The sequence below is a fragment of the Cynocephalus volans genome, chromosome 6 (genome assembly GCF_027409185.1).
Source record: "Cynocephalus volans isolate mCynVol1 chromosome 6, mCynVol1.pri, whole genome shotgun sequence".
Lineage (NCBI taxonomy): Eukaryota > Metazoa > Chordata > Mammalia > Dermoptera > Cynocephalidae > Cynocephalus > Cynocephalus volans.
In genome coordinates, this window is record NC_084465.1 from 114,104,145 (window position 1) to 114,214,680 (window position 110,536).

The following is a 110,536-nucleotide window of genomic DNA, read 5'->3' on the forward strand; positions in this document are numbered from 1 at the left end:
ATTGCTGGATCATATGGTAACTTTAACTTTTTGAGGAACTGCCAAATTGTCCTCCAGAGTGGCTGCATCATCTCACATCACCACCACCAGCAGAGTATGGGGGTGTATTAGTCTGTTTCTGTTGCTTATAATAAAATACCTGAAACTGGGTAATTTACAAAGAAATAAAATATATTTCTTACAGTTTTGGAGGCTGGGAAATCCAAAGTCCAAGGAACACATCTAGTGAGGGCCTTGTTCTTGGTAGTAACTCTACAGCAACGCAGGGTATCACATGGCAAAATGGCAAAAGCAGAGAGAGAGAGAGCTCCTTATACACTCTCTTTTTAAAACCATCAAAACCACGCCATGATGACCATTAGATCATGAATGGATCAATCCATTCTCTAGGGCATGGTCCTCACAAGCTAATCACCTCTTCAAGGCTCCACCTTTTAATTACTGTAATAGGATTTCTCAACCTCTTAATACTGTCACAGTGGGAATTAAGTTTCTAATACCTGGAAGTTTGGGAGGCACAATTCAATCCATAGAGGGGATTTCAATTTCTCTACATCTTTGTCAACACTTATTATTATCTTTTTTATTATACCCATCCTAGAAGGTGTAAAGTGGTATCTCATAATTTTTATTTGCATTTCCCTAATGGCTATGTGCTTATTGGCCATTTGAATATCTTGTTTGAAGAAATGTCTATTCAAGTTCTTTGCCCATTTAAAAACTGAATTATTAGTCTTTTTGTCATTGAGTTGTAAGAGTTCTTTACATATTCTGGCTATGAGACCCTTATCAGATATATGACTGGCAAATACTCTTTCCCATTCAGTGGGATATCTTTTCATTTTCTTGATAGTGTGCTTTAAAGTACAAAATATTTTCATTTTGATAAAGTTCAATTTATCAATTTTTTCTTTTCTTGTTTGTTCTTTAGGATTTATATATAAGAAACTTGCCTTCTCCAAGGTCACAAAAATACCTGCCTATGTTTTCTTGTAACAGTTTTATAGTCTTGGCTCTCGCATTTAGATCTTTGATCTATTTTGAGTTATTTTGTATATGGTATGAAGCAGGAGTTCAGATTCATTCTTTTGCATGTGGATATCCAATTGTCCTCACACTACTTGTTGAAAAGACTGTTTCCCCCCCCCATTGAATTGTCTTGGCACCCTTGCTCTAAATCAAACCATACGTGTATGGGTTTAGTTTTGGATTCTCAATTCTAGTCCCTCAGTGTAATCATTCTTTCTTTCTTTCTTCATTTTTCCTTCTGCTTGCTTTCCTTAGGTTGTTTTTCCTTTTCCAGTGTCTTAAGGTGGAAGGTTAGGTTGTTGATTTGAAATATTTCTTCTTTTATAATATAGGCATCGCTAATATAGGCTCAATTTTATAGCTACTATAGCTATAAATTTCTAGCTACTATAGCTATAAATTTCCCCTCTAAGCATTGCTTCAGCTGTACTCCATAAGTTTTGGTTTGTTGTATGTTTATTTTCATTCACCTCAAAGTATTTTCTAATTTCCCTTGTGTTTTTTTTTCTTTGATTCATTGGTTATTTAATAGTGTGTTGTTTAATTTGCACATATTGTGAATTCCCCAAATTTCTTTCTGTTATTAATTTCAAATTTCATTCCATTGTGATCAGAGAACATATTTTATGTGACTTTAATCCTTTCAAATTTATTTATTTATTTATTTATCTTTAAAAGATGACTGTTAAGGGGATCTTTACAGTCAGCACCACCCTCTTGGTGGTGTCAGCACCACCATCTCCCAAGTGAGCCAACTGGCCATCCCTATATAGGGATCCGAACCCATGGCCTTGGTGTTATCAGCACCACATTCTCCCAAGTGAGCCATGGGCTGGCCCTTTTGAAATTTATTGAGTCTAGTTCTATTGCCTAGCATATGATCTGCCATGGAGAATGTTTATGTTCATTTGAGAAGAATGTGTATCTGCTGTTGTTGGGTGGAGTGTTCTATAGATGTCTTCTTCTATATATAGGTCTAGTTTGTGTACAGTGTTGTTATCAAGTTTTCTATTTTCTTGTTCCTTTACTTCCTAGTCATTCTATCTATTATTGATAGTAGTTTTATGTCTACTAAAGAAGCTGAGAAAAAAAGGACAGAAATTGTGTACTTATAGACTTTCTTATATTTATCTTGCCATTTCTGCCAATTCTGGTTCTCTTAATTTATTCCTGTGGGTTCAAGTTACCATCTGGTGTCATTTCCTTACTTCAATACAACTTTGGTTCCACCCTGCATTGTGCCATTGTCAAATATATTACATTCCTATATGTTATAGGTTCAACAATGCAAGTATATACAGTGTTTTATACAATTGTTTTTAAAATTATTTGAGAAGAAAAGAAAAAATATGTACTTACGTTGTCTTTCATAATGACATAATCACATTTACTGGTGCTCTTTGTTTTTCATGTGGATTTGAATTTCCATGTGGATTTTACTTGCTTTCATCTTGCAGAACTTATTTTAGTATTTCTTATATAGCAAGTCTACTACCAGTGAATTCTCTCTGTTTTGTTTATCTGAGAAGGTAGTTTTGCTGGAAATATAAGATTTCCAGGTTGGCAGATTTTTCTTTCAGTACAGTCAATCCTCCTCCTTCACAGATCCCATATTTGTGAATTCACTTACTTGCTAAAATTTATTTGTAACCCCTAAGTAAATACTCATGGTACTTTCATGGTTGTTCACAGACATGTGTAGAGCAGCAAAACATTTAGGTTACCAGATGCATGTTCATAGCTGAGGCCGAACAAGGTAATGCCCCACCTTCTTGTTTCAGATCTCATACTGTAAACATGTGTCTTTTTCATGATCTATTTAGTGCCACATTTTCTGTATTTTGTGCTTTTGGTGGGGGGTCTTTCACTGTTTAAAATGGCCCACAAGTGTAGTGCTGAAGTGTTGTCTAGTGTTCCTCTGCTCAAGAAGGCTGCAATGTGCCTTAAGTAGAAAATACATGGGTTAGATAAGCTTCATTCATACATGAGTAACGGTGTTGTTGGCCATGAGTTTCATGTTAATGAATTGATAATATTTATTGAATGAGGTGTCTTTAAACAGAATCACACATAAAACAAGGTTATGTATTAATTGGTTGACAAAAATGTTGTGACAAGAGGCTGGCAAGAACTTAACCATGTATTTCCCCTAGGAGCAATGTTCAGTATTCACTAACTCAGTGTTTGTAGTGACATTATAGAAAATGATTACCAGGAACGACAATAACTAACTGTACTATGAATACAGTCATGCATCACTTGATGGAGATGCATTCTGAGAAGTGCATCGTTAGGCAATTTCATTGTTGTGCAAACATCATAGATTTTATTTATATACATCTAGATGGTATAGCCTAGTACACACCTAGGCTATATGGCATAGCCTATTGCTTCAGTCACCATCATATATATGATCTGTTGTTGACTGAAACTTCTTTATGTGGCATGTGACTGTATATCATCCCACTGCCTTCTGGACTCCATTGTTTCTGATGATAAGTCAGCTGTTAATCTTATTAGAATTTCCTTTTATGTGCTGAGTTATTTTTCTCTCACTGCTTCCAACATTTTCTCTTTGTCTTTCAGAATTTTTACTATAATATATCTGGATATGGATCTCTCATGGATTATAAATGAATATTTTTCAGCAAATTTGGGAAGTTTTCAGCCATTATTTCTTCAAATATTTTTTTCTGCTACTTTCTCTTTCTCCTCTCTTCTGGTACTCTTATTCACACATGTTGGTGTGTGTGTCCCACATTTCTCATTTTTCTTTTTTCTTTTTTTTAAAAGATGACCGGTAAGGGGATCTTAACCCTTGGCTTGATGTTGTCAGCACCACGCTCAGCCAATGAGCGAACCGGACATCCCTATATAGGATCCGAACCCATGGCCTTGGTTGTTATCAGCACCACACTCTCCTGAGTGAGCCACAGGCTGGCCCAACGTTTCTCATTTTTCTTCATTCCATTTTCTCTCTGTTCTTTGGATTGAATAATCTCTATCTACCTACCTTCAAGTCTGCTGATTCTTTCTTCTGCTGATTCAAATCTATTGTTGAAACTCTGTAATGATGATGTATTTCTGAACTCCAGAATTTCTGTTTGGTCTTTTAAAGTAATTTCTGTCTCTTTATTGATATTCTGTATTTGAGGAGACATTGTCTTCATACCTTGTTTTATTTCTTTAAACATGATTTCCTTTAGTTCTTTGAACATATTTATTTATTTTTAGTTTTAAAATTAAATTTTTATTTTTTTGCTGTGTGCTGGTAGTAGGAGCTTTACATACATGATCTGTACTCCTCATGTCCACTCTAGAATGTGAGTTTTATATTCTTTTTTGAGATGATGACACTGAGGCTGAGAAAAGTAAGGCAAATAACCACCCAAGACTCCTCAGAAGATAATGTCAGAAGGAGCCTGAGTCCCATTTACTTACTTTGGTGGCAGCTGGTATGGGGATCCAATTTTTTTTCTTTTCTTTCCTTAAACATATTTATAATGGTTAGGGCCAGCCCATGGCTCACTTGGGAGAATGTGGTGCTGATAACACCATGGCCACAGTTTCAGATCCCCATGTAGGGATGGCCAGTTAGCTTGATTGGGAGAACATGGTGCTGACAACACCAAGTCAAGGGTTAAGATCCACTTACTGGTTATCTTTTTTAAAAAAAAAACATATTTATAATGGCTATGTTGAAGTCTTTGTTAAATCTGACATCTGGTCCTGCTCACATGTAGTTTCTGTTGCCTGCTTTTTTTTTTTTTTTTGCCAGTGTATGGGTCACATGTTCCTGTTTCTTGCATATCTCATAACTTTTGTTGAAAATGGTATATTTTATGGGCTGAGCCCGTGGCACACTCGGTAGCGTGCTGCGCTAGCAGCGCGGCAACGCTCCCGCCGCCGCGGGTTCGGATCCTATATAAGGATGACCGGTGCACTCCCTGGCTGAGCGCCGGTCACAAAAAAAAAAAAAAAAAAAAAAAAAAAGAAAGAAAATGGTATATTTTAGATAATATATTGTAGCATTTCTGGATACTGATTCCACTTCTCCCACTCTGAAGGTTGTTTTTGCTGTTTTCTTGTTTATTCGTTTTGTGACTTGACTAGGTTATTTTAATTAATTCTGTTTCTCCCTCAGCATGAAGCCTTTGGTGTTGCTCTTTAGAGGGCACAGCCTTGGGCATGCACAGTCACTTTAGGATGACAGTGGTTTTCTTTGACTGTCTCTTTCCCTAATTCCCTAATCTCTCTGTTAAACTGTCTGCTTCATTTGGTTAGGCTCCACTAATTACTGACTGATTGCTCTATTGTTTTGTTGTTGCTGTTTAGTGGTATTTATTTATTTATTTTTGTGGCTGGCCAGTACAGGAATCCAACCCTGGACCCTGGTATTATCAGCACCATGTTCTAACCAAATGAGCTAACTGGCCATCACTCTATTGTTTTTGACAATGCCTGGGGCATACATTGCCCAGCAGTCTGATCCAATTAAGTGTGGGTAGGGGTAGGTTTTTTTTTTTTTTTTTTTTTTTTTAACTGAACGCATGGCCTTGGTGTTATCAGCACTGCACTCTCCCGAGTGAGCCATGGGCTGGCCCAAGTACGGGTAGGTTTTGAGGCTGGTCTTTGAGTTTGTTCTGACCCAAGGATGGCTATTCTTGGCTGTCTCTTTCTCTGGTTCTCTCTGGTGAGTTAGGTGGCCTATTGTTTAGTCTTGCTGCGCTTAAATAAGAGGACCTATTGGTTTTTTGAGTGTGTGCTTAGGATTGAATTTTACCACACTATGTTTCAAGTAAATTCAGTTCCTGTGGAGAGAGCCTCAGGTCTCTTTTCTTATGGACTGCCTCTCCCCTGGGCGAAGTCTCTGGGCCACTACTCTGAGCACTTGGTGCAGCAGTAACCTCTGGTCTTCTTAGCTTGCCTCTCCCAGCATGGGATCTCTGTTCTGTGAGCACGCTGGAAAGATGAAGGTGATTAGGGCTCCAGTATTCTTGGACTGTCACACCTGGGGCATAGCCTCCATCCTATGGGTAGGGTCTGGGTGGAAGATGGGAGCCTCCCACCTCTCTGCCATAGTCACCAGAAATCCAGCCACTTTTCAATTTAGAGTGGAAGGGATGAAAAATGCTGGCAACCTGCCCCTCCTGGTGAGATATGGTAAACCTTGATTGACAGTTGAAGGGAGATGGAGTCCTGTCTTCTTGGCCACATCTACTCAGAGTGGAGCTTCCTTTAAGCTGCTTTGGGGGGGTGACTATTCTTACTGAGTTTTAGTAGATTTCCTTGAACAGATGTTCCTTCTTTTGCTATATGTTATTAGAACAACTTCCAGAATCTTTTTTTTAAAAAAATAATTTTCATCAACTTTGTTTCACCGGGGAGTAGGTCCCCAGAGCTACTCACACTGTTATTTCAGAGCTTTGATCTCCCAAACCCTTTCCTTTTTGGTTAGTCTATTGTTTGCCCAAACAGCTGTCCACCAGTTCAGGCAGCTGCAAAGTTAAAACACTTGCCTGTAAATGTTTTTGACAAATGCCCTCTGAGGGGAAGCCTTTTTGCACTGGGCAAGCTGTGAGTGAAGTCAAATATGGGCAGCCTTGTAAGTGGGTCTTCCCAGGAACACCAAGACAGCTCCAATAATGACAATTCTTTGGATATAAGATTTTGAAAGAGCTTCAGCTCCATCTTCCTCCTCCAGTGGCTGCCAGGTTGGACTAAGAATGGGGGCTGTTATTTTTCAAGGTTGCAACAGAGTTGGAGAGAAAGGAATGGGACTAGGGCAATTTTGAATGCTTCAAAACTCACTGTTCTTACCAAGATTCAGCCATATTTCTTGAACAAGCATTCCCCAAGTTGCTGCAAGCCTTTGGTTAATTTGTAGGGTTTCAAAAAAGTTGTTTTTGACCATTTTTTGCTGGGTTTTTTTTCTTTCATTACTTTTATGGACTGAATTTTCATAGGTCCTTACTCTGACATTTTTGCTGACACCACCAAAATAAACTTTTAATCAATATTAATGTGCAAACTACTATAGACATACCAAATTACCGTACTTGTGTTCAGGTTCCTTTATAACATCTACAAGGGTGTCCTGAAAGACTTTGAAATCAAGGCAGAAAGAAAAAAAAAAACACCCAAACAACAACAACAACAACAAAATAAATCAAGGCAGAAAGCAACTCAGGACCTGTAGGTTCCCCGTCCAGCAGTGTTGCAACCTCATTGTATTGGTATAAAAAGGGGAAATGAGATTTATTTAGCATGAGTAGTCCTCACTGCTCCTGCTACTTGTTTATCACAAATTATCTGAAGAATATGGAATCTAGAACTTTGTCAGGGAGACTAATACCAAAGTTTTTTGTGAATAGTTTTATAAATTACTTTTTAAAATTTCTTGAAAGTCAATAATATTTGCCTATTCACAATACATTTTATATTTCTAAAGTTTCTCAAAGTTTGTCTACACTCTTTCCAAAACCATGCCTATAGTTTCTTTCAGCCTCTTGAGGGATGATCTGTATCCAAATCTGGGGTCTTGAACAGTTCAGTTGTTAGCATCCTCTTCACTTCTTTGAGGCTCCAATTTCCTTTTAACTATGACTTTAAAGCATTTTAATCTTGAGCATCAATCTATAGAAAACACAAACCAGATGAGAGTTGAGAAGTTCTGCTTTCTCTTGGACATCTGTTAATATTACACCATCTACACTAGGCAATGGGTATTTCTTCCTCCTTCTTCCTCTTGCTCCAAATATAGCTATCAAAGCCCATTTTGTTGTCTATAGCATGTTTTGTAATCTCAGCTCATTCTGAGTTACAGCCATCCTGACACTATTCTTATAGGTTTATGCCAGTCTTTTGTGTTTATTCCTGGGTTAGGTGGCTCTTCTTACATCTTTTTGTTGTTGTTGTTGTTGGGAGGGGGGAGGAATGACTGGTAAGGGGATCTTAACCCTTGGCTTGGTGTTGTCAGCACCACGCTCAGCCAGTGAGCTAACCGGCCATCCCTATATGGGATCTGAACCCATGGCCTTGGTGTTATCAGCACCACACTCTCCCCAGTGAGTCACGGGCTGGCCCTTTTCTTACATCTTTTATCACAGAATTTCCTGAGATCTTTCCATTGCTTCTTCATCAGGACTCAAAAAGGATGAAGGAATGACTGTTTGGGTTTTTTTGGTTGAATATTCTTGATAAATAAACTTATACATATTAGTTCAATATTGGAACATAGATAAATATTTAGTACATGCAATGAGATAATCGTTCATTAAATCATTCATTTAGCGAACAAAGATTAATTTATGCATCATCAACTTAACAACCTATGATTAATTTAGCATTCTAGTAGTCATAGGCATTGTCTTGCTCACTCTGAGTACATTAACACACAATTACATACTGCTTTTCCCCTTAGCTTTTGTTTCAATTCTCTGTTAATAATAAACTGGCCTAAAATTTAGTGGCACAAAACAACAACTTTTTATTTTGTTGTTTTTAAATGCGCATTGATTCTGTGGGTGGAATTTGGAAAGGGCATAGCAGGAAAAGTTATATTCTGCTCCATAATGTGCAAGCCTTGGCTAGGATGACCTGAACAGGCAAAGGTGACTGTAACAGACGGGGATAGAACAGCTGAGTCTGGGGGATCTGCTTCCAGGATGTCTTCATTACTCACGTGTGTTGACTGGGCTGAAGGTCAGATGCAGGGTCAGAGGGGACTGTCAGTCATAGAGCCTATGTGTGTCTTTACCTGCATGGCTGTGGAGGTGTAGTTGGACTTCTTATATGGGAGTTTCAGACCCCAAGAATGAATGTTCCAGTGAGCAGTGTGAAAACTGCTAGGTCTTTTACAACCTAACCTTGGACATCACGTAGCCTCATTTCTACCACCCTCTGTGTGTAGCAGTCACAAGCCAGCCCCGATAAGGGGAGGGGACATAGGCCCCACCTCTTGATGGGAGGAGAGTCAAAGAGTTTATGACCCGGAAGGATTGTTCAGCAATCCTCACAGAATTGTAAGCTCAGTAAAACAGTTATTGCTTTAATACATTTTTAAAAAGAAGAATTAGGCTGGCTGATGAGCTCAGTTGGCTAGAGTGCAGTGTTGTAATATCAAGATCAAGGGTTCGGATCTCCATACCAGCCAGCCCCCCAAAAATAAAAATAATAAAAGAAGAATTTATGGCCATGTTTTAAAACTGCTGCAGCTTTACAAGTAATTGTTTATAAAGGTGAAGTGTGTGTCCCTGGAAGGTTGCCAAATCAAGGGACAGAAATATTTCTTTTGATCAATTAAAAGATCTTTTTATAAAGAATGAATATATGCTTTTTGTAAATATACATGGAAAGTGGGAAAATTCTCCTTCATCTCAAATGGCCTTTTTATTTATCCTTCATCCAAAGTTACAAGGCCGGCCCGTGGCTCACTCGGGAGAGTGCGGTGCTGATAACACCAAGGCCACGGGTTCGGATCCTATATAGGGATGGCCGGTTTGCTCACTGGCTGAGCGTGGTGCTGACAACACCAAGCCAAGAGTTGAGATCCCCTTACCGGTCATCTTTTAAAAAAAAAAAACAAACAAAGTTACATATGCACATGGTTAGGAAATCTATGAGGCTTATTGTGTAAAACTGGGGTCCTCCCATCACCCATTTCCTGTTTCCCAGAAGCAACTACATTCAACACCTGTAGCTGATTCTTTTGTATTTACCTCCATATTGCTAAATAGCGTGCTCATATTTCTGCTCCTTGATTTTTTGGTTTTAGGCATCATCTATTATCATTTTGACAGCAGAGGCTTTCACTCCCAACCCCGCTTGCACGACATGCATATATATACACATGCACTTCCTGTCTCCATCCTTCCGTGTTACTGTCACTGTCCCACGGTTTAAGCTACAAAGATACTTAGAGTTCGGATCACTGTAGCTGTGCAAACACTACCCTGGTACTACTACAGCTTGTACTTTCCTGTACTTTGGTTCCTCTTCCTCTCCTCTATCTCACTGAAGTTAATAATTTTCTGTTTGGTTTTTTTTTTTTTTTTTTTTTTTGGTCAGATTTATTTATTCTTTAGCAATTGAAGCATTAAACAATGACACTTTTACTTTCAATCCTTAATAATATTGTATTCATTATATTTGAGATTGTTTAGCTTTCTCATGGAGAAAAAGAAACCCAGGCATAAACATTTACACTATCTACCTGCTAGTCCTGCAACACAATTTTATTTTATTTTATTAAGTTTTATTTTGATTTTATTTATTTTATTGAATCATAATTGATTATACATATTTTGGGGGTTCAACTTTGATGTATGTTGATCAAATCAATATTATTAGCATATATATTATTACAAATTGTGCTTATTCTTTATGCCCCTTGTCCAATCTCTCCCTATCTCTCTCTACCTTCCCTCTCCCACCTCTGATAACCTTAGATTTCTTCTCTCCTTCTAAAAGACTAATGGTTACTCTGTTGATTTGTTGCCTAGATGATCTGTCCAATGCTGAGAGGTGTGATCAGGTCCCCCAATATTATCATACAGCAGATGCTGCTTCTATCACGCTGGAATGGGCTTTGTGGAGAGAGACATCCTCTTCTATTCTTTGGTCTCTGCTGGTGACTCTCCTTGTGTCAATGCACTCGAGTGGCTGGCGGACCATCAGCACAGTGGTTGTGGCATCTAGCCACTTTTGTGGCAGCCATGGCTATTGTGGTGGCTGTGGTCACATGGAAGTGGTGTTTTTGGTGTGCTCCTTGTCTGATTGCGGGAGGAGGAGTCGGTCCCTGGCTCCATACCTCAGGACCCCAGGTGGGCCCTGATTCAACACAATTTTAATGAAAACCTTTTCTGTGATGTGGGCAGAGAGATATCAACAAGAGTGATTGTAAGGCGGCCAGTCTTATACATTGAGTTATGCTCTTTGATCCATTGGTCAATCCATTTCAAGATCTGATTTATATTATCTTCTAGCTCTTCTGGTTTATTGTTGGGCAACTCGTGCACGGTTTCTTCCTTGTAGGATGCTATAGCTTCTTCATAAAGAACTTGAAAAATCTCACACTGAATTTAGTTTCTTCTCACTATAACCCCTTGTTTCAGGTCTTTTGTATAAAACACTACTATCTGTTCTCGGCACAAAAACTATATGAAGCCAGCATTCAGGGAAGAAGGCACAACCGTGTTAATAAACAATAACTCCACCTTTTCTCATTTGGTTATCTAACTCATCAACTACTCTATCTTCATCTAAAATGGGACAATCATATTCTTCTTTATGGCCATCCTACAACTGCCCTTAAAAGACGTTCCCAGCTGTTAGCCAAGCTATAAAATCATGACATTTGCTTTAACTGCCATGCTTCTAAAGCTAAATCACCCACATTAATGTATTTCAGTCCTGATCGTGCTGCAAGTTCTTTGCCTAGTGTGGTTTTCCCGGCCCCTGGTGTACCTGGCCCGCCATCCAGCCCCTCCCAGCCAGGTGTCCTAACTGGTGAGCAGAATATTTGGAAGCAACATGGTCCTCTGCACTTAATAATTGTGTGGTGTTTTTGTTACTTTATTTGTTTGCTTTGTATACAACCTTAATTGAATCCTATAAACTATTCTTTTTCTTTTTCTTTTTTTTTTTTTTTTTGGCAGCTGGCTGATACAGGGATCAAACCCTTGACCATGGTGTTATCAACACCTTGTTCTAACCAACAGAGCTATCTGACTAACTGAATCCTAAATTCTACCTTGTGATGTCAATCCCTCATTACATTCAGACTCATTAGATTTTCCGCTAGTTTGATTTTCGTAGACACCTCTCTGTTGGGACGGTCAGTCCCCAGGCCTGCTGCACAGCCGTCTCCCTGAACTCTCCCCTCACCATCGCCTGGGGATTTCCTTCATGTCTTTCTTGAGTTGGATCCCTAGTGTCCTGGATCCCATATCTTCCTCTTACTTTATCCCTTGATTTGGTGGGTACATTCTCCAGTAAAGGGAACATTTTTGAGATTTTGTATGTCTGAAAGTGTCTTGATTTTAGTTTTACACCTTTATTTTGGAGGATGGCTGGTACAGGGATGGAACCCTGGACTTTGGTGTTATCTGCACCCTGCTCCAACCAACTAAGCTAACCGGCCAGCCCTCAATTTTTTAAAAAAATTTTTATTTTTTAAGGATGACCGGTAAGGGGATCTTAACCCTTGTCTTGGTGTTGTTGGCACCACGCTCTCCCAAGTGAGCTAACCGGCCATCCCTATATAGGGATCTGAACCCACGACCTTGGTGTTATCAGCACCACACTCTCCCAAGGGAGCCACGGGCCAGCTCAGCCCTCAAATTTTTTAAGTAAACCTTTTCTGGAAATACAACATACAGACAACAAATTTGTTTATGACTAAGTTGTTTCCTTCCTACTAAATTGTTTGGGACAAACTGGTTAGCTTAGGTGGGTTAGAGTGTAGCCTTGTAACACCAAGGTCAAGGGTTCAGTTCATCATACTGGCCAGCCACCCAAAAACAGAAAAAAGAAAAGAAATGTACCAATGCGAAAAAAATGCCTAAAATTGTTAGAAGTTCAGAAGAGGAAGGAATAGCTTCATGGAAAAATTGAGACTTCTGGGGTAGATAAAAGGGAGAGATGAGAAACTCCAAAAGTGGGAGACAATGAATTTTCCTGAAGTGAAGGGCCAGGAATAAGGGTGTGTGGAGAAGAACACGAGGTGCAGATGGGAGAGAAGCCCCGAGGGCCGGGGTAGGGAGACCGGATCTTCTGCTGGAAGGAATAAGAGAATTTTATCACATTACTCAGCTTCAGAGTGTTGTGGTAAAACATTGCACATTTGAATGCTGATGAAGATATTTATAAATATAGACAAAATGTGCTAATTTGTACTGTTTCCCCTAAAATCCCCAGGTGGTGTGAGTGATGTCATATGATTGCACCAGTTATAGAGGGTGAAAAAGTAAGAAGTTCAAGATGTCAGGATGGTACCTGATAGTTGAGCATCATAAGTGTATTTTGAGGAAAAAGAGAATGTTATCAAGGGCTCAGCAATGTTGGCAACAGTAATGTGAAATTCGTTCACCAACACATGCAGCCACCGTTAGGCTACAGGGTAGATCTGAGACCGAGCATATCTGGGTGCTCATTTACTGAAAGGAGGAGATCAGTGAGAGAAAGCACAGAAAACCACTTGTCAGCTCAGGCTTTGTTTTTCTTCAACAGTCCATGGAAGCTAATGGTGACATTTTGAACATCTGCCTCTAAATATGTGTCCTATAATATTATACCATAATTTTAATTTCAAGTTAAAATACAAAGTGTTCTCTACTTGTTGAACCTATAAGCCTTTGTTGGAAAAACCAACAGTGCTTGAGAAAAAGCATGTGCCTGTTCTGCTTGACACCAGCCGATGGAATTAACAGTTGCACGTGATCCCATTAGCATTACTCAGTGCTGACTTTATCCCTTCACCTTTGTTGAGTTTCCTGGGTTTGTGCATGGTTTTTAGGTGTTTTACAAACATTGTTAATCCTGCCATGCCTCATCGGTGTTAAAAGTACTGGTTAGAAAGTGCTATCAGAGGACCAGCCCGTGGCTCACTCGGGAGAGTGTGGTGCTGATAACACCAAGGCCATGGGTTTGGATCCTATATAGGGAGGGCCGGTTCACTCACTGGCTGAGTGTGGTGCTGACAACACCAAGCCAAGGATTGATTGAGATCCCCTTACCGGTCATCTTTTTTTTTTTTTTTTTCAAAAAAGAAAGTGCTATCATAGCAATAAGTAATTGCAAGTTGTAAGAAAATGGTAAATGGTTGTGCATATACGGGGTGAATTTTTCCCCAATAGAAAGCCACTCTGAAGAACAAAGATCTAATTATGCAACCTACAAAATAGTGTCACTGAGAATCATTAAGAGAAGAAGAAAAGCAACTGGCAGGTGCCTCTGATGCCTTTAGCTGGAGATTAGGAAAACTTACAGGCTAAGCTTAGTGAAGGTGCTGTGCTGGAATTTTTGTCACACGACTCTAGTAGTTTCATACGTCAAGTCCCTTCCAACCTGGACAACATCCAAGCGAATAACCGGGTGGTATGTGTGGACATGGTGGCTGCTAAGGAGTTCCCACCAACAGTGAGATTGTCAAGGAATGAGGTTTCCTTCTGCCACGGATGTCAACAGAAATGTTCTAGAAAACATTATCTGCAAGGAGGATCAGAGGAGCTTGTTTTAGAGGTTAAGGACTAACAAAGCCCTGGTTCATGGAGACATATGCAGTAAGTACTTCAAGAAGTGGGGCTGGCCAGTTAAGCTCAATTGGTTAGATCTCAGCCTTTTAACCCCAAGGGCACCAGTTCAAATCCCATACCAGCCAGCTGCGAAAAAAAAGAAAAAAGTTCATGGATAGATTTGAATCATCTTTTAATTATATTTTCACATGAACCTTTTGAAGTACCCTCATATCTAGAAGTGCAAACCTAACCTCTTCTTACTTCCTTACACATGAATGGACATGTGAACAGCCCTTCTGGATCCTGCTTGTAGGCAATGAGCTTCTTTATCAGTTACCAAAACATTTTCTTCCCAATGGGACATATAAACAATATTTATTGAGCATCCGCTGTGTATATAAGGCACTGGAGAAGCAAAGATGAATAGGAATTGATCTTGCCCTCAAGGAAGTTACAGCCTAAGAGGGAAACGCACACACATAAGCCATTCTTTGTAATACTTTATCAGTGTGATCAACCCCATATAATTATTATTAGAATAATAATGCGGAATTACAACAGTGGAACTATCCAGAGGGTGCTATGGAACAGAGTTCTTATGAGGAGGGTCTTCCCAGAACAGGTGATGTTGAATGTAGTCTGAAAGAAGGAAAAAGGCATCCTAGGTAGAGGAAGGAGACAAGAGGTAGCAGGTACTGAATGAATCAGGGGTTGAGCCATGGAGGGCCATACATGCCACACTAAGGAATTTAGACTCTATTTGGTTTTGGGCAATCAAAAGTCATTAAAAGTTTTCAAGTGGGGGTCTGACACCAGATTTCTATTTTACGTATTGTATAGTTTTCTGTTGCTGCCCTAGCAAGTTACTACCAACCTAGAGACTTAACCCAACACGTTTATTATCTTACACTTCTGCTGTTCAGAAGTCCAGCTTGGGGCTGGCCCGTGGCTCACTCGGGAGAGTGCGGTGCTGATAACACCAAGGCCACGGGTTTGGATCCCATACAGGGAGGGCCGGTTAGCTCACTGGGTGAGCGTGGTGCTGACAACACCAAGTCAAAGGGTTAAGATCCCCTTACCGGTCATCTTTAAAATAAATGAATGAATGATTGAATGAATGAATGAATGAGTGAATGAAAGAAAGAAAAAAGTCCAGCTTGGCTCACCTGGTTTCTCTCTTGTCACACAGGCTGAAATCAAGGTGTCAGCTGGCTGGACTCTTATGGGGAGGCTCTGGGAAGAATCCACTTATTCAGGTGATTCACAGAATCTAGTTCCTTGTGGTTGTGGGACTGAGGTCCCATTTCCTTGCTGCTGTCAGCTGGGGGCTGCCCTTGGCTCCCAGAGACTCCCTTCCTGGGCTGGCACACAGCCTCTGCATCTCAGTGCCAGCAATACGTCTCGAACCTCTCTGACTTCTGCCACCACTCTTGCTTCCAGCTGCAGAAAGTTCTCTGCTTTTAAGGGCTTATGTGATTAGATTGAGCTCACCTGAATAATCCAGGAATAATCCAGGATAATTTCCCTATTTTAAGGTTTATAACCTTAATGACATCTACAGAGTCTTTTTATCTGTGTAAGGGGACATATTCACAGGTTCCAAGGATTAGGTGTGGACATCTTTGGGGGGGCATTAGTCTGCCCACAACAGGTGTCCAGGTAGGTTCTTTTTTTTTTTTTTTTTTTTTAAAGATGACCGGTAAGGGGATCTTAACCCTTGACTTGGTGTTGTCAGCACCACGCTCTCCAAGTGAGCCACGGGCCGGCCCTCCAGGTAGCTTCTAAAGAGTGGAGGAGTCCTCTAATAGCCATGCTGTGTCTGCCCTTTTTTAAAAAAACAGCTTTACTGAGGTATAATTAATACATGTACAATCCAATAATTTGGCTCCATTTATGAAGCTGTGCAAAGATTGCCCACAGTCTGGTTTTAGAACATTTCCATCACCTCACCCCAGAAAGATTTCTCATGCCTGTTTGCAATCAGATGGATATTCCTATTTATTCTCTTTTTAGGCTCATCTTCCTTTTAATGCTGATGTTGCCCAGAATGTTCTTTGGCTCTCTGGGAAATACCCACATTTGGAATGCTGTTTACCAGTTGTTTTAGTCTGCTTGGGCTGCTATAGCAAATATCATGCACTAGGTGGCTTAAACAACTGACATTTGTTTCTCACAGTCTTGGAGGCTGGAAGTCTGAGATCAGGGTGTCAGTGAGGTCGGGTTCTGGAGAGGGCCCTTTCCTGGCTTGCGGATGGCTGCCTTATTGCTGTGTCCTCAACATGGTTTGGGGAGAGAGAGAGAGAGAAAAAGAGAAGAACGGAGAGAAGAGGGTGGGAAAGGGAGAGGAAAAGGAGGCAGCGGGGGAAGGGGAGAGCTCTCTGGTGTCTATTCTTATAAGGGCACTAATCCCACCATGAGGGCCCCTCCCTGTTGACATCATCAAAACTTAATTACCTCCCAAAGGCCCCACCTCCAAATACCATCCCACTAGGTGTTAGGGCTTCAACAAATGGATTTTGGGGGCACAGAAACATTTGGTCCATAACACCAGATGTGCAAGAATACACATGGAGTTGTTTACATAGGTTAGCTCAGGGCAAAGAGAATGAAGGGTTAGTGGTGAAATTATTAACATTTTCTTTATGTATCTTTCAGTATTTAATATACAATGAGCTTGTATTATTTTGAAATCAAAATTCTTAATGAGGGAAACATTTTAAGAAGTCATTCCTTATTATTCTGTGGCTGAACAATAGAAGAGATGCTTCCAGTGCCAAGGAGCAGGAACACCATCTGGGGGTTCTGTGGAAGACCCCTGAGACCCAGAGAGATGCCAAGACCTCCCATTCTAGCACTGCTCATCACCCTCCTGACCCTGAAGGAAGGCCAGCTGATGTCAGCAGCACACCCAGGTCGTGGCATCAGAGGGTGCAGGTCAGATTTGTGGAACATATTGTTTTCTCAGTTCAGTCTTTGGAATAGAAGCTGCAGGAGAAAACCAGGTCTAGGAATGTTGGCAAGAGGAGTACAAAATATTTCAATGTAGTAGCTTTAAAATATTAACAAAGTTCTGAGTTATGTTTAGGTCTGCAAACTGCCAGAAGTACTGTTTTGTTTGCTTGTTTGTTTGTTTGTTTGTTTAATTTAAGCTAGTCTTTTTAATGTCTGCAGAAGGAAGATGGAAAATTTTATTGGCTATCTGAAAAACAAAAAGCCATTGCAGCTTTTTACAGTTTGAAGGAACAAAAGATAAATTTTTTTTTTTTTTAAAAGATGACCGGTAAGGGGATCTTAACCCTTGACTTGGTGTTGCCAGCACCACGCTCTCCCAAGTGAGCTAACCGGCCATCCCTATACGGGATCCGAACCCATGGCCTTGGTGTTATCAGCACCACACTCTCCCGAGTGAGCCACGGGCCGGCCCCACAAAAGAGAAATTTTGAATAGGAAATCTCATAAATGTCATTGTAAATTAGGTTCATCTGAAATGATTGACAAATAAAATTAATGAAGTATCTTTAAACTCCTGCCCCAGTCATGATAAATAATTTCTCATAATTATTAAAATATATTTCATAATTCTTGACAAATAAAAAGGTTTATATTTTAGAAGAGTAATAAAATAAGTTGACAGCAAGAGAGCCTTATCCCTTCATTGAATAGTAGGAACATATAGCAGAACTTGAAATTAGGAACAGATCAAGGCCACATATAATCCTTTAAATATTTTTTTCTTTTTAAATCTTTTTAAAAAATAACAGTTTTACTGAAATATAATGCATATAGCATAAAGTTTACCTTTTCAAAGTGTACAATTCAGTGGTTTTGATTTTCAGTATATTCACAAAGTTGTACATCAATCACTGCTAATTCTAGAATATTTTCATCACCCCAAGAGGAAACCCCATACTCATCAGCAGCCACTCTCCAGTCCCTCCCCTCTTCCCAAGTCTGACAACCAGCAATCAAATTTTTGTCTCTATGGATTTGCCTATTCTGGACAGACCATGTGTAAAGTTTTTGCTTAACCCGATTAGTTAATTTATAAGTTGTTTTTACAGACAGATACATTTTCATGTCAGCAAAAGTGAAAGAGATTTAAAATAGTACTGAATCCCCCAAAAAGGCCATTTTAGATTCAAGTGATTTATTTCAGTTTCCACTTAAGAAAAGCCAATTTCTTATTAGACACCTTAGGGACATTACTACCAGCCTTACAGAAATAAAAAGGATTATGAAATAATACAATAAACAATTGTATGCCAATAAATTAGATAACTCAGATGAAATGGACAAGGTCCTAGAAAGACAAAACTACCAAATTTAAAGAAGAAAGAGAAAATCTGAATAGACCTATAACAAGTAAAGAGAGTGAATCAGTAATGAAAAAACTTCCCACCAAAAAAAGCCCAGGCACAGATGGCTTTACTGGTGAATTTGACCAAACATTTAAAGAAGAATTAATACAAGTTCTTCACAAACTCTTCCAAAAAGTAGAAGAGGAAGCAACATGTCCCAACTTTTTTATTTTTTGTTTATTTATTTTTTTAAAAAATGACCAGTAAGCCCAAATGTCCATCATCGGATGAGTGGATACGGAAAATGTGGTACATCTACACAATGGAATACTACTCAGCTATAAAAACGAATGAAATACTGCCGTTTGCAACAACATGGATGGACCTCGAGAGAATTATAAGTGAAACAAGTCAGGCACAGAAAGAGAAATACCACATGTTCTCACTTATTGGTGGGAGCTAAAAATAAATAAATAAATTCACACACACACACACACACACACACACACACAAAAAAAAAACCGGGGGTGGGGGGAAGAAGATATAACAACCACAATTACTTGAAGTTGATACGACAAGCAAACAGAAAGGACATTGTTGGGGGGGAGGGAGGAGAGGGAGGAGGGAGGGAGGTTTTGGTGATGGGGAGCAATAATCAGCCACAATGTATATCGACAAAATAAAAGTTAAAAAAAGATGACCGGTAAGGAGATCTTAACCCTTGATTTGGTGTTATCAGCACCACACCCTCCCGAGTGAGCCATGGGCCGGCCCGCAACTTTTTTTATGAAGCCAGTATTACCCTGCTTACAAAGCCAGACCAAGATATTATAAGAAAACTATAGGTCAGTATCTCTTAGGAATATAGAGGCAAAACCCCTCAAATACTACCAAACAGAATCCATCAGCACATAAAAAAGATAGTAAACCATGATCAAGTACCATTTATCTCAGGAATGTAGCTTATCTGAAAATAAGTTAATACACCATATGAATAGAATAAAAGGAATTATCTCAGTGGATGCAGAAAAAGCCTTTGACAAAATCCAACATTGTTTCATAATAAAAAACATGCAACAAACTAGAAATAGAAGGGAACTTCCTCTACCCGATAAAGGGCAATTATGAAAAACCCGCAACTAACATCATATTTAATGTTGAAAGTTCCTGAAAGATCAGAAACAAGACAAGGATGTTCACTTTTGTTGCTTCTATTCTACATTGTACTGGAGATTTTAGCCAGGAAAATTAAGCAAGAAAATGAAATAAAGGCATCTAGATTAAAAAGAAATAGTAAAACTATCTCTATTTGCAGATGACATCGACCTTGTACATAGAAAATCCTAAGGAACCCACTAAAAATTAGAATTACATCACTAATCATCAGGGAAATCCAAATCAAAACCACAAAAAGGTATCACCTCACACCTGTTAGGATGGCCACTATAAAAACAAAAAAACCCAGAAAATAACAAGTGTTGGTGAGAATGTGCAGAAATTGGAACCCTTGTGCACTGTTGGTGGGAATGTAAAATGGTGTCGTCACTATGGAAAACAGTATGGTGGTTCCTCAAAAGATGAAAACAAACTATCATATGATTTAGCAATCCTACTTCTGGTTATTTATCCAAAAGAATTGAAATCAGAATATTTAAGAGATATTTGCACTCCCATGTTCATTTCAGTATGATTGAGTTGTAAAATAGCCAAGCGGTGGAAACAACCTAAATGCCCAATGACAGACATATGGATAAAAAATGTGGCATATACACACAAAGAAATATTATCCAGCCATAAAAAAGAAGGAAATCTTGTCACATACTACAACATGGATGAACCTTGAAGATATTATGCTAAGTGAAATAAACCAATCACAGAAGGACAGATGCTGCATGATTCAACTTATACGAAGTTTCCAGATAGTCATATTCATAGAAACAGAACCTAGAATGGTGGTTTCCAGGGGATGGGGGAAGGCAAAATGAGGAGTTGCCGTTCAATGGGTATAAAGGTTTACTCATGCAAGACAGAAGTGATTTAGAGAGCTACTGTACAACATTGTGCCTCTAGTTAACAATACTGTACCATACACTTAAAAACTTGTTAAGAGGGGAGAGGTCATGTTATGTGTTTTATCACACACAAAAAATTTGGAATTACAGTTATGTGTCGCTCGCTTAACAAAATGCATCACTAGGCGATTTCATCATTGTATGAACATCATGGAGTTACTTGCACAAACCTAGACGGTATAGCCCACTACAATGTATGTTCCTAGGTTACTATGATATGTTCCTTTGGCTCTTAGGCTATAAACCAGTACAGCATGTTACTGTACCGAATACTATAGGCCATTGTAACACAATGGTAAGTATTTGTGTGTTAAATATATCTAGACACGGAAAAGGTATAGTAAAAATACCATATAAAAGATAAAAAAAATAGTACACCTGTGTAGGGCACTTACTGTGAATGGAGCTTGCAGGACTGGAAGTAGTTCTGGTGAGTCAGTGAGTGAGCGGTGGGTGAGTGTGAAGGCCTGGGACATTACTGCACACACTTTATAGACACCGTACACACTTTGTAGACTTTATAGACACCATATACTTAGGCTGCTCTAAATTCATAAGAACATTTTTTCTTTCTTCATAATAAATTAACCTTAGCTTACTGCTACTTTTTTACTTTATAAACTTTTAAATCTTTTTAACTTTTGACTGTCTTATAATAACACTTTGCTTCACACACAAACACTTTTTACAACTATACAAAAATATTTTCTTTATATCCTTATTCTATGAGCATTTTTCTTTCTTTCTTTTTTTTTCCTAAGATGACTGGTAAGGGGATCTTAACCCGTGGCCTTGGTGTCATCAGCACCACGCTCTCCCGAGTGAGCCACGGGCGGGCCCGCATTTTTCTACTTTAAAGACTTTTTATTTTATTTTGTTACTTTTTAAGCTTTTTTTGTTAAAAACTAAGACACAAAAAATACACACATTAGCCAAAGCCTACACAGAGTCAGGATCATCAGTACCAGTCTTCCACCTCCACATCTTGTCCCACAGGAAGGTCTTCAGGGACAATAACAACGTATGGAACTGTCATCTCCTATAATAAAATGCGTTCTTCTGGAATACCTCTTGAAGTACCTGCCTGAGGCTGTTTTACAGTTAACATTTTTAATAAGTAGAAGAGTACACTCTAAAATAACAATAAAAAGTATAGTATGGTAAATACATAAGCCAGTAACATAGTCATTTAATATTATCAAGTATTATGTACTCTACATAATTGAATGTGCTAGACTTTTATACAACTGGCAGGGCAGAAGGTTTGTTTACACCAGCAGCACCACAAACATGTGAGTACTGCATTGCATTTCAAAATTATGATGGCCACAACGTCACTAGGCAGTAGGAATTTTTCAGCTCCATTAAAATCTTATAGGACCATCATTTTATATGTGGTCTGTCATTGACCGAAATGTCATTCTGTGGCACATGGCTGTAATTAATGAGAACAGCAAGGTTGCAGAATACAAGTTCACTATGCAAAAATCAATTGTATTTCTATACACTTGCAATGGACAATCCAAAAGGGAAATTAAGAAGACAATTCAATTTATAATAGCAACCCTCCCCAAATAAAATACTTTAGAATAAATTTAACAAGAGTGTAAAATGTATATTCTGAAAACTTCAAATAATTGTTGAAACAAATCAAAGAAGATTCAAATAAATGGAAAGACCCCTCATATTCATGGATCAGAAGATTTCATGTTGTTAAACTGATCTATAGATTAAACACAATCCCTATTAGAATCCCAGAAACTTCTATGTAGAAACTGTCAAATGGGTCCTAAAATTCATATGGAAACTCAGGGAACCCAGAACAGTCAAATAATCTTAAAAAAGAAAAACAAAGTTAGAGGACTCTTTCAATTTCAAAATTTACCACAAACCTACAGTAATCAAGGCAGTGAGGTACTGGTAGAAGGACAGACCCATAGATCAATGGAATAAAATGTAGAGTTCAGAAATAAACCCATATATCTATGGTCAATTGATCTTAGGCAAGGATGCAAAGACAATTCAATGGAGGAAAGAAGTTTTTGAACAAATGGTGCTAGAACATACATATACAAAATATACACATACAAAATAACGAATTTGGAGCCACTACTTCACAGCATATTTAAAAAAACAAAACAAAACAAAAAAACCTTGAAATAGATTTTTTAAAAAAACGTAAAGGCTTTAATTATAAAAATCTTAAAAGAAAATGTAGGAATATGTCTTTGTGGCCTTGAATTTGACAATTCATTTTAGATGTCACTAAAAGCATAAGCAACAAAAGAAAAAATAGATAAATTGGATTTCATCAAAATGTAATACTTTTGTGCTTCAAAGGACACCATCAAGAAAGTTAAAAAAACAACCCACAGAATAGGGGAAAACATTTGCAAATCAAATATTTGACATAGGACTTGTATCCAAAATATATAAAGAACGCTTGCAGCTCAATAATAAAAAGATGAATAACTTAAATAAAAATGGGCAAAGGATCTGAATAGACATCCTCAAAAAAAATTATATTCAAATGGCCAATAAACATGTGAAAAGATGCTCAACATCTTTAATCATTAGGAAAATGCAAATAAAAGACACAATGAAATACCAATTTACATTCACTAGGGTGGCTGTCATCAAAAAGTTAGATAATAACAAGTGTTGGTGAGATGCAGAGACGTCAGACCCTTCATACACTGCTGGTAGAAATGTAAATTGTTAAATGAAAGTATCTCCCAGCTCTTAAAATTAGGCAATCCTATTGGAAGGGATATAACTCTGAATAGAAGTTATAAGGAAGAGTTTGAATTTATCAGGAGAGTGATGGGAAACTATTCAAGTTTGTAAAGCAAGAGAGTAATATTAAAGCTATGTTTTAGAAAGATGACCAGGGCTGGCTGGTTAGCTCACTTGGGAGAGCCTGGTGCTGACAACACCAAGGTCACCGGTTGGAATCATCATACCTGCCAGCTGCCCCTCCCCGCCTGTATTAGTCCATTTGGGTTGCTTATAACAAAATACTTGGAACTGGGTAATTTATAAAGAAAATGAAATTTATTGCTTACAGTTTCTGAGGCTTGGAGGTCCAAAGTCCATCAGGTGGGGGCAACAGTGACTCAGGGGTCTCACATTGCAAGATGGTGGAAGCAGAGAGAGCAGAGCGAGAAAGAGACAGACTCTCCTCCTCTTTTAAAGCCCTCAGGGGGCTGGCCCCGTGTCTCACTTGGGAGAGTGCGGCGCTGGTAGCGCCGAGGCCGCGGGTTCGGATCCTGTATAGGGATGGCCAGTGCGCTTACTGGCTGAGCGTGGTGCAGACCACACCGTGCCGAGGGTTGCGATCCCCTTACTGGTCAAAATAAATAAATAAATAAATAAAGCCCTCAGGGCCGGCCTGTGGCTCACTTGGGAGAGCGTGGTGCTGACAACACCAAGTCAAGGGTTAAGATCCCCTTACCAGTCATCTTTTTAAAAAAATAATAAATAAATAAAATAAAGCCCTCAGAAGCACGCCCCTGACCACCATTGTTAATCCATTCACTATGCCATGGTCCTACAATCCAATCGCCTCTTCAAGGCCCTACCTTTGAATTACCACAATAGTATTTCCCACCCTCTTAATAGTCACAGGGAGCTAAATTTCTAATACATCAAACTTGGGTGACACAATTCAAACTTCAGGGAGTTTTGGGGGGACATAATTCAATCCACTACACCCCCCCAAAATATATTTTTATGTAGACATGTTTATAAAGATGACTTCATTCTGTGATTCTGAAATAGCTACGTATAAGTTGCTTGTGTAATCCGTGCTGCTGATCTTCTCTTGGTCAAGGTAAACTTCTTTCTATTCTACAACAGCAATTGTTTGCTCTTGAGACAGTGACGAAGGGCATCACCAATTCCTCTTCAAGCATTGGGTATAAACAGGCAAAAAATAAATTTATTGACTGATATAAATGAAAAGTCCTGGGTATAGCTGGCTTCAGGAAGACCTGCATATAGGGTGTTCAAATAACGTCATCAGGCATTTGTCTCACCAGTCTCTTGGCTGTGTTGGCTTCATTTTGGGGCAGGCTGTTGTGAGGCGCCCTCCCACAAGAAATGCACTTACGCGCCACTCGTGCAGGAAAGGGCAGCTTATTCACTCCAGCTGGCCAGCGTCCGTCTCCCAAGGAGCAACCGAGGAAGAGCGGCATTGGGCCTTGGTCTTGTGGGGTTTTTAAAGGCAAAAACTACATCCCGTTGGCACACGGGTTTGTCCAGGTGCACAAAGCAAGCTAGGGAGCTAGGTCACAGAGGCCAAGAATGAGCGTCCGAGCAATCAAGCACACAAGTTTTCATTGTGTATGTTCCCATGTAATCGTTCACTGTGTATGGCTCCTGTTCCCATGTGATGGTTTACTGTGTGTGGCTCCTGTTTCCATCCAACGGCTTTTGTTTCTATGAGAAGGTCAACAGTTTCTCATGCAGAAGTGGGGGGTAGTCTGCAGGTCAGGCAGGGGGTAAAATGGAGTTACCTATGTTAAGCAAGCAATTCTACAGAAGCAGATAATGTACGTTATGAGGGTGGAGGGAGCTCTATTTCAGCTCTTCCTTCTACCATTTGGTCAAGCAGAGCAGAAAGACCTCTCTTTCCCAATAGTTCCAGCAGTAGCCCTTGGCAGGACTCTCATCGGTCTACAATGGGTCAGAAATCCTTCTCTAAACTAGTCATTAGAGGAGGTGGGAATATGCTTCGATGGACCAGGGTAATGGCCATGGGGATAGAGGATGGACTGACTAGGAAGGACAATTGTGAAGGTAGAGTGTGCAAGAGTTGGTTGCTTAGTAGTGTCAGGAAAGGGACAAGATTTATGTTTATTGACCACCAGCTGTGTGCCGGGCCCTGTGCTGGGCAAATCAAACTCAGTCTAGTGGAGGAGCTGGATACGTAAACAATTACTGTCCAATGTACCAATTTCAGTGATAGAAGACACACCAGGGGCCACTCATGCAGGGAAGAAAGAAAACCATTTGAGGACTGGCTATGTGCTGGGGGAGGGGGTGTCAGGGAAGGCTTCCCAGAGAAGGAAATCTTGACCTGAGTCTTAAAGCATAAGTAGGGTCCATAAAAGTTTGGTGGCCAACAAGGAGTAAGAGACTTCACGCTCATGCCAAAGGCAAAGAATAGAGTCGAAAAAAATTGTTGGCCAGAAAAACCACATCTAAATCAAAGAACCATTTAGTTTGCTCTCATAGCATTTTTAGAAATATTTAAATTAGTTGCTAACATTGAAAGATCTGAAATTTTCACATAAAAATCCACATTTCCAACTTGTCATGAAAAGCCAGGTTTGGCAACCTGGGGCTGGCATTTCTGCATGGGGATGGAGGGCTGGTGCAGCCATGGCTCCTCTGTGCCCTGTTATAACCCACCTGCCCTGCATCAGATAGATAGCCGTGTTACCTGCCTAGTTCTCTGCAGTGGGTCGAAGATAGATGCAAATTCTTTGCAACTCTGCACATCAAAAGGAGGAATTTATTTTCCCTCCCTGGAATCTGAGCTGGTCCTGTGTGAGTGTTTAACCGGCAGAAAATGGGAGAAGTTACACTGTGACAATTTTGGACCTATCCTTTCAGAGGACTGGCAGCTCTTATTTACATCCTGCCTCTTGGAGCACTCTCTCGGGACACTCCCTTGTCAAAACCCTGGACTAATGAGAGATTAAAAAATGGTTGTCATTTTAAGTCACAAAGTTTTGGGGTGGTTTGTTATGTCACAACAGGTGCCCAGAGCAGAAGACCCACATCCACCCCTCTCCTGTGCACATCTGAAGGCTCAGCTTCTGGACCAGAGGAAGCGGGGAGCATGCTGAGCCTGGGTCATGAATGATGAGCCGGCAGGTGGATGGGGAAGGGCAGGAAAGGCTTTGTATGGCAGGCTGAGGGAGGTTTGATTTTTTCCTGGAGGTACTGAGGAGCCAGTAGATGTATTATGATCAGATTTGCCTTTTAGGAAGGTGATTCCGGCAGTGTTATAAAAGATGGATTGGAGGAGAATGAGGTGGCAAGCAGATTAGTTAGGGGCTAGTGCAATGGTAAAAGCCACTCAACTCAGGTACCTGTGGTGGCAATGGAGAAAAAGGGAGAGATTAAAGGTCAAGACATCCCCCTCAGGGCTGGCCAGTTAGCACAGTTGGTTAGAGCACAGCTTCACAACACCAAGGTCACTGGTTCAGATCCCCCTACTGGCCAGCCACCAAAAAAAAAAGGACTTCCTCCCTGAGGCTGCTGATGGGATCTGCAGCTCAGAACCAGGGAGCACAGGGGCGGGTTTGGGCCACAGAGACAGGTTGGGAGTTGTCAAAGTTTGTAGTTGAAGCTGCGGGGGTGGATGATAACTTGTGGGGAGTTTGGGTGCAACAAGGAAAGGTGGAGTCCTGGGGAGGAGTCTGTTAAAGCTAAGCAAAGACAAGACATCCTGAAAGCGATCGAGAGAGAAAGCTACAGAGGAAAGAAGAGAACCAGAGAGTGGAGTCCCAGATGCCAAAGAAAGAAAACATTCAAGAGAAAAAACAAAACAACAAAAAATAAAACTTTCAAGAGGGGAGCATCAGATGATCCCAAAACGTGTTTGATTTAATGGTCAGGAGACGATTGGTGGCCTTGGTGAGGGCGTGTGCGGAACAGCGAGGGTGGGAGCCAGCCTCCAGGTGGTGGAGAAGTAGGAAGTGAGGAAGTGAAGACATGAGTGTAAACAGCTCTTTCAATAAACTTGACTGTGAACAGCAGGAGCGAGATAGGGAAGTGGTTTGAGGTTGCCCAATTAAGGGAGTTTCCCCCAACACATGGGAGACTTCATGTGTTTTTATATACTGAAGAGAGGGTCTAGGGAGCTAGAGCATGGCAGGGCAGGAGAAAGGGGTTAGCGATGGAGCAAGGCCACTGAGAAATGTGTCCCTAGAAGGAGGAATGTGTCCCTAGAGGGAGGTCCCAGGAGGACCACACCTCTTTGATAATAGTCTGTGGCTGTTTGCAGGAGCTAGAGATGCTGTTGCTGGTGGAAACAGAGGGGTTGAGAGTTCTCATGTCATTTTTCCATAAAATAGGAGCAATGATCATCTCCTGAAGCTGAGGACGGCAGCCTAGAGGAGACGGCTACAGAGATGTGGCTGGCCAGGTTGGTTTAGGCCTGAGCCTGTAGAAGGTTTGACATGGCATCCTTACCTGCCTCCTGCTTACGGCCAGGATTGCTTCCTGAATGAGGGTCAGTGCTGAGCCCGCTGCTGGATGGAAGACCATAGGGCCACACTAGCAGGGGGCCAGGCTACCAGACTAGCCTCGTGCAAATGAGATCCTGTCATTTCTACACTTGGAGACTTGTGGGCTTCTCATCACCTGCAGGAGCAAACTCCTTGAAAAGGCTGTGACTGGGGTCCCTCCTGATCTGCCTCCTGTGGATTTTCCCCGTGATCCCCAGCACCTGCAGCACCAGCTCACTGTTCCCTAAAATGCCATTATTGTTCCTGCCTTTATATGAATAGCATTTCTCCTTCTTTCCTCCCTTCTCTGCTTGGCAAGCTCCTATTTATGACCCAGTTTAAATGTAATGCCATCAGGCTGGCCAGCTAGCTTAGCTGGTTAGAGTGCAGTGTAATAACACCAGGGTCAAAGGTTCAGATCCTGGCCAGCTGCAAACCCCCCCAAAAAAACCCCCAAAACCCCAAAAACCCACCACCCCCAGCACCACCACCACCAACCACTAGGAAAGAAAAAAAAAAAAATGTAATGCCATCCATCCATTCCACCATCTGTGGGGTGTCCCACCTGCTTTGTCCCTGGGTCACCCTCCTGACTCAACTGCTTTCCACTTCTGTGCACACCTCTGCTTCGAAAGGTCACCTAGATAGTGGGTGGGACTCATAGGTTTCAGGATCAGGCAGACTTGGATGTGAATCCCAGTCTGTGTGACCTTGGGTAGATCATTTATATCATCTGAGCCTTGATGTCTTCATCTGTAAAAGTGAAACAAATAAATATGCAATAAGGCTCTTGAGATTTTTCAGTTATGGGATGTTTATAGAGGCACTTGGCACAGCGCCTGGGACATAGTGCTGCTTGGAGCAGCCAGGACTCATGGCTGTAAGAACCTAACTTAAAAACTCCTTTTACAAGGGCCGGCCCGTGGCTCACTTGGGAAAGTGTTGATAACACCAGGGCCACGGGTTCAGGTCCCTATATAGGGATGGCCAGTTGGCTCACTTGGGAGATCATGGTGCTGACAACACCAAGTCAAGGAGTCAAAGGTTAAGATCCCCTTACTGGTCATCTTTAAAAATAACATAAAAAACAACTCCTTTTACAGTGGATTTGTTTGAAGGAGGATCCAAAGAAATCCACATATTACAGTTGGTTGAAATGGTTCTTATGACTCTTTTAATCCATTTTCCCCTCATTCTTTTTTAGTGCCACTTATTTGTTGAAGCCAGGTCATTCATCCTGTAAAATTTTATGCTTTCTAGATTTAGGTAATTGCTTCCTCATGGTGTTATTTAACCTGTTCTTTTATCTGTCTTATTTCCCGTAAACTAATGGTTAGATCTGGAGGCTTGGTTAGATTCAAGATTATTATTATTATCATCATTATTTTGGCAAGCAAACTACAAAAGTAATGCTGCAGACTTCATACATCATAGCAGGAGGCACATAAATCTGTTTGTCTTGCTTTTGATGATGTTAAGATTGATTGGCGGGTTCTATTTTTTTAGCAATTAATTATGGAAACTTGAACATAACATTGATATCAGATGGTAAGAAATTATTGCTAAAATTTTTAGGTGTCATTATGTATTACATAATGGTATTGTGGTTAGATAAAATAAAAATCCTTAACAATAACAAGGATGAATCTCAAAACATTACACTGAGTGAAAAAACCCAGACCTATGCTGTATAATTTCATTTGTATGGAATATTCTAGAATAGGGAGAATTAATCTTTAGTGACAGAAAACAGATCAGTGGTTGTTCGGAGCTGAGGTTGAGGACTGATTGTGGAGGGGCAGGAGGGAATTTTTAAGGGTGGTGAAAATATTTTATATTTTGATTATAGAGGTAATTTCATGGGTATACGAGGGATCTTCAAACAGTTCATGAAAAATGTGTATTATGAAAAAACTATGCATGGATTTCAAATGTTTTTGCACCAAAATAAACTCATACTGACTTGTTATAAAATATCCCAACAGGATCTAGTCTGAGGCATTAAGAAGGATAAGATATCAGTTTGAAAAGAGACCCTATGACAGTAATGTGAACTCTTCTAAAACTGAAGCAAGAACCAACATCAAAGTTATGGTGAAGCTTGGGAAGAAGAATGGTGAAATCAGTGATGCTTTACCAAAAGTTTATGGGCACAATGCCCCAAAGAAATCAGCAGTTTACAAATGGATAGCTTGTTTTTGTTTTTGTTTTTTTAAAAGATGACCAGTAAGGGGCTATTAACCCTTGACTTGGTGTTGTCAGCACCACGCTTACCCAGTGAGCAAACCGGCCATCCCTATATAGGGACCTGAACCCATGGCCTTGGTGTTATCAGCACCACACTCTCCCAAGTGAGCCACGGGCCGGCCCTGGAAAGCTTGTTTTAAGAAGGGATGAGACAATGTTGAAGATGAAGGCTGCAGTGGCAGACCATCCACATCAATTCGCCAGGAAAAAATTAATCTTGTTCGTGCCCTGATTGTAGAGGACCGATGATTAACAGCAGAAACAGTAGCCAACACCATCGACATCTCAATTGGTTTAGCTTACACAATTCTGATGGGAAAATCACAGCTGAGCAAACTTGCTACTTGATAGGTGCTAAAACTGTTGTGGCCAGATCAGCTGTACACAAGAACAGAGCTTTCCATGGAAATTTTAAACACGTGGGATCAAGATCCTGAAGAATTTCTTCAAAGAATTGTGACAGGAGATGAAACATGGCTTTCCTGGTACAATCCCAAAGACAAAACAGAATCAAAGCCGTGGCTACCAAGAGGTGGAAGTAGCCCAACCAAAGCGAAAGTGGACCAGTCAAGAATAAAGATCACGGCAACAGTTTTTTGGGATGCTCAAGGCATTTTGTTTGTTGACTTTCTGGAGCGCTGAAAAACGGTAATACCAGCTTATCATGAAAGTGTTTTGAGAAAGTTAGCCAAAGTTTTAGCAGAAAAATGGCCCAGAAAGCTTCCCCAGAGATTCCATGTCCACAATGTTCCTCTTCATTCCTCTCATCAGACAAGGGCAATTTTGGGAGAATTTCAATGGGAAATCATTAGGCATCCACCTTACAGTCCTGATTTGGCTCCTTCTGAATTCTTTTTGTTTCTTAATCTTAGGAAATCTTTAAAGGGCACCCATTTTTCTTTAGTGAATAATGTAAAAAAGACTCCATTAACATAATTCAGTTCCCAGTACGCTCAGTTCTTTAGGGATGGACTAACTGGCTGGTATCATCACTTACAAAAGTGTTTTGAACTTGATGAAGTTCAAAATAAAATAAATAAAGTTTATAAAATAAAGTTTATACTTTTTATTTTTATCTTTTAATTCTATTTTCCATGAACTTTTTGGAGTCTCCTCATATACATTTGTCAAAACTAACTGAACCATGCATTTAAAATGAGTGTGTTTTATTGTATAAAAATTAAGGAGTATTTTGTCATATGTAAATAAAGTTGATTTTAAAAGGAAAGAAAATAGGGGGCCGGCCTGTGGCTCACTCCGGAGAGTGCGGTGCTGATAACACCAAGGCCACAGGTTCGGATTCCATATAGGGATGGCCGGTTAGCTCACTGGGTGAGCGTGGTGCTGACACCACCAAGTCAAGGGTTAAGATCCCCTTACCGGTCATCTTTAAAAAAAATAAATAAATAAAAATAAAATAAAAGGAAAGAAAATAAAGTTACAACTAGAAAAATAATCCATTCAAAATAGTCACAAAACTATAATACCTATGTGTGTGGGGGGGGAGTAACTAATGGTATACAAGACCTTTACAGAGAAAATTATAAAATTATATTAAAAGACATAAAAGAAGACATACATATAGGAGGGATACACCATGTTCATGGATGGAATTCTCAATATCCTTCCCAAATTAATCTATAAGTTTAATGCAATTTTATTAAAAGATCTTAGAGATATTTTAAAGTCCCTATATGTTAGAGGTAAATACTGAAATATTTAGGTTGAAATGCTATGCTGTCTGGGATTTGTTTTAATATTGTATTAGTTCATTTTGTATTGCTATCACAGAGCACCTGAGATTGGGTAATTTATAAAGAACAGAGATTTATTTGGCTTACAATTCTGGGACAGCTGCATCTGGCACAGACCTCAGGATGCTTCTACTCATGGCAGGAAGTGGCAGGCAGCCAGCAGGTGCAAGCAGATCACATGGTGAGAGGAAGCAAGAGAGGGAGAGAGAGAGAAACAGAGAGAGAGAGAGAAAGGAGGTGCCAGGGTCTTTTAAACAACCAACTCTTGCAGGAACTAATAGAGCAAAGACTAACTCACTACACCATCCCCCCAGTGAGAGCATTAACCTGCTCATGAGGGATCCGCCGCCTTGACTCAAACTGCCACATTGGGGATCAGATTTCCACATGAGTTCTGGGAGGACAATACATTCAAATTCTATCAAATATATTGGAAAATAATGTGGAAGAAGAAATGAATCGTATTTGCCATGTGTGGATAATTGTTGAAGCTGGATGACAGATATAAGAGAGCTTATTATGTAAGTCTCTCAATTTGATGTATTTGAAACTTTCTACAATAAAAATTTTAAAGTGTAAATGATTGAAAAATTTAAAAATAGATAAAAGAAAATTTTTCTACCAAAAGTTAAAAAAAAAGGAAAAAAACCTAAGTTAAGCTTGGTAGAAAAAAAGAGAGCACGTGTTGCTTCACAAAACTGAAAAGGGCTAGCTTTAAGTATGGCTGGATCCAGAATCTTGGACAGTGTCCTCAGGACTCTGTCTTGCTCCCTTCCTTTCTTGGCCATACTGTCCTCTAAATTGGTTCTGTTCTCAAGCGGTCTTGCTTCAGATGAAGGTGAGATGACTACAGTCATCCCTTGGTCTCTGGTATCTGCAGGGGATGGTTCCAGGACCTCCCATCCCCACTCACTGATACCAAAATCTGCAGATGCTCAAGTCTCTTATAAGATGGAACTCGATCATCTGCATTTATTTGCAGAGTATTTGCTTATAACCTACACACATCCTCCCATATAAATTAATAATTGCTCATAATACCTAATACAATGTAAATGCTATGTAAGTAGTTGTTTATACAGTACTGTTTTTTATTTGTATTATTTTTTATTGTTGTTTTTGATTTTTTTTCCCTAAATATTTTTGATCTATGGTTGGTGGAATCCACAGATGTGGAACCCGTGGATATGGAGGGCCTAAGAGAAATCTAAGCATCTCTTAGACTTCTATCCTATAATGAATCACCCAGCAGTAAGCTCCAGTTGAAGGCCTGGAATTAAATCTCAAGGCACTGCTGGCCTGGCATGGGTCACCAGCACTTGTCTCTTAACCAGGTGCTGTCTAGTGGGAAGGGTATGTCTAATTAGCCTCTGGATCTCCTGCACCCAGCACACTGCCTGGGATAAAACCAGGTGGGTGGTGGATGGATGGATGAAGAAGTAGATGGAAGAAGTGGATGGATGAAGAAGGGGATGGGTAGTGATATGCATATTGAGCACTCTGCCATTTGAAGGGCAGAAAACTCCAAGTTGAAGTGACTTCCCAAGGACAACATGTCACTTGTGTAGTTTTAGGGTCTCCATTAGGAAGGCCGGGGAGAGGAGAAGTGTGTCAACACATGTAGTGGTGGCTGGCACTGTGCCCAGCATGTGCTATGCACTGTCTCAACTGGTCCTCACACTCTTTAGAGCCAGCACCACTGTGCGCCATTCCTAGATGGGGAATGTCACTTAGCCGGGGCAGCAAGGAGATGGTGGAACTGGGCTTCTCCAGGTCTGTCTGACGCCCTCATGCTCTGCACCCTCTGTAGGGTGGGACATACCAGAGAAGGCCTCTTGCACTTTGCTAAGGAGTTTGGACTTTATCCCAACACTTCAGTCCATCTGTCCTGTATGTATCTGCCTCCTTGGAAGGGCCTCTGGTCCTGCCCCCTCCAGGGCGGGTGTACTAGCCAAAACTCTTTCAGTTGCAAGTGCCAGAAATCCAACTCAAACTTACTGGATGACGTGAAAAAGGAACTTGTTGCCTTATGCAATAGAAAGGTTCGGGCACGGCTTGATCCAGACACTCAAATGATGTCAAGAATACGAGGGTACTTCAAAAAGTTTGTGAAGAAATAGAATTGAAAGATAATACAAATCTTTCCATTAACTTTTTGAAATACACTCATATGTCTGTTTTCATATCTTGCCTCTGCAGTCCTCTGTGTGGGTGCATTCCGGCCAGCTTTTCCTACATGGTGACAAGACGGTCACCACTAGTGCTGTGCTTACGTCCTATCAGCTTACTAACCCCTGTGGAAAGAGGGCTTCTTATTGCCAGCAGCTCCAAGATGAATCTGCTTCTGACTGCATGGACTTGAATCATGTGCCCACCTCTGAGCCAGTGAAACCGGTGGCATTGGCTGGGGCAGCATGAGCCATGAGCCTACCCTGGATCCCCTCCCAAACCTCATGGAAAATCCAGATGCTGCCACCAGCAAGGAGGTGGTGGGAAGACACTGGGCCAGCAGCAATGAGAGAGGTAAGCATTCTCCCAAAACCCCTCACGGGAGGCGTCAGCCACTTCTCAAATGCATGACAGCCGTGTGGCAGGGCCTGCACCACCTGCCACTGAACTAACTCTCACTGTGTTCTGCAGACATCTGTTTCCCAGAACTTCCACCCACTGGCCTTGCATCCATCCTCCACCACAGCCCCGTGCCCGTCCACCCCTGCCCACGCTGCAGACCAGCTGGTATCTAAAAGCAGTGTTCAGGGCCGGCCCGTGGCTCACTCGGGAGAGTGCGGTGCTGATAACACCAAGGCCCCGGGTTCGGATCCCATATACGGATGGCCGGTTCGCTCACTGGCTGAGCGTGGTGCTGCCAACACCAAGTCAAGGGTTAAGATCCCCTTACCGGTCATCTTTTAAAAAAATAAATAAATAAATAAAAATAAAAGCAGTGTTCATCTGCCCCAGCCTTTCCCTCTCCAGGCTCATCAGGCCTACTGCCTTTAGGGGCATGGTTTTCAGGACCTTTATGAATGGGCATGTCCCCTGTGTGGAAATGAGACCCTCCAGAGCTGAAGGCAGTGTCCTCATCTGTAAAATGGAGATATTATTTGCCACCCAGGGGTGTTATGAGGGTTGAATGAGAGCATATTTATAGTGTTTAAAACAACGTCCAGCACATAGTAGGTGTTCAATAAACACCGGCTATTATTCTTAACACTTCAGGTGGAGACTGTATACATCACAGTCTGCCCATCCCAATCCAGTAGCAGGTCCTCAGGTATAGGGCAGCCGCCGATTTTTATAATTGAGTGGTCTGTATAACACTTCCACATGCATTGTCTTGTGTGAGCCTCATAACTTTGTGAGGTGGGCAGGACGAATCTCATTTACAGATGAGGGAACAGGTTCAGAGAGGTTAGGCCTCTTGCCCAAGGTCACACAGCCGATCAGTGGTGGAGGTGGGATTTGAACCAGTCCCTTGCTGTTCCTTGAATTTCTTCACATTACTGGGCTTTTGCTCTGCTGTCCCTCAGCCAGCCTCTTCTAGCCATGCCTGTAGGCTCTTTCTCATCCTTTCAGGTCTAGCCTAAATAGTCTATAAACACTAACTATGATAAGACCAGCATTTATTTATTAAGCACTTGCTACTCTCCAGGTAAGGCGCTTAAGGCTTTCATTGAGTTATTTTAGGTAATCATCCCTCTGATGAGGTAGGTATGACACTATTACAGAGGGAGAAACTGAGGCTGAGAAGGTTAAGTACGCTACCCAAGTCCTTTCAGTGGGTGGGAAAGCCAGCAGTCACGCTCATAAACAATCTGATTCTGGAGTAGGCCTTGCTTGCACCTCCACATCCAAGGATAGGAATGAGAGGCCCCTTCCTCCAGTCCTGACTGAGGGCGGGCTCCTGCCTCTGCTTAGTCCCCTTGCAGCCGTCCTGGTCTCCTGTCCTACGGCCGGGCTGAGAGCTCTTCAGCGGCGGGGACTGACTCAGCTCTGGGCCCCTTGCAGAAAATAGGTGCCCCATGACGCTCCGGATGAAGACAGGAGACCCAGAGAGGCCAGGGGACTCCCAGGGCCACCCACTGGTACATCCAGGAGCCGGGACGAGAACCCAGGTGCCCTGGGTCCGCTGGGCGTGTGGCTGTCCCCCATCCCGCCGGGGTGGGCGGGCCTTCGGGAGCTTCCTTGAACGCCGGGGAAGCATGGTGAGGAGGCTGAGGGCGGACTGGAGGAGAACCGGGGTATTTTTGCATTTTGACATTTAACAAAAGCACCGATGCGATCCCCCCGGCCGGCGGCATCTGCCTGGGTCTGGAGCGGCACGTGGGCGCCCGGCCGCGGCGCAGGAGGCAGCGGGCTGCGGGCCGGGCCTGGGAGAGCCCCGCCCAGAAGGGGCGCCGCCACCCGGGAGGCGGGCGCACGGCGCCGCTCATTCATTGTCTTGACAAGAGCATCCTCAGCGGGCCGGTCTGCGGCGCCTGCAGCTCCTTCCTCCTCTCCTCCGCCGCCGCCTCCGTCTGGGGGGTCTCGCTCCTCTCTCGGCAGCAGGTGAGGCCGGCCGCAGGGAGCGGGGGCGCGTGGGCTGCGGGGCAGGCGGCGCCACCACGGCCACCTGTGGGCAGGCGCGAGCGTGGGAGCGCGGGCGGTGGCCTGTCAGTGCCGGCCGCGAGGGGCTCGGCCGGGCCGCGGGTCCCGGGGCGCGTTGACGAGGTGGGGGCAGCCAAGATGGAGGTGGGGACGCCGGGGGGGGGGGGGGCCGCGGCCCGAGCCGGGTCGTGGGACAGAGGCCGGCCCTTCTTCTCCCCAGAATGGGAGTCTCTGGGCGTGGGAGGGGGGGGCAGGGTGGGAGAGCGGAGCGGCACCCCGAGCCTGGAGGCAGGAAGGGTTGAGAGCAAAACAAGAAAGACCAAGTTCCCCTTTCCGCCGTTTCCGGGTCTGCTACCTGCGGTGGGGGAAGCGGCAGGGTGGGGCGACGGTTTCCTGTCGCCCGACCTCTGGTTTGGGGCTCCCCTCTCCCCGGACCCGGGCTGCTCACCTGGGACTGATGCCCCCTCCCCAAGACTGGGTCTTTTCACATACGCTCCTCGCCCGCTCCCTGGGCAAGCAGACCTAGGGGAGTCCCAGGGTGGGCCAGGGGGCTGGAGCCCCCGTGAGAAGGGGCCAGGCCCAAAGGCAGGGCAACTGGGTGAAGCTGCGGAGGTGGGCAGAGCTCCGAGAGGGTGCCCTCCGGACGCCGGCACAGGCCACTTCACTGAGCAGGAAGGTGATGCGGTTGGGCACCAGGATCAGCCCTCGAGCCCCGGGAAGCCACTGGCAATATGCTCGGCTTTGCTTGCTCTCCGCTAGCCACAGCATCCTAGCTGGCCCTCAGAGAAGTCAGTGTCCGCCTCTCCCTTCCTGTGTGCAGTTCCAATGGGGGTGGAGGCGGCACTTAAGGGCACCTGCTTTTTCTGAGTGGAGGCAAGAAGCAGAGGTGTGGGCAGGAGGAGACTCTGGGACCCGAGCCATGGCCCTTTTCTGGTGCCCAGAGACCTCCTGGGGAAGCCATCCTGCTCCCTCCTGCGCAGGCCCACACGCCACTTTCTCCTGTGTGTCCAGCCCTGTGCCAGGAGGTGAGGGAGGGCCAGGCTCTGGCAGCTCCCTGTGCGGGTGTGATGGACACTCTAAGAGAAAACCCACCCTCTGAGCTGCCCGGGCTGGTACCCCCTGAGTCTGGACCATGAGAAAGGAAGGGCTCTGCATCCATCAGCCAGTCAGTCAAGCAGCATGCACTGCATGCTACATGGCACTAGGCCTTGCTGTCTAGGCTAAGGGTCCAAGACCGAGGGGGTAGACAAGTGGGTGGGTGGGTGGAGAAGGTGGAGATGGGTGGGCTTGCAGGTTAGACAGGAGTTAGGAGGGACTGGGGAAGGCAAGCAGGAAGGGTAGCAGGCTGTCAGCCACAGAGGAGAGGAAGGGGCAGGGAGCCCTGGAAATGATGCTGGGACCTTAAAAGCCAGAATGAGAACTGTCCTGGGGGTGATGGGTGTCACTGGAAGATCACAGTTGGCCCGAAGGGAAAAAAGCTTTCAACTCATGTGCCCCCAGGATGAGCCGGCAGGTGGTTCGTTCCAGCAAGTTCCGCCATGTGTTTGGACAGCCGGCCAAGGCTGACCAGTGCTATGAGGATGTGCGCGTCTCACAGACAACCTGGGACAGTGGCTTCTGCGCCGTCAACCCCAAGTTCGTGGCCCTGATCTGTGAGGCCAGTGGGGGAGGGGCTTTCCTGGTGCTGCCCCTGGGCAAGGTGAGCCCCTGGAGCTGGGAGCAGCAGCTCCTCTACCTAAGGGGGCCTCTGCCAGCCAATGGTTCCATGGGGGTCCTGATTAGATGATTGTCACCACACCTGCCTGGGCCTTAGTGTTGTCATCTGTAAAACTGAGCGGGGCCAGCTGAGCCTTAAGCTTCCTCCAGCTCCTATATGTAATGGTTGTGTGGAAACTGACACTCAGAGGGAAGTTCACACAGCAAGTCCTGCAGACCCAGGACTAGGTCTCCCAAGTCTCAGCCTGGGGTTTGGGCAGGCCCAGCAGTACTCTTGGGACTGGGAGGGATTCTGGGTCTGGGCCTTTCTGAGGAACCAGGCTGAACCCTGGGGGATTCAACAAGCCCTGGTCCCCAGCTCACATGCCAGGGATAAGAGGGGCCTTCTCCCCTTCCCCAGCCCTCCCCTCCCTCTGATCCTGCTACCCTTCCCCCTGCTGGCTTCTGACCCCCGCTCCTGGTACACTCCTGTGCTCTTTGGAGGGTGAGACAGGAAGGGGAGATGGGCCCTAAGTTGTTACCTTAAAAGGGCCGATGGAAGCAAAGAGAAGAGGAAGTGGTTGTCGGGGTGAGAGCTGGGCCCACACCTCACATGGCTCCCCACACAGGAAGCCCTGCTGAAGCCACTGTCCCCGGAAGAGGTCATTTCCAAACCTCTGCTTCTGCCTGGGGGCCAGTTAGGACAGACTTCCCTGGCCCATCTCCTTTGAGCAGAAGCCATCCACGCAGACCCACCGTTCACACACTTTCCTGGAGAACCCCAACCCTATACCTGTCCTAGGCCCTGGAAGCCTCACTCAGGGAAGTGGGTTTGGGGATACAGATTAGAAACTGAGAGAGGGACTGGAGAAACTTGGCCAGGGTCTCACAGAAAGGCAGGGACAGGACCCAGCATGTCACCCCTCCCTGCTGATCCTACGCTACTTTGGCCACCCCTCCTGGGATTTGCCCAGGCAGCTTTGGGACTGAAGCAAAGAGAAGACAAACCACCCCTACCCCAGGCCCTGGTCCACCTCCTGGGGACCCCACAGCCCTCCTCCCTGTACCTCTCTGAAGGGGATACGGCGAGGTTGGATTGGGTTTGGAGGGCAAAAGTGCCTCTGTCAAAGGTCCTGCTGTGCCCCCTAGACTGGACGTGTGGACAAGAATGTGCCCATGGTCTGTGGCCACACAGCCCCTGTGTTGGACATCGCCTGGTGCCCGCACAATGACAACGTCATTGCCAGTGGCTCCGAGGACTGTACAGTCATGGTGAGTGGTGGTGGGGACCCAGGGGCTAGGAGGGGGGCTCCAGGATGGGACCTGACATTTAGAGCCCCAAAGACTCACTTGCCTCTTCCCTGCAGGTGTGGGAGATCCCAGATGGTGGCCTGGTGCTGCCCCTACGGGAGCCTGTTGTCACCCTGGAGGGCCACACCAAGCGTGTGGGCATCGTGTCATGGCACCCCACAGCCCAGAATGTGCTGCTCAGTGCAGGTGCTACAGGAGTGGAGGGAGGAGAAGGGTGGGGCTGGTGGCCTGACATAGATGCGGGCAGGAGGCTCCTGGCTTCTGACACTGAGGGGATTGCACAGGCTGTGACAACGTGATCCTGGTGTGGGATGTGGGCACTGGGGAGGCTGTGCTGACGCTGGGCCCAGATGTGCACCCGGACACAATCTACAGCGTGGACTGGAGCCGTGACGGCACCCTCATCTGCACCTCCTGCCGCGACAAGCGTGTGCGCATCATCGAGCCCCGCAAAGGCACTATCGTAGCTGTGAGTTGCCATGAGCCCTGACCCTTGACCCTAGGACCTTTATCCCTCTCACCCACCATCAGCCAGGCCCTGGGATGCTGGCTTCCCTTGTTGCCACCTGGGGCCTGGCCTCTCACGGTGTATGTGGGTGCCTGACCTCCCACCTCCCTTTCCTTGCAGGAGAAGGATCGTCCCCATGAGGGGACCCGGCCTGTGCGCGCTGTGTTTGTATCGGATGGAAAGATCCTAACCACAGGCTTCAGCCGCATGAGTGAGCGGCAGGTGGCGCTGTGGGATACAGTGAGTGCCTAGAAGGGAGCCGAGGGCCTCTGGGCTGGGAATCAAGACTGGAGGCTTAGTCCTCGCTCTGCCACTTGCCTGGCTGATGGCCATGGGCCTCAGTTTACCCCCTCCTGAGATGGGGGTTTCCACTGGCTATTCTGGAGGGCCCTCACTGGGTCACTGCCTAGTGAAGAGCAACATGGCCCAGCCCACTGTGACCTCCCTCCTGTCTACAGAAGCACCTGGAGGAGCCGCTGTCCCTGCAGGAGCTGGACACCAGCAGCGGCGTCCTGCTGCCCTTCTTTGACCCCGACACCAACATTGTCTACCTCTGTGGCAAGGTGAGGCAGGGAGGTGGGCAGGAGTGGCTTGGGGAAGATCAGGGCTGCAGGTGTCTGCTCATGTTGACCCTCACCTTGCACCCACCACCTACAGGGTGACAGCTCCATCCGGTACTTCGAGATCACTTCCGAGGCCCCATTCCTGCACTTTCTCTCCATGTTCAGTTCCAAGGAATCCCAGCGTGGCATGGGCTACATGCCCAAACGTGGCCTGGAGGTGAACAAGTGTGAGATTGCCAGGTAACTGCCCTGACCCTGACCACAGGATGCTTCTCGGGCAGCGCTGACGCCACACTGGCCCTCAGTCCCCGCCCACCTGTGCTGCAGGCACTGCTTACCTTCCTGTTTCCACAGATTCTACAAGCTGCACGAGCGGAGGTGCGAGCCCATCGCCATGACAGTGCCTAGAAAGGTGATGCTCCCATGCCCCTCCCTGGGCTCCAGGCGGGCGCTGGCCACGGGGAGTTGCAGGGCAGTGTTGTGGGGTGAGCACTCTGTTAACCAGCCCTGGCCTTGCCCACAGTCGGACCTGTTCCAGGAGGACCTGTACCCGCCCACCGCAGGGCCTGACCCTGCCCTCACGGCCGAGGAGTGGCTAGGGGGTCGGGATGCCAGTCCCCTCCTCATTTCCCTAAAGGATGGCTATGTACCCCCAAAGAGCCGGGAGCTGCGGGTCCACCGGGGCCTGGACACTGGGCGCAGGAGGGCAGCACCAGAGGCCAGTGGCACTCCTAGCTCGGTGAGAGGAGGATGGGGAGCCAGGGAATCAGGACAGGAGAAGGGATAGGGTGGGGGCTGCCATGGGCATGGCCAGTGCCCCAGTAGAGGGAGGCTGGTGTTTGGGGCAGCCCACCCTCACAGTACTGGGGATATTTTGGGGCCAGTGGGTCATCCCAAAGCCCCAGAAAATAGGTTTTGGGTTGATAGGCCTGCAGCTCCTGGACCCTTGACCTTGGTGTTATAACTGACTGAGCTAACCGGCCAGCCAGGCTGCAGTTCCCTGGGCAGCAACTGGCCAAGACAGAAGGGCCCAAGCCCTAGGGCTTAGCAGGTCCAGGGTAAGAGGAGCCCAGGGAGGTGCTGGGCCTAACATGGTGCTGGGTCCCCCAGGATGCTGTCTCCCGGCTGGAGGAAGAAATGAAGAAGCTCCAGGCCACGGTGCAGGAGCTACAGAAGCGCTTGGACAGGCTGGAGGAGACAGTCCAGGCTAAGTAGAGGACCCAGGGCCGTCCGCTGGGCCAACCATTCACACTCCACCCCTCAGGCCACAGTGGCAGATAAGAAAAAAATCATAAAATGGCTTTATTTTCTGGTACCTCTGACTCTGATGACTGGTCACTTGGATGCTGGGTCTTCTGAACGGACCTGACCTTGAGCTTCCCCCTCCACAGCCCTGGTGGGACTGTCCCATGGTGGGGTGGGGGATGCCTCCCAGTGCCTGCATCACAGGAATAGGACCTCGGTGGGCGGGAATCACCATGCTGATGTGGGTTGGGGCTGCTCTCCATTTCCCAGCTTCTCAGAGCTGGCAGGTCTGAGCTATTCAAGGCCCTAGCTGGGGCCTCAAAAATTCCTTATTTACCCCAAATCTGCCTTCCTAATCAACCAAAACCTCAGGTTGTATGCAACTGTACTGACAGTTGCTTGTGGGGAAATGAATGACTAGCACTAACATGGCAGACATCTTTCAAACTGCAGGCCCAAAGGATGAAAATATAGGGGAACTTTTGTAAGGAAAAAACAGAACCAAAGCAACAGCCTGACTCTAGTCTACAGGTGAGAAAACTGAAGCACAGAGCAGGAGACTTGCTGAAGGGCAGATTCCAAGTTGTGACCTAAGTCTCCCCCTTCTACTTCAGAGTCTTCTGCCTACTGCTACTGTTGCCTCTTGAGCCTTTACTGTGGGTTCTGCATGGGCCTGGCCTCTGTGACAGAAGGACCTGGCAGGGATAGATCTGTCAGGCCCTGTCAAGAAGGGGCTTGGGAGGATTTTTGATGCCCAAATTAGTGACCCCCTGAGCTGGGAGAACACAGGGCTATTTGGGATGGGTGTCCATCATAGAGGGGCATGGTTCATACTATGCAGGGACCACCAAAGAAAGGCCCAATTCCCAGCCCCCTCCTGTTCAGCATGCCATAGAGAACTACCTGGGAGAGAGCTATATGAGGCAGACATACAAACGTCCCTCTCTGTCCACTTGGCTCTTACCCCCTATGCAAGCCATATGATCCTGGGCAAGTCACTTCTCTGCTGCCCATCCATAAAATAGGGGAGGGATAGCATCACAGCTCAGTGAATGCAAGAGGAGATCCAATCAGGGGTGTGGTCTGGGTGCTCTTAAAGATGTGACGTTCCTTCGCTGAGCCTCTCCGGGAAAATGGGGATGATAGGCCCTTACGGGGTTTAGAATGCCATAAGGGTTAACCAGTCATCACCAAGACTCCCAGCTTTACCAGTGCACTCTCTCTAAAGGGAACCAGAGGGAGGTGGGGGTGGAGGTAATTTAGGGGCTGAGAAACTGGCCTTGAAAACAAAGGAGAAGGGCCGGCCTGTGGCTCACTTGGGAGTGTGGTGTTGATAACACCAAGGCCATGGGTTCAGATCTTTATATAGGGATGGCTGTTAGCTCACCTGGGGGAGCGTGGTGCTGATAACACCAAGTCAAAGGTTAAGATCCCCTTACCGGTCATCTTTAAAAAAAAAGAAAACACAGGAGAACAGAGTATGTGGGATGGCCCTGGCCCCAACTGGGTCACTTGCTGCCCCTCCTGGGTCTCAGGGGCCTCTGTGCAAGGTCCTACCAACCCTAAAAACCTGTGGTTAAGATTGATAATCCCATCCCACATCCCCCATTCCCGAAAACCCAGTGGTCTTCCCAGGGGCAACAGTGGCCACATCAAGCCCAGGGCTATGGGGACACTGGACCTTCTCAAGTGGGCCACTTCCTGAGTCTGTGAAGGGCTGGGGAATCCTTGGGATGTGTGGAATTCTGTACATTGCCTCTGACATCAGAGTGATATTGGGGAGGAGGAGAGGTTTGTTCCCTGTCAAAGCCCTGAAACCCTGAACACTTTCTCATCTCTGCGTCTTGAAGGCTGGCAGAGAACAGGAACCCACAGCTCTCTCAGTTGGGTGGGTAGTGGCAGTACAGACATCCAGAGGTCAACAGAGAATTAAAGAAAGGTTTGCAAGGTAGGCCCTTGAAAAAACTTTAAGGATAGAATTTTCATTTTACAAGTGGGAACACTCATTTTACATAGGGAGAGGGACATGTCCAAGGTAACACAATGACAGTGGCAGGGCAGGGGAAAGCTGGGCCCTAGGCTCAGCATCCCTCCCATCCTCCCACAGACAACATGCTGACACAGAAGCTGGCTCTGATTCATAATTTAATGGCTGTGCTGGTGCTGGTCCCTCATTTCTGCCGCGCACGAGCCCACTGCTCTGGAGTCAGGGTTTTCTGCTCAAAGGCATGGATGTGCGGGAGCTCTTCGGCTAGGCACGTGTTCACCAGCCTGGCAAGAGAATGGGTTAGGAAACGGCAGGCCGAGGCCTGGCTCGCAGTCCTCAAAGCCATGATGACCCAGGAGACTGAAAATGTCCCCGAGGTTGTAGTCCCTGGGACGTGGGAACACGCGGGGTGAGGGCTCAAGTAGAAAAATACTCGAAACAGGGGCCACGAAGGCGGGATCGTCAGGGTCATGGGCCACAGTGGCGGGGGCAAGGGAGTTATCGTAGGAATAGGGAATGGCCGGGGTTGTGGTCCTGGAGCTGTGACCGCGCTGGGCGAGGCATTCTCAGGGCCTCACCGGTGTCTCTGAAGCAGCGGCTTCCCCTCGAACTTGGTCGACACCACCAGGACTCGGAAGCTGGACGAGCAGCGGTTGAGAGTCGTGTCCTCCACCTCCTACCGGGCAGAATAATGTAGAATAATGTGGCCCCCGCCCCCAGGAGCCCCTTTCCCCTCGTTGGGCGGGCCCGGGCGGCTCAACTCACCACGTGCTCCGCCTCCAGGTCCCGCTGCAGCTTCTCTCGGAGGTAGTCGGCGCTGAGTTCCATAGCGGCGGCCTAGCGTGGACGGAACCCCAGCTAGGACCCCGGCCGCACTGCTTTCCGCCCTTGCAGGAGCCACTTCCGCTGGGACATCGACTTCCGCCCTTACCAAGGCATCCATAAACGCAGTACTTCCGCCCTCACGCAAGCCGGCTTTCCAACAGTCAAAGGTTTCCGCGCTTACCACCGGTTAGCCAATCAGAGTGTGCGTGAGGACAGTCTCTGCTGGGGCGGACGTTAATTGGTTGGTGCCCGCCGTCTGCATCGCAGCCTGGGTTCTGCGGGCCGCTGCAGACGCCTACGTCCAGGGTGCACGAAGCTGCACCGCTGTGGCCTCCAGGGTGCCTCAGGATCGCCCCCGAGCGCTTTTCAAAACAAGCATCTTGCAGACCTAGTAACCCAGACTTCCCCGGGGTCCTAGGTCCCAGCGATCAACCCCTAGCTGCGGCCCCAGACCCATAAGTCCCGATGGGTCCCCTGGAGGGCGCGGCGAGGCCAGGGCGCTTCTTCGGCGTCTACCTGCTGTACTGCCTGAATCCCGGGCACCGGGGCCGCGTCTACGTGGGGTTCACCGTCAACCCTGCTCGTCGGGTCCAGCAGCACAACGGGGGCCGCAGAAAGGGCGGGGCCTGGCGGACCAGCGGGCGAGGGCCCTGGTAAGAGGGGGCGGGTCTCTGTGCCAGGAGGAAGGCTTCACGGAGGGGGCGAGCTCCGCGGGGCAGAAGCCTGTGGAGAGGGGCGGGGCCAGGCCTGTGACAGTGTGCAGGACCGGAGTGGGTGGGTCTAGTGACGAGGGCGGGGCCTAACAACGGGGAGGAGCGTGGCAGGGAGGCGGAGCCCTGTGGAACTCGGCTGGGGAACTCTGGGGAGGGATTTGACTAGAGAGGGGTTGATGATCATGGCTGGGGTGCGGCGACAGGGGGCTTGGTGAGTGAGGCTGGGGTTAGAATAGGGCCTAGAAGGGAAGGGACTGAAGACAGGTACCCGAGACCGGAGGCAGGGCCTGAGTTGACAGGTGCGAGGGGACGTACCTCCACGAAAGGGGCGGCGCCTCGTGGCTAAGCTTGAAGCCGGGCGTGAGGACCCCGCTGTCGGTGGGATGGAGGCGAGATCACGGGGAGGGGATTCGGCTCATAAGCCGCGCCCTCGTTCTCTCCAGGGAGATGGTGCTCATCGTGCATGGCTTCCCGTCCGCCGTGGCCGCCCTTCGGGTAAGACAGAAGACGGGGCGGCGGGCAGCGGGCCTGGGGCTTGGGACCCGCCCCGGGCGGCCCTGACGCTCTGTGCCCCCGCCCGCAGTTCGAGTGGGCCTGGCAGCACCCGCACGCCTCGCGCCGCCTGGCGCATGTTGGCCCGCGCCTGCGCAGCGAGGACGCCTTCGCCTTCCACCTACGCGTGCTGGCGCACATGCTGCGCGCGCCGCCCTGGGCGCGTCTCCCGCTCACTCTGCGCTGGCTGCGGCCCGACTTCCGTCGCGACCTCTGCCCGCCGCCGCCGCCGCACGTGCCGCAGGCCTTCGGGCCCCCACCGCCCCGAACTTCGGCCCCAAGGTGCCGCGTCGGCACCATTGCTGCCACCGAGCTGGAACCCAGCCGAGGCGCCGAGGCCCGCTGCGCCCTGTGTGCCCGCGTGCTGCAGGTGAGATTGCCCCAGGTAGGGGCAGGTCTAGGGCTGAAACGACTTCTGATCTAGCCTTGGGGGAGCAAGCAATCCACTGACACTTTGGACCTGCCCTTATCTCTAAAATGGGGGTGGTAGTACTTGCAGCCATTCCTAGACCTTTGCTCTTTGACCGAAGATTATTCTCAAGATCTTCAGTCTTGTAACATGCCATCTTCTCGGTGAGGTCTTCCCTGGGTCTCCTTCTGAACCGCAGCTCTTTCTCGTGCAAAATTCCCTGGGCCCTTTTCTCACTTGACACTCACTATTGTCTGACATACTATATATTTTACTTAATATCAGACTCTCCTGCCCCTCCTGCTAAACTCCACGACGTAGTTCTTGTTCACTACTGTAGGACCGGGTCTGGCACAGAGCAGGTCAATAAATATTTAATAAATTAACAGATGATGAGTCTCGTTCCTACCAAGCTCTCAGTAAATGTAAGTAAGTGGAGTACTTGCCATTCAGAAACTAACGTTCATAGGTTACAAAAAAAAAAAGAAAAAGAAAAGTAAAGAAACTAAGTGACCTGCCTAGGGTTGCTTAGCCTGTAAGGGGCTATAGGTCTGGCTGCAGGGGCCAGGAGATTATGTTATCACTGCTAATGCTTAGAGGAAGTTGGCCAGCTTAGTCCCTGTAGACAAATATTTTAACCTCTCCGTACCTCGGTTTTCACATGTGTAAAATGCAAATAATAGTACTACGTGCCTCAGAGGGTTGTTCTACATAATGCTCCAGAATAGTGTCTGGTCCGTAGAAATGCTTTGTGAGTATTAGCTACATCATTACTCCATCTCCTCTATTATCTGCCTTCCATCTCTGACAGGATGAAGAGGGCCCCCTCTTTTGCCCCCACCCTGGCTGCCCCCTAAGGGCCCACGTGTTCTGCCTGGCAGAGGAGTTCCTTCTGGAAGAACCAGGGCAGCTTCTGCCCCTAGAAGGCCAATGTCCTAGGTGAGTCCAATACCCCTACCCCAGCCTGGTCTGGCTCTGGGAAGAGGGTGCCCAGTTGTCCAAAACAGGGTCGGGCAGCTGAGTCCTCACCTTGGCACCCAAGGCCTAGCCTGGAGAGGGCCTGGGATGCCTGACTCTGTATCTCCTACCAATCGCAATCCTTGGTAGCTGTAAGAACTCACTGCTTTGGGGAGACTTGATCTGGCTGTGCCAGATGGGCACTGAGGAGGAGGAAGAAGACTCGGAATTAGAAGAGGTGAGAGATGGCTTTGGCCCCAGCCTCCCTACCCCACTTCATCCTCTAGGCTGTCTTTAACCAACCCTCTTGTCTGTACAGGAACACTGGACAGACATGCTGGAGACCTAATCCTCAACGTCCCCAGCCCTTCCCCCACTCCTTTTCTGTCCCACCCCCAGTGGGTCTGGGCAGTTTTTACTTGAGTACAATAAAAAGTCTGAGTTAAGGTTATCTTCTGGTGTTTGCTGGAGGGGACGTGGAGCTAGCAGGCAGAAGTCCTGCCAGTCACTGGGGCCCCGGGTGAGAGGAACAAGGAGCCACTGGCCCAAGCATGTGACCAGCCTTTTCTCTACCTGAAGGCCCCTCCACCTCAGCTTTCCCCAGCATGCCTGAGGTCACGAAGTTCTTTGAGAACTTGGGAGATTCACACCCTTGACTTAGAGCTTACCCCCCTTCAGTCCCCAGCTTGACTTTGGACTTTCATCCAAACAGTAAGGACAAAGGCTGGGGGTGGGGGGTGCTGTCCCCCCATGGGGCCCTGTGGCTGTCCAAGCCCCAAACACTTCTTGCCTCTCTCTGTAGAGTTCCCTTGAAACCCAGTGGGAAAAAAAAGCACCCCTTCTGGGGGTGGTTGTCATCTTTTTTTTCCTTTGGTGGCTGGTCAGTACAGTGATCGAGCATCAAGTGTTCAAGTTATCAGCCTCAAGCTCTAACCAACTGAGCTAACCGGCCAGCCCTGGGGGCTGATATTCTCATGGAGTGATGCTCTGTAAGGTACCCTGGAAGCCATGAAGCTGGGGCTCACTCCCAGGGTTATCAGACTCCACCTTCCTTGTTTCCACATCCTATGCTGCCTTGGAAAGAATTTTCTTTGCTCTGCTCCGCCCCAACCCCCTCACCCCGCCCACCCACATAACTTGCTGTGTGGTCAGAGCCACCAGTTCCTGTAATTCCTGGAACGCTGGGGGCCTGAACAAGTTGGTGTCAAGACTGGCTTGGCACCAGCAAGGTGAGTGGCCCTGTTCCATGCCTGCCCAGCGTCTTTCCCCTCCAATCCTCTCCCCTCCCTTGACTGAATTAATTAGAAACAGCTCTGTTGGCCCGCCCCACAGGGGTGGAGTTTAGAGGGGCAGGCCAGGAGCTAGATTACAGCTCAAAAAAAGAAAAAAAAGCCACCATGGGGCTCTTTTGCCTACTTTCAGTCTTTTGTTTTCTACACACTAAACCCATATCTTGGGTTTTTAGACAAGTCTAAGTTTGGCTCCATTTGGGATGCTAAGGAGAGTAACAAAGAGCCCCCTCCCCTTCCCCAAACTCCACCCTTTCCTTCTGGGAGGGCAGTCAAGTCCCAAGGCTGGCTCCAGGTCCCTCCCACTTCAGACCTACAAATCCTTCAGCTGAGAGAGCAGCTCTGCACTCAGCACACTGCGTCCACAGTAAATACAGCACAGCAAGGTCCGGTGAGTACCAGATTGCGGGTGGGCTCGGCCAGACCACCCTCACCCAACATACTTGAAGCAGAGGCCGGCTCCTGTCACTTGATCCCTCTGCTCTGCTCTTTCCCCATGGATATCCCTTCTCAATACAACTCCACTTTGGCCTGAATCCTCCTCCCCTCTTCTGATAAGTTTTACTCTTTCATGTATCAGACTCTGGCCTGATAACAGGCTAATTTGTTCATTTGGTTGGTTTTTTGTTGTTGTTGTTAGCTGGCCAGTGTGGGAACCTGAACTCTTGACCTTGGTGTTACAACACCATGCTCTAACCAACTGAGCAAACCAGGCAGCCCCTTCAATTGGCCATGTTTGTTTCCAAGCAAAGATAGAGTGTGGCTGGGCAAGTGGGATTACAGGCCTAGTCGGCTTGGAGGTTCCCGTGTGTGTTTGGCCTAAGGAGCTCAAGGGGCGGAGTGGTGGAGAAAGGAGCCCCTTGGGTATAGGCTGGGAGCCACAGCAAGAAGAGAAATAAAGCTGGCCAGCCGTAAGTGAGGACAGGCAGGACCTAGAGGAATTTTCTAAAGTGCCGGCTGGAATCTCCTGTAAAGCTTCAAAAACCCTGATGTCTGGGCCTCACCCCCAGAGAGTGCTTTGATTGGCCTGGGCACTGGACTTTTGAAAAGCTCTGCAAATAAATCAAAGGTGCAGCCAGAGCTGGAACTACTACATTCACTTCATATTCTAGCTCCACTTCTTAACAAGCTTTGCGAAGTTGGGTAAGTCACTCAACCTCCCCAAGCCTCAGCATCCTTATCTTAAAGCAAGAATTCAGCAAATGGTATTGTTGATTTTATTAAGTGGCCATATTCTGGCTTTGCCCCCTGCTGTGGCAGCATGGAGCAGATCCAGGACACCTCCCGCCCACCACTGACATATGTGAAGGGCATCCCGCTCATCAAGTACTTTGCAGAGGCCCTGGAATTGCTGCAGGACTTCCAGGCCCAGCCTGATGATCTGCTCATCAGCACCTATCCCAAGTCCGGTAGGTGAGGGAGGCCACCCCTCTTTCCTGGCTGCAGTCCCCATCTCAGCCAACAGGGGTGTGCCCTTAGGCCTGCTCACCCCACATCTCCCTCCCTCTCCAGGCACCACTTGGGTGAGTCAGATACTGGACATGATCTACAAGGATGGCGACCTAGAGAAGTGTTGCCAGGCCCCCATCTTTATCAGGGTGCCATTCCTTGAGTTCAAAGGCCCAGGGGTTCCCACAGGTGTGTGGCAGGGTGCTGGGACAAGTGGAGGGGGGTAGGCAGAATGGGGGCTCCAGCTCAGCAGACCTTCCCCTATCCACGGCTTAGGTCTTGAGACTCTGAAAGATGTACCAGCCCCACGGCTCATCAAGACGCACTTGCCCCTGGCCCTGCTCCCCCAGACTCTGTTGGATCAGAAGGTCAAGGTGAGTGGCAGGGGAAGCCAGGGAAGGTGGGTCCTGGGCCATCCCTGCTTTGGTGGTGATCTTGTGGGAAGGTCTCCTTGAGCCTTGTTTCATCCTAAGAGGGAGGACTCCTGCCTCAAGCTCTGGTGGGGTTGGATGACCAGGAGAGTGAGACTTTAGTGCAGACCTGAGAAATAGAGTCTGAGTGCTCACAGGCCTGTGGAGGGGCTGGTGGGAACCTGGCATGCCTTGTTCCAGATCTGGGTGGGATGGCACTGATGGGATTAGATTTGTATAAGATATGATTCCAGGGACCAGCCAGGACTTTGGCATAAGAGAAGGGTTCCAATCCCAACTCATTCATACCTGTATCATGAGATTGCAAATAAGTCAGCCTCTGAACCACTCAATTTCCTCCTCAGCCAAAATGAGAGAGCCCCTCCCTATGGCGATGCTGTGGAGGGTGACTGGAAGGCAGGATGGGGAACCCAGGACTGGTGTGGGGCATGCTGTGTGGTGATGGCGCTAGGGGTGGGGGGTCATCTGCCCCTGCAGGTGATCTACATTGCTCGCAATGCGAAGGATGTAGCCGTCTCTTATTACCACTTCTACCGCATGGCCAAGGTGCACCCTGACCCCGGCACCTGGGACAGCTTCCTGGAGAAGTTCATGGCTGGAGAAGGTGGGCCTGACTCTGGAGGAAGCAGGGAGGGTGGAATTGAGGGAGGGCCAGCTCTCACTAAAGACAACCTGTGGCGGTGCCCTGTGCCTTCCTCCAGTGAGCTACGGGTCCTGGTACCAGCACGTGCGGGAGTGGTGGGAGCTCAGTCGCACCCACCCCATTCTCTACCTCTTCTACGAGGACATGAAGGAGGTGAGACCGCTTGTTCCTGCTTCCCTTCCATGTCACACCTGGGGACCTGCCATGGCCCTCTCAGCCCCACTCCCCTGTGCCAGCCCTGGGCTTGCCAGCCCGCCTTCCTGGCCCAGGACTCAAAGGTAGCACCACCCGGGCAGCGGCCAGCTCTTATCTCCTAGCCCTGAGTCAGCTACACATGCAGGTGGTCAGCAATTTACTGCTGTCACTTCTCCCTGCCAAGGGGTGTGCCACGCTCTGGGGCCACAGTTGTGAAAGAAGACTGTCCCTGTCGGCACCCATAAGGAAATAAAAGCTTATTACAAGGTCAAGGGCAGAAAGCAATTGGTTTTGCCCCAGAGAAAGAGCAGCAGCATCAAGAGCTGGGTCTGAGAGATTTCTAAGTGGAAATGGCCAGGTCCCTTTGAGGTTGGAGGGGACCCCCTTTTTATTTGCTCAGTGAGCAATCCAAACACCAATGAAGAGCCTCAAACCTCTTCTGCTCCAGAACCCCAAAAGGGAGGTTCAGAAGATCCTGGAGTTTGTGGGGCGCTCCCTGCCAGAGGAGACTGTGGATTTCATCACCCAGCACACGTCTTTCAAGGAAATGAAGGAGAACCCCATGACTAACTACAGCACCGTACCCTTTGACCTCATGGACCACAGTGTTTCCGCCTTCATGAGGAAAGGTGGGTGCCCGCTGGGTGTGGAAGCATCAGGGGAGCCTGCCCTGAGCCTCAGGGGCCTCTTCTGTGGTTGGGACTCCTCCCTATCTCCCTGCTTCCCCAGGCATTGTGGGGGACTGGAAAACCACCTTCACCGTGGCCCAGAACGAGCACTTCGAAGCCCACTACTCCGAGAAGATGGCAGGCAGCGGCCTCAGCTTCTGCTCAGAGCTGTGAGCGGTGCACGCCGGCAGCCGCCCCAAGGGGTGCGGGAAAAACCCCCGGCCTGCAGCCTTGAGAATAAAATACGCTTCATGTTCATGCACAGCCTTTGTCAGACATCAAGGGAGAAAACCTGAGCCAAAAGAGTAATTGCCCACTGGGACCGAACAAGGCCGTCTCCCTTCTGCAGCCCCCAGTTCCCCAATTTGCCCTGTTTATGGAGGGGAAAGAGGGCCTGGAGAAGTAAAACCCAAGAGACACAGCAGAAAATTTATTCAGTAACAGAAAATCCTTTGTCGCCTTCCCCATGAGGGTGGCCAGAGATGGCAATTCTGCTGGCTGGGCTCACTTTTTCTTGGGCTCCTTACAAGCCACCACATACCTCTGGGCCACATTAAGGGGAGGGGAGTAGCCATCTGCATACGAGGTGTCTTCAAACAGGACCGAGTAGTCGTCCTGGGGCTGCGGCAGAATGCAGACAGGAGGGGCCGGTCAGAGACAGCCGGGCCGGGCTGGTCTCCCCATCCCTTCCCACCCCATCCCATCACCACAGGAACCTGCAGGTGAGGGCTCCAGCCTCTCCTGTCCTCTTTCACTTTGCAGTCAAGGGGTCTAGATGCTTGGCCCTGTCCCTGCTGCTACAGAGCACTTTTCTCAGCAACAAAGGGCCAAGGGCAGGGGACAAAGCAGGGAGAAGGATAAGGTTGTGCCATAGCTAGAGGGCTGGTGTCTTTCAGGGACCTTGTGTTAAGGGGATAAAGGACAACCCAGAGGGCAACAGGTGGTGATACTGGAGGAAGAGAGAACAGCCTTTAGGCTGCCATCAGGTAACATGTGACCAGGGCAGCGTGTGTCAGTGTCATCAGGACATTGGGGCTCAGTCTCCTCCCCTTACAGCAAAAGTGAGGTTACACCGGGGGACACAGCAGGCTGCTCCACTTGAGGCTTCCGAAGCTGGAAAGGGGAGGTGGCCAGCACTGCACTAGAGGACAGGCTGGAGGGGACTACAGAGCAGACTTGGGTAAGCAGAGAGGAAGGGTGCTCACAGGCCTCTCTAGCTCAGAGGCTGGGAGATGAGGGGATGGGGAAGGAGGAAGGAAGGGGGCCCATGACGGCTGGTTAGCCTGGCCTGGTGTCATGAACAGCCTTACCCGCTGCGGGGGCGTGTGGATCAGGGCCCGGTAGAAGCAGGTGGTCTGGGGATACAGGGCCAGCACCAGCTGCTCCTTCTGGAATAAGGCTTCGGGGTCTGTCTCAGGGTTGGCCTTCCACTGGGGCAGAGGGATGATCCGCCGTCGGCTCAGGGTGTGTCTCCTGGAGGGAGGGGGCAACGTCAACCCAAGGCCAGGTGGAGAGATGGCGTCCCAGCGGCTTGGCTGCCCCCAGACCTCCCTGTTCCCCCGGACACTCACTCTTTGCCTTCCTCATCAATGTCATCCACCTCATACCTGCAGGCAGACCAAAGGAAAACGCTGGATGCAGTGAGGGCCCAGTCCAAGTGGGGAGGGGTGGGGAAGGGAGGGCACGGAAAGTGGCTCCATCTGCCATCCCACCCACAAGCCTCAACAGGGGAGCTTTTCTCCCATCTTGCGAAAAAGCGGCAGCAAAGCAGGGGTGGTGACAAGAGCAGCCCACAGAACTGGTGTCCACTCACTTGTTGGTGGCATGGCTGTAACTGACCACTTCAGCCAGGATCCACTGTTCATCCCCATCCACAGCCTTCACCCGGGCAGCCACTTTGTCTCCAGGTTTGGCCACGTAGTCCCCTGAGGCTGGAATGGCCCCACAAAGAGGTGGGGGCCTGCGAATGGAAGAAGGCATCAGTCCCAGTCCCTGGACACCAGCCCTCCCTTGCCAGCTCCCACCCTCACTTGTCGCCAGGCTTCCCAATCCACAGAGGCAAAGTCATGGCTGACTGCTGCAGCAGGGTCATCAGCACCCCTCTGCGCATGGTCTTCCGAGGGGGCTCCGAGTCATTGTACAGGCCCGCAATCTTGGCCGCTGTGGAAAGGAAGCGAGCCCCTGAGCACCAGGCCCCTCAGCACCATCCCTGCCACTAGATGTCCATGGTTAGACACTGCTAGCTAAGCACCAGACTGGTGGGACATCAGGACAGCAGATGCTCCTGGGGAGAAGGAACTAGAAAGGGGCAAAGGGGGCTTCTGAGGTACTGGCCATGTGTGATCACTGAGCTGCACACTTAACGTGTACTTTTCTACTAATGTATGTTGTCATCCAACAAAGAGTTAAAAAAAATAAACTACCAAATGTGGACCTCTGACTGCCTCAGCCACAGCTTAGCACACCCACCCAATTTCAACTAAAACCCAGATGGCAGTGTGACAGCACTCTGATGCATATGCCTGCCTAGCATGGGCTTGTTGGAAGGTTAGGGGAGGGTGGTGGCCTGGGGGACCTGGGCGCCAGTACACTGTGTGCACTCCCATCTGCAAAGCTGGCTCCAGACACACAGGGTGAGGCTCTGCAAAAACACCATGGCCAGATGGGAGTGGGTGGTGGCAGGAAGGTGGGAGGTGACTAGCCCAGGCTGCAGAGGAAGAGAGAACAGGAGGGGCCGGGGGCGGAATAACCTTGGTCTGCGGAGGGAGAACCAGGGAAACCCTGCCTCCAAGCACTGGGAAATCTCTATGCCCTTCCCAGGTCCACCCTGTCAGGAGCCCCATGGAATGACTGCACCAGGTTGAGGACACAGGCTCCCCCAGGGAGACATGACCACTGCTCTCAGGAACCCTCACTCTGCCTGGTCAAGCGACACCAAACTTGGCCTCCCCAACTCACCGATCCGCCTCTCTTCCAACAGAGACTTGATTTCAGCAATCTTATCTAGGGCCTTCCGGAGGATGCTGAGGGTGGGAGAAGGGAGGGAAGAAGTCTGGCTGAGGCATGCAGCATAGACCTCCTGTGTAGTTATGGCAGGCTGGGTTATTCAGACCAACCCTGCTGCTGAAAACTAGAAACCTACGTGTGTGTTTTTAATCTTAAAAGCATGAAAAGCAAGCCAGTAGGAGCGGCAGGCCAAAGCCTCCCAGGGAGAGCGGGGTTGCAGAGAGGCAAGTCAGGCGGGGGAGATGCCTTCGCCCTGAGTGCATCTGATAAATCCTGAAGTTCTGGTGGCCTCTACCAAACTCCTGTGATGTGGAGGACAGAAGTTCAAACTCAGGGTCTGCCCCAGCTGGGACACGTAAAAGGAGAAACCCCCAGAGGACTGTGGGGAGAAATGTTGGCTCAGACAGGGTTGGGGTGGAGGGAACCATCCCTGAAAGGAGGATCTATCTAGCCACAGATAGATCCTCACGTGGACTTGCAGCCCCAGGAAACCCCTGCAAAGTCAGTTTACAGGGGCTCCAGGGTGGCAGGGACCCAAGTACCCAGCAGAAGCAAACACAAAGCTTTGCTGGAGGCAGGCTTCTTTATCCTAGGTCTTAAGAATCTCCCCAAAGAATATTTCAACAGCAACAAGCAGTGCAGACTCCACTTTGGGTCACTTTCTTATCCTCTGCTCCTAAGGCAAACCCCAGTCCATTCCTCCAGCAAACCTCTATTGAACACCCCATGGTACTAAAGACCTTTGCCCAACAGGAGAGGACACATATGAATACAGCGCAGCATCACGGGAGGTGTCCCAGAGCACGTGACTCTGCTGGAGCTCACAGGCAGAGGCCAGGAGACGGGACAGGGGCAGGGGCAGCCACACCAAAGTAGGGGGGTGAATGGCTGGCCCACGATGTTTGGAGTGGTGCCGTTCAGTGGCTGGTGTGTGAGGCAAGAGAGGTTTGGCCAGAGCTGCCGCAGGCTAGGGAGCACTGGGACATGGGGCAACCAGGCCTCCCAGACAGCAGAGAAGGAATAAAAAGCAGGAGGCCAGAAGGTGCTTTGACAGTCATTGCTGCTGGGCCTGTCTGGAGGACACAGTTTATAAACTGTTCTGTGGATACGAATGGAGTGGTCCTGAGGTCTAGCTGGATGCCAGAACCTCCCAGGGAACTTATAAAAAAATCCCAATTGCTTCAGGCAAAAATCATAAACAGATGTTATCACTGGTGGGTTTGATGTGAAACAGGATATTACATAGTCAAAGTATCTCCCGAGACAATTACACAATGGAAAAGAGCAATAATTCGACACTGGAGAAATTTGGAAGGCACCACCTCAACCAATGGGACAAGCAGTCTCACGCTTTCTAATATGACGCGCTGAGGACAACGTCACTTCTGCACTGTTACTGCCACAAGTGCCAAACCTGAATCTACTAGTGAGGAAACCCACAATGAAATTAGTCTTTGAAACAATGTAAGAAAATAACCTATGCGCACCAGGGAATGGAGCGCCATGCTCCACTTGAATGTGGACAGCAAGACCTCTAATCTTGTTTCCCTTTGGAACGCTGCTGCCAATGTGCCATCTCAAGGCTTTTTAAAGAAAAAGATGTGAATTGTTAAATAGAGACTCTGGGTTCCTCTCCATTTTCTGCAAAGCAGAGGGCAGAGGAAAGCCAGGAGGCAGCTGTGGCACGCACAGGAGAGAAAATGGCTACACCTCGTCTCGGGCTCGGGCTCAGTTCCCAGAGCTGGCTCGTGGCGCCTCTTCAGCTTCCTGAGGATTTTAAACAGATCTGCTGGGGAAATGAGCCAGTGCATATGACAGCACCCAGCTCAGCGATACGGTGTCACACAGAGGCATGGGTTTTCCCCACGTAAACTCCGAGCACTCTGCACCCACCCTCCCTTCCTCAGCACGGTACTGGGCTGAGGAGGCCTTACACGGTGTTTATTCAGTGAATGTATGAAGGCTTGAGAATCTGAAAAAGTGAAAGCATGGCAGAATTGCAAGAATTTGGGTGCATTTAGGAAATGAGCTTGCAAGTGTTTAAGTCTGGGGAAGTCAAGGCAAGGGATAGCCCACATCAAACTGGGTCCAGAGTCATTCACTCTGCCAGCAGTCGGGCTGGGAAAAGACTATTTTTACTCTTAAGCAGGAGTCACTCCAACTTACTCATGTCAAACTCTAGCTCAGATGAGTGGGAAAGGGCTCAACTCTGGCTAGATGATAAATCTGCAAATCAAGAGGAGGTGGGGTGGGGGGCTGTGCTGGAGGGCCAAGAGAAGGAAGCCACTTCACAGGCAACACCTGCCATCAGAATTCACTGTGCCGCCTCCCTGCAAGCCAGCCCTACCTTTTCTTCTCACCAACCTGGCAGCAGGAGCCCTACCAGACCCCTTTGTCTGAGCCTTGTCAACCTCTTCTCTCCCACTGATCTCCCACTTTGAGCTTAGAAACTGCTCCTGAATCCCTCTTTGCTCCCCACCCCCACTGCCACTGTCCCAGTTCTGTTCCACTACCACCTCCTGCCTTAGGCACTTAATAGGCATTATCTCACTTATATTTACAATCCTGTAGGCAATTATGACCTCTATTTTAATGACAGGGCCACTGAGTCTCAGCTGAAGTGGCTGCCCAAGGTCACGTGACCAGTATATGGCAGCACTGGGGGTCTGACCCACGCCCTGCTGCCATCTGTAAAGCAGGCAGGAAGGAGGAAAGAAAGCAGCTAGGGGGAAGCATGGGCCTAGAAGCAGTCTCCAGGGAAGGTGGCACCCAAGGGAGAGGCTGGGGAGCAGGAATTGACTCAGCCATGGGAGACCAGGGAGGCCAGGGGCCGTGGACCGCCTGCAGTCCAGCGCCCAGGCGAGGAGGGGCAGGCAGGTTGGTACTCACTTGCACTCGGCCTCTGCATCAGCCTTGGCAGTTGTATAGAGGCCACGCAGCTTTGTCCGGTAATAGGGAGAAACTGTAGAGGAAAACAGGGAGAAGAGACACGGCCAGTGACATGGCATTGTTTCTGGTCACCAGAATCAGACTTTGGGAGGCTCACAGAGGCTGTGGACCGAAACACGAGATTGAAAGGTGCTGCCAGCAGCTGTGCCCTGTGTTCAACGTCCACATTTGCATACAGTACAAGTGCCATCACTACATCTATGAGGGAACTTTCTAACCTTTTCTATAATCGTGACACATACACACAGAATATTTGTCAGCACAATTCTCAAAGCTACTTGGAGCTGGGAGTCTGGCCCCCTGGGCCTCAGGCAGGTGCAGGGGCAGCCTGGGAGGGAAGCTCTGCTCCAGAAAGCACCAACTACTGGGGGCCTGTGCACTCTACAGGTGAGTTTCCCTGGTGCAGCCTCATTTCATGGACTTTCCAGGCCCGAGTTGAGGGATTTTAAGGTTCTTTAGTGCTATGCAGTCTGTCACCAGTCACTGGGTCACTTTAGGTCACCCAGCCTAAGGGAAAACTATCCCTCTAGTCTAAGGAGCAATTCATTTTAGAATATGCAGATACATGCAAAAGTCCCTTCTGAAAATGCTAACAGCCATGTCCAGTCTTGACCCACACCTACTTCTCATCCCCCGTCTTTCCTGAGCCCCGCCACTCACTCTTGTTTTCTGTCTGCATCCGCTCATGGGTCTTCTGGATGTTAACAAGGTTGTGTTCGCTCCGTGATCGCTCCTCCTGTGAGGATGAGGGCAACGGGACATGAGGGAGGCCCTCCATCCTGCTGTGGCACCTGCTTCCTAGGCCAGAGGCCCAGCCCATGAATATGGCCCTCATTTTCTTTCTTTCTTTTTTTTTTAAAGATGACTGGTAAGGGGATCTTAACCCTTGGCTTGGTGTTGGCAGCACCACACTCAGCCAGTGAGTGAACCGGCCATCCCTATATAGGGATCTGAACCCGTGGCCTTGGTGTTATCAGCACCACACTCTCCCAAGTGAGCCACGGGCAGACCCTGGCCCTCATTTTCTAAATCCAAAGTCGGGATAAGTTCAAGATGATCATTTTCCCGTGACTAATACAAAAGCATTACAAAAGGTATTAAAGGTAAATCATAAGCTTTAATGATACTTCTTTATCAGAAAGAGACAAATTGATCTACAGATTCAATGGAATCCCCATTGTAAGGACCCAAATGCCCCAAGGGATCACACCCCGATCACATAAGCCCTTCTCGGCCACACCCCATCATGGCGCTGGTTGCCCTTCTCTTCCGTATTCTCCTTCCTGCCGGCGCGAATTACACACCAATCAGCTCCCCCCCAAACCCCATGCGGTATGCTAAGTAGGGATTGTATTTTAAGCCAATCAGCTTTCCCCTTAAAGCCTTATATATGTGTGTGTGTGCTGCCTAATAAACGGGCTCTCTCCGGTGGATCGTCAACTGTTATTGACTCTTCCTTTCATTTGGTGCCGAAACCTGGGACGGAGTTTCTCTTGAGCGGTGACACTTTTCGGATTGCAGTGACAGCACCTTCCGAGTCGCCCCTCAGGGCTCCCTCGAGCTGTAACACTTTTCAGATCACAGCGGCAGCACCTTTCGAGTCACCCCTCGGGAACTCCGTCCTGCCAGGACTGGCCTCCCTTCCACCACTCACCACTGACGGTCCACCCTCGTCCATTGTTTTCGGCGCTGGCTTCTTCCACTCACCACCGGCTCATCATTAGGTAAGCCCCCTTTCCTAAAGGGCACTGGCCCTTTTCAGGCTACCACAGGGAGTCTAGATCGTCTGGTAGCCCCTAACACCCATACCCACCCCACCATGGCCTTCACGACCACCATAAATTCCCAAACTATAACAGGTTCCAAAGCCCCAGTAAACTTTTATTTTCGTTTTTGGAGGTTAAAAGCCCCATCCTGTTCTCTCCTTCTCTCTTTCACCCTCTTGTCCACCACTCTCTTCTAATCTCTGCCCGATTTCTCTCCACTTCCCGGGTCCGGGACCCGACCAGAAATTCCTAGCACTAGGTTTCCTTCAGGCACCGGGCTTTTACCCTAGAGAAGTGAAGGTCTGGGTGATGACCCACACCTCCCTTCTCTCCTCCTGGTTCGTACCTGAACCTGCAGGGACTAATGTGACCTACTAGGGACGCCCTCTAGGATCCCGCTTTTCCCAACCGGCTGAAGGATCTGTCTTATCACTAATCTCTGTCCAATTTCTGTCTAAGATTCCCATTAAGAGACCAGAATGGGCACTTCCTCCTCCTCCCGAGAGGACTCTCCACTTCAATGCCTTCTGAAAAACCTCACCAATCTTTCCCTCAGGCCAGATATTAAGCCCAAACTCCTTAGCAAATTCTGCACACAAGATTGGCCTTATTATCCTTTAGATAATCAAAACACATGGCCCCCTGAGGGCACATTAGATCCTAACATTCTACGCAACCTCTTAACTACTGCCAGCGCCTAAAAAAATGGAAGGAGATCCCCTACATCAAGGCTTTTCGCCTCTTGGCTCAGAACCCCGCCCTCTGATCCTCCTGTGCTCCCTCTCAAGTCCTTTTAGCCTGTAAACCCTCTTCACAGTCACCCCTCGATCCTTCCACCTTCGACCCTGCTGATGAACCCCCACCCTACCGACTTCCTCCTCCCCCAGCGCCTCCAGCGTCCGCTCCTCTTCCCCCATCATCCACGTCACCTCCTGCACCTCCAGCGCCATCCACTCCCCCGTCTTTACCCTCAACTACCCCTGACCCACTAAGCCCCCCTTTCACCCGTTCCTGAGGTCCTCCCCCCGCCCCTTCAACAATCGCCCCACTACATGAGGTAGCTGGGGCTGAAGGAGTAGTTAGGGTCCATGTTCCCTTTTCCCTAGCTGACCTTACAGAATTAGAAAAAAGACTAGGCTCTTTCTCTACCGACCCTACCACCTACATTAAAGAATTCCAATGGATCCTGCAGGCCTACAGCCTCACACATCATGACATCTTCATGCTCCTAGCCAATACCCTCCTCCCTGAGGAACGCCGCAGGGTCTGGGATACAGGCCAAACCCATGCCACTGACACCCATCGTACCAATCCGGATCACCCGCCAGGCCCCCAAGCAGTCCCAGAACAGGAACCTAATTGGGATTAGAACACAGCCCAGGGAATCCAGGCTCGAGACCGTTTTGCCTCTTGCTTAATAATTGGCCTCAAAAAATCGGCTCACAAGGTCGTCAATTTCCAAAAAATTCAAGAAATTGTCCAAAAAAAGGAGGAAACTCCCTCCGAGTTCCTCAATAGATTAACTCAGGCCTTTCAACAATACACTAACTTAGACCCCAACTCAGAAGACGGCTGGCATGTCCTTATGACCTATTTCCTGGCCCAATCCTACCCCAACATTAAAACTAAACTTAAAAAATTAGAGCAGGGTCCTGCAACCCCTCAGACCGAAATCCTGTCAGTGGCCTTCAAAGTCTTTCATAATCGAGAGGAGGAAAAGGAACGTCGAAAACAAAAGGTCGACCACGCCAACTTCCAGATGTTGGCCCAGCTTATCAAACCCCCTGGGCGCCGTCCCACAGCCTCCACCTCTAAGCCTCCACCTGGAGCCTGCTTTAAATGTGGAAAGGAAGGGCATTGGGCAAAGGCTTGCCCCACCCCCAGGCCCCCCACCACTCCTTGTCCAAAATGCAAAAAGAAGGGACATTGGGGATCTGATTGCCCCCTCGCCCAAAGGGGTGAGGGACCAACTGCCCCACAGTCCCCCGAACCGTGGACACCACCTATGGTGGGCCTCGCTGAGGAGGACTGACGGAGCCGTGGGCCCTTCCCGACCATCTCTATAACAAAGCAGGAGCCCAGGGTATCCATGGTTGTGGACGGCCACTCAATATCTTTCCTCCTGGACACTGGAGCCACCTTTTCGGTCTTAAGGGAATATAAAGGCCCCACCACCTCCAGCAGCTCTCCTATAGTCGGGGTAGGAGGTAAACAAATCTTTCCCCAAAAAACCCCTCTTTTAACCTGCTGCCTTCAAGGCATTCAATCCGTTTTCTCCCATTCCTTTCTAGTCATGCCACAATGCCCCGTCCCCTTGTTGCGTCGGGACATTCTATCTCGACTTCAAGCCTCCATTACTTTGCCCCTGTCCTCTTTCTCTTCCCCCGTTTCCTTCCTCCTAGCGCTAGTTCAAGCCCAAGATCCTACTAATTCCACCCCTCCAAAAAAGTCCTTACCCATCCTGACGCACCCTGTTAACCCCACAGTTTGGGACACTGCCAGCCCCGCTCTGGCCCAGTGTTCCCCCGTACACATAAAACTAAAAGACCTCTCCAAATATATTTGCCAGGCTCAGTATCCATTAACCACAGCAGCCCTCCTCGGGTTAAGTCCCATCATTCAGGACCTATTAAAGGGTATCTCCGTCCCACTCGCTCCCCTTTCAATACTCCCATACTCGCTGTAAAAAAACCTAATGGCACCTTTCGTCTCGTCCAAGATCTCCGTCTTGTTAATGCCGCTGTCATTCCCATTCATCCCCTTGTATCAAATCCATACACTCTTCTTTCCAAGGTCCCAGCGACCTCTACTCATTTCTTGGTTTTGGACTTAAAGGATGCCTTCTTTTCCATACCCCTGGAAACCGATACTCAGGACATTTTTGCCTTCACATGGACCGACCCCCATTCCCGCCACTCCGAACAACTCACTTGGACGGTCCTGCCACAGGGATTTCGGGATAGCCCTCATATTTTCGGGCAGACCCTAGCACAGGACCTCAAATCTTTTCACTTAAACCATCCAGAGTCCACCTTATTACAATATGTGGATGATCTCCTTCTATGCAGTCCTTCATGGGAACAATCCCAAGCTGACACTGCCCATTTGCTTAACTTCCTAGCGGGTAAGGGATATCGAGTGTCCCCCGCCAAAGCCCAAATCTCCTTGCCATCTGTAACCTACCTTGGTTTTCTCCTCTCCCCGGGAAAGAAGGAAATCACCCTGGACAGGAAACAGCTTCTTACTGACCTGCCCATCCCCAAAACCAAAACAGAAATCCTATCTTTCCTGGGTCTAGCCGGATATTTGAGAGCATGGATCCCCAATTTCTCTTTGCTAGCCTGACCTCTCTATAATATGAGTAAGGGTCCTCCTGAAGAACCTTTACTCTCCTCACCTCAGCGCCCTTTTCTCAAGCTTCGGCAGGCCCTTCTAATGGCCCCTGCACTTCATCTCCCTGATCTAACTAACCCCTTTTTCCTCTATGTTCATGAAAATGTGGGACAAGCTCTAGGCGTCCTAGGACAGAATTATGGCTCCTCCTTTGCCCCTGTAGCATACCTATCAAAACAGTTAGACCCCACTGTACAAGGCTGGGCACCCTATCTAAGAGCCCTAGCAGCGGGGCAGTTGCTGCATAAGGAGGCATCCAAATTAACATTTGGGGCACCTCTCACCATTCTCTCACCACATCACCTTAAAGACCTCCCTACCTATAAGGCTCTCGACTCCCTCCCACCTTCCAGAATTCTAACCCTCCTATCCTCGTTTCTGGAAAATCCTGCCCTATCCTTCAATACCTGCCCACCCCTAAACCCGGCTACTCTACTGCCTATACCAGATTCCCCCAACACGCCTTTGCACAGCTGCGTAGAAAGCCTTCAGAATTTCATACCTTACCGCTCTTCCATCACTGAGGGGCCCCTGTCTCACGCTGATCTCGCATGGTTCACGGATGGATCCTCATTCAAGGAAGGAAACACTCATTACACAGGTTATGCCATAATCTCCCTTGATTCGGTTATAGAAGCCCAAGCTTTACCCAGGGATACTACCAACCAGCAGGCTGTACTTATCGCTGCCACGCAAGCCTGCGTTTTAGCTGAAGGAAAAACTCTTAACTTATACACGGACTCCAAATATGTCTTTCATATACTTCTCTCTCATGCCGCCATATGGAAAGAACGCGGTCTGCTTAACACCAAGGGTAACACAATCACCAACTCAGCTTTAATCTCCACATTAATGGAGGCATCCCATTTACCTTGTAAATTAGGAGTCATTCATTGCAGATCCCACCAGAGGGACGATTCCCCAATCACTCGCGGGAATTGTAAGGCTGACCTCATTGCACGCACTGCGGCAAGGCACCCACAGACACAAAACCAACTTCCCATTCTTCCTTACAGCTCCCAGGGTTCACAGACACCCTCTCAGCCCCAACCGCCTAATGATGATAAGTCCTCTCTCTTTCACTTGCTCCATGACCTGTTTCACTCTAGCCCCCAAGCTTTATCCCAGTTTTTACAGGCCTTCTTCTTAATCACCCCATCTGACAAAGCCCTCTTATGAAAAATCTCCTCCTCATGCACAATCTGCCAGCGTACCAATCCTAACACCCCTCTCAAACCTGGGCCATACCCCTCCCACCAGGCCAGAGGTCTCACACCCGCAGCCGACTGGCAAGTCGATTTTACACACATGCCTTTTGTCTGGCGCCTCAAATACCTCTTGGTGTTTGTTGATACCTTTTCAGGATGGGTGGAGGCATTCCCAACATCCAATAAAAAGGCCTCCACCGTAGCCCAGATTCTCCTTTCCCAAATCATCCCACGATTTGGGACGTCTACTTCCATTCAATCTGACAATGGACCTGAATTTACCGCCCAGATAGTACAAAAACTCTCCCAGTCACTCTCTCTCCCCTGGCACCTACATTGCCCTTACCGACCTCAGGCATCTGGAAAGGTAGAAAGAACCAACAGAACCTTAAAAGACATACTAACTAAATTATCTCTGGAATTACACCTTGATTGGGTCCGTCTTCTACCTCTCGCTCTACTCAAGGCCAGAGCTCTCCCAAAGAGGCCCTCCAATCTTTCCCCTTTTGAAGTCATGTATGGTAGGCCCCTCCTACCCCCGGGGATCACAGCAACTGAAGGACCCATACCACCCGCCATGGCTTTACCTTTGCTCTCCCACCTTCACACCGAATTATGGAAGCACCAGGACTGGCTACTTCCAGATCCATCACTTTCCAAAAATAACCTTTCACTCAGCCCAGGCCAATTAGCATTCTACACTTCCCCAGAACCCAAAACCCCCCTAACCTCTAAGTGGGAAGGCCCATGTCCTGTCATCCTTTGCAGTCCGACCGCTGCTAAACTTGCCCTGCCAGGTATCCATTTACACCTGGCAACAAATCATTTCTGAAACACTCATCTTTTTCAACCACACCTCGCTGGCTCTCTCTCCCGAAAATTGTTTTCTTTGCGCCTCTCTCATATGACCGCTCCTGGCGGCCGTCCCCTTAAATGATTCCCTTCCTCTCAATGCTACCTCCTCCCCACCACCAGAACACCTTAACCTTCCGGGCGTCCCTCTCTGGGAGCCCAACGACAAAGACAACAATACTCTGTTGCCCCGTCACTGTCTCATCGGAAGCTCTTCCTCCCTAACTTCTCCCCCGTCTTATTGTAATCTTAACACAACCATTCATAACCACACCTACGCCCCACCAGGCACTTTCTTCTGGTGCAATGGAATCCTCTCTACCTCCATCCTGCCTAATCTTACTGTCCCATGCCTTCTTGTCACCATTGTCCCTCAACTCACTCTGTACTCCAATTCAGAACTGTTCTATCTTCTTCACCCACCCTCAAGACAAAAAAGGGCCGCCTTCCTCCCAATCATGGTCGGTATTTCCTTAACAACATCAGCGGTCGGAGCCAGCCTGTCGGTAGGAGCCTTAGGGCACAGTTTATGGGCGGTCGAAGACATAAATGCTAAACTTGAAGGGGCTCTGACTTCCACTGCCGAATCTCTTTCCTCTCTACAGAGACAGATCACCTCTTTAGCTCAGGTCACCCTCCAAAACCGCAGAGCACTAGACCTCCTCACTGCAGAAAAAGGAGGTACTTGCATCTTCCTTAGGGAAGAATGCTGTTATTATATCAATGAATCTGGTCTAGTAGAAACAAACATCATCAAACTCACCGACTTGGCTTCCAGCCTAGGAACCACATCCAGTTCTAACCCCTTTTCCTCCTTTATCTTAAGCCCTGTCCTAACTTGGATTTGGCCCATTTTGGGACCTCTAATCATTATCCTCATAACCTGCCTTTTCTTGCCCTGTATCATTAGGTTTCTTCAAGCCCAAGTGGGAAAAATTTCTAATCAGGCTTTTAACCAGCTTTTGCTTAGAAACTACCAGCTCCTAGATACCGATGAACCCCCCGCCTCATCTCGTGAGCACCTCAGCCAATGCTGAAGAGATACCACCTTACAGAAGAAACGCATTCCTACACGCCCTCGCCACCGACACCTGGCTGCTCCCTCCAGTCTCCAACTACGAAGAATGGAACCGGTGCCGGTGCATATTCGACTTGTGGCTTCAAGGAACATTTATGGACTTTTCCCCTTTTGAAATTACTTGTTTCTCCACCCTCCTTTGGGGTTTCATAATGGGTATTTATGTACCTTCCTCCTTTTGCCCCCCCCCACAACGCCCCAGTTCAGCAGGAAGTAGCTCGATGACTTCAACGTCCCCTTTCCTAAAACAAGAAAATGGGAGGAATGTAGGGACCCAAATGCCCCAAGGGATCACACCCCATCACATAAGCCCTTCTCGGCCACACCCCATCATGGCGCTGGTATTCTCCTTCCCACCGGCGCGAATTACACACCAATCAGCTCCCCCGCAAACCCCATGCGGTATGCTAAGTAGGGATTGTATTTTAAGCCAATAAGCTTTCCCCTTAAAGCCCTATATATGTGTGTGTGTGCTGCCTAATAAACGGGCTCTCTCCGGTGGATCGTCAACTGGTGTCGACTCTTCCTTTCACCCATCAAAATTCCAACTGACTTCTTTGCAGAAACTGAAAAACTCATCCTCAAATTCGTGTGCAGATGCTAGAAGCAGGGATGATCCCTAAGCAAGAATTTGTCACTATACCTTTTGACCTTTATGTAAGAATTTGCAAGTGCCTGGGGGATGCCTTTACCCCATGATGGAGTTTGGATGTGTTGTCCCCTCCAAAACTTATGTGGAAATTTGATCTCCAATGTGGCAGTGTTGGAAACTGATTGAGTCATGGGGGCAGATCCCTCATGAATGGATTAATGCTCTCCCTGGGGGAGGGGGGATTAATGAGTGAGTTCTCACTCTATTAGTTCCCGCAAGAGCTCGTTGCTTAAAAAGACCCTGGCACCTTCTCTCTCTCTCTTGCTTCCTCTCTCTCGCTTCCTCTCACCATGTGATCTGCTTGTACCCAGCGGCTGCCTGCCACTTTCCACCATGAGTAGAAGCAGCCTGAGGCCCATGCCAGATGCAGCTGTCCCAGAATCATAAGCCAAATAAACCTCTCTTCTTTATAAATTATCTAGTCTCAGGTATTTCTGTTATAGCAACACAAATGAACTAAAGCACCCCATCTGGCAAAGTGGGACTAACAGTGAATATAGCTGTATTACATAGAGGTCAAGATAGCCCACGAGCGTGTACCTATGTAACCCTATGCTATATGAATGGGAATGGACTAAGCAGGGGATGACACTTGCTGACTAGTGTTGCTGCAGGCAATCTATACCAGCACAGTGGCTCAACCTAATATCCCTTCCAAAGGTGGAAAACTGTGGGTAAAAATCAATGAGAAATGAAAAGAAGGAGAAATGGAAAGAAGAGGAAATAGAAGCCAAGATAAAAGAGTGAATAAATGGGTTATACGATGATGGAAATCCAATATTCTATTAATACTTCAAGAGAGGCCCAGGGCAAGAGAGTAACATTGTCTCTTAATTCAGTTATATCAGATGCTTGTAAGGGTGAAGCCAATATGTCTGCCAAGACCGCTCCTGCTCTTAGAACCTGACAGGGTCAAATGGAAGCCTGCATGCCTGAGTGGCATCCCTGAGAGACATTCTGGTTACATGGTCTGATGATAAACTGGACTAATTGTTGATAACTCAATGGAACTCCAGTAATATGCAGTATCTTTTCTTCCCTTTATTTTAAAATTTTAAAATAATTTAAATATTTTTAGAGCAGTTTTAGGTTTACAGAAAATTTGAGCAGAGTATAGAATTCCTATGTACCTACTCTCCCTCTGAAATTTCCCCTTGTTAGCATCTTGCATTAATTTGATATGTCTGTTGCAATTGATGAGCCAATATTGATACACTGTTATCACCTAAAGCCCAGAGTTTACATTAGGGATCACTCTTTGTGCTGCACAGTTCTATGGGTTTTGACAAATGCACCATTACGGTGTCATACGGAATAGTTCCACATCCCTAAAAACCCTTTGTGCTCCACCTACTCATCCCTCCCAAACATGCTCCCATCCCTCCCAAGGTCCGTGCAGTCACTGATCTTTTTATCATCTCTATATTTTGCCTTTTCTGAATGTCATTTAGTTGGAATCACACCTTTCAGACCGGGTTCTTTCACTTGGCAATACGTGTGCCAGTATCTTTTGACTCTTATTTTTCAAGTTACATCTACTACAGAGGCTCTCATTTAGGAAGATGTCTCTAGGAAATACTACCTCCTGGGCCATCAGACTGTGTGATGTACAACTGCCAGCAGACTGATCACTGTGTAACTACAAACCCAGATGACTGAATGCTTGGAGAGGTCCCTGGTTATAATGGACAAAATACAGCAGTGGCATGCCCAACATGCCACAGTGTGCTACAGGCACAAATACGTATCACGCTTGTATTTGGGAATGAAAAGCTATCACAAAGAATACAAAAAAGTGGGTTTATGATAGGATTAAAGCAGTAGGCATCACATGGTCCCAATTCCCCTGGGGAATAGCCCCACCCAAGACAAAGAAGATTATGGGAGGCCATATGGTATACTCGGGAGACGTTACATCTAGTTGAGACCACCACTCATCTAACCCTAGTAAGGGGCACCACATATTTTTGGGTACAAAATATGTATCCTTGGGGCTGGCTCATGGTTCATGTGGGAGAGCATGGTGCTGATAACATCAAGGCCGTGGGTTCAGATCCCTATATAGGGATGGCCGGTTAGCTCACTTGGGAGAGCGTGGAGCTGACAACATCAAGTCAAGGGTTAAGATCCCCTTACCGGTCATCATTTAAAAAAAAAAAAAAAAGTTTATCCTAACTGCACCCAGGCCATGAATACACAATGGTAACAACATGCAGGGCGGAGTAAACAACACTGGCCCATAGACAGAAAGGCTTTAGGAAAGGTAGGTGTGGGTCTGTGCACTGTGGGGCAAGTTGAATTCATGTTTAATTAGGAGCAGCATTCAGAAGAAAAAGATTTGTTAATTAGAATAAGCAGATTAAAGTGAGTTTCCTTCTAGGAGGATGGCAAGAAATAGTGTCAGTCTAGAAAGATGATGCAGGTCCAACAAATTATGCTGGGTAATTCCAGGGCCCATCCATTGCTGGGTAAGGGCTTGTACCCTGATCCAACAGGGCCTCTGGGCTATTTTAATACAAACAGGGGCCAGAGTAGCCATGAGGCATGGCCCTCCATCCTAGCTGCAGAAGCCCAAGGGGCACACCTATGAGAATTGTATGGACCTCGAACCTATGGAAGTCCTCTAGGGGACTGTAATTTACATTAATGCACCATGACTGCCCTTGACCCAAGAATAGATCAAAATAAGACATATCCTAAAGTATAGTTAGCAGCGATAGGAATTATTCTGTGTGTCCTCCCCATAGGAGGTAGGTGGGCCCTGCTATGTAACAGCACATGATGGGAACCAGTCTTGGTAAAAGCCTGTGAGATAAGTCACGGTGACTGGCTTTATCCCCAACTCAGGTGGAACCCAGAAATAACTGAATCATGATTGTAATGATGCCCATCCATGGTAATATCTGATATCTGGGCAGGGGCTGATTCTGTTGGGAAAGCATAACAAATACCTTCATAATTCTTGCTAATCTGTTCTGTAATGAAATTGAATTTCACCATGACCACAGTGCAATAAGGTACTGCATGCTGGTACTGCTGGTAAGATTCAAATACCCTATGTAAATGAGTCCTATGATAATACTGATATTGATGACCAAACGTAAGCCTCCTCAGAATTTAATACTGATGGAAAATGACTAGCCTGAGGAAGAACTGTATTTAGCTAGCCATCAGCTAATATCTATACTAAACAGTTTTATGCAAATTTATCATAAGGTACAAACAGTGGAAGATGGTGGGGGGGGATGAAGTAATCAAAATGGAACAAAAATATGAAAATGTGTGTAAGGGCTTTACAGGACAGATTAGTTGTTTCTTTCTTTCTTTTTTTTTTTTTAAAGATGACTGGTAAGGGGGTCTTAACCCTTGACTTGGTGTTGTCAGTACCATGCTCTCCCAAGTGAGCCACCGGCCAGCCCTTAGTTGTTTCTTTAAGTCTATCTCTACCCCACACTTGCTCCTCCAACTGTTAAGCATATTCATATTGATGGTATTACTCTATCTGCTATATAAATGCTATGCTAAATATAGATGCTCAGACAAATATGATTATTGTGCTGTAAGAGAGCCTAGGCCAACAGCCAGGAGGGCAGCCTGTGCAGCAGGCCTGGGTTGTCCAAACACTGCACATTACAAAAAAGGTTTGACCCTTAGCCAGCTCCTGGGAGATAACCTCTAAATCCTTGGAAAATCTTGCCTGGTAAAGCATGTCTTTGTTTACCTGGAGTACAGGGGTGGAGGGAAAAGGGATGTGACTGCTAATGGGTGTGGAGCATTTCTGTCATGGAATAAAAATTTTCTGAAAATGATTGTGGTGATGGTTGCACAACTCTGAATACACTAAAAACTATTGAGTTGTACACTTTAAATAGGTGCATAGTATGGTATGCGAATTATCTCTCAATAGAGCTGTTAAACAAAAAACTCATGAGATTCTGTACGTGACAGAAAATCTAATGGGAATGGCAGTCATACCTCAAATTCCCTTCTGAGAGGGACCTTCATTACATCATCTTGGTCCCTGCATGTCCAGTTTCCCTGAACACAACCCATATCCCCACCCCTCAAGATCTCAGCATTACAGTCCATGCTCCCTCTAGAAGTGGAGGGCTGTGGATTGTCACCTGAGTTTGCTTGATCAGCTGATGGAGCTCGGTAAGAAGTTCTGCAATGCGGGAATCAGCAGACACGAGGGCCATGGTATACAACCAGTGCTGCTGGGGGAGGGAGAACAGCAGAGAACTCTGTTAGTGGCTGTGGTGGGTTGAATGGTGACCCCTCAAAAGACGCACTGAAGTCCTAGCCTCGATACCTGTGAATGTGACCTTATTTGGAAATAGGGTCTTTGCAGCTGTAATTAAGAAGTACATTAAGATGAGGTCATATTGGAGTAAGGTGGACCCTTAATCCAGTATGACTGGTGTCTTTATAAGAAGAGAAGAGACACAGAGAGGGAAGACAGCCATCTGATGACAGAGACTGGAGTTATGCAGCTGTAAGCAAAGGAATACTAAGAATCGCCAGCAACCACCCAACGAGCTGGAAGAGAAGCATGGAACATATTCTCCTTCTGAGCCCCCAAGGAGGAACAAACCCCTGATTTTGGAACCAAGCTACATCTTGATTTTGGAATTCTGGCGTCCAGAACTGTGAGAGAATACTTTTCTCTTGTGTTAAGCCTCCCAGTTTGTGGTAATTTGTTTTGCAGCCCTAAGAAACTAATAAAATGGCAAGTTGTCCTGGAATTCTGCCTCACTCCAGTGATATATTTGTATTCAACGTATTCAGCCAAGTCAAGGAGTATTTGTTAAGTGCCTTCCAAAGGCAGCATCCTGAGCCCCAGCTCTGCTGATAATATCCTGACAGATGATTCAAGTTGTCTGGTCTCCATTTTTTAATCTGTAAAATGGGCATCACCACTGCTATATTTTGGGAGATTCTAATAAGATTCTATATGAAGACACGTTCCAAGTCATAAAGCACTGTTACGTTCTTACTGTAGAGGGAAGAGAAATCAACTACTAAAAAATATCTCACTCAAGGTGTGATGAATGTATTCTGGTGAAAATAAAATGCTTTTGTACAAAAAAAAGTAATTAGAAAAAGAATAAAAAGACAATAAAATGTAATAAAAAGAGTATGTTATGACTAGTTGAAAATGGGAATATGCCTAAAGATAAAGCTATACTGGATAAAATAAGAGGAAATATATAAACCAGGAACAGAGAGGAACTTCCTCGACCTGATAAAGGGCATCTATGAAAAACCCACAGCTTAATGGTGAAAGAGTGAAAGCTCTCCTTTAAGATCAGGAATAAGACAAGGTTGTGCTCTTATCACTTCTATTCAGCATTGTTCTGGAGGCCCTAGCCAGGGCAATTAGGCAATAAAATAGAATAAAAGGCATCCAGATTGGAAAGGAAGAAGTAAAACTATCTCTATTTGCAGATGGCATGAACTTGTATATAGAAAACTCTAAGGAACCCACTAAACAACTGTTAGAACTAATAACAAGGTTAGAACTAAGAGCAAAGTCACAGGATACAAGATAAACAGACAAAAATCAATTATTATTTTTATATACTTGTAATGAACAATTCAAAAATGAAATTAAGAAAACAACCTAATTTATGATAGCATCAAAAAGATTAAAATACTTAGGAATAAATTTAACAAAAGAAGTACAAAATTTTTACTCTAAAAATCACAAAACATTGTTGAAAGAAATTAAGGCTTAAATAAATGGAAAGACATCTCATGTTAATGGATCAGAAGATTAAATATTGTCAAGTCCTACCTACAAATTGATAATCAATAGATTCAATGCAAGCTATCAAAATCTATCAAAATCCCAGCTAGCTTCTATGCAGCTTCATCCTAAAATTCATATGGAAATTCAAGAGACCAAAAACAATCTTGAAAATGAAAAAACAAAGTGGGAGGACTCACACTTCCCAATTACAAAACTCACTACACAGCTACAGTAATCAAGATGGTATGGTACTGGCATTAAGGAAAGACATCTAGATCAATGGAATAGAATCCAGAGACCGGAAATAAACTCCATAGTCAACTTATTTTCAACAGGGTGTTGAGACAACTCAATGGGGGATAGAACAGTCTTTTCAACAAATTGTACTGGGACAACTAGATATCCACAAATAAAAGAATGGACTTGGTCCCCTACTTCAGACCATATACAAAAATGATCTGAATAGACAGTTCTCCAAAGAAGATATACAAATGAGCAACAAGCACATGAAAAGATGTTCCACATCAGGAAAATGCAAATCAAAACCACAAAGAGATAACACTTCACACCCACTAGGATGACTATAATCAAAAAGAGACATAACAAGTGTTGGCAAGGATGTGGAGAAATTATATGGATACACAAAGTGTGGTATTATTCATATGACGGAATATTACTTGGTAATAAAAAGAAATTAAGTACTATCACATGCTTCAACATGGATGGATCCTGAAAACAGAAGACCACATATTTCATGTTTCCATTTACATGAAATGTCCAGAATAGGAAAATCCACAAAAATCTGGGTGGGGAAGGGTTGGGAGAGAAAAGGGAGCAACTGTTAATCTGTTAATGGGTATGGGGCTTTTTTGCCAAGTGATCAAAATGTTCTAAAATTGATGGTAGTGATGGTTGTGCAACTCTGAATATATTAAAAACCACTGAATTGTACGCTTTTAATAGGTGTGCATCCCATGCCTCCCAGCCCTGTGAAAACACTCATCTACTTTCTGTCTCTTTACATTTGCATTTCACTTAATTGCTGAATAATATTCTATTGTTTGGATATACTACATTTTTTTGTACATCAATCCATCAATTGGTGGACCTTGGATTGTGTCCATTTTTTGGCTATTACAAATAATGCTGCTATGAACACCTGTGTACAAGTTTTTCTTTGACATAATGTTTTCATTTTCCAGGTATATATCTAGGAGTGGAATTACTGGATCATATGGTAATTCTGTGTTTAATCTTCTGAGTAACTGCCAGACTATTTCCAAGGTGGGGAACCATTTTACATTCCTGCCAGCAATGTATGAGGGTCTGATGTCTCTGCATCCGTGCCAACATATGTGACTGTCTGTCTTTTTGGTTACAGCCATCCTAGTAGGTGTGAAGTGGTATTTCAATGTGTTGTTTTTTTTAAAAAAAGATGACCGGTAAGGGGATCTTAACCCATGACTTACTGTTGTCAGCACCACGCTCTACCAAGTGACCCACGGGCCGGCCCTCACTGTGGTTTTGATTTGTGTGTCCCTGATGGCTAAAGATGTTGAGCATTTTTTCATGTGCTTATTGGCTATTTGCATATCTTCTTTGAAGAACTGCCCTTTGCCCATTTTTAAGTTCGGTTATTTGTCTTTTATTATTGAGTTGTGTCATTGAAAGCACATGTTTTTAATTTTTATGAAGTCCAATTTATTTTTTTCCTTGTGACACTGTTTTTCCCACATTTGGCAACACTTTTTAACCCCGCAAATTTACATAATGCATTTTCATGTAGAAAAGAACATGTCCCTTTTAAAAAGGCTTGCTGCATTAGCTAGAACCACATGGCCAGCCCACATGAAGTAATGGACCTGAAGTTTAGATCAGAGACTGGAAGTGGATAAATCTGAGAATGATCAGCATATGGGTGTTGCTAAAGTCTTGGGAACTGATGAGGCTAGAGATTATCACTGAGAGATTCCCACTGCTGAGAGGAGAAAAGAGCCCCACTGGGCTACAACAAAGAAGGTGAGGGTGTAGACAGAAGATGAGAGTTCAGTGGAGAGATCCTGGGAAGGTGCGGATTAGCATGGAAAAGAGTATTCTCTCCTGCTAAAGTAGGAATCCTAGCTAAAACCGACTGCCCACCTGTCACATGCCCACACCTGTGCATATAAGAATTGGCAGAAGCCCCACAACTGGACACATGGGTCTTACACATAGTCACTATCACAAACAGCCACAGGTGCCCCCACCATACTGCCAGGCAATCCAGCTATCCTTCCCTGATGATTCTGTCTGATCAAACCTCCTCTCTCTTCAATACCTTTGGTCTTGCCCTCTGACCCAGGTCTGATGTCCAGGGTTCTTCATGTCTCAGAAGAGAAGCCAGAGACTTTATTCCCATCATGAAAACTACAAGCTCCACGCAGCAGCATCTGTCACCTCTGCCTTCCCCGACAGAGGGAAAACCTGCCCCTCACTTGTACACTGGACCCTGTCTCGCTTTGGACTGTGATACCCTTTCTACTATACTTTATCAGCAAACAAGCATTCTTAGGAGAGTCCACCTTAAAAAAACAAAAGAGCTTCTGAACCCCACACCTGCCTTGAGCTACCCACCCATCTCTGTTCCTCTTCACAGCAAAACTGCTTAAATGAGTTGTCCAAGCATGTGCTTCAACTTCCTTACCTCCATTTTACTTTTCAACCCACTTCTATCTAGCTTCTGTCCTCACCAGTCCAGTGAAAATGCCCTCATTGAGAGAACCAATTCCCCCCGCAGGGAAAGCATTAGATCTCTTTCTGCTTCATCCAACCTGACCTCCAGCATCTCAGCCCAGGTGCCTGCTCCCTCCTCCTCCAGCTTCCAGGGCCTCCCTCCTGGCATTCACCTTTGACCTCCCCTCCAGCTCCTCTTCCACCTCCTTGACTGGCTCCTCCTCTCCTGCCTGTCCTCAGAACACTGCTGCTCCTCAGGGCTCGAGCTTGACTGCCATCCCACACACTCTCAGGTCTCCTCCAGCCCCCACACAGCTCCCCCGCATCTGTTTTGACATCTTCAAGTCTATATCTCCACAAACAGAGGAAAGTTACAAGAGGTGATGATTAATAATACCAAATGCCACAGAGAAGGGCTCAGAGTTGTCTCTTGAATCTGACAGTTAGGAAGTTATCAAGGACCTTGGGAAAACACTTTCAGTGGAAGAGATGGAAGCCAACCTGCAGGAGGGGAGCATGCAAGTAGCAGACATGGAGGACTATGTCTCATGGTGGGGCTGTGAAACCAGACAGAGCACAGAAGCACGAGGGAGCAGAGCGGACAGAAGGATTACAGGTGGAGGAATGCCAGTAAGCTGGCAGAGGGGAAGGAGCACGTTGAAAGCAAGCCCAAGGACAAAGTCCAAGGACAAAAGACAGGGGCTGTGTCTGAAGAACAGGCAGGAGCGGTGAGACGGGATCCAGCCCTGAAGCAGAGCCAATGTTGCCTCTCACTACTTATTAACATTCCTTCTGCCTGCCTTCTCTACCCTCGCAAACTCACGGCTTTCCCCATCTGCTACAGATCAAATGTGTCCCCCAAAAGTTCATGTATTGGAAATGTGACCTCCATTGTTAACAGTGTTAAGAGAGTGGGAAATCCAATTACGATATTTGGAAGGTGTGACCTTCCAAAGGTGATTGGATCATGAGGATTGTGCCCTTGTTAAGGGATTGATCTATTCATATGGTAATTGTGGGCATGGTTCTGATGGCTTTATAAGGAGAGTGAGTGAGAAGCTTAGCTTTTTCTTGCATTTGCTTGCCACATGTCACCCTGATTGCCATGGGACTCACAGAGTTCCCACCCAGAAGAAGGTCCTCCCTGGTCTTTGAACTTCACAGCCTCCAAAACTGTAAGAAATAAATGTCATTCCTTTATAAATTACCCAGTTTCAGGTATTCTACTACAAGCAACAGAAATGGACTAATATACTGTCCCACCCACTCCCACCTCCAAAGAGTCAGATGGCATGCCCTTTCTCCTCTAGCTCAAGACGGGCCTTGCCTGACTAACCTTAAGCCAAACTTTTCTTGTTTGACTTATTCCTGGACCCTGCATGGATTTTCCAACATACTTTTCTAAACTGGCTTTCAAGCCAGTGGGTGTAGGTACATCTTTTCTTCCCCACCCAGACTGGAAGCTCCTCAGGCAAGAACAGAAATCTCTGCTTTCATCAACAACTGCCACTGTGCAGTTGTGTCAGGGACCCAGCAAGAACTGCATACTTTTTACACTTCACACTTCAGCTCTCTCCTGCCCTGACCCCCAGCCCCCAGTTAGGTCCATATATTTTTTTGTTTGTTTTTTGTCTTTTTAAAGATGACCGGTAAGGGGATCTTAACCGGTGTTGTCAGCACCACATTCACCCAGTGAGCTAACCGGCCATCCCTATATGGGATCCAAACCCGTGGCCTCGGTGTTATCAGCACCACACTCTCCCGAGTGAGCCACAGGCCAGCCCGAGTTAGGTCTATTTTGAATTTCCCACATCAATTATCCCAAACTTTTAAGTGTAGGTTTTTTCTTGGGCTCCTGCAGGCTACTGCCTCATCAACTGTGAACCATATGGTACTGACTCCCAAATCTATCTCCAACCCAGACAGCTTCCCAAAGGTTCAGAATCTTATATCCTTACTGTCTTAGTCAGTTCAGGCTGTTATAACAAAATACCTTAGGCTGGGTAACTTAGAAACAGAAATTTGTTGCTCACAGCTCCAGAGACTGGGAAGGCCAAGATCAAGGCACCAGCAGATTGGGTGTCTGGTGAGGGCTGCTCTCTGCTTTAAAGATGGTGCCTTCTCACTGTGTCCTCACATAGCAGAAAGGAGAACAAGCTCCCTCAGGCCTCTTTTATGAGGGTACTAATCTCATTCAAAAGCCCTCATATAAAATTTAAATTAGGGGAATACAAACATTTCAGACCATAGCACTATACTCCTAGCCCCCGCCAAAATACATGTCCTTCTCATATCTAAAATACATTCATTCCATCCCAATAGCCCCAAAATTCTTAACTCATTTTAGCATCAACTCAAAAGTCTAAAGTCCGAGTCTCATCTAAATATCACCTAAATCAGATATCGGTGAGACTCAAGATATGATCTACCCTGAGACAAATTCTCCTCCAGCTGTGGTCCTGTGAAATCAAATGTGTTATATACTTCAAAAATACAATGGTGGGATGGGCACAGAACAGACATACCCATTTTAAAAGGGAGAAATAGGAAAGAAGATAGGGGTAACAGGTTCCAAGTAAGTCCAAAACCCAACAGGGCAAACACCATTAAATCTTTAGGCTTGAACAATCTTCTTTGACCCCATGTCCTACCTTCTGGACACACTGGGGTGGGGGTTGGGCCTCCATAGCTCTAGGCATCTTCACCCCTTGGGCTTTGCTGGGCACAGAAGACACAGCAACTTTCACTTGTTGGAATCACATGCCTGTGGCTCTCACAGGCTAGAGTTGCATGGTGGTGGCTCTACCAGTCTGGGGTCTCAGGGACTATCCTGCAGAGCGTAGTGGCCCAGCCCCTGCAGCCAGTTCTATGCCTAGGTTGGAGGCTCTCCAGAGCATCCTTTGAATCTAGGTAGAGGTAGCCATGCCCCACACCTTATGCATTCTGTGCACCAGCAGAGATGGCACCATGCTGATGCTGCCAAAGTTTACCATCTGTGCTCTTCAGAGGGGTGCCCCGAGCTGCACCTGGGGCTGCCAAGAGCACTGCACCAGAGTGATAGGAACAGAGCCTTGAAACTGTTCTGCCCCCAAAGCCCTGGCATTCTGGGCTTCTGATGGGAGTGGGAGCCTCCAATGATCTCCAAAATGCCTTTGGGACCATTCTTCCATTTCTTGATGAATAGAACCTGGCTTCCACCAATCCATACTAATCTCCTTACCAAAGGATGGCTTGCCACACTCTTGGTAGTCACTTCAAACATCTTTTTTCACTGTTTACAACATGGCCAGAGTGAAATTTTCCAAATCTTTAAGTTATGCTTCCCTTTTGATTATAAATTCTGTCTTTAATGCATTTCTCTCTTCTCACATTTTACTACAAGCAGAGAAGCAATACTACATCATCAACATTTTGCTTAGATACTTCTTCCACCAAATAGCCCATTTCATAGCTCAGAAGTTCTACCTTCCACAAAGCACTAGGATATGAACTTAATTTAGTCATGTTCTTTGCCACTTTATAACAAGAATTACCTTTCCTCCAGTCTCCTATAACAGAGACCTCATCAGAATGGTCTTTAATGTCCATATTTCTATGAACATTCAGTTAACACCCTCTTAGATAATCTCTAAGACTGAAGCGTTCTCTACAGTTCTCCTCGTCTTTTGAGCCCTCACCAGAATCATCATTAATGAACTGTTCATGGCAAGGTAATTTTTTTATAGCATGTACCTCAAAAATCTTCCAACCTTGGGCCAGCCCGTGGCTCACTCGGGAGAGCGTGGTGCTGATAACACCAAGGCCGCAGGTTCGGATCCCATATAGGGATAGCCAGTTAGCTCACTGGGTGAGCATGGTACCGACAACACCAAGTCAAGGGTTAAGATCCCCTTACTGGTCATTTAAAAAAAAAAAATCTTCCAGCCTCTATCTGTTACCCAGTTCCAAAGCCATTTCCACATTTTCAGGTATTTGTTACAGCAGCACCCCACTTCTGGTACCAATTTCTGTCTCAGTCCATTTAGGCTGATATAACAAAATACCCTAGACTGTGTAATTTATAAATAAGAGAAGTTTACTGCTCACAGTTCTGAAGACCAGGAAGTCAAACATTAAGGCACCAGCAGATTCAGTGTCTCACGAGGTCTTGCTCTCTACTTCAAAGACGGCACCTTCCACTATGTGGGAACACAGCTAGAAGGTGCCATCTTTGAAGCAGAGAGGTTGCATTTGTCACACTTACACCAAGAGACTAATTGTTTCACTTACCTGTTTCTCCTGCCAGACTACAAACTTTTAGGAGACAGGTGTAGTTTTATTCATTTTTATATTCCCAGCATAGGGCCTGTCATCTACCTAGTCTTTAAAATGGATTGCCAAACTGAATTGAATCCTGGAAGCCCCTTAAAACAGTCTTTCAGCTTAGAAACACTACAGCAATTCTTGAGGTGGGCTATTCAACATCTTCTCCTCCCCATTCCCATAAATAATTTAGTCACTACCAACATACCCAGACTATCTACTTCCCATCTATGGAGAAGAGGTATTATCCCTTTATAAATCCACTCATTCAGGGCTGAGCCCGTGGCGCACTCGGTAGCGTGCTGCGCTAGCAGCGCGGCGTCGCTCCCGCCGCCGCGGGTTCGGATCCTATATAAGGATGACCGGTGCACTCACTGGCTGAGCGCCGGTCACGGAAAAAAAAAAAATAATAATAAATAAATAAATAAATCCACTCATTCAATAACATTTAGGAAGCACCTACCCTGTGCCAGACATAAGGATATATAGCAGTGAATGAAACAAACAGCCCCTGCCTTGCTCTTAGGAAACAGTCCAGAAAGGAACACAGACATTAAACAAATAGTTCCATATACTTATTTGTAGGTGAAATAAGCACTAAAGAAGACACAGAGGACAGAATAGATAAGTGGATAAATGTGTATACAAAGTAACATAGAATGTCAAAAAAAAAAAAAAACTGAAAGCAAATTCTCAGGCAAAAAGGACCTACTAAGTGCTAGAGAGAATAGCCACAATTAGACATCCAATAGCGAAACTTGAAAGCCTCAGGATAAATATGTGCTAACAGACTGATGGAGAAAGAGGAAAGGGGGGATGCAAAAGACACCAAGAATAATTAAAGGTTTTTGGCTTGAAAAACTAGAAAAATGGGAAGACTAGGGAAGGTGCAGTATAAGAAAGGTAAAACTCAAAATTTCAGTTTTGGACACGTTTAGTTGCCCATTAGACATTTAAGAGGAGGTGCAGGGCCGGCTGGTGGCTCACTTGGGAGAGTGTGGTGCTGATAACACCAAGGCTGTAGGTTCGGATCCCTATATGGGGGTGGCCAGTTCGCTCACTTGGGAGAGTGTGGTGCTGACGACACCAAGTCAAGGGTTAAGAGTCCCTTACCTGTCATCTTTAAGGGGGAAAAAAAAAGAAGAAGAAGAAGAAGAAAACTTTCGGCAAGCCAAACGAAGTGAAGAAGGGGAAGTGATCCACTGCATCCAATACCGCTAGAGGACTGAGAACTAACCTGACACTGAACGTGGCTTTGGCAGAGAAGTTTCAGTGGAGTGGTGGGGGTCAAAGCCTGACTGCAGCGGGTCCAGAAGAGACTCAGAGGATAAAAAGTGCTAGTGAGTACAGACTGAAACCTTAGGCTGCAAACGGGAGCCAACATATGAGGAGATTACTTGTACGTATGTGGAGGGTTAAGGAGGCTGTTTTGTTGTTGTTAAGATGGGCATATTTTGAGCAAATGATAAAAAGAGCTGGAGTTCGGGGCCCATCAGCAGTCCTCGTCTTTTCGCACCTGCCTGAATACCCCACGTGCGGTCCCCTAGCCTAGCCCAGTGCGCAGCGGTTTCCCACCCTTGCCCCGGGCCGAAGGGCGCATGCGCACACCCCCTCTACACGGGGCACTCCCTCCCCGAGCTCCGCCCCCTTCTCCCAGGGTGCGTGCGTACCGCCCCTCGCGAACCACCTCAGCGAGGCCGGGGACGCGAAGGAGGGGCCGCGGCCCTTCATTCCCGCGCTTCTCCGGAGGTCCCTGGCCAGGACCCATCCTCACCTACCGAGTCTCGGTCGAAACAACTACGTCGCGCTGGAAACTGCGACGGTGGCAGCAGGCGCACCCCTTCAGCGCTTTCTCAGAGCCCGCGGATGATAACGCATTTGCTCCCGAAGATTCGCGGCACCACGAGCAACACACACGCTTTTTTTCCTTCTATGAGCTTTGTCGAGCGCGGAGGACCTCTCTGCGCATGCGCGGTCCTTCTGCGACGGGCCGCGCTGCCCCTTGGGAAATGTAGTTTTTACTTTAAAATAGCTGAACCTTAATTTAATAAATCAGGGTGCTCCTGTGTTTTCAGTGTCTTCTCCCATTCCCCCAAAGCCTCTATTTAAAACAAAAAGCAAAGAGAGAGAGAGAGAGAGAGAGAGACAGAGAAAGAAAGAAAATGAAAAGCAAGCAGATTGTTGAGGGCAGGAGGGCCAAGGGGGTATATGGGAACTGTATATTTTCTGCTCAATTTTGCTGTGAACTTAAAACTTCTCTAAAAAATAAAGTCTAGGGCTGGCCCGTGGCTCATTTGGGAGAGTGCGGTGCTGATAACACCAAGGCCATGGGTTCGGATCCCTATATAGGGGTGGCCGGTTGGTTCACTTGGGAGATCGTGGTGCTGACAACACCAAGTCAAGGGTTAACATCCTCTTGCCAGTCATCTTTATTAAAAAAATAAAAATAAATAAATAAATAAAGTCTTTTTATTTTTTAAATTAAAAACAAGCAGATCTTTAGACCAAGAAATCGTACTTTTAGGTAATCTTCCCAGGAAAGTATTAAGGATGTGCACATGCAGGGCCGACCCCGCGGCTCACTCGGGAGAGTGCGGCGCTGGGAGCGCAGCAGCGCTCTTGCCGCGGGTTCGGATCCTATATAGGGATGGCCAGTGCGCTCACTGGCTGAGCATGGTGCGGGCGACACCAAGCCAAGGGTTGCATTCCCCTTACCGGTCACAAAAAAGAAAAAAAAAAGGATGTGCACACGCAAACATTTAGCTACAATGGTATTTATCGAAGGCCGTCCTAGTATCTTATGTATTCTTATGTACATATGTATTCTTATGTAGCCCCTACAAAAGTCCACAACTATAAGTTTATTTGTGGATTATTTAATAGACTTGCAAGCTCTATGAAGTCTGGATCATCTGTTTTGTTCACCTGTGTGTTCCCAGTACCTAGCACAGTGCCTAGGACGTAATAGGCCATCAATATTTTTCTGTTCATTAGAGAATTTCAGACTTCGACACAAACTGTTTCAGCGCCAAATTTCATGCATTGTTTTCTTCCATCAAGCTTGCATTTCTTTCTGTGTTCTCTGGCTCAATGAATGGCATAACCATCTACCCAGTCTCAGTTCTACATCCTGCATTTTATAAAGATTATGCTATAAGGGATTTCACAAATTTTGCATTTGTAAAGATCTTAGGAGCTGTTTGTCCTGAATGTCAAATATTGACCCTAGTTGCTCATCAGGAGAGATTTAGGATTTACTATGCGTTTTTAAAATTTATTTCTAATTTATGATTTTTCTGCAATAAACATGTATGCATTACTTGATTAACTTTTGAAAAGGTATTTGAGTGTTGGCCGCATGTAAGGTATAACTCTGTCTTCCCCCTTCAAACCTAAACTTCTCAAAAGAATAATCTGTCTTCAGTTTTCATTTCTCCACCCCCACTCAGCTCAGTGTCTTGAGCCAGCACCCAGCGGTTATCCTTGACATCACCCTTTTCCCTCCCTTCCCATATTCGATCCACCACTAAGTGTGTGCAATATAAAAACATATTTGTTGGGCACTTTACTTTGTATCAGGCACTGTTGAAAATGCTTGTATTCTTTCATATAGCACAATCTATCTACTTTTCATCTCCACCACATCCTCCCTAGTCGAAGGTGCCTCTGCTCTTGCCTAAACTGCAAAAGCTTTCTTTCCTTCTCTTTTTTTTGGGGGTGTGGTACAGGGACCTGAACCCTTGGCCGTGGTGTTATAACACCTTGTTCTGACCAAAGCTTTCTATTTTTTAATGCCAGGTGCTGAAGTTGAGTTAACCATTTCTACTTTATGGCAAACTATCATCACTGAGTTCTGTACTGCCTCTCTCTTGTTTTATATATTTGTGTCCTTTTAACCCTTTTCTCCATTCCTCATCCCTTTGCCAACAGTGTGTGGGAGTGTCCTTGTAAAACGTGTGTTTAGTGTGCATGTATTATAAATCTACTTAAATGGCACTGTGCTATACACCCCATTCTATTTCTTATTTTTTCCACTGGGCACTATGCTTTTAAGACCTGTCCTTGTTGTGTGTATACCTAACCTGTAACTTAGAACAACAATGCACTATTTCAATGCAGGCACCAATATATTAGTTATTTGTTTGTTTTTTTTAAAAAAGATGACCGGTAAGAGGATCTTAACCCTTGACTTGGTGTTGTCAGCACCACATTCTCCCAAGTGAGCTAACCAGCCATCCCTATATAGGGCTCCGAACCCGTGGCCTTGGTGTTATTAGCACCACACTCTCCCAAGTGAGCCACGGGCTGGCCCCACATATTGGTTATTTGGACCCACGATGATGGACCTCTAAATTGCCTCCAGCTTCTGGCTACCACAAACAATGCATTCCTGTCCTCTAGTGGCCTGTGTGAGGATTTCTCTGAGATGTAAATCTGCTAGTGGAACTGAGCCAATCTTCTTAAATAGTACCCCTCATCCATTCTAGCCAGAGTGATCTTTTAAAAATGCAAATGTATTCATGTCCTGGCATCCCTGTCTCCTGTGCCACCTCCTTCTCTCCCAGGCCACTCCCCCTGCCTCTCCACTTCAGCCTCCTTGGTCCTCTTTAGGTCCCTCCTCCCCCCAGCCTCCTCAAATGCTGCCAGGAGCACATTCCCCTCTCTTCTTCACCTCCGTGACTCCTGCTCATCTTCAGATCTCCTCTATTATAATAGAGGATTATAATCTCTCTGTTATAATCTGTCATAACACCATGTAGACCTCTGTAATTGTGACAACATAAATGTCACAATTTTACATTTGTTTGTAACAATTTGATTTATGTCTCTTCTACACTTCACTTCTTAGATCATAAGCTCCCTGAAGGCTGGGCTCATATTTTTTGTACTTGTCATTGTATCTTTAGCATTTATCCGGATGCCTGGCACATCACATAAATTATTTGTTAAGTGAAAGCAAATGAAGGTGTTATCTCTGCTCAGGGAGGGCCAGGGGGCAGGCAGCATCTTGGTGGGGTGGCTGCTGTAAAATTTGGTCCTCAGTTTTGCAGGACCAGAAGTTCCACTGTGTCAGTAACCTCTCAGGATAGACACCCATTGATGCAATTCACAAGAGACTGAGGTCTAAACGAGCCCACCGAGTCATTTGGGGAGACTTTGAAGAGTAGAGCCAACCAGAACACTCCCTCTGCCTGGGAAAGCCACAACATGGCAAAGAAATCTGGGCCTTTCTGCTCTCTCCTGAAATTGCATCCCCTCAGAGCATCACATCTGAAATCCCTTTCCAAAAAACCTTGAACAGTCACAGTCATCTTGACTGAAGGTCTCTTGAGGACACTGAAGAGTAAGTCACATAGCATAACTTCCTAACAATCCCCTTTACAAATCCTTCCTTTCACAAGTCCCACTGCTGAGGGCAAAGCTCACATCTCTCCCTCCTCTTTGCTTTCTCCACCTTCCGGGTTGTGGTTTTGCATGGTGACTTTAGGCACCTTCTAGGTAAAGCCAGCCCCCCATATCTTGGCTTTCCCAATTCATGCCCACCTATCACCCATTTGAGCAAAACAAAAGGCTCACCCTCCAGATCTCACCTACCATGGCAGGCAGGGGCAGGAATTGTAACTATTCAGGATTTAATGGTTTTCTTCCTCTAAGAAAACCCTATCACCACCAGAAGGTGGCATAGTATGCATGGGGTCCAAGGCAGGAAGGGGATGAAACGCATCTTCTCTGCCTTTTTTTTTTTTCTTTTCTTTTTACACATTAACTCTTAAAAATTGCCCATTTTTCCTGCATATAAAAGAGATACATATTGTGAGAATGTCGAACGTGGCAGAGAGCTAGAATCAATAACGCAGAAAATAAAAGTTCTCCATTTCCCAGTCGGGATATAACCACTATTGAGAGTTTGGTACACATCTCATGCCTCAGGGCATATTTTCAATAACTAAAATAAATTTTCTTACAAAGACAATAACATTTAAATAATATAATAATAACAACATGGATGTGCTGTCGCCAGCTCCTGGGCGGTGGTGGGCTCGCACTAGCCCTGGGGGCGGCGGGGGCGGTGGACAGTGATGTCACGGTGCGCTTCCCTCCGTGCGGCAGGAGGTCCTGGCCATCTGGGGGCCAGGGGGCAGCAGCAGTGGCGGGTGCCAAGTCTGCACCCACAGCGCAGCGGGTTCTCCTACCGGCGCGCATAGGGCCAGGTACCAGGAAGGCACTCATACGCTGCAGGGAGACTGCTTGAATACATCGTCCCGGTGTGATGTTTCAGATTGGACAGGCCACCAAGCAGAACTCAAAGATCACCTGACCCACCCTTGGGACCCTCTTGACCTTCCTCAGAACTCCACCTTCGAAGACCAGTATCCTATAGAGCGCCCCAGGATCTGGCCACTGTCCAGAAGTGGCCACACACAGAAGCAGCTAGATGGCATGAAACCTGAATTGTCATCTTGTCCAGGAAGTCTTCATTCACCAAAAATTACAGTGTGATGCTGCCCACCGGGGTTTTCGACGAACAGCTGGGCATTAAAGCCCTTCGTGTACCCCACCCTGGACGTGCCAGAGGGTCCAACGGAGATGACCAGGACCACTCCTGCTGAACCTGTGAACACAGAGGTGACAGCAGCAGACTTCAGACCCCAGTGGCCTCAGCTGGAAACGGATTTGAGACTTGAGACGAGAATCTTCATTGGAGCTAAATATAATTTTAAGAAGACAGATATCTTAATGGGTTTTTTTGTATGTACAATTTAGACTAGTCAAGCTATGTTTACAAAACGAAATTGAGAGGAGAATGTTTATGGTAATAGGAGCTGAACAGATAGCTAATGTGGACCCCTCAGATCTTTCTGAAGCCTAGCTGGGCTCTATTTTTTATGCATGTGCAGGTGTATACTAACCACAGTAGTGTACTAAGGGGCAAAGGTTCTGTAGGAGCAGTTTGCCTTGGCAGGGAGGCTATTTTATAACTGACATGTTGACAATTGATAATGATAATAAAAAGCAGAATGATTTGGGTCACCTAATTATTAAGTTCTGCACAGAAAAGAACCCCATTATTGCCTGCACTGAGGTGGTGGACTGCTCCCACTGCCGACCCCCCCACCCCCAACCCCATGTTTCCTTAAAATCCCTTCCAGGTTTAAGAGTGGCATGACCCAACTGATATAAACTTTTTAGTTTAAATGTAAGTCTGTACCATGAAATAACTATTTCTCTAAAGAGACATTTTAGGGCTGGCCCGTGGCTCACTCGGGAGAGTGCGGTGCTGATAACACCAAGGCCACGGGTTCGGATCCCATATAGGGATGGCTAGTTAGCTCACTGGGTGAGCGTGGTGCTGATAACACCAAAGTCAAGGGTTAAGATCCCCTTACCGGTCATCTTTTAAAAAAAATAATAATAAAGAGACATTTTAAGCAATACACTTTGGAAAATTTGAATGTCTCCACCTAGGTAAGCACGAGCCATGGGTGTTTCCTCTTTTTCTCATATAAGAGTATTGATATATGTGCTGAATTACCACATACTTGCCAATAGATCCAGAGAGACAGGTAGTATTTTTAAAATAGCACTGAACTAGGAGTCAGGAAGCTACCGCCTCTTAAATCCAGAACTAGAATTTTCTCGTACTCTAACTCCTTTGGTTAACCAAGTGCACTGTGTTCTCTTTCCCTTTGGCCTTCCTGGGACACTGTTCTGTGACGTCCTGGTCTATCTGCCCATCCTTACCATCAGCTAGCACACGACCTTCTCAGGGTGTGGCTTCCAAGCCTGGATGAGGCACAACTTGCAGCTTGAACATATTTTTCTCATATACTTATTTTGCTTTGTGACTATTTCCTGCTTGTTGGACACTATCATCCACTATCCTATGAGCTCCTAGAGTACAGGTTCTGTGTTCTGTTTACTTTTATAGTCCCGGCACTAAGCAAATGCCTGGTACAGGGTTAGTACCCTACACATTTGTAGAATGGAGAATGCTAGCCTCTCTGGTCCTTACTTTCATCTTCTGTTAAATGCAGTTAGATTTGCTGGTCTTTATGGACACTTCCAGTAATAAAATTTATTATACTAGATTTTTCTACTACTGTGTTTTATCTGGCCATCTGTATTAGTCTATTTCTGAAATACAAAAGATACTCTCAGTTAGCGATACCTGAATGTGATGAAGAAAGTAAAATAAAATCAGGGTAATGGGAGTAAGGATAACTGGAAGCCTGTGTGATATTTTGCATAGGAAAGTGTACTGATATGCTGGAGACCTGCCTCGTCCATTGCACAGAGCTTCCAGACAATGCAGGTCATGTGCAGTTAGTTCTCTGTGTCCTCAGCTCTGGGCCTGGTCCAAAGCCAGCACTAGTAACTTTTGGAGAAGGAAGGAGGAAGGGAGAGAGGAATCCCTGACAGGGGTGTCTGCACACAGAGCAGGCAAGCCTTGGCCAGAGCAGTGCTTGGCCAGCTATGCTAACTTAGAGTGAGCCCTGGCACTGGGGACAGGCAGACCATGGGGAAGAATCCTTCACCACCTGCCAGCAGCGTGACCTTGAGCAAGACAATCTCTGAGCCTCACTTTCCCTTCTGTGAAGAATGGGGGATAACTACACCGTGTATCTGGCTCTGTGCTAAGCCCTTTCAAATATGGGTGCTCTCTTTGTCCCCCCCTTACAGATGAGCAAACTGAAATTCGGAAGTGTGCCAGCGACCTCTCAACTAGTAACCAGGGAGGCCTGGTGGCCGAGGTGAATGCATGGAACACATGTTCCTCGACCAGGCTGGTGCTGCCCACTAGGGGGCACCTTGGGAATTTGTGGGGGTGTTTTTGGTTGTGACAATCATAGGAAGGGGCACAGAAAAGGGCAGAACAGTCCCACACAGTATTGTCCCACATCCTGCACAACATTTCACTGTCCTGCTAGATATTGATGAAGGTAAAAAACGTATTTATGATAACCTGAGCCTAGAACCTAAATCCCAACCTGCATTTCGATAGAGGAATTAGTTTGTACTACACTCAGTGGTAAGGCCCATCACTTTTTTTTTTCTTTCGGCAGCAGGTCTATACAGGGATTATTGGTTTTTTGTTTGTTTCTCTTTATTGATTATGCATATTCATGGGGTATAAAATTTATTTTTTTATTTAAAAATTTTTAAAAATCTATTTAAATTAAGATTATTTTCCTCTTTCTCTTATCACCTGGTCTGTTATTATTATCCCAACTCTGTTTTTACTCAAGTATTCTTCTGTCATCCCTTTCATTTTCTGGGTGTTGAAGAACTCAGAAATCACCCAAATCTAGAACACAAAAGTTAAATTTAATTCTGGCTCAAGCAAGGGAGAAACAGAAGAAACGCAGCTTCGGGTTAAACAGAGAACAAGGCTGGGTTCTTAGAGGGTTCAGGGGGAGGTTGGAGTTTAGGTTACATTAGACAGAACAGTGTTCTAATAGCTCACAGCAAAGTAGGGGTGTGACCAGAGAATTAACATCTGGCCTGGGCCGAGAAGGTCCTGCCTTGTTGGAAACCAGAATTTTGAAAAAACACATGGAATGTTTTGTCTGCCTGTCTCCCTGCCCTGAGACAGTGGGGCAGATAAGACACGAGTGGGCAAGTGAGACTGTGGCCTCTCTGGGCCAATGTGAGTCACATGGTTCAGATGCATCAGGCAAGAGTGGACTGTTCCATTTTCATGGGCTTCTTATCTGAAGTTGAAATTCATACTAATTCCTGTTCAATGTACATGAGTTTATATTAAATAGGTACAAACATCCGTTTACCTCTTAGTTTCTACCTGAGTATCCATGTTTTGAAATACTTATTATTTTGTTATAAATTAAATTCTGTATGTCTCTATCTTACAGTGAAGACCTTATATTTTTTTTGAAACTATGTGACTAACCCTCACATAGTGCTTACACTGTACTAGGCACTGTTACAAATGCTTTTCCGTGGGTAATCTCATTTGATCCTCTCAACTCTAGGAGGTAGGTACAATTATTATCACCCTTGTTTTACAGAGGAAGAAACTGAGGCACAGAGAGGTGAAGTGACTTGGCCAAGGTCACATAGGAAGCAGTGGATCAGAGGCTTGAATCCAAGGCATCCGGCTTCAGAATCTGCACTCTTGGCCACTCTGCTAGCCTCCCTCTGCGGGGAGGGAGATTACCTAACAACCCCACTTCGGCACATTAAGGGGGCTTTCCAAGATGTTTCTTTTTTTTCTTTTTTTGTGGCTGGCCAGTACGGGAATCCAAACCCTTGACCTTGGTGTTACCAACACCACGCTGTAATCAAGTGAGAAAACTGGCCAGCCCTCAAGATGTTTCTTATAAAGAAGGGGTGTCCAGTGTGACAGGGGTGGAACCACTCACCTGGCACATTGTGTGTTAATATCCCCTCCCCCCTCCTTCTTCACTCCATATTCTGCCACCAAAGTCCTGAATCTGAGCCAGATTGGGATGGATGAGGGTTCAGCTGTGTGGCCAGGACCCCAGGCCCAGAAGGAGCACGTGGCAGAGGGTGGGGGATGGGCAGGAAGGTCTGCCCAGGTGAGGCCGTCTGGTTCCCGTTGGCCACAATCCCAAGGACTGTTTATGCCCAGACCCTGCCTCTTCTCTCCTCCCTGAGGGGCGGGAATCTCCTCTGTGGAAAAACACCAGCTGGGCAAGCCTGGGTGAGAGGAAGGTGACGACAAGGGGGGCTGGCACTCATAGGACCATGCTTTCTCTCTCTCATGACTGGTGTTTACTGGGCTGAGTTCTGGGAAAGGGCCAGATTGCATCAGACAGGGCCTGAGGGGCTGGAGCCAGACTGCGTCTGAGGAGGAGACACAGTCTTATAATTTGGGGCGAGTGCACTGGGAGGGGAGGTGCTTGGTCAGGAAACCAGATGCAAACAAAGTTTTAGAAGACGAGAGTCAGTGAGAGAAAGTCAGACATGAAGGCCACCTTCCCTCAAGCAGCCAGCCCCTCTCTGCAGCCCCCGGGCCCAGAGGACGAGGACCCCAGCCTGGATGAATATGACCTCTACAGCATGGCCCACTCGTGCCTGGGTGAGGCCTGCGCTGCCACCTTCCTGGTCCTGCCACCCCCCACCCCCAACCAAGACCCTGCCTTGGACTTCTCCCCAACCTGTTCCTTGACCCCTCAAATTCCCCCCTTCAAACTCCTCATTCCCTGAGCATGGTCTTCCTCAGCCCTGGGACCTCACACACACACACAGATGGGGAAACAGCTGGCAGGATTCTGACTGCCCCAGAGTTCTGTGGTGACAGTCCCCAGTCTCCCTGCTCTTTCTACCCGCACCACCCCACCGCCTGCCTCTCCTCTGAGGTCCCCCATCCTGCCCCTGCCCACCTCACCTCTGACTCCTGCCCTGCTCACCAGGAGGCAGAGGCCGGAAAGGCCGCACCAAGAGAGAAGCTGCTGCCAACACGAACCGCCCCAACCCTGGTGGGCACGAGAGGAAGCTAGTGACCAAGCTCCAGAATTCGGAGAGGAAAAAGCGAGGGGCACAGAGCTGAGACGGAACTGGAGGTAAGGAGTTGGGGACCCAGACATCCAGTGGAGGTGCCTCTGCCTCCAAAGCAGAGGCCTGAACATGTGCGGTTGGGTGCGGAGGAGGGATCAGAAACCATCGTCTCAACATGGAATAAAATGAGACATATGTTTGACTCTGAATTTCCTAGTGACCAGAGCAAAAGGGGGAAACAGAGCCTTTCCAGTTGGAGGGAAATTTGGTTTATAGAGAGGGAAACTGAGGCCAGAGAGGGCTGGGTCCTTCTCTGGGGTCACAGAGCGAGGGAGTAGGAGAGGCAGAATTGGAACTCAGGTCTCTGTCCCTTTTACCACCTGTCTCCCCACCCCCGCCCCCAGATGAGGCCAGACCACGGATACCACACCCAGCAATGAAGACAGGACCATGGAGGAATTAGGACCTGGGAGCAGGACCAAGGCCGGCTTGCTCTCCACCCCACCCCTGGGACTTACCCCACCTGACTGAGGCTCCAAGGGGCCACCAGTGAAGCACCTCCAGCCCCAGCAAAAGAGCAAGATGGGGAGCAAGAGGCAGGGAATGGAGAGGCAAGAGTCAGGAAGGTACCCACCAAAAAGAAAGACCCGGAAGAAACCGGAGCTCCCCCCGGGGTGGCAGCAACAATAAACAGAAAGTTCAGCAGCTGCAGCTCATGTGTGCTTTTATCCTTGCTCGCTGATGTGTGTGTTTGTTTGGGCATGTTTCTGCCTGCATGTGTCTGCATTTGTATGAACCAGTAAGAGCACAGTATGTGTGTTTGCATTTGGTGTGTGTTCTGGCATCGGGTGTGTTTCTGTGTCTTTGGTGGCCTATGCTGTGAGCGTGTCTTTTTGTTTTTCCATTTTATATGCATGTGTTTGGGTGCATATGTTTTGGTGGTCTCTTATGGAGTGCAGAGGAACTTCCTCTGTTTCTTTGCAAACCTGCCCATGAAACAAACCCCTACTTGGCTCCTATTCATTCTTTTTGATTATATCATGTTCACATAAAACCACGTTTTTCTTGGTGGCTGACTGGTACAGGGATCCAAACCTGTGACTTTGGTGTTACAAGGCTGTGTTCTAACCAGCTGAGCTAACCAGTCAGCCCCCAAACCGAGATTTAAAGCATTAAGGGACTTGCCCTAAGTTACTCTAGGCTCACGTGCAAGGATACTTATTGTCCTCTTGTACGAGGTCCCCATGCCAAGGTGACTGCCAGGATTGGGCTCAGGGAGGTCAGATGGGGGAGGAGGATTCTTACTCAGTGTTATCAATCTCAGGACCAGAGTTTGAGAAGAATGTGGGGGCAAATAAGAAGTGTGATTGAACTGGCTGGTTGACTTGGTTGGTTAGAGTGCAGATTGGAGCTAAGAGGATGTATTGATTGAGATGCAGGTTTGGGCTGCCATAATGAAGAATCAAACAAAACAGGATAGTTATTTCTCTCTCACATAACAGCCCCAAGATTAAGTTCTCCTGGACTAAAATGTCAATTTCATTGTGTTGGGGATTCCAGCTACTTTTAGCTCATTGTTCTGCCACCCTGAAAACATGGCTTCCACTTTGAGGTCCAAGATAGCTGCTCCAGCACCGGCCATCACACTTGCATCTCAGTCTGTGGAGAGGGAGGGCAGAAGAGACCTGGGGAGGCCACACCTATTCATTTCTAAGGGCGTAGCCTAAAAGTAGAACACATCACATCTGCTCAGAGTTTAGTCACATGGCCACGCCCAACTACGAGAAAGTTGGAAAATGTAGTATTTAGCTGCTTAGCCATGTGGTAGCCAAAGCTTGGGCAAGGGCAGGGTTTTATTATTAAAGGAGGCAGGAGAGAGTGAATAGTGGGAGAAATTAGCAAGAAATACTGCCCATATTGGGACTCAACAGAAGTGGGGAAGAAAATCTGTAGGTCTGGCCTTGGACAGAGCCTTTGCCCTTTTCTCCTGTCCCTGCCACGTAAGCCCCAGGCTGCAGAGCTTGGAGCCAATTGTTCTCAGGGACCCAAGAACATCAACAGAAGACTGGGGCACCTGTTAAAGCAGTAACAGATGCACAGCAGACTATGACCAGCTTGGACCTTTAGGGACCTCTATGCATCTACTTCCCCTCCTTAATACGGGCTGAAACCTGACTCCCTGTCTCTCCCACCTGCCCCTGAACAAGCTTCTGTTTTTCCAGTACATTCTGTCTGAGATGACTTTAATCTGACCCATCTTGTGAGGCTCAGCTGAAATGCCTCCTTCTCTTCAGAGTCTTCCCTGGTTTGCTCTCCCTCACCTGTCTCCTGACCCTCCACCCCAGACAGACCCCTCCTCTTGGGTCACATGGCAAACCCAGGCCTGGATCTCACCATCATTCTGGCATACATCTTCAAACCCCTCTTTCCATACAAATGATTTATCCCTTCAATAAATGTGTATTTGATGCCTACTGTCGTACCAGGGCTTGGCTGAAGGTGTGGACTACAAGGAGGGACAGATGGGATCCTGGAATGGTCCCTAAGGCTACTGTCAGCTCTACAACCCATGGGGCAGATGGCAGAAGCAGCACTGGGCAGTAGGCTCTCAGCACAACACAGGTCTGGTGTTCAGCTTCAGAAAATCACAGCAACGGTGCCCATGTTTTGGGCTCCTGCTCTGTGGCAAGTGTTTCATAGGCTTCGCTCCATTTAATCCTTACAATAACTCAATAGGACATACTATAATTCATCTCATTTTTCAGACCAGAAAACCGAGGTTCAGAGAAGTTAAGTAATCTGCCAAAAGTCACATAGCCGCAACCTGTAGGAGCTGGGATTATGAAATCAGGTCTGTCTGCTTTTCAAAGCCTGGACTTTTTCCTTTTTATTACATGCCTGAGAACTATGTACTGACAATGAGGAATTCAGACTCTAGTTAATTTCTGGTCAATTACTCCTCTGAGCCTGGGTTTCCTCACCTGTCGAATTGTAAGACCAGCCTCCCTTGTCAAAAGAGAAAACAAAGGCTGGGAAGTGCTGTGTCCTAGCTAGAGTGGCCACTCCTTTTGTACTGGGGCCTCTGACATTTGCTAGGAGCCCCCACACGCCACCCAGCACTCCTGGCCTCTGATTGGCCTTGCCTGGTCTTGCCCTTCCCTGGCACAGCCTCTGCCTGGGAGGCATTTAAGTGGCATTTCCAGGAACTGTTAAGGCAATTTTTGGAATCACAGAACTTTTGGATCTGGAGAATCCTGTCCAAAATCTCCCTCTTCTGTCTATCCTTTCTTTTTCTTCTCCTTTTTGCATGTAATGTCTGTTGCCCTAATCTTTTGGGTTCCTCCTGAGAACTGGAGAAATCACTGACCTCTCTTTCTCTTCAGGGGTTACAGAAACTTCCCTGTCAGGTTTCCATAACTGAAAGGACCCCCAGCTTCTTGCAGAGAATGGAGAATCTCACGATGGCATTGTTTATTTGTTCTGTGAACATCCTGCTCCTCCTCCACTCATTCCTTTCACAGACCAGCTGTCAGATATGTGTATATTTTTTAAATTTCAGAATCACTCAAAGTTGATTTTCAACTAGAACTCCTTAAAGGAAATCCTAGTGATAGTTACAGTCATTGCTATCATTACGGATGATCTACCTCAGAGTTTTCCCGACTTCATCTTTCACACAGTACTTTTGTGATTTTGGTTAGACTATATTTACTTAGCATTTAAAAATCACCTCCTAGGCTCTCCAGTTAACTCAGTTGGTTAGAGCACAACCTTATAAAACCGGTCATGGGTTTGGATTCCCATACTGGTCAGCCACCAAAAATAATAAAAATCACTTCCTTACCTTTTTTACTCAAGTCTATTTAAAAAGGAAACTGTATAACTACCCCAAATGGAAAACTGCAGTGACATGTCATAATTAGAAATCAACTGTAAAAAGAAACACCTAACTATAACTTTTTAATTTTATTTATTTATTTATTTTTTTAAAGATGACTGGTAAGGGGATCTTAACCCTTGAGTTGGTGTTGTCAGCACCACGCTCACCCAGCGAGCCAACCAGCCATCCCTATATGGGATCCGAACCCGGGGCCTTGGTGTTCTCAGCACCACACTCTCCCGAGTGAGCCACGGGCTGGCCCCCTAACTATAACTTTTTTAAAAAGTTTATCTGCATACTACCTAAGGTGACCTTGTATATAGAGTCACAGGTGTACACACTTAGGGAAACATCCGGTGTGATATTGTGATATCATAACAAATACACATTTACTGTGTGTCCACATATTTAATGTCAGAAGGGCTGAGTGCCCACCGCTGCCACCAGCTAAAGAATTGAACTCACTGCTTTTCTGTTTACTGTCACACAGCACTTCTGACACCAAATGTGTTGGTTTTCTACACCAGGCAATTCTCCAGTTCTCTGCAGACACCTATTGGGTGTCGTACAATTTAACTTTGACACTAACTACTTGAAGTTAGCACAGACCCCACAGGTTAGGGGCTCAGTCCCACAAGCCTGCCCCCACTTTAGATACCAATCGCAAGCTGAGGCCTCCAGTACTTCTGACCCACCAGCTATAAATCTGGGGCTCGTGCGATCCACTCCTTGGGTTGGATAATTTGCTATAACAGCTCACAAAACTCAGTGAAACATTTACTGAGGTTTACTCTTTTATTATAAAGGCTACAACTCAGGAGCAGCCAGACAGAAGAGATGCATAGGTCAAGGTATATAGGAGGTTGGGGGGGCTTCTGTGTCCTCTCCAGGTGTGCCACCCTCCCGGCACCTCCATGTATTCACCAACCCAGAAGCTCCCAAACTGTATTATGGAGGTTCCATTACATAGGCGTGATTGATGAAATCGCTGGCCATTGGTGACTGAACTCAATCTCCAGCCCCTCTTCCCTCTCTGGAGGTCAGGGGTCCCAACCTTCTAACGACATGGTTGGTTCCACTAGTGACCAGCCACCAACCTCTAGGAATCACCTCATCAGTATAAACTCAGGTGTGGTCAAGAGGGGCTTATTGTGAATAACAAAAGATGCTCCTCTTACTCATAACTACTCAGGAAATTAGCTCTGTGCCAGGAACTGGGGTGAAGACCAGATGCATATTTCTCATTACATCATAGTATCATAACCTGTTGTTCATGAGCAAGATACTGTGCCAGCTGCTTTGCATACACGAGGGGCAGTCTCTTTGTAATCACAGGGGAGTTAAAGAAAACACCCATGCCCAGCTCCCACTGCCCAGGATTCTGATGTAATAGGTCTGGGGTGTAGCTTCACCTAACTTACCTGTGCCCTGGGACATGTTATTGTTTACCCTGCACCTAAATGTCCTCATCTGTAGACAGGAGATGAAGATAACGTCCACTACTCAGAATGGTTTTGAAAACTGAAGGAAATTATGTTTTTTAAGCACTTAGCCAGGTACCTGGCACATAAGAAGAAATTAAAAAGGCAACAGAGTAGCGGTTAACAGCATGAGCTCCAGACCCAGAACACGTGGGTTCAAATTTCAGCTCTCTCACTTATCTGTGTAAACTCAGGACAATTACCTGGCCTCTCTATGCCTCCGTTTCCCTATGAGTAAAATAGGAATGCCAATAACATTCAGTATGGGTTGTTGTGATTAAGTGAGTTAATGTTGTAAAATACATAGTAAGTACCATGTAAATCCTTAATTAAAACAACGATACATAAACACAGCCCAGGTGTGGCAGCAATGCGACTCTCTGTTAAATTAAATTTCTATTTCCTGCTCTTTGTCTGCCAGGTGGCAGGTGTCTGATGGGGTCCGTTAGAGCTTTTTCCTCTCCCTTTCCCCAAGGTTTCTCAGGAGCGGAGTCGGGAAGGGACATGGGAGCCTCTTGGCCTTGGCATCACCTTGACACCCTGGCATCTGCCAAAACGACCCCCTTCCTGTCCTTCCTGTCTGCTCCGTACTCTCTACCCACACAGCCCCTGCTCTTAGTCCGTGTCCTCTGGGCCACTTCCCATGGCCCCCTTGCACACCAGGGTTCAGGGGCACCACTGGGGTCTGTCAGCCCGGAAAAGGGGGTACAGTCCCTTCTGTCCTCAGATGTCTCTGGACTATTTAGAAAGAGCAGGACATGGGAGCCCTTTCTCAGTGAGACATCATTTCTGAGTTCTCTTTGTTTCCCCTCCAAATTGCCTCTTTCCTTGACTTGAGGCAATAATTTAAAGTTTGCCCTTCCCCTCCATGCACACACCCCAATCCCGTCCACCTTGCTCTTACATCATCATGATCTTCTGTACCTTGCATCCCCTGAGGCTGTTGAACTAAAAATGAAACTGTAATGACATCCTGCTATGGGTTTTTTGGTTGGTTTTTTTTTTTTTTTTTCTTTTTTGGCAGCTGGCCGGTACAGGGATCTGAACCCTTGACCTTGCCTACTATGGTTTGAATGTTTGTCCCCTCCAAAACTCATGTTGAAGTTCAGTTGCCACTGTAATGGTATTAGGAAGTGGGACTTTAAGAGGTGGTGAGGCCAGAAGGGCTCTGCCTTTATGAATGAACTAATGCCATTATGGCAGGAGTGGGTTCCTTATGTGGGCAATGGGTTTGCTCTTTCTTTGCCTTTCCACCATGTAACGCCTTCTGCCATATTATGATGCAGCGAGAACGCCCTCGTCAGATGCCAGTACCTTGACCTTGGACTTCCCAGCCTCCAGAACTATGAGACAATGAATTTCTGTTCATTAGAAATTATGTAGTCTGTGGTATTCTGTTACAGCAGCACAGCAAGGACTAAAACACCTCCTTTCTCCACAGCAACAAAAGCCACGCAGCCCTCGCCAGTGAAACGGGAATTCAATGAGGGTGAAGGGGCTGGAGAACCCCCCTACCCCCGTGGTTTGTATGCACATTACCCAGCCACATATTTGGTAAATATAGCACTGGATATTTACCAAAGCCTGCAGGAGGGAAAAGATCTGGGTCACGGGTTTACCACTGGCCCAAGGCTAAGCCAAGAGTGGACAGGTATGCTGACACCATGCCCCTGCTTTCTAGAGAGTTCTGTGGCCTTCAGGGAACCCCAGGGGAGTGAGTAATGGAAGGGCCCTCAACGAGAGCCAATAGCCACTGAGTGCCCGTGCTGTCAGCCAGCCTTGGCAGAGAACTCTCCTCAGGGGCTGGAATCAGCACCCGGGGATCTATCAACTAGAAACAGTTTCTTTTCCTTGTAAAGCAAGATTCTCTTTTCTGATCACAAAAGCAGTCGTTGTGGAATCACAAGATAATCCCCAACCTCTGTCCTGTCCTCTATCCCCATGACTGAACATGCCCTCCTTCCAACTTTTGCAAAACATTTAAATTACAAAATTATTGTTCCTCTGTAATCAGTTCATAAAATGCTCATCCCAGCTCTGTGCTATCTTATCCTGTTCTCTCTTTTCTGTAAAACTAGTTTGGAAGGTCTCATTTGTTTCTTAACTGTTTGGGGAAATAATTATATATTCATTCAACAAATATTTACTGAGTACCTACCCTATGCCAGAGGATATTCTAAAAGCTCTGGACACTGGTAACAAGAGAGACACTGTCCTTTCCTCATGGAGCTTACACTCTAGCGGGGGCAGACAAACCAGTGAACAAATAAATAAGACTTCCAGCTTGGCTTGCACAAAGTGTGCGTTTTAACATGCTTGGTTAAGGAAAGCCTCACTAAGAAGGTGGTATTTAAGCAAAAGCCAGAAGGAGGTTTCAGCTATGCTGAAATTCCTGTTTATTTCCTTAAGGGTAGGTAGTAACATCTCACATACTATATATTTTACTTATTTATTTATTTATTGGATGATTCGTTCACCACTGTCTCTTCAGTGCCTGAACATAGCAGTGCTTAGTAAATATTTATTGACCAACTCACTAGACCAACTGATATGAAGAAAATAAACAGAATGAAAAGATTGAGAGTAACCGATGGGTTGGGGGAGAGGCTAGGGCTAGTAAAGGTTTCTTTGAAGAGCCGGTGTTTGAACTGAGACCTGAATGATTACAAAGAACTAAGTGTATGAAAATACGAGTGTTTGTTAGTTATCTGTAAACTGTGGGCTGAGACACACACTTTTGGGTGGTAAACAGATCACTAGAAGTACAGTGTGACAAGCACTGAGTATGGGAAATCAGCCTGATTCGGTCTCGGGAGTCGGGTGTGTTAAAGATAAACACAGTGATGGCTGGCTGGTTGGCTCACCCGGGAGACTGTAGTGGCGACAACACAAAGGTCAAGGGTTTGTCATCCCCATCCTGGCTAGCTGCAAAAAAGAAAAAAAAAGATAAACAAAATGAGATCGAAATTAATGTCGCAATAGTGAAAGGAGTCCAGTGTGATCTGTCTGAACTCAACTCAATTTGTACAGAGGGGTCTGAGCATTTTAAAGGGAGAATGAAGGGCTAGGGAGAGGGTGTGCAGGGGTTCAGTAGACTCAGGCAAGTGAAAAATTACAAAAAAAACGGAAGGGGGGGTTGGTCCATGTGAAACCCAGCTGGGTTTGCTAGCTGGCCCTTACAGAAGTTAGGCTCCTGCCTTCCCACAGAGGCAGGGAGACAGGGGAAGGAAGTTTTGGCGTTGCTGAAATTCGTGTTTATTTCCTTAAGGGTAGGCTGTAGTATCTGACATCACCTGTCTTCGGGTGTCACATTCTTTTGGCAGCCTTCAGTTTTCTCAGGCAGGCACTTTAAAGGGGACTAGGGTCGTCCTAGGGATGTGGCCTTGAGCTGTTAGAAACTATGAGTTTTTCAAGTCTTTGAAGGCCAAGATTGGGCTCAGAGGAGTCTGGCTAGGATTTGGTCAAGGAGGGAATCTTTGTCAGATGGTCAGGAAAGACCTCCTGAAAGAAGATTAGCAAGTTGGTGAGGCTGGAGAGTCAGACACAGGTGGTGTTACAGATCTAAGAAACAAGATAATGCTAAGCTGATGTTTCCTGGTGCCCGACGGTGGAGAACCAGGTTATAATGTTGCTCTGAAGCATCGATTCCACCGTGGCCCTTCCCTCCCAGTAAGTCTCTACCCAGGGTGACCCTGAAAGACAGGGGCTTGGTTTATTCACTTTTGTATCATGTATCTACTGGCTCAGCTAGGAGAGGGGACTTTGCAGAGTATGTACGGGGTGCGCCAACCGAGTTAAATACAGTTTCACAAACTGACATCAGGTTCTTTCCTCCCACCTCAGGTCAGATGATAACATGCAGTCCACCCTGAGAACCACAACTCCCAGCATGCCAGCAGGGATTTTTGTGTGATGCTTGCTGAGAGCCATGATTGCTCAGGCTCTGAGTGCCCTGACCTGGCCCAGTGGCCTTTGTGAGCTCCCAGATGACATCATATCATCATGCCCAAGCCATTGCCTGGCCCCAGGTGGAAGCATTTGGGAACATAGCAGCATAGTAGGGGGAAGGGATTGGGGTTACCGAACAACCCCATTTCCCTGAGAAACCCAAGGCAACAAGAAGGAAATTGTCAGGGTTGGTGGGAGTGGCTGCAGGCTGAGTGACCACAAGCTGGTATGCAGGGGTTGGGGTAGGCTGGAGGTCAGGCAGGGATGCTGAAGATGTCCTCTCTTGTGCTCAGGCCCTCCCCCCAGCTCTCCCACAGTCAGGTGCTGCCCTGCTCCATGGAGGAGGTATGTCCCCCCAGGGGTCTCCTGCAGTTGTCCTGTCAGTAGGCCTCTCTGTCACCATCCTTCCTAAGAGGTTCCCCACTGCCTGTATGACAGAGTCCATATGCTTGAGTGTAGCCTTCCAGGACCTCAACCACCTGCACTGCAGTCTACGTGCCCTCAGGTTCCTCCTCCTTAGGGCTGGTGCCTGGCACTACTTAGGTGCACAATAAATGTTCATGGAGGAATGTGAGAAATAGCCTGGCTTCTCACCATCCCTCTTGCAGGGGCCATTTCTCTTCTCATTTTGGCCTGTCAGAATTCCGCTCATCCTCAGTAGAAACACTTGTCTATTGACCGGGTGGGAAAATTGTCTTTCTTCCTTACAGAGTTTCCCCTATCCAGTCATCCAACAGATTTGGCCCTCCTAATAACCGCATCAGCAAATACAGTCATTGTATTAATCCAATTCCATTGCTTATAACAAAATACTTGGAACTGGGTGATTCATAAAGAAAATGAAATTTATTACTTATAGTTTCTGAGACTGGGAAGTCCAAAGTCCCTCTGGTGGTGGCAACAGTGACCCAGGGTTCTCACATTGCAAGATGGTGGAAGCAGAGAGAGGAGAGAGAGACAGACAGACTCTCTTCTTCTTTTAAAGCCCTCAGAACCATGTACATGATCACCATTTTTAATCCATTCACTACTGCACAGTCCTACAATCCAATCACCTCTTCAAGGCTCCATCTTTCAATTACCATAATAGGATTTCCCACCCTCTTAACAGTCAGAGTGAGGGCTAAGTTTCTTTCTTTCTTTTTTTTTTTTTAAGATGACTGGTAAGAGGATCTTAACCCTTGGCTTGGTGTTGTCAGCACCATGCTCAGCCAGTGAGTGAACCGGCCATCCCTATATAGGGATCCGAACCTGTGGTCTTGGTGTATCAGCACCGCACTCTCCCGAGTGAGCCACGGGCCGGCCCTAAGTTTCTAATACATAGAACTTGGGGGACACAATTCAAGCTTCAGAGAGTTTTGGGGAGACATAATTCAATCCACTTCAGTCATTATCCCCATTTTACAGAAATAGTAACTGAGACTTGAAAGGAAAATGAACCATACAGCAGTCTGGAGGCAAAGCTGGAGCTGGAACCCCCAGGCCAGGGCCAGGGCAGAGACCCTCTTGCAGGACCCTCCCCCAGAGCCTCTTCATGGGAGTGTCCCTCTCCTCACTGAGCCCATTCCCTCCTGCTGCAGTGTGGTCTATTTTGAATGAGAACAGTGTGGGGAGGAGGGTGGGGTGGGGTGCCAGTATAACTTTGCTGATTCTGTTTCAGTCTGCTGGTCCTGCTCTGCTCCCCTCCCCTCCTCCAGTACCAGGTAGGCAGTTGTTTTCTGTGGCTCAGAACAGCAAGGATGGTGGTAAGGATGTTGAAGTCCTCACCAACCAGCTCTGCATGGGGGGTCCTGGTGAGCGGTACCAGTTTACCCACGAGATCTATCACCTGCAGGGATGGGAGTGAGCCACAATGGGTGTGAGTCAGGAGGTGCAGAGCCCCCATTGGGGCTCTGATCTCTACCCCAGCTCCTTCCCTGACAGCCAGGTTCCTGCCTTCATCTACCTCTTTGCTCCTGAAGACTTTCTGGTATTTACTGAGAAAGCTTGGAATGCATATTCCTACTCCTGGATGGGTCAGCAGTACCAGAATTTGGGGGAATGGTTATGAGATTCCTGGTGGGGACTATGTGGAGCCCCAGGGGGCTAGGAGACTTCCTGGGTTCCACACTCTCCTCTCCTTTGTCCTCTCTATGTGTCTCTCTGTTCCCTGTGTGCTTTCGACTTCTGCTGGCCACCGTAGGCAAGGTCCCCAATGCTGGGGAATGTGGAGAGGCGCAGCTGTGGGCCATGGGGTGGGAGGCTGAACAGGTAGGATTTACTACACTCTCAGAATGAATATGGGAAGGATCATTTCTTTATCCATTGAAATGGTGCCAGACTGAAAACCTGGCACCATTTGGACATGGCAAGTCAGGGCAAGGCCTGCTGTCCTTCACCTCTGATCTTGGCTTCTGTTTTCTGGCCCCTCTTCATTTCTTTGTTCATTCATTATAGGCAGTATGGGCTAGTAGTTAGTGGGGTGGACACTTGAGCCAGACTATTTAGGTTCAAATTTCAGTTCTGCCACTGTTATTTCACCTCAGTCTCCTCGTCTGTAAAATGGATTGTTTAGAGGATGACATGAGTTTACGCATGTAAAGTCATAGAGCAGTGCCCGGCGTATAGAGAAAGTTCAGTCAATGCTAGCTGCTATACCAGGCAGCATGGTATAGTGGTTAAGAAAGCCAGACTACCTCGATTCAAACCCAAGAACTGCCACTTACTAGCTCTGTGACCTTGGGCAGGTCACTTAACCTCTCTGGACCTCAGTTTCCTCTTCTGTATACAATGAACATGAATAATACTCCCTACAACAAAGGATTATTCTGAGGAGTAGATGAGCCCATGGTTGAAAAGTGTCTGGCACTGATAAGCCTTAGATTAAATTTTAGTTATAATTCTACTCCATTTAATATAAGCTCCGTGAAGACAGAGATTTCCATCTGCTTCATTCACTGCTGTATCTCTAATGCCAAGAGCAATGACTGGGGCACGCTGAGTTGCGCTCAGTAAATATTGACTGAGGCTGTCGGGTTAGCACAGTTGGTTAGAACCCAGTGTTATAACACCAAGGTCAAGGGTTTAAATCACCATACCATCCAGCTGTCCAAAAAAGAAAAAAGAAAAAGAAAAATATTGACTGAGCATCTCATCTGTTCTCATACTCGTCTTTCTATCTGAAATCCTCTCTGCACTGGCTCCTGACACAGTGATTTGACTTTATTATGTAGTCCGTGATTTTCAACATTGGAAAATCAGTTTTCAAGGGTAAATCAAAACAGGCAAAGGGAACCTGTGCTGTAAGCGGCAAAAGCAGATCTCGAACTAGACTTCAGCAAAACGGAAGATTGACTCGGGAGACTGAACATTTAGGAAGTAGTTGCTTCAGGAATGGCTGGATCTAGGAACTCAAAGTAAATAATAATCAAGATTCTTGCCTCCCTCTTCAGCTCTCAGCTTTACTTTCCCATGCATTGGCTCCTGTCTGAGGCTGCGTCTTCTGTCACAGCAGCCCCCAACAGATTTAAGTTCACATCTTATCAATTTAGCAATCCCTGCAGAGAGAGGGAGAGAGAAAGAGAGAGTGCCTCTTTCCTGACAGCAAATCCAGTGGCTGATTCTCAGTGTGTCACACACCCATCCCTGAGCCATTCACTGTAGTCAGGGGCAGAGAGCACCCTGACTGGCTGGACTTCAGTCTTGTGCCCACCATGGCAAAGTGTCAGCCACTGAGACAGAGGACAGATGACTCCCCAAAGAAAAGTCCACTGCTTTATTTTTTATTTTATTTTCATTTATTTATTTATTTTTTTGGTAGCTGGCTGGTATGGTGATTCAAACCCATGATGACCTTGATGTTATAAGGCTGTGCTCTAACCAACTGCAGTTCTTTATTTTTTTACCTAAAAAGAAGGAATAGGTGGCAGGTGGAATGACAGATGTCAACTGATATGGACTGTGTCCTGCAAATTTTATGTATTGGTGTAGCTTGCTCTCCACTGTGACTGTTAAGAGGGTGGGAAATCCTATTATAGTAATTGAAAGGTGGGGCTTTTAAAAGGAGATTAGATTCTGAGGACCACGCCTAGTGAATGGATTAAAAATGGTGGTCATGGGCATGGTTCTGGGGGCTTTAAAAGGAGAGCATGTAAGGAGCTATTTCTTTCTCTTCTCTGCCATTCTGCCATGTGAGACCCCTGCGTTACTGTCAAGGAAAAGCCTCACCAGCTGTGTTCCCTGGACTTTGGACTTCTCAGCCTCCAAAACTGTAAGCAATAAATTTTGTTTTCTTTATAAATTACTCAGTTCCAAGTATTTTGTTATAAACAACAGAAATGGACTAATACATCAACTGTATCCCAAACTCTGGTCTTCTCTCCTCAGCCTTTCACCCACTGGCCAGCTGACAGTCTTTGCTTTTTGATTTTTCAACACTAATAGTTCTCAGTTCCCAGCATATGCCAGGGCATGTGCTCATGCACTCTCTGCTTCTCTCTGCAGAAGGTATTGTTGTGCCCATTCTCCATGTGAAGAAACGAAGACCAGAGAGTGGCTTGCCAGGGTCTCCCAGCAAGTTGCAAGCTCTGTCTTGCTTTGTCTTGTTCTTTCTAGTTTTGCCTGTATGTCCAGAATTCTTAGCAAAGTGGCTGCCTCTGTGGGCAAGGACCACAGTCTCCACACTGCTGTATTCAACCCCTAGTTCTGTCTTCCCTTCTCCTGCCCAGGTGCTCCACCTCAGTGTGGAGGCATGGAAGGAAGTGGGAGCTCTTCACACCAACATTGCCAACAGGACCTAGAGTCTGATGAGATAGGTGGAGGTTTGAAATCTGGAGAAGACTCTGGGGGGTTGGGAAGGGTCTAGAATGTGCATAAAAATTGAGAAGCAAAGAGACTAAAGTCTTAGGATTGTACACAGGGTATTAGTGCAGGTGGGAATGGGATGGGACGGTCCTCAGAGCCATAGAGAGAAGAGGGCATTTATGTGGAGATGAGACCTGGAGAGGAAAAAGGAAGCAGTTATTTGTTTTTGTTTTTGTTTTTTAATGTATTTGTTTTTTTTTTTTTTTTTTAAAGATGACCGGTAAGGGGATCTCAACCCTTGGTTTGGTGCTGTCGAACCACACTCAGCCAGTGAGCGAACCGGCCATCCCTATATAGGATCCAAACCCGTGGCCTTGGTGTTATCAGCACCGCACTCTACCGAGTGAGCCATGGGCCGGCCTATGTATTTGGTTTTTATTGGAACATAGTTGATTGTACGTATCTGTGTGGTACAGCGTTGAATATCAATACTTGTGTGCAGTATGTGATGCTCAAATCAGGATAATTAGTATATTCCTCATAATACAATGTAATCAATTTCTGTGATCCTTTATCGATTCCTCCCATACCCCCACCTTCTCCTCCTTTCCCCCCTCCAGTAACTTCAGTTCTGTTCTCTTCTCTTGAAAGTTCATTGTATTATTGTGACTGGTGTATCTTTCTTTTTAAAATTTTATGTGTTTATTTATTTATTTTAGCTCCCAAATATAAGTGAGGACATGTGGTATTTCTCTTCCTGTGCCTGGCTTATTTCACTTAACAGGATTTTCTCTAAGTTCATCCACGTTGCTGCAAATGGCAGAATTTCATTCTTTTTTATGGCAGAGTAGTATCCTGTTGCATAAATATATCACTTTTTCCTTATCCAGTTGTCTGATGATGGACATTTAGGTTGGTTCCAATTCTTGGCTACTATAAATAGAGCTGCAATAAACATGAGAGTACAGTTGTCCCTTGGACATGATGTTTTTCATTCCTTTTGGTATATACCCAGCAGTGGGATTGCTGGATCATATGGCACTTCTATCTGTGGTTGCTTGAGGAACCTCCAAACCATTTTCCATAATGTCTGCACTAATTTACAGTCCCACCAAGAGTGTAGGAGGTTCCCCTTTCTCCACATCCTCACCAGTATTTGTTATTCAGTCTTTTTTTTTAAAAGATGACCGGTAAGGGGATCTTAATCCTTGACTTGGTGTTGTCAGCACCACGCTCTCCCAAGTGAGCTAACCGGCCATCCCTATATAGGATCCGAACCCGTGGCCTTGGTGTTATCAGCACCGCACTCTCCCAAGTGAGCCACGGGCTGGCCTTGTTATTCAGTCTTTTTGACAATAGCCAATCTAACTGGGGTGAGATGATATCTCACTGTGGTTTTGATTAACATTCCCAGATGCTGAGTGATGCTGAGCATTTCTGCATGTGTCTGTTCGCCATTTGTATATCTTCCTTTGAGAAATGCCTATTCAGAGGAGCCAGTTATTTGAAGAGCCGAGGGAAGAACGTTCTAGGCAGAAGGAATAGTGGGTGGAAAGGCCCCAAGGTAGGAGCGTGCCTGGTGTGTTTGAAGGGCAGCCAGAAAGCCAGGGAGGGAGTGGAAGAGGTCCGAGAAGCAATGGGAAGAATCATGAGGACCTTACAGGCCATCGCAAAGGTTTCGTTCTTACTCAGAGGGAAAGGGTGACCATGGGAATCAGTGAGACGGAGATGGCCTGTTAGGACCCAGGACCAGACTGAAGCAGGAGGAGAATGGTAGGCAGGCAGAACCATACATGCTGTGTACGCTCTTTTGTACAAATCAGCTAGCACATAAAAATACGAGCAACAAGAGTAAGAAAAAAGAGCAGTGGGTGGGCATGTGGTGCAGGGTGTGTTCCATTCCTGGGAAGTGAACTGTCCGCTCACCTGTGGGTTTGCATGTGCAGCGGGCAGGACAAGCAAGGGACATGGCGGCCAGGGGTGACTGAGACCCTATGCAGCAGACGGGTGAGGGGCCCTGGGATGGGTTTGGGGCACACTGTCAGCCTGGGAGGACCTGGTGTGTCTGTCCAGGGCCTGCCTGCTCCTCTCAAGCACCTAGCTGGCCTGTCCTGAGGCTCAGGCCATGTCTGTCTCCACTCAGTGTCCTTTTCGCAGGGAGTTGACGATGAGCCTGCCAGAGGTGCCTGCTGAAGTGTAGGACGAGGCTTCCACATACTAGGACACCTGGAGTTGAGCCCTGCACATCTGGCCCAGGAGCAGAGTCCTATCCAGTGGGTCTTGGATTCAAGTCTGTCCACACCCTGGCCCAGGGCCCTGAGTCTTCTGCTTCTGCCCCGAACTCTGCTCTGACTTATGTCTCGGGTCACCAGTCCCATTCTTTTTTTTAAAAAAAAAAAAAAAAAAAAAGATGACCGGTAAGGGGATCTTAACCCTTGACTTGGTGTTGTCAGCACCACACTCTCCCAGGTGAGCCACAGGCCAGCCCATCAGTCCCCCTCTGCCTGCAACTCCCCCTCCCGACCTGCACCCCCAGCCCCTTCCATTTCCTGAGCTAATGCAGCCTCTTCTCTTCTTCCCCAACTCTTCTTCGGAATTTCTTTGCCTGTTGATGACAACCACCCCTTGTATTTATTAATGACAACAAACATTTCTTGAGAACTTCCTGTGAGTCAGGTCTTGAACTACTAATAATAGCTGAAACCCATAGAGTCTTACCACATGCCGGGCCCTGTTCTAAGTGTTTTACACACAGCGGTTCATTGAATCCTCTGAAGAGTCTTATGAGTTTGTATTATTTTCCTCATGTTATAGATGATGAAACAGGCACGGAGAGGTTGAGTAACTTGCCGAAGATCACACAGCTATTTAGTGGCAGGGCTGTTCTATGGTCATCATTGTCATGGCTGTCCTACTCAGCTGGTATGAGCGGCATCCTCACCTGGTAGATGAGCCAAGCTCAGGGAGGTTCTGTGCCCTGACCAAGGTCACCCACTGGGAAGAGCTGGAGCTCTTAACAGCAGAGCGCAGGTCTGTCTGACTCCCGAGCTAGGGCCTTAATCCATGACCTGCCCCAGGTTGACCTTCACATTCAGGTTGAGAGGAGGGCAGGGATGGGAGGGAGGGTGTCTTGTATAGATGGGGAAACCGAAGCACAGTGTTTGGCCATCTTGCCCAAGATGGCACACACAGGAAAGGGCAGGACTGAGCTAGGACATGGGCAGGACTTTTCATGCCTAGGCTGCTGTTTTTCCTCTTCAGCCCCTGCTCCTGGGCCTCCAACTCCCTGCCCTTGACAGACCCGGCCTCCCACTCTCTCCTCACACCAGTGTAGCTCAGTATTCCAGGCTCTGTGTTCATGTGTCTTACGTAGAGCACCTGTGGTGAACATCTCGCCTGGGGGCATAGCGCCCCCGTCTTTCCCGCAGCCCTACCCCTGTGCCTGCCATGGCTGGGACAGGATCCGGGTGCATGGCTCCCATTATAGGATAAAAGAGATGGGGCTGAGGGAGGGAAGTGCCTTTCCTCTCACCCTCCCAGGGACATTTGTCCTCTGTCAAACACCACTTTAGAGGCAGCCCCAAGTTGGGCAGGGGGGGCTGGACTCCAGGCCCCTTGCTGCTGCTGTGAGTGCGTGCTGCAGAATGAATCCTGTTAGAGTCCAGGTCTGGTGTGGGGTTAAGTCCAGGAATCAGGAATGGGACTTTGGGCCTCACCCACATCCCCTCTTCTGGGGGAGGGGAGCTCCCCTAGCCTCGGGGTCTCACCACTTGTGCTTGGGAACCTCCACAGTGAGGCAAAGCCCCAGCTCCAGCTCCTGCCTTCACCAAAGACCATCTTGGCTTCACCAAGGAGTTAGTTCCAGGCCTTGGAGCTGATGTCACAGAGTGCAGGGATTCCCCTCACTAGCCCAGGCCGAAAACAGGGGACTCAAGTTCCAGTCTTCATTCTATAACTCATCTGCTGTGTGACCTTGAAAAAGACTTCCCTTCCCCATTCCATCCTGATGTCGCATCTGAAGCATCTTAACTTCTGCCCCAAGCACAGGATTCCCGTGCAAGCCCATGGAGTGCCCCACAGCATCAGAGCTGGAACAGGGTCTTACAGTTTCGGAGACTGTGAAGTCCAAAGTCCCAGGAACACATCTAGTGAGGGTCTTGGTGGTGGCTTAATTGGCCCCCAACTTTCTGTATTAGTCCATTTCTATTGCTTATAACAAAATACCTGGAACTGGGTGATTCGTAAGAAAACAAGATTTATTGCTTACAGTTTTGGAGGCTGGGAAGTCCACAGTTCAGGGAACACTTACGGTAAGGGCCTTCTTTGGTGGTGGCTTTACGGCAATGCAGAGGTCTCACATGGTAGAAGATAGCAGAGCAGAGAGAGAGAAACTAACCTTTCATTTGCTCTCCTTTTAAAGCCCTCAGAACCACACCACTGACCACCATTATTAATCCGTTCACTAGGCATGACCGTATAATCTAACCACCTCTTCAAGGCCCCACCTTTCAATTATCATAACAGGATTTTTCACCTTTAACAATCACAGTGGGGATCAAACTATATATATATAAAACTTGGGGGACACAATCTGTATAATTCTGCCCTGTCCAGAGTTCATGTCCTTCTCACAGGTAACTACATTCATTCCATCCCCAAAGTCTTAACTCAAAAGTCCAGTCTCAAAGTCTCATCTATGAAATCAAAACAAGTTATCTACTTCCAAGATACAATGGTGGGACAAGCACAGGGTACATATTTCCATTCAAGAAGGGAGAAATAGCCCAAAAGAAAGGGGTAACAGGTCCCAAACAAGTCCAAAACCCAGCAGGGCAGGCATTAAATCTCAAATCTGGCAAATCATCTACCTTGACTCAACATCCTCTGCATGCTGGTGTGGGGGTTCGGTCCCCAAGTCTTTGGGCAGCTCTGCAAGGCCTTCTTTGATGGTCACTTTAGTGATGGCAGGGTATCACATTGTGAAATGGTGGAGCAGAGAGTGACTAACCTTTCATGTGCTCTTCTTTTAAAGCCCTTGGAACCATACCCATGACCACCATTATTAATCCATTCACTAGGCATGGTCCGACAATCTAATCACCTCTAGTCCCCACCTTGCAATTACCATAACAGGATTTCCCACCCTCTTAACAGTCACAGTGGGGATCAAGCTATTAATACATAAAACTTAGGGGACACAATCCATATCACAGGGCTTGGAAAATAACCAGAAAATTGGTGGATGGTTCTTTTCTTTTCTTTTTTATTATCCAGGTTTTAATTTTCCTACGTAATAATAGTGTCAGCACTTGAAAATTGCTGTCACTTTTCAATGAGGAAACTGAGGTCCGGAGCAGGCTGGTGACTCACCTGAGATAACCAAAAGGG

General features: G+C 46.8%; 6 protein-coding genes and 1 pseudogene across 11 annotated transcripts; 4 read left to right on the forward strand and 3 right to left on the reverse strand.

Moving 5' to 3' along the window:
- Positions 1-10,865: 10,865 nt before the first annotated feature.
- On the reverse strand, positions 10,866-11,564 carry LOC134381026 (adenylate kinase isoenzyme 6-like; annotated as a pseudogene).
- A 26,403-nt stretch (positions 11,565-37,967) lies between these two features.
- Positions 37,968-41,758, forward strand: CORO1A (coronin 1A). Its single transcript, XM_063100298.1, has 10 exons — positions 37,968-38,165; positions 39,311-39,433; positions 39,529-39,658; positions 39,757-39,941; positions 40,101-40,220; positions 40,439-40,543; positions 40,638-40,783; positions 40,898-40,955; positions 41,067-41,282; positions 41,654-41,758. Exons 1-10 carry the CDS (start codon positions 37,968-37,970, stop codon positions 41,756-41,758), a joined length of 1,386 nt encoding a protein of 461 aa, XP_062956368.1.
- Positions 41,759-43,748: 1,990 nt separating this feature from the next.
- Positions 43,749-44,703, reverse strand: BOLA2B (bolA family member 2B). 2 transcript variants are annotated; one of them, XM_063100862.1, is made up of 3 exons: positions 44,541-44,703; positions 44,354-44,451; positions 43,749-44,059 (listed from the first exon to the last, which is right to left on the reverse strand). In XM_063100862.1, the coding sequence occupies exons 1-3, from the start codon at positions 44,601-44,603 to the stop codon at positions 43,960-43,962; spliced, it is 261 nt and encodes an 86-aa protein (XP_062956932.1). In that variant the 5' UTR covers positions 44,604-44,703; the 3' UTR covers positions 43,749-43,959. The 2 variants fall into 2 exon arrangements, with proteins under 2 accessions (XP_062956932.1, XP_062956933.1); XM_063100863.1 differs by having other exon boundaries at positions 44,009-44,059; positions 44,354-44,413.
- Positions 44,704-44,838: 135 nt separating this feature from the next.
- Positions 44,839-47,677, forward strand: SLX1A (SLX1 homolog A, structure-specific endonuclease subunit). The gene is made up of 6 exons (XM_063100736.1): positions 44,839-45,253; positions 45,757-45,808; positions 45,897-46,235; positions 47,086-47,213; positions 47,382-47,469; positions 47,551-47,677. The coding sequence occupies exons 1-6, from the start codon at positions 45,066-45,068 to the stop codon at positions 47,578-47,580; spliced, it is 825 nt and encodes a 274-aa protein (XP_062956806.1). The 5' UTR covers positions 44,839-45,065; the 3' UTR covers positions 47,581-47,677.
- Positions 47,678-48,442: 765 nt separating this feature from the next.
- On the forward strand, positions 48,443-52,131 carry LOC134380161 (sulfotransferase 1A1). 2 transcript variants are annotated; one of them, XM_063099748.1, is made up of 8 exons: positions 48,443-48,460; positions 49,781-49,929; positions 50,033-50,158; positions 50,246-50,343; positions 50,878-51,004; positions 51,102-51,196; positions 51,687-51,867; positions 51,968-52,131. In XM_063099748.1, exons 2-8 carry the CDS (start codon positions 49,782-49,784, stop codon positions 52,078-52,080), a joined length of 888 nt encoding a protein of 295 aa, XP_062955818.1. In that variant the 5' UTR covers positions 48,443-48,460; position 49,781; the 3' UTR covers positions 52,081-52,131. The 2 variants fall into 2 exon arrangements, with proteins under 2 accessions (XP_062955818.1, XP_062955817.1); XM_063099747.1 differs by lacking the exon at positions 48,443-48,460 and adding an exon at positions 48,843-48,911.
- Positions 52,132-52,323: 192 nt separating this feature from the next.
- On the reverse strand, positions 52,324-81,515 carry SGF29 (SAGA complex associated factor 29). 4 transcript variants are annotated; one of them, XM_063100688.1, is made up of 10 exons: positions 81,355-81,515; positions 70,935-71,024; positions 58,522-58,597; positions 57,802-57,874; positions 54,865-54,929; positions 53,937-54,066; positions 53,720-53,866; positions 53,478-53,513; positions 53,217-53,379; positions 52,324-52,527 (listed from the first exon to the last, which is right to left on the reverse strand). In XM_063100688.1, exons 2-10 carry the CDS (start codon positions 71,007-71,009, stop codon positions 52,411-52,413), a joined length of 882 nt encoding a protein of 293 aa, XP_062956758.1. In that variant the 5' UTR covers positions 71,010-71,024; positions 81,355-81,515; the 3' UTR covers positions 52,324-52,410. The 4 variants fall into 4 exon arrangements, with proteins under 4 accessions (XP_062956758.1, XP_062956757.1, XP_062956760.1 ...); XM_063100687.1 differs by having other exon boundaries at positions 70,935-71,027; XM_063100690.1 differs by lacking the exon at positions 70,935-71,024.
- An 8,937-nt stretch (positions 81,516-90,452) lies between these two features.
- Positions 90,453-91,756, forward strand: NUPR1 (nuclear protein 1, transcriptional regulator). Its single transcript, XM_063101196.1, has 3 exons — positions 90,453-90,638; positions 90,973-91,122; positions 91,462-91,756. The coding sequence occupies exons 1-2, from the start codon at positions 90,524-90,526 to the stop codon at positions 91,107-91,109; spliced, it is 252 nt and encodes an 83-aa protein (XP_062957266.1). The 5' UTR covers positions 90,453-90,523; the 3' UTR covers positions 91,110-91,122; positions 91,462-91,756.
- Positions 91,757-110,536: the final 18,780 nt, after the last annotated feature.

Bases quoted from the DNA above. Each gene is read 5' to 3' on its own strand.
- CORO1A (XM_063100298.1), top strand. From the start codon at position 37,968: ATGAGCCGGCAGGTGGTTCGTTCCAGCAAGTTCCGCCATGTGTTTGGA. The intron at 39,942-40,100 runs GTGAGTTGCCAT...CTTTCCTTGCAG, and splicing joins GCAAAGGCACTATCGTAGCT to GAGAAGGATCGTCCCCATGA. The intron at 40,784-40,897 runs GTAACTGCCCTG...CTGTTTCCACAG, and splicing joins AACAAGTGTGAGATTGCCAG to ATTCTACAAGCTGCACGAGC.
- BOLA2B (XM_063100862.1), bottom strand. From the start codon at position 44,603: ATGGAACTCAGCGCCGACTACCTCCGAGAGAAGCTGCAGCGGGACCTG. The intron at 44,452-44,540 runs GTGAGTTGAGCC...TCTGCCCGGTAG, and splicing joins ACCTGGAGGCGGAGCACGTG to GAGGTGGAGGACACGACTCT. The intron at 44,060-44,353 runs GTGAGGCCCTGA...TTCTCTTGCCAG, and splicing joins CCGCTGCTTCAGAGACACCG to GCTGGTGAACACGTGCCTAG.
- SLX1A (XM_063100736.1), top strand. From the start codon at position 45,066: ATGGGTCCCCTGGAGGGCGCGGCGAGGCCAGGGCGCTTCTTCGGCGTC. The intron at 46,236-47,085 runs GTGAGATTGCCC...CATCTCTGACAG, and splicing joins TGTGTGCCCGCGTGCTGCAG to GATGAAGAGGGCCCCCTCTT. The intron at 47,470-47,550 runs GTGAGAGATGGC...TTGTCTGTACAG, and splicing joins AAGACTCGGAATTAGAAGAG to GAACACTGGACAGACATGCT.
- LOC134380161 (XM_063099748.1), top strand. From the start codon at position 49,782: ATGGAGCAGATCCAGGACACCTCCCGCCCACCACTGACATATGTGAAG. The intron at 49,930-50,032 runs GTAGGTGAGGGA...CTCCCTCTCCAG, and splicing joins CAGCACCTATCCCAAGTCCG to GCACCACTTGGGTGAGTCAG. The intron at 51,868-51,967 runs GTGGGTGCCCGC...CTGCTTCCCCAG, and splicing joins TTCCGCCTTCATGAGGAAAG to GCATTGTGGGGGACTGGAAA.
- SGF29 (XM_063100688.1), bottom strand. From the start codon at position 71,009: ATGGCCCTCGTGTCTGCTGATTCCCGCATTGCAGAACTTCTTACCGAG. The intron at 53,514-53,719 runs GTGAGTGGACAC...GTCTGCCTGCAG, and splicing joins TACAGCCATGCCACCAACAA to GTATGAGGTGGATGACATTG. The intron at 52,528-53,216 runs GTAAGGCTGTTC...ATTCTGCCGCAG, and splicing joins TCCACACGCCCCCGCAGCGG to CCCCAGGACGACTACTCGGT.
- NUPR1 (XM_063101196.1), top strand. From the start codon at position 90,524: ATGAAGGCCACCTTCCCTCAAGCAGCCAGCCCCTCTCTGCAGCCCCCG. The intron at 90,639-90,972 runs GTGAGGCCTGCG...CCTGCTCACCAG, and splicing joins CATGGCCCACTCGTGCCTGG to GAGGCAGAGGCCGGAAAGGC.